This window comes from Rhamphochromis sp. 'chilingali' (genome assembly GCF_963969265.1).
Source record: "Rhamphochromis sp. 'chilingali' genome assembly, chromosome: 14".
Taxonomy (NCBI): Eukaryota; Metazoa; Chordata; class Actinopteri; order Cichliformes; family Cichlidae; genus Rhamphochromis; species Rhamphochromis sp. 'chilingali'.
The window spans coordinates 5,840,755-5,984,933 of record NC_137941.1 but is presented as its reverse complement, the minus strand read 5'-3'; the positions used below and the strand labels follow the sequence as shown (position 1 = coordinate 5,984,933).

At 40.3% G+C, this 144,179-nt stretch overlaps 4 protein-coding genes across 7 annotated transcripts; 2 read left to right on the top strand and 2 right to left on the bottom strand.

The window, feature by feature from the left end:
* Window positions 1-9,039: 9,039 nt before the first annotated feature.
* On the top strand, window positions 9,040-21,584 carry igfbp5b (insulin-like growth factor binding protein 5b). The gene is made up of 4 exons (XM_080902073.1): window positions 9,040-9,738; window positions 17,389-17,597; window positions 17,702-17,821; window positions 18,474-21,584. Exons 1-4 carry the CDS (start codon window positions 9,405-9,407, stop codon window positions 18,609-18,611), a joined length of 801 nt encoding a protein of 266 aa, XP_080758199.1. The 5' UTR covers window positions 9,040-9,404; the 3' UTR covers window positions 18,612-21,584.
* Window positions 21,585-31,212: 9,628 nt separating this feature from the next.
* On the bottom strand, window positions 31,213-57,795 carry igfbp2b (insulin-like growth factor binding protein 2b; the record flags this gene model as incomplete). The annotated part of the gene is made up of 4 exons (XM_080902856.1): window positions 31,213-31,939; window positions 35,789-35,929; window positions 40,551-40,681; window positions 57,438-57,795. 4 exons carry the CDS (start codon window positions 57,793-57,795, stop codon window positions 31,781-31,783), a joined length of 789 nt encoding a protein of 262 aa, XP_080758982.1. The 3' UTR covers window positions 31,213-31,780.
* Window positions 57,796-66,917: 9,122 nt separating this feature from the next.
* LOC308410593 (receptor activity-modifying protein 1) lies at window positions 66,918-73,218 on the top strand. 4 transcript variants are annotated; one of them, XM_080904015.1, is made up of 5 exons: window positions 66,918-67,109; window positions 68,263-68,363; window positions 68,496-68,541; window positions 69,519-69,657; window positions 71,607-73,218. In XM_080904015.1, exons 3-5 carry the CDS (start codon window positions 68,499-68,501, stop codon window positions 71,839-71,841), a joined length of 417 nt encoding a protein of 138 aa, XP_080760141.1. In that variant the 5' UTR covers window positions 66,918-67,109; window positions 68,263-68,363; window positions 68,496-68,498; the 3' UTR covers window positions 71,842-73,218. The 4 variants fall into 4 exon arrangements, 3 of the variants coding, with proteins under 3 accessions (XP_080760141.1, XP_080760140.1, XP_080760142.1); XR_013974207.1 differs by lacking the exon at window positions 68,263-68,363 and having other exon boundaries at window positions 71,922-73,218; XM_080904014.1 differs by lacking the exon at window positions 68,263-68,363.
* A 50-nt stretch (window positions 73,219-73,268) lies between these two features.
* slc4a3 (solute carrier family 4 member 3) lies at window positions 73,269-139,003 on the bottom strand. The gene is made up of 23 exons (XM_080903700.1): window positions 138,870-139,003; window positions 126,943-127,347; window positions 118,711-118,885; window positions 115,325-115,575; window positions 114,950-115,140; window positions 111,580-111,806; window positions 100,781-100,926; window positions 98,523-98,703; window positions 98,170-98,305; window positions 93,845-94,028; window positions 92,971-93,073; window positions 92,611-92,795; window positions 92,191-92,410; window positions 91,166-91,381; window positions 90,926-91,074; window positions 90,632-90,826; window positions 90,361-90,543; window positions 87,670-87,759; window positions 87,388-87,554; window positions 87,019-87,272; window positions 84,664-84,833; window positions 82,763-82,936; window positions 73,269-79,868 (listed from the first exon to the last, which is right to left on the bottom strand). The coding sequence occupies exons 2-23, from the start codon at window positions 126,994-126,996 to the stop codon at window positions 79,791-79,793; spliced, it is 3,729 nt and encodes a 1,242-aa protein (XP_080759826.1). The 5' UTR covers window positions 126,997-127,347; window positions 138,870-139,003; the 3' UTR covers window positions 73,269-79,790.
* Between the last annotated feature and the right edge of the window lie 5,176 nt (window positions 139,004-144,179).

Genomic DNA, 144,179 nt, shown 5'->3' with positions numbered 1-144,179 from the left:
CCTCAGATAATTGTTAAGGAAGCATTTATCTTTAGCTCGTTTTTGCAGTTAATCTGTGAAGTAACTGCAGAGTGACGTGTTTTATGTCCTGCTCATAAGTTTACATGAATTTCAGAGCTCCCATGGTCCCAGTCAAAGTCTTGTTTATGTCATATAAATGACTGAAATTGGTACACTTTTTCATTTTCAGCCCAAATCAGCATAAAATTAAATATTTAGACATTGATATCATATTTGTATCATATTTGATACATACAGTTTACAGAAACTTCTATATCATCAGTGTGACCTAGATAAACTGCACAGCACATTTTTAAGCCATTTTTTTTTAAATGCCAGATTTAGCAAATACAATACAAGTTACAAGTCATTTATAGAAATTGATTTTTTTTTTTTTTTAAACAAATCTGTCAGGTGGTTCAATAAACTCTCCATTTTCAAAAAAAGATGGATTTTTATGGCAATTATTTCATGGTTCAGGCTTTAAAGGGTCAAATATCTGTCTAAATATGTTGCAGAATAGTAATTCAGTACAAAATAAACTTGTGCACCACCACTTGAAATGCTAGCAAGATTTTGTAATATTCTGATTTCTTGTCGACTAGCCTGTTTGACCACATTGGGAAAAATCCTTGAAATGCCACTCCTGTGTCCCCAGATGTGTAATAATTCATGGAAATACAGCCAATGCATGTGTATTTTAAAAAACTTCCATACCTGTGTATTACTGCTCCAGGTTAACACATCTGGATGCATGTTTTTTTTTCCTTAATAAAAGCAGACTGTGGGAGTTTCTCTCACTGAGCCACTTACCTTGTAAAACTTGGTTTTGTGGTTAATTTGTCAGCAACTATATAACTATATTAACATAAGTGACCTTTTGTTTGCAGGTCAGACATTTGGAAAGGTTAGCACTTAGTTGTAATTTATCCTGAACCCTGTTTGCTTCACTGGAGTCGTGGCTGACATGGAGCTCCTAGGGCTTACCTCCTCCTCCCATGTGCAAGAGCAAAGATTAACTCCAGCAGCTACATACTGATTTTATTTTAACTCCCTGTATAAATGACTTGCCACAGTTGTGAGAACACAAACATACAGGGATACAGAAACTTACCATTGCATATACACTACTTAAACTCTACTGACCCACTAATTGATCAGATGTCACAAACTCAGCAGTTTTATTCAGACCTGAAAATATTAAATTTATGTTTCGGTCAAGACCCAAACAATCTGTATCTGAAGTTCTTCATTCAGTATACCTGTTCAACTGTTCATTAGCTATCTAATGAGTCAATCACATGGCAGCAGTTCCGTGCATTTAGGTTAATATGACCTACCAAAGTTCAAACTGAACATCAGAACAAGAAGAAAGAAAAGAAGAAAAGTGATCTAAGGGACTTATAAACATTGCTGGTGCCAGACAGGCTGCTCTGTGTATTTCAGAAACTGCTGATCTGCAGGGATTTTCCCATACAACCATCTCTAGGGTTTACAGAGGATGGTCTGAAAATGAGAAGCTACCAGTGAGCAGCAGGTCTCAGGGTGAAAATGCCTTGTTGATGTCAGAGGTCAGAAGAGAATGGGCAACACTGCTTCAAGGTTAGAGGAAGCCCCGGGTAATTCAAATAACCACTTGTTACAGCCAAAGTGTGCAGAGCATCTCTGAATGCAGAGTATGTTGAAGCTTGAAGCAGAAGACCACACTGGATGCCACTCCTGTCAGCTAAGAACAGGGTACAATTCACATGAGCTCACCAACAGTGGACAAGAAAAGATTGCAAAAACGTTTCCTGGTTTGATGAGTTTTGTTTTCTTCTGTAAAATTTCGATGGAATGTGGTGTAAAAAGATGAAAGCATGGATCCATTCTACCTTGTATACAGTAATAGTTCACGCAGGTGATGATGGTATAATATGGAGTATATCTTCTTGGAAAACTTTGGGCTCCTTAGTACTAACTGAACACAGCCTACTTGAGTTTGTTGCTGAGCGTGTCCATGCCTTTATGACCACAGTGTACTTCTGATGGCTGCTTCCAGGAGGATGACGTTGCATGTCACACAGCTCAGATCATTTTGTACTAATTTTCTGAACATCACAGTCAGGTCACTTCCTCAAATGACCTCCACAGTCACCAGGTTTCAATTCAACAGAGTGCAGTGAAGTAATGGGAGATTCACATCACGGATGTGCAGCCGACAACTGTGTGATGCTGTCGTGTCAAAAACAAATATCTGAGTAATGTTTCCAGTATCTTGTTGAACCTGTGTGATGAAAAATGAATGCTGTTCTGAAGGTAAAAGGGGGTCCAGCCCAGAACCATCAAGCTATACCTAATAAAGTATACAGCATGCCTTTGCACTGACTGGCTTTACATTACAACATACATATTTAAAATGTTTATTCATTACATATAGAACTTTATTTGTCATACACACACACACTGGTGGATGCTTCAGGGGTGACTTGGGGTTCACTATCTTGCCCAAGAACCAAACTGGTAGCATTGTTACTAATCTGAATGCTGGTGGTTTGATCCACAGCTACTTCTTTGCAGCGTGAAGTATCTGTGGGTAAAGCACGAGACCTCAGATTGGTTGTGATGCATCTGTCAGTGTTTACACGAGTATATTATATCACATCACCATTTAGCGCATTGCACACTAATCTGCACCAAAGAGCCACTAGTATGAATGTAGGCTCTTCTTTTGCCTAAATGTTCTCAAATGTTATGCTTATGATATCTGATCTCAGGTTTGCTTATTTTTCTATCCAACTCACTATCCGGCTCAAACTCATCACAATCATAACTCATCTCGCACACACTGAGCCTGGCACAACATGCTAGTATGTTAATGTGCTTGATGTGGTCTCCAGCTGGATCCTGGCAGTGAGAATCAGCCTCTGCCAACATGTCTCCTAACATCCAAAATGCCATTCATACCCAAAGGTTGGCACATACCTGAGCTGCTCAATATCAGGTCTTTTACCCAGAGCTGTTGGCGAGGCCTGGATGAAAGTATTAGGCATTAGATTTAGCCCCTGAAATGAATGACAGACATTTAGCTTGCTTGGGAAAGTTTTCTTTTTTCCTAGACTGTTGGTTTTAGATTCATTAGATTGACATTTTTATATAAATCCAATTCACTGCTTATACACCATTTCCACCCTGACATTTGCTGTTAGCTATTCTAATAAAACACACCTCTGTTCCATAGTGCAGTGAACTGGAATGTCAGTCTGTGAGTCTGAAATCTTTATCTTTAGCTCTTCAGCTTTGCACTGCTCAAACACTGATGATGGATGTGCCTTTTTTGTTTTATTCTGTATGTAGCTGTTTGTGCTTTTGCTTGAAATGTTGCCAGTGAAGGAATTCCATTTAATTTATAGCCGAAGCATTTTTAATGTTTATCTTAGTCTGAGACATTCTGCATGAGAGCATTGGCTAAGTACGGACTAACTAAAGTGTCTGAAAGTGTTTAAAGAATACTCGAGGAGTACTTGATGTAAAAAAAATTTAAATATTTGTAAGCTTGATTAGTCACTTTTGACCCGGCCTGCCGCCTTTATGCAAACACGCATATTCACGTACACATATCAACAAAGACAAACATCTTTTGTGAGGTCGGTTGCATAAGATGCCCTGTCAGTTAAAAGCACAAGGAATATGATAGGGAATATGCAGGTGGCGATGAGAAATGCAGCCTTAAGTAAATCATCCTCAACCATCCACAAATACATTACCTTTTAACAAAGCCCAGATTAGCCATTTCCAGCAAATGGTTTGGCACGAGACCAGTCCTGAAAGCAGGACTGTCTCTAAATGGGTTTTGTTTTGGAAATGCTGTAGGCCAACCATACATTAATAGACTATAAAAAGAGTACCACTTGTGTAGGGTTTTACGCCACCAGCTTATCTCGATCTGCAGAGTTTCCATCACAGCGCTCAGATAAGCCTTCGCACCGACTCACGTTACAGGATCATGCAGGTGGTCACATCCAGGCGTTTCGATGTTAATGGAAACCTGCGGGGCGATCATCGTCCCAAAGTTCACCGTGCTGTTGACAATGCCACTATAGCAACACAGTCAACTATCGGGAGATGCGATCCAAGGGGCCACGAGCTGAATATTTCTCACTATTTGGTGAATTAAAAGCTTTGTCCACACTTCCAGTGAGTGGATGCTTTTAGAAAAATAAACCACATTGCTAAGATTTATCTGCATGTTGCTTTCATTGAGCCAATGGATATATACAGCTAAAACCACCAGCTTTTCTTTCCAGTCATCTTCCAAATGGTTTTAAATGCTTCAAGGCCGATATTGATATCAGTTTTTTGGTATTGGATCTGTCAATAGCTCATATTTTGCACTGACATTCAATATGGTTTATTAAAATGTGACCAAAGTCAGGCACCAAAATGTCAATATTTTTTTTATTCCTGACAGAGAAGAAAAGACTGGAGCAGCATTCATGGGTAATAAGATATTAAAGTGTTCCAGACAACTGAAGCCCAGACAAATGGAATAAATAGGTTTAGTGGCTCCCTGTAGCATAAGAATCCATTGCTTTCCTAAAAAATAAACCCAACCTTCTCCATTATTCCTTAAATCAAAGTTCCTAATGAGCTCAGCAAAATGGAAAGCTCTCTTCATCCCTGCATCCTTGTGTCTTTTTCCTTTTTTTCTACTGATTTTTGACTCAACGGCCTCCAGTTTTATTCAGCAGTTTAAATGACACAGTGCAGACGGGACATTTGAAATGCTGACAATGCTAACAGGTTAATTCCTGGAGCCACGCTGTCTGGTCTCAACAGATATACACAACAACACCTTTCTGTATGTCCTTGGAAGTGAAACTGTTTGTGTGCACTAGAGTGTTTGTGTATCGCGCGCTCCTCGCGTGTATATGTAAAGTGCCGACTTGATGAAGTGGAAGAGGAAAAATTACGAGCTGCGTTCTCTGCTGTTCGTTATTTTCCATCTAAGGGGAACGCAAAGACATAAAACACAAATACACCTACCCACACAAAGACTCACGCACACACGCCGTCTACAACATATCCAGAGCGACTTGAGCACATAAACATAAAATTGGAGCACATGTGCATACGCACACTATTAGACATACATAAACTCACAGAAGCAGAAGCAACATTTGATATGTACACTGTGTGCATGTACGCTACAAGAGCTGAACGTGGCACATAGTGCTGACAATGACAGTACTTTAATTTATATAAGCACCATGCAAATTAAGCCAGTTGGCATAAAAAGCTGAATAACTTTATGCCTTGTGTAATGTAGATAGAAAGTCCCCAAAAAGTTTCCTTTTCTTTTACTGTCATTGTTTGAAACTTAGTCAAAGGATTTCATGTGCAAAAACCATTAAACCATTGTACAAAGTGCCATAACTGTGCTGTGGTTACAGTACACAATTTGAAAAACTGTAACTGATATGTTGTAAACTTTGTTACAGCTCAGCTGATCCAAAAATTGCGCACATCAAAACGTGTTTACCGGTCTGTGGCAGACACATCCACATGTGTCTAACATATTCCATAAAGCGTTTTGGAGCCCCAGAGGGAGCCATGTGAAGCCTGAAACATGTCTTGAAATGATTTTTGCTTGGGCCAGCATCAGCTGGCCCAGAGGACAACGTATGTGGAGATGAGGAAAAATCTTAAGGTATAAAACTGCTCAGACAGTGTTTCAGTGTTTTGTTGCTGTGTTGGGGAGGAGGGTAACAGGCTGCGTTGAAAAAACACATTTTGATTATCCACACAGCCTGAAATTAAAAGTTCGTTTTGGTGCAAATTGTTCTAGAAAGACTAAAAGGTTTGGAATCGTTGTTGCACTGACCCCTGTGGGTTTAAGTTGTCCAGTCACGCCCATCATCTGCGCAGTGATGTCTTAGTTAGAAGCACAGATCTGGATTCCAACCTTCTAGTTTCTTTCTGTGTGCAGTTTGCACCTTTTCCATTTCCCTGTGTGGGTTTTCTTCCAGGTAGTCCGGCTTCCTCCCGCAATCCAAAGACATGCATGTCAGGTTAATTAGTTATTAGGAAGCTGCCATAGGTGTGAATGCCGCATCCTTAAAGTGCTTAGAAAGAAACTAAAAAGTTCAACTGTGGCTTTGTACAATACCATATCACAGTTATGGTTTGAATAATTCCACCACTAGATGGCAACACATGCAGGATTTTCAAAGCAATTTCAGTGACTCCAAGAAAATGTATTAAACACACCAACCTTTATGAGTACATGCTTATTTAAAATATGGGGGTGGGGGTTGGGTATAATTTTAACTCATCAATCCTAAAGCTCACTTGAGATCCAACAGAAATGCCTCTGAACAAAAAAATAATTGTGAGAGCAGAGCTTTAAGCATCTGTTGCTGAGATGTTCTGAGATGCTGCTTGATCCCTTGGACTGCAGTTGCAGTGCTGAGCAATAGAAAATGCTGGCAGTTGAGCAGTGTAGATGCACTCTGAGAAACTCTCAGATGAGTCCTCTGGCATTCAAAACACACCACCACCCAAAGAAGACATCTAGTCACGGGTTTGCACACTTTGTGCAAACTTTGTTATTGCTCCTTTAAGTCAGAATGATGCATGGGGAGGAGGAGGGTGGGACAGAGGGAGTAACAGATGGATTGATGCATGAACAGATCTTTGGGGAACCCGGATTTGCATTGAGAAAAGAATGAGAGCAAAATAAGGAAAAAAGAACAGGAACATCGTGTCCCCTCGGCAGTGATGATATGTTAATGTACAGCCTTAACTGGGGCTTGTTTTGGGAGCATATTTTCTTTGTAATTTGTCATCCTCTCTTCATCCATCATCTCATGCCCAGCTGAGATTTAGTGGATGCATCATTAATCCACTCTGCTTTACTATCTTAATCCGGCTCATTATCGCTGCTCTGGTTTGACTAAAGGAGCTCAGATTTATGTCTTGCAGGGTTTTGCCGCTCCTGTTGGTTTTGGAGGGAACACTGACTCACCGCAGCTCTTCGCCCTGGAGCTGACTACTGAGACATTTAACCATCACAGTTCACCCTGTGCAGTTTTCTGTGGCTTCTGGAGTCCTTTGTGACCACCTCCCCCCCGCCCCGCTTTTATTTCTTTGTGTCAAACTCTGACAGAAAAAAAAGCTCACTCCGTTTTCAGATGTGTATGGTTGAAAGCAAGAGATGTGAGGGCGATAACACTGATGGAGGCATGTAAGGGAAACCAGAGAAAAAGCCATGGGGGAAAACAGTGGTTATGAAAGCTTTCAACATCTTCTGTAAACCAAGTTTGAAACAATCACGGCTGAAATGAAGCAAAGAAAACACTAAACGTGTGCAACACTAACTATGAGGTGCAAACACATCACACGTACCAGAGCGATTAGAGAGAAAACGAGGTGCCCGTGTGGATCCAGCTTCATGCAAGTGAGATTATGTAATCCAGGCACAAATTCTAAGAATTGGCTACAAATAAATATTGATGTAGTCTTTTTTGTTTTAGATTCATATGCACTAATACCATAGCACCACATACTCTGTGCCTTTGGAACAAAGACATGATTTCAGTTATGTGCAAATAGAGATTTCAAAAGCACAAACGTTATCAGGGAGCTCCTGTGGAGTTTGTGACTGCTAACAGCGCCTTCTAGTGTTCAACACCTAAACAACAAATCACCTCCGTGGATCCTCAGCCTGCAGGAGCAGGATGAGATAAACCGATAGCCACGTTTAGGAAATGATTGTGGGCCAGTTTATCAAGCGGTGAGTGAATATGGGAAGGAAAATCGACACGGCTTCCTGACTCTCTGCTGGTAGTGAAGAAAGAAAGAAAATCTGTCCTAAAAGCTGCAGAGATGGGAATAACAGCCCCGAGTGTGTGATCGAGAGTGCATATGTGGTAGACACGCACACACAGACACACACGCTGAAGCAATCAGGCACTGTTCTGCATACAGGCTATAAAATAATAGAAGGCGGCTACACTTCAGTTGTCAGCCTCAAACCCAGAGTTCGTGACATTTTCCCCTTCTCTCTCTGACTCTTCTTTCTCGAAAACATGACTCTGGGTTCCTTATGCGCGTGCGCGCACGTGTGTGTGTGTGTGTGTGTGTGTGTGTGTGTGTGTGTGTGTGTGTGTGTGTGTGTGTGTGTGTGTGTGTGAGAGAGAGAGAGAGAGAGGTAGCACATTGGTGGGTTTCCCTTCTGGCTATATTTCTAACACAAATGGTGCCCAGTAGAAGCAGCAACAGGTGCAGGCTTTAGAGTGGAGCAGGTATCCCTGTGAGTGATATCTAAACGTGTGTGTGTGTGTGTGTGTGTGTGTGTGTGTGTGTGTGTGTGTGTGTGTGTGTGTGTGTGTTACCGTTCCAACCGTTTTATAACCCTAAGTAATGATATCACGCACCTTCCCCGGTTTCCACCCTGAACGCAGCATTGACGATATTCCATCCAACCCCGTGGCAAACACACAGCATTATGACTCAAGTAGGGGGTTACCGATGATCCCGTTTTTATGACCGCGGGGAATCGTTATGTAACGTAAGGTAACGACGTTTCCTTGAGGCTTGAACAAAAGTTTTCGGGATAAAACGTTCACAAGTTAGAATGGATTATTTTTGCGCGTAAAAACGTATTTTCCCCCATTTTGTTTGGCGCCAAAAATCTTGTGTGAGGTTTTCCCCAGAGTTTATTTCTGAGAATCAACAGCTGAAATATCCGTCTCCCTGTTTCGTTTTTTAGTGTGAGAATTTATTACAGAATACAAATGTGAACTACTTAAAAAAAAAATATCTATAGGCAGTACAGAAGCCTACAGGTTTCGACTAGCTGAAATGCTTTGATGAGGGCTGCTGTTGCCTTTTGCCTCTTGCACCTCGGCATCAGCTCAGCCTTCAGGGTGAAAGAGCGATCCTCCTGCTCCTGAAAAAAAAAAGTTTGGCCGCGTGCCAAACTGCGGAACAAGTGCGCCTCCCCTCCCTGCTGTTTAGCGTATTCATAGTTAGGGGTTTGGGCTGTTTTTTAAAAGGCAAGGCTGCTCTCAAGTTGATCAGTCTGCTCAAGAAACTTGTGGTGGAGAAAGTACCGGAGTCCAAACAGACGGGGGAAGAGATTTTGTGCGCAGAATTGCTTTGCTCCAGCAGAGGACAACATTTCGGGGGGGGGGAAATAGCGCACGTACTTTTAATTGGTCCTTTAAAGTCCTTCTGCAGCGTTCACAGAAAAAACCTTACCATTAATGTTTTTTATAGATAGCAACACTCTTGGATAAAGACTCTTGGCTTTAACTGTAAAAATCGGATTATCTGACTGAGGCATTGTGTTCATTAGACCAAGCTACTTTTCCCCTCCTCTTCGCATTGAGGTTAAGCTATAGCTGAAGAGACCGCCAACAATGTTTCTGAGTTTTTGCCTCCTGGTGACATTTATCTTGGGGCTGTCCGGGTGCTTGGGCTCATACGTTCCGTGCGAGCCCTGTGACCAGAAGGCGCTGTCCATGTGTCCTCCGGTGCCGGTCGGCTGCCAGCTGGTCAAGGAGCCGGGCTGCGGCTGCTGCCTAACGTGCGCACTGTCTGAGGGACAGGCGTGCGGCGTTTACACCGGGACGTGCGCCCAGGGCCTCCGCTGCCTGCCGAGGAGCGGGGAGGAGAAACCCCTGCACGCCCTTCTCCACGGCAGGGGACTGTGCACCAACGAGAAAGGATACAAACCTGCCCACCCGCCCATAGGTAAGACGCTCACTGCTGGGTGACTGAATGCATGCTTGAGAGCGAACATGGGTTTAAAATGTGTGAGAAATGTAACTTCTCGTCTGCATCGGGACCCCCTGGGTGTTCTCTCTCCTCTGTTTATCAGTGTTTGTTGACATCTTGTCCCACGCCGGGATCCAGCGTGTGTTACTCTGAGAAAGGCTCCTGCAGCCTGAGGGACCAACCAAAAGGCAGCACAGTAGCCTGCTCTGTTTTATTAAATGCAAAATCTCCCTCTTAAATGAAATTCAACCCCTTTTCCCAAGTTCTTCCCTCCTCACTTAGACCACCCGAAATAGTTCTCTGCCATGCAAAAGAAGCGCAGAGCCCTGGAGCGCGAGCAGCCGGTACCGGCGCGTTTGTTTGACATATGGTTTGAGGTGGCATCTGATTAACTTTTATCCACCGCTTTGAATCAACTGACTGTAGGAGCTCATTCCGGCTCTCTGCGCAGATCACACATGCTCCTTCTGGTGTCAGGCTGAGCATCTAGCTGTAGCACAAAAGTTTTAAAGGGCTGAATCTCCACAATAATAACACGGCGTGAACAAACACTCCGCTCGTGTCGCCCGGTGCCGGTTAATCTGCTGCGGGATCGACTCTTAGCTGTGGTGAACGCACATGGCGTGTCCCGGCTGAGCTGCGCCTGCAGTACGGGGCAGTGGCTGTCAGACTGCGGTTTAGCGAAACCCGAAAGTGGTTGACAATGATCCAGACAGTCCCCGCTTTAAAATATTTACAGGTTTACAGTCTTTTTGAAACAGTTTTACGCGTCTCTTGACGCACGCACGAAAGGTGGCCGTGGACTGAATGTTGGTTTATTCTATGCAAGTAATATTCAGATGAAAATAGATTTCATGCTTCAGCCTCCTTTAACATCCAGCTCTAACAAGTGTCTGTCAAAGCCCTCGATTTTCCATCCACACGCCAGAGCTGTTCTCTGTTTTTCGCCTTTCCCGTCCAACTGCTTAAACTGTGAAATCGATCGAAGGCTTCTACTGTATGAGACAAAATGAGCTGCCACTCTATAAACTTTGGATCTCTTTAAAGCAGAATTTAGGCAGATTTGGGGCTGCAGGCTATCCCTATGGGTGGTGTTTCGAGTCGGATTACCACTAAATCTGTGTGCGTGAGAGAAAAGAGAGAAAGACCGATATAGACAGAAAGAGAGAGAGAGAGAGAGGGAGAAGGAGAGCTGGGCCAACAGTCTTGAATGATTTCAGATATTTCTGAGGGAAGCAGACAGGTCCACCTTCACTCAGAGTTTTAGCAGCTTGTCAACAACTAGATAAGTAGGTGGAAACCACAAAGGTTTTGGCTACAAGCCTCACTCTGTAAAATAGGCTTCGACTGGGCTCATTTATACTATTGATGGAGTCATGAGGTTATGTCCACCCTGTGAGCAACCCCTCATCTCTCTTCTATGGGTCCAGCTATGACTGCCGTTACAAAACACTCAGGCAATCACAGGTTTGGTAAAGCTTCAGTCAGTATGTGAAATGATGTAGTCTTTTGTGTTTGTTTTCCAAGTTTGTGTGTATTTGCTGCCACATATACTTGGGTGGGGCTGTGTGGGTCTCTGGGTGTGTATTGCATGTGATGACACCTCAGGCAGTTTTGTCTCACTTTGGTTTGCGCCGACACACACACGCACGCACACACACACACACACACACAAGCAGAACCTGGCTTCTGTGTTGGTCCACGGAGGTAACCGGAGCATCTTTTCCTGCCCCGGGCGGTGCATTCATTGCAGGGCTCTCAGTCACAGCGCAATGATTCAGCAGAATGCCTCCGGCACGCTCTTTCCTCTGAAGGGCCTTCTGTCAAACAGCTCTGCGGACGGGAGCTCATGAGGTGAGCTTCTGGTTTCCTGTCGTGTGGGGTTGCAGCTGTCTGCGCGCTGTACCAGCTGAGCAAGGCAAACACAGAGACACAGAGAGGAGGAGCTCAAGTGTCCACCGCACTCGTGAGGCCACGAGAGCTGCGGCCCACTAAATACTGACTGGGACAGTCAAACAATGGCAGGGAGGAATCTTTGCTATCCTCTAGTCCCCCACTCCCCCCTCCCTTTTAAAGAACAAGAATCCTGGCCATCACTCTGCATCTGGGTTCATGTCCCAGCAGTGCATTAATTCATGTTTTGCTCTTGCACTGTGATCCCAGGAGTGGCTTGGATTGTAAGGCACAGGAGGTGGTATGTGCTCCCGGGGCACTTAGACTTTGTTAGCCCCCTGTGAGTGAATCAGACCCCAGAAAGCTTGCCAACAGATATGACATCATGGCAGCACGCCTCCCGTCCTTCAAGCTTCTGAAAAGGCCTTATGTTTTAACAGATTGCTCTTTGCCAAGAAACAAAAGATGATTAGGGAGTGGTTCCAAAACCAGAATACTCTTCTTACACATGGACAGAAATACTATGCTCCTTATTAGCCTAGCAACAGAAAACCTGCTGCCTTTACTGACAACTTTAATACTTTTACATTTGCCCGGGTCCTTAATGTGTGTGTAGATGCAGTTTTCAGCCGCTGCCAGACAGTTTCAGCCTCGGTGACACTTGTTGTCGCATAATTTTAGAATGCTATTCAATTCATGAGCATTACCATCTGCTTTTTCCACGTTCACATCGTCCCTGGCACGGCGGGTTATTCGGCTGTAGCTGAGAAAATGATGCAAACGCTGACTCTCTCCAACTGTAGACAACCAGCCACCGTACTCTGTCTAATATGTACGTTGCATAAAGGCATGCCACGTTAGATATATCTCCGGTCACGAGTGACTCCAGCTGCCTCACAGCTTCATGACAGGCAAAGGAAAGACTGTATGCGGCTCTCCATCCATCTCACCTTGAACATCTGAGACAGTGCAGTGAAAGCTTACCATGCTGCAGCTCGTGTGCTGCAGGTGCTAGGCAGAGTTATTGGAAAGATCATTTTCCAAAGATATCACATGACCACTTGAAAAGCTTGCAATTCGTGGCAAAAGATAGCGAAGTGATTTCTCGGATGAGACACTGATACTACTGAGTTTTTTTTTTCCAGGTACAGAATGAGAGTCAACACCACTGGAGTTGTTGCTGGCAAGCAAATACCCTCTTTGGCATGCTTGCTTGAATTCTTCCAATAAAATTTTACAGTGGTATTTGTACAGCTTACCGGTCACTGACACCTAATCTGCCGGTGGCAACAGTTGTGAAAGAAATCAACTCTCACTGTAGTGCAGGATTTTATGATGATGTCACATGTGTTTAGGCCTGATCTGGATATTGTAATCTCACTCCACTCCAACCTGGTTACATTCTAGACCAATAATTATATTATTGTCCTTATAGAGGACTATTTAAAGTGAGCAGTACAACAAACTTCTAAAAAGTTTGGCTCCATTCTCCTAAACGGCCATGTAGTGATTTCTTTAAACTGTACGAAGACTGATTCTCAGTTTTGATTTGAAGAAGCAGCTAGCTTCTCATCCACTGTGGACTTCTTTTCCTCCCCTCGTTCTCCCTATACAGTACATCCACTCTACAGCGCTTGATGCTCGCCAAAATAGCTTCTTCTGCCACTGGGGAGTCAGAACGTCGTCACACCCAGCAATTGTGTTGTGGTAATGGTGACCCAAAAAGAGGTTGCGTCTGTCCATGTGGCTTGTTGAAAACCAAATTCAGATATGGGATGAGACCTCAGACCAAAATTAGCAATGTAGAGTAGAGCAGCCATGCGCCTTACTCTAATAATTTACTTTTCGAACGCTCTGCAACATAAAACTGAACGTTTAGCATCACGGAAACTGTAAACAGGTCAGGAAGTTTGCTTACCTATAGCAGCATTTCCTTCTTTGAAAGCTTTTGCATCCTCTCATAGGCCCTGTTTTGCAATTTATAATCCTTGAATTGTTCTTGCTGCTATTTATACCATGCATTCAGAAAAGCAGGAAACTTTTTGATTGCAATGAACATATTCTGCGTGCACAATACCATGGGAAGTGTTATTTCCTGCATATTCAGAAGCTGATTGAGAGCGTGCACAAGGCCGAACAACAGAAATCCCAGTGAAACAACAGGACATGCAGGTCAAAACATAATTCACTTGCACTTGTGGTAAAAAAAAAAAAAAAAAAAAAAAAAACCTGGACAGAATATTTGATAAAGTCCAGATTTTCTCACTGTTCCAGCTGGTTTGGAAGTGAGCCTTTTTCAGTCATCGGTCTCTTAATCCTTCTCAGGAAACCACTGCGCATCTGTCATGTAATGTGCAGAGGATATATCTTGTTGGCCTGTTTGGATCAAAATCTCTTAATGAAAACTCAAATGGCTGTTCGTGCCATTTCATTACTTTTTGCCACTGAAACAAACTCTTCATTTTATCTGAAAACTCTTTTGCCATAAAAGAGCTCTGCAACTGGCAACGTTGCCATAATTTGGACCCATTTCCTTTTCTCATCAGATAACTTTTATGCTGCTGCACACACTCCTTAGCGACTCCCACAATCCCTCTTGGCTTGTTCACACCTCCTTTGCTGCTCTAGAAACTGCAGGGTTATTGGGCCGTGCCCTTGCTTTCAAATATTAAGTAGCGGAGGCAGTGTGACACAGAGGGATGGCTTACTAACGTTGTGCTTTATATAACAGATGCCCTTAGGCTCATTTATCCCCACAATTATCTTGTCCTACCCCCAGATGAGATTAGACAGCACCTCTATTCACCGCTCTCTTACATCTTGTAAAGATGTAATTTCAGATGCAGGGCACAGACTGACGTTATCAAAGGCAAGACGTAACAAACGTGGTGTAATGTTGGGAAATCCAATGGAAGGTGGGAGAATCCATTGTCCTGTTTTGTTTTTTTCTCTAAACGATGTTGTTACAGTCTTAAAGACCCAGTGGAGAGAAAAATCAAAAGAAGGGGCAGCTTATCTTTCATTCTTGGACTTGTGCCCATAAGAAACTTGGGATATTCATGAAGCATAATTGTGTGCAGATGTTAATTTTTAAACAGAGGAGTATCAGGTGCACCTCCTTTGGCTACTCCACTCCTCTTGCCCTAATGAAATCTTTAGCTCGAGCAGAGGGAGAAGCGATAGCAGCACGGCTTTGGGCTCGGCTGAATGGAAGAGATGCACATGACTTGGCTCACTTGGCCCCCGTCCAGCATCTTGGCCGAGTTTCAGGAGTTAAACACAGACCCTCTAAGACTCCTTTACAAGCTGGGTACCCTTAGCATGGAAAAACTGAGTTTTTGTGGCAGAGCCTAAGAGGCCACATCAGAAAAGATGAATTTTTGTGATTTTTGTGATTTTTTTTTTTTTCAGCGCAAGCATGGAAGTCAGGCACCATTGTCTTTTCGAAAGCTGCATGAATTTTTTGGAAACCTTCATCTGTCCCGCATTGTTAACCGTATTCTCTTCAGACAGGCATGTTCTCAAAGCGACCGACAGAGAACGTTTATTTTCACCAGGATATTTTATTGCCAGATATGTGGCATTTTAATCAAGCGCCCTGAGAAAGTATTAGACTGTACAGCAGAAATAAAAAGGTTTTCCAAAGTGGTCACATGCACGGTGTACATGAGAATGCTTGTTTGACGTGTTTATTTATAGCACGCAATAGCCCCTTAGTCTGAGCGGGGAGACACAAGGACATATCTAAACACAAACTGAGGCCTGCCAAGTCATGGGTTGCGAGATTAATTTCAAAGAGACGGCAGTGCAGCGCAGAAGCCAAAGACCCAATTCTGGTAATCACCCTGCCTCCAGCCCCCACCTCCCCCTCCCCTCCCAAAGACTCCCAGACACTCATGCTGTGTCAGGCTCTTTGAACATCAGTTTCTCTGAGCTCGTATCCTTGTTACGTCTCAGCGCCTTTCTCCAGGCTGGCTCTCTACCAAGAGGCCAGTCAGAGTCATGCAACTTGTCACATTTCTAACATATTGTTATATTCATAAGTAACATATTCATGTATGGAAGTTGATTTGTCTTCCAGCAGCAGTTGGCCATATAGTTTGCAGCCAACATTCCTCTTTGGTTCAGTGCGCCTGGCCTCGTGCACCACGGCGGGTTTCCTTGTCAGATAAATATAACCAGGGTCATCCACTGGCACCATGGCTTCAGCCATTTGGGGCCTGGCAAAGTCCCCACAATAACTCAGTACTTATGGTACAGCTAAGCCAAGAGGGGGGAAGTGGAAGGCTTGTTTCTGTGGCCTCAAAGAACCTCTGGCTGGGGGTCCAGGCTTAAGAGGCTGAGCCCCAAAGATAGGAATAGGGGGAGGGGAGGGTTTGGGTTAAGGATAAAGGACCTCAACCTGTAAATATCCTGTCAGAAGGGACTTTCAGATCTCTGAGACTACAGTGCCCCCTGGGGGAGCTGGAATTACATCTAAGGAGTGCATACAGTGTGACACAAATGTACAAGCATTTATATGATTCCGTGGTGCAACTGGATTTTCCTGAGCTTGACATTTGAATCAGTTTAATGTGGGACACGTCGCTATAAAGTTACTACACACAGGGGCCTCAGGCCCGGTTGCAGTTTAGCCCAGATAACATGTTAGCAGTTTTTTCCATGCAACACGTGATCCAGGCTTCCCAATTAGTAGAGCTCTTTATGCTCATAAATATCAGTGTGTCTGGATTCATGTGTGAAGACCGGCATGTCTCACTTTTAAACTTATGAGAGGATGTGTTGTTGGTAGACTGTTGAGCAAAAATGTTGTGCATATTTTTCTACATATTTTGTGTCTTTTTCCCTCACAGATAGCCCTGAGCTCAAACATGAATGCAGGATTTCAAACTTTTCCAGTTATAAATAGAGCAAAGGGCCTTTGATAAGTGGGGTTGGGTGAGAAAAGATGATTTAAAACTAAGCTCTTACCAGTAGGAGTTCATCAGCTGTTGGCCAGAGCTGCAGCCTTCTCTCCTCCCTACACAAATGTTAAACAACAGTTGGCACAAACCCTTGGAAAAGCACCCACCTGTTATTGTTTGTATGTGGAAAGGACTGACAGGCATGATTTATCATTTATGCAGATGACTATACAATAATGCAAAATAACATCCTAAACTAAGATTTTTTTTCCGTTTGTTAAACATTGCAAAAACAAATCTCATGTCACTGTTAATATTGTACATTAATATGTTATTAATGTCATTTGATAGGACATTACCTTCACAGAAATGTTTAAAGTTCCAGTCAAAACAACTACCATGAAATGATATGAGAAATGAGTACGAGATAAAAGTGAGAAGGAACTTTGTTTGACACTTAGTTGCTTCTCTTTCTCTTGCTCACTGTGTATAGCATATAAAAGCTAAATTAGGCATTTAAAAGAGTTTATTTTTATATTTAAAAATAGATTTCTCTGATTCTTTAACTAAAAAATCCAGTAATAATAATGCTACCACTGGGCTCCCAAAATTTTCTTACTTCTCTGAACTTTAACGTAAGAGACGAGCACATTATGCTACGTCCAGATGAACAGAATCAGCTTTTTGGGATTTCCTTACCTGAATGATTGAGCATGCATCAAGGCACTTTAACTTAAGAGAATTCCAGTTACACTTGCTGGATGCGCATAAAAATGTAATTTAAAAAAAAAGTAACCTCTTTCTGTTGTTGCTGTTTTTTGTGGTGCAGATCGCGAGTCCCGAGAACACGAGGACACCAGAACCACACAGAGTACAGGCGGGGTTAGACCACCACCACTCTATCCCAAAGAGATTGTGAACAGCAAAAAAGTCCTTGCAGTGCGCAAGGAGCAGAAGAGGAAGCAAGGCAAGCAGCGCATCATTGGCTCAACCATTGATTACTCTCCTCTGCCCATTGACAAGCATGAGCCTGAATTTGTAAGTATTCCATGTGCAAAGTTTCATGTGGTTTTTGCGGTGTATATCTCAGTATACAACTGGTAGTTGTTTGGTTAATAATCCCGTGCTGCATTTCTCTAAAGGGTCCATGCAGGAGAAAACTGGACGGGATCATTCAGGGAATGAAGGATACTTCTCGTGTAATGGCACTGTCTTTGTACCTTCCCAACTGTGACAGAAAAGGATTCTTCAAACGCAAACAGGTGAGCCTTGATTCTTTAAACCTTATATAGCCTCACACCACCCTTTGAGCAAGCATTTGACCAACATAACAATAAACTGCATAATTTCATTGTTATTAAACATAGTTATTTCAGTGGAATGACAGCAATCAGTGGGCTTGCTTGCTAGCTGTTAGCTTTAGCCCTTTGAGAATTCACTCCAGGAAATGCAAATAAACATTGTTATGATGATAGTGGTAAGTTCAGGTTAGCAAGCTGCCTCCAAATACTGCATCATTCTACCACACAGACACAGATGTCTGTTAATTAGAGCTAAATAACTAACAAATAGTTCACTTACAAAAAGCAGTGCACAGACCTCTCAAATGGAACAACATCAAAAATGCTCCAAAGGACATGAACATCCTAAACCAAAGAAGTCAAATACAGTGACTCCAATTAGCAGTGCTGGAAGCTAGCAGAGAGCTAACTATCATTCACCAATAACTCAAGGCAGCCCTAGCTCTAAAAATGTAGTTTATCCTTGCTAAAATATAATTCTCCCCCATAATTCAGAGTTACTAAGAAAAATCCCCACTTTGTGGTTATCACATAGTTGGAAAATAGCTCATTTAAATGTAGGCCTTTTAACATGGGACCTTGCTGGATTAACTCACTGTTTTCTTCTCCACAGTGCAAGCCATCTCGTGGCCGCAAACGAGGCATCTGCTGGTGTGTTGACAAGTACGGTGTTCAGCTCCCCGGCACAGACTACAGCGGAGGTGATATTCAGTGTAAAGACCTGGAGAGCAGCAGCAATAACAATGAGTGAAACTGGGAGGGCCATTTTGACCTCCCCCATCCCCCAACCCTTAACCACCACGTGACCCAGGGCCCACGCCTCCTCTCTGAATCACACCTGTATGCTCCGCCCTACGTTCACTTCAAGATTTGTTTTTTCAACTTAAAAAAAGAAGAAAAAAAAATCCAATCGCAAAACAACAGGCTGAAAAAAGACACCTGTATTTTTTTTCCTTTCTTTTCAGTTGACCAAGCACTCTTCTCTAAATGAGGGTGAAAGTCCCAGAAGATTTACTAGATCCTTTGACTATTATGATCACGGGACCGCCCTTCTATGAGCCTGGTCCCTTGGCTGCAGATCCATGAAAATATATGCAACTAATGGATATATTTTTATAGAAGCTGTGGGTTTGTGTGAGGTGAAATTAAAACAATTGTAAAGAAGAAAAAGAGAGAAACAGCATCAGGCTTATTGATTGAAAACAGATCAGTTTTAGGCCATGGAACATGATGCCACTGTGGAGCTGACGATTGGCCAGAGTAATTTGTTTTTATCTGTTCTCCAAAAGAAAAAAACAAAGAAGAGATAGGGATATGCTGTAACAGTTGACTCTATCTGGGTTCTGTCAGAGCACTTATGAATAGGGGAACCTGCTTGGATATGTGTAAAAAAAAAAAATCACAAAATGATGCGTGCATGGACGCGTGCATGTGTACAGTTTGAATGTGTGGTATGTATGTTGGTATATGACGGAGTGAGCCTATTACAAAAAAGAATGTCCTTTTTTTTCCTTTTTCTTTTTGGTTTTTTTTTCTGATTTTGTCACAAGTATTGCTAGAGCTTGAAGTGGTATCGGGACTGGCCTTCTCTTAATGTAAAAGCGTAAAAAAACAAAAACAAAAAAAAGCAAGTAGACCATCACAGATGAATCTATGTATGTGGCTCTTTGACAATGTAGCTAGCCTGATATGCCAACTGTGCCTATTTGAACAGACATTGCCATGCAGGGCGACACAGAGCTTAGAGAGCACCGCTGGCTCTACTGGTGAACTAAACGTTTTCAGCTTAAGTCTGACTCAAGTCTGACTCCGATCATGAGTGCATGCAATCCAGCTTCCCAGTCGGGCCGGCCGCTTCTCTGATCCATTTGTGTGAAGTGTAGTTTTGTATGGTTTTGTTTGTGCTGTTTTCTTTGCCTTCAGTGAAGTAAAGACCACCCACTTTTGAGCCATGTTTCTTTATCAAGTGGTTCCCCCTCAGTACTGCTACTACAGTGTAACCATGGTGTATTACATTACTTTTAAATATAGTTACTGAATGTTTGTTTTTCCTGTAGAAACAAAGTATGAGAACAATGTAATTGTGCTTGGGGGGAAAAATAGCCTGTAAAGAATTTCAAAGGATTCTTGTAGGTCAACTACAGGGAAGTCAAAAAAGCTAACAATCTGAAATCCTTCTGCTTACACGCCTCCATGCGGAGGTTATCTACCTTTATCTGAGTGGGGCATGATCCAAACAAAAAGGTTACAGGTTATAACAGGGTCTTTAATAGAGTCGCTCTCTCTGTGTGCAAGTCACAGTGCCTTCCTATATGCAAAGACATTTAAATACTGACGTGAAAGTGACATGGATATCATGCGGGGCAATTTTCAGATACTTGATATGACAATAGAGGTTCTGATTAAGAGAAGAACAGTGAATGTGGTAGGTCCTTTGAAATGGTGTCGATAATATGTTGCAAATCCATTTGTAATCTCCGCCTGGGGGTAGTTCTGGACAAAAATGATGTGTGAGGAACTGCAGTCCGTTAAACCTCCTTCTTCTCTTTGACAACCAATAAGCTAAGATTCATGCTTCTTCATGTGAATGCCAATGTATATGATTGCCAGAGAGGGGAAGCCAAAGGATGTTCGGAGGTAAATCGTGTTTTAGGGCTTTTTTTAATGCTTCTGCAGATGTGTGCATCCTAAATGGCTTCCAGTTGGGAATACATTGTCAAGGCTCCTTGCCCCACTTCCAACACCAAATCCCCGCTACCACTTTCGAAAATAAGCAGCTTGCACTTATTTCAGTTACTCACTATTGATATTGACACACGGCAACATCCTGAGATGTGGTATCATGAAGTTAGTTTAACAGCAAGAACAACAAAAAGTAAAAAAAGCTAAATGTTGTGTTATCTTGTGCTTACCTTTCAGAGGTGGTGCTTTGAGGTAATATTTGTTGACAGGGGCTGTGAAGCCCATGCCTGGGACCTCCAATACAGCAGCATCTTTTAGGGAAAAGTAGATTGAAAGTAACACAGCTAGAGATGTTTTCATGGCCTATTGCACAGAGATGACAGCTGAGATAGAGACAGAGGAGACAGAGAAGAGGGAGAGCGAGCGCCATGGGCAGTGGTCATGATCAGGGCCTAGCCACTTCCCCGATGTGGGGTCACCAATTGCATGACATTAGATACAGTTAGCAGGACAATAACTGGGAGTCGTGGAAATCCGAGGAATGAAATACTGCAATCAGTTTAAATATCTGAAATTGGAACTTGGCAAATATCAGCGTTCCAGTTATCTCTTTCATTTCAATTGCAGGTTGGAATTCAGGATTCCTGTTTGCGAGTAGCAGCTTCCTCAGGTTTCATATCTCCTACTTGGTTTGAATTTCAATTCACATACTTCAGTAGTACAGTAACTACAGTACAGCTTTTATTTCTGAATACATAACACTTTTTGGATGTAATGCGACGATACAATTGGGTTTCGTAATTTGGTGTTCACTGGCTTGTGAAATCGACCCATCGGTGGCAGGAGGATAGCAGGAAATAAAATGGTCAGTATTTGGAGCTACATAAGACAAATAAGAAAAAAAAGACAAAAAAGCTCAAATTATTAAAGTGAATATCACTGTGTAATATTTATTCAACTTGTAATTTATGTACTCTTTTAACCTTTGTCTGTTTTTGTTATGACAAAGCATTTATTTAAATAAAGTTATGTATTCATTTAAGCATTCTGCGTGAAGCTTTCATTTCTAGTACTGCATCTTTAAGGGGAGTAAGTAGCTGCTAAACTGGCTTGAAACATACAGTTTGAGCGGGAATCTTCCTGATTGTAAGCACTAACTAATCTCTGAGGCACGAACTGTTAAACCTCTTAGACATAAGTCTGAGACACCCAGGCTACACTACAGGATCTCATCCAGCATGCAGGATGTGACTTTATAAAGCCTCGCCTGAAGGCAAGTCACCTGGTTTTCAACACCATAGTCAAAAAGATTGCACCGGAAGAAGGAAGTCATTTAACATGAGTTTGAACTTCGGGGGGGATAACATCTACAGGGGCCGGCTCACTATTCAAATGACTGGGAAGAAGAGATCTGTAGCCTGAAGGAGACTTAATCATGTTATGGAAAACCTGCCTTTATCAGCACTTAAAGGAAGAATGCGCTCCCTGTGACACACCTCTTTACACAGACATATATATCCAGTTGCGTGCATATGGAAGATATGGAAACAATATGGTAATCTTTGAAAGTATTTTCTGTGGATACTAAATGTGAAGCAGTTTCACCATCCAGGTGTTTGTCACAACCATCTTTTGAAAAACATGATATAAATGCACTCAAAGAGCACAGATGCCAGTTTCTGATTAGCTGTTGGCTTTCAGTTAAACATTAAAGGGCTCTAAGGACATGTGCATGCATCTCTGAAGATGGGTGTCTGGTCATTTTTATTCTCTTGTGGCTTTAAGGAAGTGACAGAATAGGACTTTTCTTTTTTTAGGGGGCCACCAAAATCTTTCCCTGGGGACCTCAAGACTTTGACTGACTCCAGATGTGGGTGACTGAAGCAGGGCATGAAAGGGTAGAAGGATCCAGGAGTTCCTGTGTAGCTAGCAGATCAAGGGTGCTGTAAAGGTTGTTGTGGTATGTTTCCATGAGTGTGTGTGTGTGTGTGTGTGTGTGTGTGTGTGTGTGTGTGTGTGTGTGTGTGTGTGTGTGTGTGTGTGTGTGTGTGTGTGTGTGGACCAGGGGCAGCGCATGCTTTGACTTCAGGGAGGAGGAAACATGTGTAGAAGATTTGATTTGTGAGGTAGTGTACATGACAATTACTATTTGCCTTCAAAGAAACTGACAACTGCACTTAGGACTTCAAAGCATTTATGCCCCTTTTATTAGATAATTAGGCCAACAACGTTGGACGTCTACATCTAACATCAACTCACGCACCTCACTGCATCCCAAATCCAGTCAAACTGCTGTGCTGTGCACTTTTCTGCCCATGCGAGACCTAAGGTAGGATACTTTTCTGTACTGTATTTCAATTATACAATTAAACAAATGGTCAGTGCTGAAAAATCCCAAGCAAAAAGCTTTGGAGATGCTTTTAGTTGCTTGTGCATTGCGTTGCCTGTGGCTCACTTCATTAAATGTGACTTTTAGACAGGATGATGGGACATTTAAAGACATAAGCTTACAAATGGCATGCAGATGTTTACACTACGTATTTAGGATCTCTTCAAATCACTGCTTGTGCTCTTGTATAATACTATCTCTTTAAGAGGTAATAGTGGTTCTTGTCATCACTGAGATGGAGATGAAAGGAGATTTGAAAGAAAGTACGGCAGTTGGGAGTAAATCACATGACTTAGTGATAGAATCCGCCAGTGCTGGTGGTAGAAGACGGCAGACAAGTGTCTGCTAGTTTTCTAGTTTTCATCCAAGCCCTTTCATCCCAAATGGACTAAGACCTAGAATCCCAAATGGTGGGTTGTTCATCGTGGATCGGATGTGACAGTGAGACCCACAAATGTGTGTTAAGTAAACCATATTTAGAGATTAAGATTTGACGTCCTTCAAGCCAAGAAAGAGAACCTTACGGTGCAGTCTAGTAGACGTTCTCAATATTATGGGAGATTCCAGCAATATAAAAACGTAATCTGCATCATTCTAACAACTGAATGAAGTTTTATATTTTAAACAATTGTTTTTAAAAGGAATCAGAGCGAATCTGTGAAATTTCATCAACAAAAGTTTTAAATGAGACAGCGAATGAGATTGGGGGCTCCATGGTCTAGGTATTTTTGATTTTCTCTGACAGCAGTTACTTTCAATCACAACAATAAACGGTTTCTTACACAAGCATACAGTTTCTAGTTTAACTTAAGAAGCAAATTAATTTTTACCTGGAACTTGGTACCATCAAGAAAGGGCACTTTATCACAAATCCTTAACTGACCAATCAACACGCATTACCAGAATCCATTTATGAGCAAACTCAGCTTTCATGTAAAAAAACAAAAGTCATAGCATTGTTTTATTTTTGGGGTGGCTGTAGCTCAGGTGGCAGAGCAGGTCAGCCACTAATCAGAAGGTCGGTGGTTCGATCCCAGGCTGCCTCCTGGCTGCATGTCAAATATCCTTGGGCAAGATACTAACCCCATGTTTGCCTACTGGTGGTGGCCAGAGGGCCCGGTGGCGCCAGTGTCCGGCAGCCTCGCCTCTGTCAGTGCGCCCCAGGGCAGCTGTGGCTACAACGTAGCTTGCCATCACCAGTGTGTGAATGTGTGTGTGAATGGGTGAATGACTGAATGTAGTGTGAAGCGCTTTGGGGTCCTTAGGGACTAGAAAAGCGCTATACAAATGCAGGCCAAATGCAGGCCATTTTATTTGAGTTTGGGTATTTATCTGATTACATTAAAACACTTTTTTGCCCGGAAGAAAGTGTATAGAATTATTTTGGCTGTTTAGCAGCATTAATGCCAACTTACAGTACATAATGTTACAAGCACTGCTCCAGGTCACTTACAGCTGAGGGTGGTAGAATGGGGTTACTATGAAGTTCAAGTCGTTTCTATTATATTGTTCAGTTTATAGTACCAAGTCACAAAAAGAGTTGTCTAGAGTTATTTATATCATAAAGCAAAAAACCCTACAATGTTATAGAGAGAATAAGTGCTTGGTGTTGGTGGGGAGAACAAACTCCCTTTATACAGGAAAAGACTTCCATCAGAACCAGACCTCATGGATGGGCAGAAATCTTCTACGACTGGTTAGTGAGGGAGTGGAAACAGAAGACAGAAAGAGGAGCATGGAGAAACAATTGGCAATAACCAGGACAAAACACAGAATGCAAAAGGCAAAACTTACCTATTTGTCTCTTGAAGACTGCACGGTTCACTGTAACGGTAGTATAGCAGTGGGGTGGGGTTTTGGCTCAGCTGCAGGGGAGGGGTGGAGCAGAGGGTTCAGGGGCAGCACCAGGAGAGGCTGGCTGGTACATCTGTCAGCCATCATCTAATCATGATTCTCCTATTTTACACAGTAACATGCAGGGACCGCAGTGTGTGTATGTGGAGAAGCTAGAACACGGATTACCAGGGTAACATTGGATGACGTCTGAAAAGACAAACTGCTATAAGCTGAGCACATGTGTAAATAAACCAGCACTAACTAAATCGCCTAACTTGTGTGTGGCAACTTGCTACCAGTAAGGTAAAAAAATAGGTGTATTTTTTAATCAAACACTTTTTTATTTGACATTCAGATTACAGAGATGATAAGAGCCGGATGACTCTTCTGCCTGATATTAGATTGTTATGTTTACGTAAAGTTTTTTTTTTTTAAAAACCTGAAGACCCATTATTATTATTGCATGCAACAGTTGCGTGCAAATGCATGGGAAGCAAGAAAAAAAGAGGGAGAGGATACAAAATGCTCAACGCATCATGGAAAATTCCCCAACAACTTGAACTAAGGGATTGTTCGGGGTCACGTGATCAAGCTTAACTACCATCTTTGTTAAAAAGGAAAGTTTGTAGAGAGTAAAAAGTAAAGATGCTGCCTGTTTGAAACTCGAGGAACCACAGCATTCACACTGAAGGTGAAGTGCTTAGTTGTGATGATATGGCACCATGAGGTGCTCAAGATATGATGGGCCTGATCATTTAGGACTTTCTTTGTACGAGAAAGGATTTTAAATTCAACCTAACAGAGCGGCAGATCAGCGCTGCTAGGAGAGGTACAGCCTGGTCAGGTCACCAGTCTATTACAAGGCTAACACAGTAGGAAGAAGACAACCATTTTTCTCACACATATTGCCACAGCATGCATGTCTTTGGACTGTGAGAGGAAGCCAGAGTACTCACCAAGAGCCCATGCAGGTGCAGGGAGAATACGTGAACTCCACACAGAAAGGCCTGGTGGTGAATCCAAATCCAAGATAATCATGCCTTGATGTTATAAACACTGTACCAACGTGTTCCCTAGTCTTTAGTGTATCTTACCTCTCTCACCATGATAACTGGATTTCTCCAGTCCCGTATGACCCTGAATAAGCGGTAAGTGGAAGCTAATTGCCAAAAGCCTTGTTTCTTGTATTTAGCAGAAAGCTAACTTCCTCTTGTTTTGGCCTTATTGAATCCACTTCATGCAATACCAGAGTGTTCAGGAACTCTGGTATTGTGTGAAGGTAGTGGATAAAGTGTAATTCCCCTTTAAGATACAGCTTCATTATCTGTTCCTCTATTCGTGCCCCTGCATAACCACATCTGTGCAGATTCAGCACTGTTACTGGCTTCCCTGCCCTGCTGAGCTGAAACATAATAATTGGCTTTTTTGTCCATATTGAGAGTTAATGTTTCTACTTCCTGCTAACATGGGAGCACCTTATCATTTCAGCACAGATAAAACAACAATTATTTTGTTAACATTCAACAAGTACAGCTTCTGGGAGTCTTAGTAACAGACCCACCATCAACATATCAAGGGAAGTTTGTTGAATGCTAACAAAAGAAATAGTAGCCTGAAAGTAGGGCGGATCTTGGACTCTCTGTGCCAATACACACATACAGTACGTGTGCTTTTGCACATACACATGCACTCACACACTCAAAAACACCAAGCAAGCAGAGATTCTCACTCCCACTCTCAATCCTTCTGCAAAACTACCCTCCTTAGCTCATTGTGCCAGATCTATTAAAGCCCAAACAAAAGACACTTGTTTTGATTCGTGTTTTTGCAAAAGACCAGCCTCGAACTACCATCAGATGTGGCGAAGGATCCGAGGATCCACGGACGACACTGAGCCAAGCTGTCAAACATTTATGACAAACTCTCTTCCAAAACAAGGCATAAATAAAAAAAAAAATAGATAAAATATGTCACAAAAACTGAACAAAGCTGTGAGGCTGTAGCTAAAGGAGCAGGAGTGTGATTAAATACAGCATTGGACTGGTGTTCAGCTACAGTAACTGGCACATGGGCACAAGTATAAGGTTACGTGGCCAAAGCCAGTCAGGAGTGGTCTCATATGATACACTTTTGGCCTGGACTTCAAAGAAGTCTCTTTTTACACCCAAGTCTTGAATCATTTTGATGGCAAATCACTGGTGACTGTTCTTGGGGACATTTCCCAGTGTTTGCAATTTCTACTTGATGTCACATGTACTTCAAAAATAAAAACTTAACAGATGTTCAAGGAAGCCCAATCATTCAGTGCAACTTTTATTAGCAAACAAATATTTCATTTATTGAGCAAATCATATATATGCAAATTATTTAGGCTTTTAAATCCTGTATACATTTGTTGCACATCTGCAAGCCACTTTTCAACCCACCTGCTCTTCCTTTTCTGCTGTGTCTATCTTAACCAGCCTGATATCCATTGTCACTGCCGCTCTGTTTTGTGCCAGGCTCTTGCTGGTGCTCTCGCCGCCTCTGGCTTTCCATGTATGCACATGAAAAAGCAGGGAGGTGTGAACTGCCAGGCCTCAGAATGGAGCCATGCCACCAAGGATAAATTACTCCAGATGGTGTCACGAACCAGGCTCAAAGGGAAAGACAAAATATGGAGAACACATATCACTTGTATGAAAAGTAAAATAAGTAATTAAGTAATCTGTTATGTCTGAATGGCTGCAGATGGCCAGGGTAAGTAAATAAAGAAGTAAATCAAAGTCAAATGTAAGTCAAAGGGAGAAAAGAGTGATTGACTGCTGAGGAACATAAAGTATATACCTGCAGATGAGCAATCTGCAAAAAACCACCCATCCTGCTTGTTGAGTGTAAAATTACATTTAGCTGGAGCTGACATGAAGTTTAAGAGCCTGAGTGCCACAAATCAAAGGACCATCTTCTAAGTGGCAGCTGCTTGGAGGTTTTTGCCAATGCCACTTTTTGGCTAGAAACCTTCAATTTGACTAGAAGAAAGAAGTAAATGTGGCTGATGTAGACACAAATATTACATTTGGAACTAAAATATCAAAATATATCACAACAGAGTTGTTTTTGATCAAGCCACTAAAAGTACCTGCTGTGAATACTTGATAAATCTTATTCGATATTATCAAAGTAGTGTCTAAATTCTGTCGCTCCACAATTAGCTTCAGCACAGCTTTGATGCTCAAAATTTGTCCCTTGGCTTCCAAAGGGATCAACTCATATTCATTCTAATCAGGAGCAAATAAAAAAAAAAAAATACAGATTGAGATTCAATCCCAGTAAACACTTGATAAGTTTATTGCTCGGGAGTTTCACTTCTTATTAAGTACAAACTGAATTTTAGTAAATTATTGTCCCCAGTAGAGTCAAAAAGTATGATAGATTATGTTTTAGGCAGGCCTACCTCATGAGTGACTAGTTGCTACTCTATGACAGTGCAGTTGGTCAACTTTTTTACACTTTCGGTAAAACAAGACAAGGTGAGTATAAAGCAAACAAAAACTTAAAGGAACACAGAGTATAGTGTCAAATTAATTAAATAGTTAGTAGCAGAGGAGGTTGGTATTCGGTTTTAACTGCGTTGGTGTTAATGAAATGAACAGCAGGTACACTAGAGGGGCAACAATGAAACAACCTCAAAACAAGAACAGTTTGGCAGGTGGAGGGCACTGACATTTTCCAGCCCATCTTTTCTGACTGTTTTTTCACTAGCTCTGTATTTGACCAGGGTCAGTGTCCAACTCCCCTAGGATGGCACATCAATACATACCTTTGTCAGGTTTGCTATGTCTCTCAGCACAGTCTCAAGAGCATAGAGGAGATGCCTTGAGACAAGCAGATACTCTTGGACAGGACTCCAGAAGCTCCTTAACCCATCAGCAGGACCAGTATCTACTCAGGAACAGCAAGAGCCACAAAATTAGATCCTTCAGGTCACTTGTGTAAATATCCCTGACCAAACAATCAGAGAAAGATTTCATGAGGGTAGCTTTAGGGCCCAAACATCCTCTAGTGTGCCCTGTGCTCATGTCCACTGCACCATGGAGCCAGTTTGGATTTTGCCTCCCTGTGCTTTTCACAGATGAGAGTAGGTTCACCCTGAGCACATGTGACAGACGTGAAAGGGTCTGGAGAAGCTCTGGAGAAGGTTATGCTGCCTGTAACATCGTAAGGCATGGCGATGGGAGGCATATCCATGGAGAGACACACAGACCTCTATAGGCGTGGCAGCAACGCCCTGACTGTCATTAGGCATGAGTGAAATTTCATCAGAATGGGCTAGCCTTCCACTTTGATTTTCAGGGTGTCTTTGAATTCAATCCTCTTTATGTTGCCCATTTAAATTTTTCATCAAACATTGTGGCATCCTTTCATTCCTAATACACTAACCAGTACCAAATTGGCACAGCTATCCTGACTTAAAAAGATATCTACTGACATGGCAAAAAGATTTCCACTTACACAAAAGCTATTCATTCATGTAGTTAAAGTGTCAAATTAAACGTAGATAACAACTTCACTATCCTGCAACTTTTTTGATTCACGCACTGCTATTTTTACAGTGACAGTGCAACAGAGACTGAAATACGGTGATTACATGAAATCAATGAGAGCACTTGCCTTAAGGGCCAAAAACTGTCTGCAAACATTCTTCCTCTCAGCGTGTATGAGTGAGACAGCACTGTACAGTAAGTTACAAATCATGTAATAAGTATTATCCTTACATTTACACTGGTTTCCGCTCTTAAAGTCATGATGTGCAGCAGTACAAAAGTGTGTGTGCATGGGGTTTTGTGTGTGTAGGTGTTTGTGTGTATGTGTGTGTATGAATGGGCTGGTTTATTCATAGACACCTTTACCACTTAGTATCACATTTGTCAATGTCAGCCTAATCCCTCCTCATGTCAACACTTAATTAGTAACCCTGGCAACACACACACACACACACACACACACACACACACACACACACACACACACACACACACAAGCATGTCAGTCCACAGTATCGATAGGAATGGCCACACAGCGGTTTCCAGGGTTATTATCGTAAGTGTTGACAGGCAAACTGCTGAAAAACAACAACAGCTCTCTGCAGTTTATTATACGGATGGGTGTGGATTCCAAGAAAAACATGGATGATGTCAGATTTTACAGTCAAAGTTAAATTAACACAACATTTTCACTGCAAAATCTTTAAAAAAAAAAAAAGACAACCAAAAACTGCAAACAAGTCTGTTCCAGTCATGGGCAGAGCATTTTATTTCATTTTGCACATCAACATGAAATTTTGCAAAAGGTAATCAGAGAAAGCATTACTTGAAATAAAAACTTAATTATCTTAATTAAAACAGTGTTCACCAAGTATTACTGCTAAAAAATGTATGAGTATAGATAGTGCACACATCATCTTCAGCGATTCAAAGATTCTCCACTCAGCTAAAGAATAAGTGGGGGTTTGTCCCCATTTTGCCATTAGAATAACATTTAATCTGTGTCATTTATTATATTTATATAAATTAATAATAATTTATTGATTTATACAACAGTAGCAGTGTAGATTAATAAACATAAATGTAAAGTTATCCAAAATGCTACACTGTGAGTCTAAATGCACCAGCACATTAGGATGTCATTGCTGCTCATTGCGAGCTACAACTGTGCGATATGGAAGGAATAAATTTGAGTGGGACATCGAGTCTGATGCTTGTAGACCAGTGGTGTCAAGATAAGGCCTGAGGGCCAGAAATGGCCCAGCAAAGACACCAATTCTTAACACTTAAGATCAAAGTGGGCTGTATGTGGCACGATATTTAAAATGAGGTTTATATCCCTGTTGTGGGGTGTCCACCATGACGCCGTTGTGGAAACAGCTACTAGAAGCATCTTACAAACAAGCTTTTGCTATCACAATTCAGCTGCATTTTCTGCTCTATCAGAAGCACAAACATTTTGTTTTGCACGTTTAGTTTTTCATTTATTCTCCTTGATCGCTGGTAAGTTTAGAATTTTAATGCTCCATTCCTATTGGTTGATTCTTAGACAGTATTTATAATGGTAGACTCTCATCTTCAATTTCTAAAATTGCCAGCTTTGGGCTTCGATCACTGAGCAGTGTAAGACTTCTGATATGGAGGCACAACCAATATAATATTTAGTCTCTTAAAAAAGACTAACTGCACTTACTGAGATCCTACATGAGACATTTAAATGCAGATAAAATCCTTAGTAGGTTTAGGCTGAAAGTCTATATAATTAACAGATTAATGCTGATTTCATCAGACTAGGTGTAATGTCAAAGAGCTTTCTTAAAATGAAAAAAAAAAAAGCAGAAAATGAGCTGACTCTGCAGTTCCCCTTAGCATTGCAAACCATTTTAGCCCCTTTTAGATGGTTATTTTGCTTTTCTTGTCTCTGAATGGCCTCTTTACTTGTAGCCCTAAAAGTTATGCGTTTGCCTTATATTCCTTAAAAAGCTTTACTTTCGGACAGCTTTACATTAGCTGAAAATCACCAGAATGATGGACTGACAGAGCTGATAACAAGCTATCATTTAAAGACCTCAGCATGTTATTTTCAGAAGTTATAATGACACTGAGGATGAATATTAAAAGAAATCCAGATTTTTTCTGTGTGTATTAGATGGACACTTATCATGATCTAACTTGGTGACGACCCTAAACCTAACACACATCAGAATGTATTTATGTCCCCCTGCCTCGAACTGTTGTTGCTTATGCATGTTTTTTGACTAGAATGAGCACTGTAGTTTGAGTGGATTATAATACATATCATACTGCTGAAAAATGTCCATTTACCAGCAAAAATACTGTAGTTCACTCTGCATTTATGCTCTTTTACTGAAGCCACTTTCCTAAAAAAGTATTATATCATACGAGTATGAGCTTAGTCATCACCTGTTGATGAATAATCCTCATAAATTTGGAATTGTGAAGAAAACCCAGCCCCATTTTGATGGTGCGCTAGTGAGATGCTTCTGCAGTGGGCATTGCTCTGTGCACCTCCTGAAACTGGTTACAGTTGGGATCCCCTCTGACTTTAGGTGTCTCTGATATCTGGACTCCTGTTAAGGGGTCAACACACCAGCATTCTCCCCGCTGGCCGTGGGTGGACATGTTGCACTGGAAGGAGAGAAGAAAAACACAAACTAGGCAAGATGGAAAACACTGGGAAAAAGAGGCGGGAGGGTAAGGAAACACAGTGAAAGCAGGGGATGCATTAATGAAGCATGGCGTAGGGTGGCTTGAGATTTGTGTTCATGTGTGTGTGTGCGAGGATCTTCTGGCGGCGGGGGGTCATTGGATGAGAGTGAGGACTGTGATTCGGGTGGGACAACACTCACCCAATAACAGCCTGTCCTCAGGTTATGCCCCCTACACACAACCCATCCACAGCCACACATGTGATCGCAAACACTCCCACACATACACGCACAAACGGAGGCATGCCAGCAGACTAGCTCCCCTGCAGAGCCCACCCTTCCCCCCCAACCCCCTGAAATGAGGTCGTAATTGAAGTGGACACAGCACGCGGGGCGGCCGGGTAGGGGATGGCGAAAAGAATGAAGAGCTGGGGGGAAAGAAAAGACTTTCCATTTTCTTCCTTCGATGAGAAAGAACAAAAAAAGTGACAGTTACAGTAATTACCGCGCGACAAGGAGGGACAACTCCAAAAGGGAGCCGAGTGTTGAGGAGGTACAGTGTTCCTCCCTGGGAACCGTGGACTCTAGTCCAAAACAATGCTGTTGTTTGTGACCGGTGATGAAAATTGGCTGAGTGGTTGAGAGCCCTGCTTTAGGAAACGGTGGCGCCTATTCAAATCTTCTTTTCTGCTCTACTATCCTCGTAAGAAAACACTGGATATGTGACCTTGTTTGTCCTCCCCTGTCTGATGTCTATGGATGGGCATAATACAAATTCAAGCCCCCAGTCGGAAGCACAGTTCGTTCCTCGGCTTAACAAAAGTCTTCCCATGAAGTACGCCAAACAGTTTTATTGCCTTGTAACCTTGAGCTCAGAAGCTTGTTGCCTCATTCATGATGACAACATCTCCCCATGCATTTGTGCGTTTGTGTGTGTGTTTAAGAGCAGAACGCTAAGGAAGAGGCGGGTGTGAGAGTTTATTAAGAAAAAAGACAGGGGGAGGAGGCAGGTGGCAGGAGTGAGAAGGAAATTATACTTTTGCCAGGGTGATTTTGCCAGGCTGATACAAAGGAATTGTGTGAGTGTGACTCAGACAATGAGAGAAAAGAGAGGGGAAACCCCACAAAGTAATACGTGGGTGAAAGAGGAAAAACCAAAAAGAAAGTCTGAGGAACTGAAATGAAAATGTGAAAAGCGAAGGAGGAAACATAAATGCACTCAAAACTTTAAGGCGTTACACATGTATAGGCACAAGAATCTCCACCGATACCGAAAGCCACAGAAGCTCTTTCCCATCATCAAAGTCAGCGGTCATTACTTACATAACCACCAGCAAAGTTTAAAACCTGTTGACATCTGCAACCACTTGAGTTTGTTATGGTCTTGTGTTACAGATCACCACGAAACAGTAAGTCACCAGCAAATCCCACAGAGCATAAAACCGCCATGTATCTGCTCACTATGGGCTGAATCACCAAAACATGCCACAGCAATAGCAGGAACCGTAGGAGTGATGTCACAGCAGGTGTGCTGCTTTTTGACAGCAGATGGAAAACACCTGCTGTGACAGCACTGACTGGGGTGTGGCCGTTATTGTGAAACTCGTGAGTTTCCTGATGCGTGATTCAGTGTTCGTATTATTCAGCAAAGATGACAAACGAGTTTACAGTACATGTGAGTAGATCTGAATAATGGAATTAGTCCAACGACGAGAACGTTTTTTGTTGTTTTTTTTGAGTAGTTCAAATGAAGGATGAGGCGTGAAATTCAGTGGAACAATGTGAAACACTGCTTAGACACCAGTGTTTTCATTTGGTTTGGTGGTTTGTAATTTTCTATGATTTTCAGTTTTACTTAACAATAACTGTAAAAGATTTTATTGCCATTCTGAAACTGAAATGTGGCCACAACTGTATAACCTGTGTCTTCCGTGTCCTTTGGCTTTTTGTATAAGCAGAGTGCGGCTCTGAGCACTGTAAATGGTGCTCAGCAGTGGAAGATTTGATAAACAAAAGGGTAACTGGTCAAGAAATGATGTCTCTCAAACTGAACTTTTAGACTACCCTGGGCAAAGAATGGAAAACGAGGCACGTGGCATTGTAAAGCGCTTTGGGTGCCTTGAAACGCGCTATATAAAATCCAATCCATTATTATTATTATTATTATTATTATTATTACTTGGACAACAAAGGTGACCTGTTTGGGCTTGCTACTTTCTGTTTCCACCTTCAAACTGGTTACGGATTTACATGAGATTGTTACTCTAAAAATAGATAGATACATTTAGTGACTCACCTGACATTTGTATACACCCCATAAACAGAATCACATCAAAATAAGCCATAAGCACACAATACTCAGTCACTTGCACTCTCCTTGAATTTTAGAGATCATTTTGGGCATACCAGTATGTGTTGCACATGTTCAGAGTTTTGATGGTTTGATGAATGAAAGATAGTTTGGATCTGGTTTTCTGAACAACGGGGGCAGCAATTTAGATTTCCCCTTGATGGATGAAAGTTTCCTCAAAACTATATTCTTTGTTGTGCCTTTCTGCTCAGGCATTCAGTTCAAAAATCCTATTCCAGGATACCTGTACTCAAAATTAAATGAAAATGCTACCACATTAGGCTGTGTCCATGCAGGAATTAATTCAAGGTGAACAGAGATCATAAAAACTAATGACATATGGCACCTTCAACTTGGCAAGATAACTGCTTGGTACCCTAGATAAACTTTTTTAAACTTTTCTCAACTTCCAGTTCGGTGATTGAAGCAAGTACCAATGAGTGTGTAAGGTAATGCTGATTGACACATTACCCAGCAGTAGATACATAACAGTATAACCTTCTATCATCTCTTTTGAGTCTGATTTCCAGTGAGAGGATGAACATAAATATGCAATAGATCACATTTAGGTAAGATGACTGATGGACTCATCACACAACAACCCCCAACCAGGAGTCTAAGACATGGCTTTAAGATGTGTATCATAAAACTCGCATTATTAAACATCTTTGCTTCTGCTTGTGATCAAAAAGGTTCTCAATTCTAGTAACTTAACTAATATCCTTTTGGAGATTTTGTTGCCTGGCTCTCTTGCTAGTTGCTGTTGGGGCAGATCGATCTTAAAGTAGAAAGCTACTCAAGTCACAGCTTACAGCAGTTTGGTTACACTGACCACATCAAGGCTGGACAATATGTGGAATAAGAAACTCACTGGAGAGGCAGTCAATTATACTGTTGTGAAGATATCAGTGGAATCCACACTGACAGTCTGACCCTGAGAGACTAAATAATAGCAGCCCATCATCCTGCTGGTTGCACTCATGACCTGATGCATCATGTTCATGCTTGGATTCTCGGTCTTAGCTGAAGACAGCTGACATGACCAATAATTATCCTTTAAAAGAAAGTAACATCAGTTTGACGCATGGGTGGCTGAGGTCCACAGACACAGAAAGTTCTACTGGAATTTAACTTGAAGAGAAGATCATCTAAAGCCATTTTTTTTAATTTACTTGACCAAATTTGGAGATATTTTTTGTTTGCTTCTCAGGTTTTCCAGCATTGTTTGGCAGGCTTTTTGCAACAAGGGCTATTTCTTTCTTCCTTTTATGTCTACCCTCTCGTCAATGGGAAGTCTCAATTCTTTCTTTATTATGCTTCAAATTATATCCTGTAAGAATCTAAAACATAAAATAACAAAAACGTGAAAAGTCTTACCATACATATATCATGGATGGGTCTCTTGTGAATTTATCTGACCCAAATGTTCTCTTTTGTAAAATAATGTGACGTAGGACAGGTGATATGCCAGCAGCTCACCTGCTTGAGGTTATACAGTCCATGTTTGTCACAGTTTGGAAACTTGAGCTGATACAGGTTCTCCAGTGGGCCTCTGTTATCCTCTGAAGTCATTTTAGCAATCTCCTCTAAGACCCTGTCCAACTCCTGCTGACAGGCACTCTACATGATGAGGGAGAAAAACAACAGTGAGTAATTAACATGTACAAATACACCTGTAGTCACTTTTAGGCGAGGCAAAAAAGAGAGGTAGGTTAAATTTGACTTGTGCTGGAGGCCGAGCAAAATGTTCTCCAACAAAAAAAAAAGAACAGTGAAATAAAATACATCTGTGCATCTTGTAAAAATGTCACAAATATACACATTTATAGTTAACATTTTTATGAGCCACAGTTAGACAAGCAGCAGTTCAGCCAATATTATTGATGTGAGTCTGCTGGAGCGGAACGTAACTGACTGGGCTGCTTAACTCAACTGGTGGCCACGACCATGACCACACAGACACACACAAACCTGTGCTTTCATGCACGCACAAAATTCTTAGCACACTTTTCCTGTACTTACTCTTCTTGTTCTGCACATTTACAGTGTATTCAAGTGTGAACTGTAATGCAGACACACACACCGAGTGCCAGTCTACCCGTGGGATCAAAGGGGTCTGTTCTTATGATTAGTTGGCTGAGGATGAGAGAAGGGAGCGGGAGGAGGCACAGTCTGCCACGAACTTTATCAGACATCTGAACATATAGATGAAAAGCCCTCTCCCCCTCTCTCTGTGTTAGACTCCTTTTCTTTTTCCTAATAAAGACATACATAAACCAACATGTCAAAGACAACTTTTAGTTTCAGAGCAGAGTCCCTGCTCCTACATATTGGGATGTTAGTGGCCAGATTAAGATGGTCCCTGGACTGATTCTGGGCTGTATTTTGCCCATGTGTGTTCTTGAAAGACTCGTGTTGAGATTGATGTCTCAAGATTGGACAAGCAGTCCTTAAGTTGTAATTTAGACACCCCTTTTACAGAAGTGGTTTGGTGTAATAGTCTTTATCTTTTTATTTTTATTTACTGCAGCCTGTCACCACGACTGACCTGATGATGTGCCTGGAGTTTCTCTTCCAGTTTGGGAGTTCAGCTCCTAATACTTCTATTACCACTTAGGACTTTAACCTCCACATCTGCTCCAGTTGTTCCTGGCACTTCTTTATTTTCTTGTGCTCCTTCTTCCTGATGTTGCTGTCCACTGAGATTGCCACATCTATTAAAATTGTGGTCTTCATTGTCAACCACCACTATGTCTGATTGGTTGGCCAGCAACTTGTCTGTCTGGAACTCGAAGTCCCACTGCACTGTTGTTCTCAACATCCTGTGGTGGTATCTCTGATTGGGAGTTACGGACTTCTAATCTGTATATGGTACAGATGTGCCAGTACACTATCTTAGCCACATCTTCTGTCTGTCTATGATACATCCCATGCAGGGCCTTGGTCTTCCATAATAGTGTTCTAATCCTCTTCAATCCCGCCTGTTAACCCCAAGTAGGTGGATCAGTAAATTCATGTCTCACTCACTTATGACTGACAACTGATGGTTTCACCACTCCTGAATCTACAGTATATCTGTGTTCACTCTTTGTTATGAGCTGGTTTAGGGGGAGGCCTATGCAGAACCGCGTCACCTTGGTATATCCTGCACTTGATGGTAACTTGTGAAATTCCCTGGAATGGGTCTATAGTGTTCTCTTCCACAGCCCCATGTACTTCCTGATGAATGTTATCAGTGCACTGTTAGCCTCGTAGCGGCCGCCGGTCTGACTGTCAGGTGAACTGAACTTCAGGTAAGAAGTTATGACCTGCAGTCTATCTGGGTCAGATATAAACCAAGTTTAGGTGGAGTTTATTTTCGTTATGCTGAGTTTTTCGTACTGCGTACTAGCTAGCATGACGGGGTTTCTATACAGCGGGGTGGGTGCTATGATGTTACTGATGTTGAACTTTATTTTGTTCATAAGGTTAATTAGTAGAGTTGCCAACCGTCCCGTAAAAAACGGAATCGTTCCGTATTCAGACAAAATATTACGCGTTTAGTATTGAGGTGAAAAGGAACACAGTTTGTCCCAGACTTCAGCTACAATGAAAAAGACACAAAGCTGGAGTTATTCTGTCTTTTGCTGTCAGCTGCCTCTTCTTCTCTCATTCTCTCCCTCTCCCGTTTCTACTTCAATCATGAAACTGATCAGCTGGTTACTGTGCAGGGGGGGCAAGGTAGGGCCTTAACAGGGAGAGGGGCGCACAAAGAAATACTTTTCTTTCTTATTCTCATTTAAAATGTCTAGCTTTTAAAAAATAATTATTTGAGCCTTACAACAAACGATTGATAGATTAACGCATATATACCATCAAGACAGTGTACATCACTGTCACAACAGTGTTTGTTTTCATTCAAAGGCTTTATGATTTTTCCTATAATGGTGGGCCCAGAGTCAAAATGCCCAGGCCGATTTTTTGTCACAGTCCAGCCCTGTATGCAGCTCATGTGCAGTCTGGTGTTACCTACATCTTCCTATTCAGAAGGCAGAATTTCCGAGTTCTGAGTACAGTCAAAGCACCACGACTGCAGTTTTTGTGTTGGATGTAAAAAGCGCACATGACGCTGTGACGTAGGCTAGAATCATGGCGGCAGTCAACGACGGTTCCCAGTGCGCTGTAGCCGCTGAATCACTATCTTCAGCAGTAGCTTTCTTTTACAGATGTTAGAGCACTGAGGTACCAGAGTGGATCTTTGGTCTTGGGCTCTTCTATAATTCCCACTTGTTGCATATAACCTCTCTCATTAGGTCAACAGTCAACAAAATAACAGCTGGATAGTCTGGTAGCAACATTGGATCAGTGGTTTGATTCCAGGTCAGCCTAGGCACCCAATGCTACTTGAGCCTATGTTGGAATATGAGTGAGCTGGCTTAATGAGGTCTGCATCATGTGTTAGGGAACTAGGGTACACTGATGAGAACCTGACTATTATACTTGTTATTGGATTATTGGATTGCAGTAATTTAATCTTTATGAATTAAGTTGGATACATTATATCTTACATTTTGTTATTGGCTTTGGAAGTTATGGACACCACTCTTCCCTGTGTCCCTCTCTGTACTGTGGAGCCACAGACTCGCCCATTTGGTATCTTTTTCTATAAAAATGGGCTGGTTCCCTCTTACATGTCTGCATGTACTGAATGAATATGGCTGTCACAGTTTTTTTTTTTTTTTTTTGTCAAAAAGAAAATTGAGAGAGACAAAAAGAGAGAGAAATCTGTCACAACCAGAGCTCTGACAGTGAAGCCTGTGTTCAGCATATAGCTCTATGATCTCCAATGACTATTCACAACAAAGTGCATATACTCAACACTAGTCATTTGAAGTCCCTCCCCTTGCCCAGCTGCACGACTCCTTTTACTGCACTGTCTCCTTTGTTGCTTCTAATGATCTAATGATTGTATTGTACCGCCCCGCTTATTATTTCTTGGTGTACTTTGTTTTATTTGGCTGCAAGCGAGGTTGTTAAATGAGGGAGAAAATGAGCAAAAGCATATCATTGTTTGTCTTATTGAGACATATATGGGCGTCCATATGCGTAGCCCCCTTCAGGCCCAAGCTCATTTGCATGAAACAGGATATGTGTGCTTGCACGCCAGCCCATTGACGACTTTCTAGGAACTGTTTTTAATTTTTTGCGGTGTTGCACTGTGAAATGATGAGTGAGTGCTAAAGAATGGAAGGGGGCGGGGTTTTAATGTAAAGACTGCATCAAACTGCCAACTGCCACTCCACTGTGGTGAGAAAAACAAGATCACTTTTCATAGTAAAGGTGCTCATTATGAGCAGTTACTGAAGACGCCTGTGGCTGAATAGGGGCACTGTTGCTTCTGCAACTTTCTATTTAATTAACAAACGCATCAGTAAATCATCAGAGTGGAAATGTGTCATTATGTTTGAAAGCATTTCAAACACAAGGCCTTCAGCTGCCAAAGCTATACAAAGAATTTCTCTACAAACAAATAGTCGTTGCATTAAGAATCTGATGTCACTGTAACTGTCACCTCAGCTCATATCAACTGGTGTATTTTTCAACACTCACAGTTTCTATTAAAGCACATAAATGAGCGCTTATATTAAAGCATGGTACAGGGTGGAAAATGTGGAGCCTACGAAGTAAGCTATGAACTGAGATTGAGCTGGGCCTGTAAAACGCATAAAAATATAGAGAATGTCAAGGATTAAAAAGTGAGTGTGTGTTTATTGTGTGCACATATTAATCTGTTTGTCTGAGTAAAACAGTGCCCAGAGGAGGGCACCACTGTACCAGACATTATTGCTCACACAGCACATTTTTGACCTTGTGTCACTGCTTCTTTTGATGGGCAAACATTTCGCTGTATCCTGTAATGATTATCTTTTGTAGGCCTAGAAAGAAGATGTAACATAGGCAGGTAACGAATAGGCCCCTACATTACACACTGCTGAGATTTTTTTTTTTCTTTTCAGCTGTTTCTTTTTAACGACATGCTTCTTTGTTTCCATGTCAGGCAGATGAGCTGCAGGGGAGGTTACAATATATAATTACAACAGTTTTGCTCGTACGATTTATAATAACTTGTGGATCCAATTATGTCAGACATGGAGCCAATATACTTCAGGTTACCAGTTAGTCTACAAAAACAAATCCCAGTGAAATGAACCCTGAATTGTTTACCTGTAGCTAAATTATAGGAAAAAGATTTAACCCTGACCTGAGATACTCTCTGATTTATCTTCATCCTTGTTCTGCGGTCCTGAAGGTATTGTTCGAGGGCGGTCTTCTGCCAAATCCATGGGTTTAGAGGCGGTCTCCCGGTGAGTGGATTTTCAGTCCCATGCACCTCTGCAGCAAATAAACACACAAAGCAAATGCAGTTAATGTGTAGCATATGTCCAGATAAACATTCAGACTTCATGGCTTTTTGGTTTCGATCCTTGTGTAACATTCAATACTTGTTAGGTTCCTAGAAAACCTTATTTTGAGTCATTTGTTTGAGTATGAAAGTTTTCTTGTGGTTTCTTTAGTTAACAAACAGATGTTGTACACACTAAAAATTGCCTCAGTTTTTAGTGTGTACAACATCTGTGCTTACTAAAATGCTCAAGACTCATCTATATTTATCTATTCAGTAATCAAAGCTACTATTAAAAGTAATTATTTATCTAATAACAGGCCCTTTGAAAAGTTGTCTTAATCCTAGAATTAAAGGACAAAGTCATTCTGTGTCCTCAAGGCATCCTGTGATCCTCCTGCTTCATGTGACTAATTCTGTGCAGCCAGCCGTTGTGTGGACCAAACCGTGCTAAGATGTTTTTTGTGAAATGGCCAAGTGCTACATCCAGCCCATTTAGGTTTAAAATACTGAGCTACACTGAGCAGTGGGGGTCTCTGTGAGAGCAGTTACTGTTGACTGTTATAGCAAAGTATGTTCATCATTTGGTGGCGACAGGAGAAACAAAGCACAAACAACAAAACAATCCACTGAGGTCATTCAGGGCAGATCCAGACAGTGAATTTAACGATGCTGATGACTGTAACTTTAAAACAGAACTACATCAGGGGGTTAAAACTGTATGGACTTTCATCAGCGTAGCAGTCAAAACAGTCATGAATTATAGTCCTAAGGTAGACTGGCAGTCAGTGAAGGTGAGTCCAGACTCGTGAGGATGCACATCTGATGAAGGCTTTTCATGCTGAGTAAGGATTTTTTATGGCATCTAACTTTCCTGCCAGAGGCTTTGTGGGTGTGTGAGAGTGTGTGTATTTGTGTAAGACCGTGTGTGTCTGTAATTAGCACTGAAGCAGAAGAGGTTGTAAATCAAGCCTGAGAAGGAAGCCTTCCCCCAAATCTTGGGAGCTCCTTACACATGCCATGGCACTGTCTGAATGTGTCTGTGCTCATGTGTGCTGGTGCACGCTCTGCCAGGTGTGCAAAATGAGCAAGTCCGGCTTCTATGTTGCTAGAAACTTGTGTCTTACAAATCCCTTTCTGGCAAATTTGGAAATTTCCTCTTGAAAGAAAATTAAAGCAATTAAAGAAAAACAAAAATAAATCATAACTAAAAAAACAAAAGTGAATTATTTGACCAACAAATGTTTTCAACACAGTTACGCTAATTTTTATTTTATGTAGCATCAGTTTACATAAACACTTGCCTTAAGGCGCTTTGTACTCCACCTGTATTACAAAGTAAAGATCCTACTATATTAGAGTGATAACCCCAAATCAGTTAATTCCCTATGGAGAAGCAGTTGGTTACAAAGGGGAAGAAGAGATGCTCAGTGCATCATGGGAAGTCCCCCAGCAGCAGCAGCATAACTAAGGGATGGTTCAGGGTCACCTGATCCAGACTTAAGCTTTACCAGAAAGCAAAGCTTAAAGTATGAACCCTAGCCTTAAAAGTAGAGATGGTGTCTGTCTCTCAAACCCAGACTGGGAGCTGTTTCCATGGGAAAGGGGTTTGATACCTGAAGGCTCTACTTTTAGAGCCCAGTCTACTTTTAGAAACTCAAGGAACCACAAGTGAGCCTGAAGCCTGGGAGCAAATTTTTAGGTTGGGTTAGTATCATACCATGCAGTCTTTGTGATAGGATAGAGCCTGATTATACAAGACTTTGGATGAAAGAAGCATTTTAAAAGGACCAACATTTAACATGCAAGAAACATAAAAATGTGTTCATAGTTTCCCAAATGACAGCGTTCTACCACCACTGTCTTCACTCCTACAATCACTGAACCTATAGTACTCCTGTGTATATCATACAATGAGAAGTACTCATCAGGTTTGGAGAATTACTAGAAATTTGAAGGTCAGTACCCATTCTCTCTAGATGTGTTCCTAGTAAAACACTGACTCCAGGTTAATCAGGAAGATAGTCTGAGCGGTGGAAAAAGGACCAAGGAAAGGTTCAATAGGTACGTGGAAGCTAACCCCCCGGGTTCATAGTTTTACAGGGTCTTGTCAAATCACATGTTGCGTCCTGAATGAAAGAAAATCCTGATTTGGAAAGAAAGCATTTTAAAGTTGATAGAAATTAGCAAAAATCTAAGATGACAAGTCACAATGCTTCTGGAAGTGTTTTTGTAAGACACATCTGCTCTTTGGTCACAGAGGAATGTAGAATGAACCCCACCCCCACTGTAAAACATGGAAGAGGCTCAGTTTGATGCATCTGGGACACAATGAAATGAGAACAATGAAATTAGATGATCTCCAAGACATTCTTCAGAGAAGCACTATCCAGTGTCAGGGACCTGTTATTTTCTAAAGGAAAAGGATACCAATAATTATGGCTAGTTTTTCATTTAGCTTTGCATATCATGTCAGTTAACAGAGGCAAATGGTGGACGATGGCCATAGACCCTGCCAAGGCTGCCCTTTGTCAACAATTATGTTCATAAGTTCTATGGACAGAATTTCTGAGAGAAGCCAAAGTGTTCAATTTTGTGGTTTGGGATAGTGCAGTGAGGCAGAGCTCAGTTGTTCAAGAGGGGCTGGAGGTAAAGCCTGTGATACTCTATGTCAAAGGGAGCCAGCTGAGGCTGTTTGGGAATCTCTCTAGCGTGCTTCCAAAGTGAGATGTCCAACCAAGAGGAAACCCTGGGGAAGACCTTAGACCAGCAAAAACATCCACTGGCTTGTAAACAAAACGGAATAAGTGGAAGGGTGGATGGATGGACCAAATTTCACTGTAATCCATCCAATCTTTAGTGGTATATTTTTATTTGCAACAGTACTGGACAGACTGGTTGACCAGCGTTACTATCCCTCAAGCCAAAATCGTCTTCTTATCGAGATTGGAAAGATTCACATGTGAGCTCCACGTGGACAGACTGTGACCATAAATGAGTCCTTAAGTTTCAAGCGGTCAAATTAAATTCCCTACAATCTGTCAGTGTTGACTACATGTAAAAGCTTCCAACCTCCACTTCAGCATACAAATTCAGACTTTTGTTCCAAGTTTTGTTAAGATATTCATGAACTGCGAAGGAATCTTTGACTTGGGAAGGTTTTGCAGGGCACATCAAGCAAGGGCTTGCTTTTAAGAAGAAATGATATCTGCCGTCAGAAACACATAAAAGCATTTTATAGCTTCACAACATAAATGTTAGTGGAAGAAAATGGATGGATGGGTAATGTAAAGCATTATTTCCCCTTAGCAATGCAAAAGTGAATGAAGCAGGAATGCTGTGTTGTGGTTGAGTTAAATAAGGTAGATACACAGCTTGTAAACACTTTTCTGCGGTTGTGTTTGAACTGCCTCTACAGACACTTATAGGAACTCATGACTGCATTTTCAAGCAGAAAAAACCCCAAACTTGTCTTTAGCCAACAGCTGTCATCACAATACTGTGTTGTTGATTCTGTCTTCAGCGCCATAGAAACTACCTGTCTCGAGCTGTTTGCAGTGTTGGCTTTGGGTATTGCCTCGATGTGAAGCTTTCACAGTCCTCTCATAGCACAGAATGAGTAATACAGCAGAGCTGGTCTCAAATTGACTGGGCTTTGACGTCCAAGAAAGTGGACTACTTTAAACCCACTGTCTGTGTAAATGGTTCCTCTTAAGCCCCAACCACTTCAAACACTTTACAGCTGGCAAATGTACAAAAAGAAACAGAATAATGAAGATCCCCTTCAGACCTTTTACAGTAAGCTCTCTCTTTCAACTCTTCTATGTGGCTGTGTGTCATTTTAAGCAATGAAGCTGCCTTTGTAGTTGTTAACAGGAAACTTTTGGTGCTTCTACACTGATTGTCAGGCTTAAGAGGCAAAAAGGTCAAAGTCAATTATTTTTCAAAACAGGCTCTCGGGTGCTGATATATTCATTGTAAACTTACCCCCAGAATGTTGTTTATATGTGATTGCTTCAAGAATATTTATCATTTATTTAAAAATTGCATTTAAGAAATAACCTTAAAACTCATTTCAGTTGATGCCCAACTCTTCAGTTTCTCCAGGAGCTTTACTAAATATACTTGATGCCATTAATTAAGAAGTAGAACCTGCGGCTTCACTTTTTCACAGCTTCTCATTAACTCTGTTTAACGGTGGAAAAAACTCTGAGAAAACCCACCAGACAGCAGAGAAACTATGCAGGTGAGGAGGCGTGAGAGCATTTCACTGCTCAAGACTCCAGTAACACGGAGGGTTTGGCAGATTTTTTATGCAGTTGTGTTGCATGCATACGCTCATGTGCAGGTGGTGTGATCCAATATATCTACTGGTCACTTCCGTTAAAGAGGTTTTAGGTCAGTTCTTACCAAAATGTATCTTGCAGAGAAAGGCCAGAGACATGTTATAGTCTTTATGCCAGTGTGACATGTTTGTTTTTGTTTTGTTTTGTTTTAAGTAACTTTACTAAATACAACTAATATCCAAGACATTAAAGCTTAAGATACGTTTGTTGAATAACTGCAGGCTTATATTCCATCCCTGAACTCTGAGCTGACAATACCAACACAACAAAACGCTTACAATTTCACCGAATGCAATGTATTCCAGAAGCAGCTCTTCACTCTATCAAATGCACCATTTTATCAATCAAACTGGACCAGTTCTAGTTTTGAGAGAAGCCACACCAAGATGCACAGAGCAGATGAGCAAGGCAGGAAGTCAGACACAGGAATAATCATGTTTCAAAATAAAAGACCCCACTATACATGAAACTTACCAAGCTCACAATGACTAGGTTGCCTAAACTTAGTCATCTTAAGTATGCTGTACTTTTTAAGTTCTGGGAACAATTACATTTTACACTGAGAGCGATCTGAAGATGTGCGAATGCTCCTTTGTCGGTCTTGCAGTCCAAACACACACTTCTTGATTGTGCCATATTCTGCAGCAGCAGCACTTTCCCACAGCAGAGCAATGCAGAAAATCATGAAAAAGCACATGAAAAATACCCCAAGACATTAACCTGGCCTCCCTGCTTCTAATCTGATGGAACAGCTAGAGTATGCAGATTCATGGAGTCCCCACCCCAACCAATAAACTATTTGTTGACAATGTTTTAGTGCAGAACACCACCACAAACTCCAGAGGTGCGGTTCTCAATGCAATTGCTCAGAGTGGTTTTGGCAGCGTGACCAACAAAATATCAGGGATGAGATTTTAATTTTGTGGCTGATTTTTTAAAAATTACACTAACTCTGTACAGACTTAGGGGGGAAAAGTATCCCTCGCCTTGTTGTTCCATAGCCTGTGAGCTTAGGCAGTGTTTAAACAAGCACTTCAGTCAGTCATTGTGGAAGCTGCACATTACTGCTGTGGTAGGGCAAGGTGGAGAAGGTTCTCAGGTTTAACAAAAAACAGATTAAAAGAATGAACTTCGGACTTCTTTTTGCCTGGTAGTCAGAAGCAAATGTTAACATCACTCTGTGTGCCTCCATGCAAACACAGAGGCAACCTTTTGCAAACACTTTAGTTCAAAGTGCAGTATAATATATTGCTATACAGGCAGTGCTGTGAGCATTCATTTGGAGGCAGAATGTTGCTGGTGAAGATGCATCTATTGCATAGTTTAATCTGAAGACATCAGAATATTATGTTTGACAAACTTTATATGTTTTCTGAATCTTAATCTGATAATTAATGCAGTATGCAAGCTGCAACTTCTCAATGTGCTTTAAGATATGAAAGAGAAGGAGAGAGGGCTATTTACACCTCAGAGGGAGTTTTCTCAGGTTTGCAGGCACCCACATGCAACTCCCACCCAAAGTGATGTGTTATAGCTTTAACTTTTCACACATTCTACTGTGTGCAGCACAAATCGACACAGAATAATTAAAGACCATAGAGTGTGAGTGAAGGAGAAGCAGCAAGTCTCAGCAGAGGAACCCCTTCAGGCCATAAAGGGCAGTCTAAGACCACCGACGCCACAAAGAAGAGACAAGGAGAGAGAAATAAACAGAAGCACAAGGAAAGTGCAAAACAGGTTTGTGCTTTGCGCAGTGGGGATTTTTCAGTTGATGACTGGCGGTCTGAGTGGTTTTATGAACGTCACTATTGGATGATTCTGTCCAACCCACCGATGTGTTGAATGAATGGGTAGGGGTAGATGGTTATGATAATAAAACAATGGTTAATTCATGGTTGTGGTTAGGGGAAGGTTTTGGCTGCCAACATGAGAACTCTGGCTACACATCAGAACTCTGAAACTTTAAACTGGATGCCACAACCTGATGAGGGAGACATGGAAATCAAAGATCAAAGTCAAATCAGTGTTGATTGAACAGGTATTCCTGCTGTGTGTTCTACCCTCCACTGTGTTCTCTACGTGTCCTATCAGCTGCAGTTACAGCAGTGTAAAACACTCAGATTAGAATAAAGTATAACAACATTTTTATATTTTTTGCATCACCAAAATAATACAAGCACATTTCTGTGCATACACAGCAAATTCAAAAGTGTTAAATGTTTTGGTGTTAATAGTCTTCTTGCAAAAGTAGAGTTAATTTTACTCTAAGCAGAGTCACATTCTTTTAATGTAACTCTGAGGTGTAAAATGATAGTAGTTAAAATCGAGTGTTAAAAATGAGTGTTTCTCTGTCAAATCTGGAGGTGTTACAATGGAAACATTAACTCTTGACCTCTTAACTCTGAACTCCTAGAGGGGCTATGACACCAATAGAGTAAATTCACAGACTCCGCCTCCAGCACGGCTCCAATCGAAGCTGAAGTGGAGCCGTTTCAGAACATTTTGCTCTACATATTTGAGTTGTTTGCCATGCTTGGTAAGTCATTCTTTCAAAGATTGTTTCAATTATTATTATGAGCTTTTACTTCTGTGGCTCTTTAAGAGATAAGATAAGATAAGATAAGATAGAACTTTATTAATCCCTCGGGTGGGTTCCTCTGGGAAATTCGACTTCCAAAAAAAGCACAGCAACGACCGAAGTTACAGTTACAGAATTGTTATATATATATATATATATATATATATATATATATATATATATATACACACACACACACACACACACACACACACATATAAATACAGAGACAAATATAAATAAAATATACAAAGGGGATAAATAGAATAAATAGGAATAAAAAATAAAAATACAAGTGAATTGCACATTTCAAGTATTGAGTCTATTGCACTGTTGACTATTTACAAAAAGTATTGCACAAGGTATTGTACAGTGAGGTGAAGAGGCACTACAGCTTAGTTGTTCCCCCCTCCTTTGTCCTCCTGTTTCCCCTCCCTCTCCCCTCCAGAGAGGAGTTAAACAGTCTGATGGCGTGTGGGACAAAGGAGTTTTTAAGTCTGTTAGTTCTTGTCTTGGGGAGAAGCAACCTGTCACTGAACAGACTCTTCTGATTGTTTATGGCCGTGTGCAGAGGATGCCCAGCATTGTTCATAATGTCCAGCAGTTTCTTTAATGTCCTTTTCTCTGCCACTGTCACCAGAGTGTCCAGCTTCATGCCGACCACAGAGCTAGCCTTCCTGATCAGTTTCTCCAGCCTGGATGAGTCCCTCTTTGCTGTGCTGCTCCCCCAGCACACCACAGCATAGAAAAGTACTCCAGCAACCACTGACTGGTAAAACATCCTCAGGAGCTTCCTGCAGATGTTAAAAGACCTCAGCCTCCTGAGGAAGTACAGTCAGCTTTGGGCTTTTTTATACAGGTGCTCTGTGTTGCATGACCAGTCCAGTTTATTGTCCACCCACAGCCCGAGGTACTTGTACTTGTTGACCACCTCCACCTCCTCCCCCTCTATCTGAACCGGCAGTGGACCTTCTCTGGACCTCCCGAAGTCCACAACCAGTTCCTTAGTCTTTGAGGTGTTGAGTTGCAGGTGGTTTGTGTGACTCCATGCGACAAAGTTCCTCACCAGACTTCTGTACTCCTCTTCCTGATCATCCCAGATACACCCCATGATGGCCGTGTCATCTGCAAACTTCTGAATATGGCATAATTCAGAGTTGTAGCAGAAGTCAGAGGTGTACAGGGTGAAGAGAAGAGGGGACAGCACAGTTCCCTGTGGTGCTCCTGTGCTGCTGACCACAGTGTCAGACGTGATGTCCTTCAGCCTGACGTACTGTGGTCTGTCGGTGAGGTAGTCGGAGATCCAAGCCACCAGGCAGGGGTCCACCTCCATCCTGTTCAGTTTTTCCTGAAGCATACAGGGCCGGATGGTATTAAAGGCACTGGAAAAGTCAAGAAACAGGATCCTGACCGTGCCTTTTCCCCCATCCAGGTGTGAGTGGGCTCTGTGTAGGAGGTACAGGATGGCATCCTCCACTCCGACACCCGCCTTGTATGCAAACTGTAGTGGGTCCTGGGCATGTTGTACCTGTGGTCGGAGGAGGTTGAGGAAGAGCCGCTCTAGAGTCTTCATAAGATGTGACGTCAGTGCCACCGGTCGGAAGTCATTCAGCTCATTGGGCCGGTTCTTTTTGGGGACCGGGACGATGCAGGATGTTGGAGTTGAGACAAAGCTGTGTGGAAGGCATTAGCCATGTTGCTCGGTGATAGCATAATATTCTGTTTTAGCTAGCTGAAAGGTATTGTTTGCGGGCAAATACCACAGCCTTGAAAAAAGCTTGCATGTGAATTTTCAGTCAAACTTTTGGTCAAATACACCTAAAACAATGTGTAGAATGTGAAATGTTGGTATAACGGTGCTGCTTGAAGCCTGAAACCGATCGCCCATAAAAATAAAAAAAACGAGCAAACAGCAGTAGCAGACGTCCTGACTGGATTCTACGTTAGCATAGATCCCTCCAGAGTTTTGTGCACACGGTTTAGGTAAAAATGAAAAAGGTTGAGGTTTTACATTTAGTTCAGTATTACCTGTTGCCTGTGTCCTTGTCTTTTGGGAAAATACTTTACACAAGTAATGGCTCAAAGAGGATTCCTTTTTCTTTTTTACTGTGCTGCAATTGTTTACTGGATTATTTGTGCCATTAATTAGTGTCAACTAATTTTTATTCAATCTCCGCACAGGATATGCTTGTGAAGATGGAATATGGGGGAGAGCAGAAGTGCGTTGAAGTTCCACAAAGGGATGAATGAAGGACATGCAAATTGTATTGAAGAAATAAGTGATGAGAATGCTGTTATTTGCATTTACCATGTCAGACCTTTTGATAAACACAATTCTAATGAAAGTGAGAACATGTACACTGTTACATATTTCAGAAAATGTTTTGAAATTGTGGTGCACAGTTCAGAATAAATGTTTTTCAAAAACCATTGCATCTTTTTAGTAAATGTTTAGTTCCAAAAGAAATTTCTAGAAGTTCAGAACAGTAAAATTCCCGCTTTTAAGAATGAATTAGAAGATAACTCTTACGTAGTTAAACTAAAATACTCTTTGAGAGTTAATATATAAACTCTTAACACCAAGTGTTAAATTATCAACTCCAGACAGATTTGGTGTTTAACACTAAATCAGAGTTAACGTACCAACTCTCCAAAAAGAGTTAAATTAACACTCTCTGGTGTGGACCCATATAGACACTTTAATAGTGTTGAAATCAAATCCGACAGTGTTAATTTGGACATGCTGGATTTGCTGTGTAGCACTCTAGTAAAAAGATTCCAATCTCACGAGTTTCTCTTCCTGGTTGAGTGCAGCTTAATCATTGCAAATTGGTGGTCATTAAATATTTATTTTAACAAAAAGATATTGTTGACAGTATGCTGTTGGACATGGGACAAAAATCAAAAATGAAATTAGGAAGAGTAGAGGTGTTAAAGTGAGGAAACAATGGAGCCAGGTGTCTGCTATCCGGTTGTTCAGTGATGACGCGACGAATCCTACTTCCGGGTCTAAAGTAGCCTGCGTTTAATATGGCTTTTGTGCTGTTAACATGTTTAATGTTATGGATTTTCTTCTATTTGATCTCAAAAAGCTCCTAAAACAGTCAGTGATCACCGTTGACCTCCCTCGGCTTTTATTACCGCTAATCATTTATTTAAGCTCAGTTTTTAAAACCTTAGGATGTAACTACAGCCCAGCCCATGCAACAGTATATGAATGACTAACCTCGTATTGTGGATGGATTATCTCAGTTGTTCTCCTGGCTGAAGTTTGGTCCTTTTACAGCATTCTGCCATGCGATTACATTTGTTTCTGACCACCAAGAAAACTCACGTTAAGTTTTATCGAGTGGAAAAAAAGTTAGCTTGTTTATATTATGCTAACATAGCTGTGTCACTAGCGGTCACGTAGCACATCATTATATACCAGCTAGCCCAACTTCAGTAACCCTACAAACGTCACTGCTGTTTAGTTTTCTGTCTTCATTTATGCTGGAAGTGATAGCAGAGCTGTACGTTTTAATTTGTTTCCAAAACCCTGCAGTCAGGACATGCTATATTGTATTTAGATAGAAGCTAGCGAGCTAACTTCCTGCTAACTTCTAACTCCGTTAAATGTCATAAATTACGTTTTCATGGATGCCTGGATGTTAAACTCAATTGTTACACCTGGTAGAGCAGAACGCTGATCATTTTATTAAAGATGAAAGACTTTAGACAGTTTTTCAACTCTCAGTAATGCCATAGTGATCGTTTGATATATGAACCTGCAGCGGAGTTTAGACCCAGACACGGCTAGTGACGTCAGACTGAACAACCGGATTGTTCTGACTGTATGCTCCCCCGCCTGCTACAGTATAGTACTGCACCTTATAGACAGACTAGCAAGTAGAACACACATCACATCTATGAGCTTAATGCAATGACTTCCCGTATTTGTAAATAATATAATTTTATCCATCTTAATCATCTGTACTTTAATCATTTATTTTTAGCTTATGCATACAAACAATCATCCATCTCAGTATATTATACAATATATATTATCTCTCTCTATCAACACCTACTCCCTGCCGGTGATCAGGTACCCTGCTAGGATAATAAGATGGCCAAAGGAGGAAATAGAAGCCACTGACATCAAGACAAGGAAGCTCCTGTCCATGCATGGAGGGTTTCACCCCAAGTCCAAGCTCTATGTACAGATTTAGATTTTGTACTGTCTTCAGAGAACTGTGTACCGTGTAGCAGCAGGCCTTATTCTCAGAAGACATGTTTGGCCCTGCACTGCAGGCTGACAAATTAGCTCTAATTAATGGGTGAATTTCATTTAGCTGCTCATCTCTGTGGTCCTCCCATTGTGCTTGAAGGGATTGCTGGGTTTCTCTACACAGTATTGTTAGGTCATAAAATCATATCTAAAGAGTTTTAAATGTAATCATTCTCTGAGTTTACTGGAGCACTTAACCGGTACTTTATTTACCACTGCCAAGCAGAATATGTGATCGATTCAGTTATTTCCTCGTCTGTAAATTTGCTAGTCTATCAAAGAGACAGGCAAAAGAAAGAGCAAGTATGCTGGTATATTTGTGGGAAGGCTAGCAGAAATCAAAATTAAAATCCAGTATCCACCATACACACTGCTAGTAACTCTAGTATGTCAATGGAAATTCAATTTGTTTAAATGCAAATCATGCATCATTTTCTGGCCTGTTTTTTAAGCTGGATTCGATGCAACGCATTCAGGCCAAGCCCAATCACTGATTGACTGGCCACTAGAGAAACCCTCCCTTGTACAATTCCCCAAACCGTTGGCAGCAGCAGACTTAAAATAATGTTGTGGAGTGTAAGCGCAGACTTTCAGCCTTTCAAGTAAGTCAAGCGAATTTGTTTTGAGCAAACATTCTGTGCTGCTCAACAGATCGTCCCTGCATAAATACAGTGGATGCTGAAATGTTAATGGCTAATCCAAATATTGCTGCATAATGATGTATCCATGTTTCTGACAGATCTTCCACACCTGCCATAGACTTCAGCACCTCATCGGAGTCAGTGAATTCATTTCCTTTGTCCAGAATTTAAAGGAAGGGAATATTTGGTTTGATGTCAAGACTGGAGCTCACAATCATCACCAGACTAAAACCTTAGTGCACCAAATACTGGCTGCTGCATGTCTGTAAAATGCTTACAACCGACCTTTACTTCTCCTTTCTGACATCATCATCATGCCTGATATCTTTAACCTCTGCTGTATCCTGGACGGGAATTTAGACGGTTTGAAAGATGGTCTATGAAGTTCTCTTCTGAAGCCTCTGCCATCTCTCTTATTTTCCTTTTGGGTGATGGAAATGGGCTTAAAACTCCTCACTGATTGGCTAATTCCTCATTCAGTCATTAATGAACATAGTCTGATTAGACCTCCTTTCTTGGATTTATAGCTTAAATGACCGAGCCCGTAAACTCATCAGGACAGTTTGTGCAGAGGTGAGGGAAGACTGGTTTTCTCACAGACTTCTACGGATATGAAGTCTATGAGTCTTTTTGCAACCACAGGAGATACCCTCCTGGTGGCAATTAAAGAGACACTTTAAAGGCATGGTAAAGGCACTTCTGCACTGGCTTTAGTTTTCAAAATCCAAAGCTATATCCATATTTTGAGGTGTCTATGGCATGGGGTCTCACCGGTTTATGAGTCAGAAGGTTATGGTTTCCATCCAGTTGTGACCTTTGTTTTCCACAATTTTCCACACCACCTTCTTCTTCTTCTTCTTCAGAGAAACTCTTTTCCAATAACAAACTGACACTGATGCTCACAACAGACACTGAGACATTTATGATTGAATGCTAGCCTTAAAAGTTTCAATGTGTATTAAATTTCCTCCTTAATACAATAGCCTACATCAAAATAAGGCATTCCCAATACGAGAGCTTTGAGGCTACGTGGGTTATAGACATGTTAGAGTTCATTGGAGGGATACTGCTGGTTTGCGCTCACAGATGTGGGTCTGCCACTGCCTGCCAAACACATTGCATATGTCAACATTCATTTTCAGGAATCAATAGTGACCCTTTGTCCCTAATAACTGTAATGTGGGATAGCAAAGCTTAACATTTCTCTGTCCCAGCAGGATTTCTGGGTTGTTTCTTTTGGGATAGTTACAAATATGTTTGATGTAGATGGTGGTTTTTCTGACATTAAAAGAGTTCTGCAGTGAAACTGTAGTCTCGACTCTGCTAATTCTCAGTGAAGTTTTTCCTTCTGTGTTATAACTTCATGCTGAGGTATAAGAGAATATAGGAGAAGTCTCAGTTAAAGCACAGTACAGAAGATACTTGACAGAGGACAAATCTTTGGATGTACAAAACAGATGTACACAGACCATCACATATAGCACTGTGTCAGTTTAAGCTGTGGTGATGCAGACGTAGGTGATTTAACATCATAATGAATTAGATTTCCACTCCTAGGAAATTAATATACTTCTCTGTGTTTTGGACCTTTTGAATATTGTTAAATTCATTTTTGAGTTTGAGAAATGATCATATTACCTGGATTTTATATTGTTTTGTTTTCTTGTTTAGTTCCTGTGACTAGAAATAGTAGAGCTTGGTAATCCCTGGTAATTTCCCTGCTATATTGTTAGAGGTGTCTAGTTTATTTTCAAGTTATTTAAGTGTTATCAGTTTCAGTTCCTGCTCCCTTGGTCTGGTCTCTTTGTTTTCTACTTGGTGTCCCCTCCTGTCTGTCATGTCTCTCGCCCTCCCTCTCTCTCTCTCACTTGTCCTTGTATCTGTGCTCTGTCTCCATGTTCTTCTTTTTGTGTTTCATCCTTTGTCACCCCCAGTCTGTCTGTTTATCCCTGCCTGCAAGTCCTACTCTGAGTCTTGGTATGCATGACACTTCCTGTTTTATTTTGACAGTCCCTTGTCTCATGTGGATTGTGTTCAGCTTCATTTCTCCTGACTTATTATGCCCGATTAGTCCCTCCTGTGGGCCTCCACTTTCCCTAATCATCCTCATGTGTATAAATTGTGTGAGTTCCCCTTCATCCTCACTGGAATGTCAGTTCACCTCCCTCCATGTGTCTTTCCGGGTTTCACAGTCTATGATCTTAATGTTTAGCTTTGCCCAGTTTGATTAGTAAAGTCTGAGTCTCCTTTTGTTTTGTATTCTTCTTTTGTTTTTCTCCCGGCCTAAATAAACTGTCTAGTCCTGATTGTACGCGTCTGCTTTTAGGTCCTCTCTCCAACATGACAGACAGAAGAAATCTAGTCTGGATTCATGAGTACTTCTCATGAGTACTAACTCTGTAAAGACTATATGCAATGACCTCCCCTGTACCCTTAATGCCAGGTTTTGAATAGGGATGGGTATGGTTTAGGTTTTATCCGATACCAGTACCAAACCGGTACTTTTTAAATGGTGCTTAAAGAATGGAGAACACAAAATTGGTCCAAAAACCTCTCGTGTTCAGCTGTTTTTTTGTAAAAAGATAACAATGTTAGCCTTTTCTGCAGCTATAGGGGATTTGTGACATCACTCTTGGCTGGAAGCAGTGCTTAAACAATGGAAAACACAAACTTTGTCCAAAAACCTCTCATGTTTAGCTGTTTTCCACTTTTTCTTTGGTCATTTTAGCCTTTTTGGCCAGGGTGAAGGGAGTATCTGCCATCAAACAAGAGGACAGCCGCATGTAGCTATGATGATGTTTGCTAGTTCACCTTACATGCATTAAGTTAATAACGTGGTTAGCAACATAAATTACACACGAACAACATTAAGCTACTCACGCAGAGAAGAACGGCTGCTGCTGCCATCATCATCCGTCATCATTTCTGCTACACTGGCAGGGCTAGGGGCCAGAACTCTCCTCTTCGGGTTCTTGGGGAATGTTGCTAACTCCGGGTCAGATAACCAGTGTTGCCAACTTAGCAATTTTGTCGCTCTATATTTAGCGAGTTTTCAGACCCCCTTAGCGACTTTTTTTCTAAAAAGCGACTAGCGACAAATCTGGCGACTTTTCTGATATTATTGGAGACTTATTTATGACGACTTTTTGACGTGCAAACGCGTATCGCTCTTACTCTCAACAAGCAGCGGGTGCTGCCTTGGGCACCTCACCCGTGCCAAAGCGCACACAGGCGGAGGATAGTCCTCCCCAGCTGCTATCAGAGCAGGAGACGTTCACACCTGTGCGTCCGAACAGCAAATGAATAGCGCATGAGCGAAGCCGCTGCTCCCGCACTGACTGTAACGCAGTCAGTTCTTCTTTTAATGTTATGCTGTTTTGTGGATCACAAGGTTTAAAACTACTTATAAACACACACTCTTACACACAAAGTAACTCCACCAGAGTGCCTATTTCAGGTCACTTTTGCTGGTCCAGGACTGGATAAAGGAGCAGGGTTGGAATTGTGACATTAAAAAACAACAATTGCTAAAATAAATTTAATTTGTAGTTCTAAATAAATTCTAACTGCATTTAGGACGTTTTTTACTCACTTTATGTCTCTTCTACGATGTTATTTCTCTCTCCAACAGCGTAGGTTACAATTACATTAGCATGACCAATTATGCAAATTAGGCGATGACGTCATTTGGCGACTTCTAGCGACTTTTAGGACAACCGATAGCGATTTTCCTTACTGAGGAGTTGGCAACACTGCAGATAACAGGCAAACCACGCGCAGTAGATGTGCACGGTGTGAGGTCTCGCAGCAAGCTAGAAAATACAGCGCATTTCTCGGCTTTTAACAAAATGCTATACATCGCTAGGTGTTTCATCAGATTCGAGGAGTTACCTCCTTTTCACAGTATCACCTTAAAGCACTTGTTGCAGGCTGCTGAGTTTGCATCATTTGCTCAGAAGTACAGCCAGACTTTGACAGCTTCGCCTTGGGCATTTTTAATCTGTAGCTCTGCTCTAAAAGAATGTACGTACCTGGGCCCGCCTACTACGCTCGCAAAGATAAAATGATTGGCTGGAATCCAAAGTGTATGACATCTCAGGGGGAAAAAAAGCGCTGCTTTTCGGTCTGGTTACTACCGTTTATGTCAGAACCGGTGCCATAATGATACCGGTACCCATCCCTAGTTTTGACCCCTCAATATATAACAATATATCATGTACTGTATTTAAAAGATGGATGTGACATCACCCTTGACTTGATCTTAGCCTTTAGTTTTGATTTCGGAATTTTGAAGTTTCACCACCATTTTGGCTACCACTGTGTTGGCTTATTGGAGAAAGAAGTGAACGTATTTGGATGGCAGCACTATAAGGCAAAGCTAGCAAATTTGGTTAATGAGCTGTGTTCATTAACTTTACAGTTAAATTACACAAACACAGAAACATTTAACAGACAAAACACTGAATATACCTCGCCAAAGCACAAATTGCCGAGATGGTTAGTTCCACAGATTATCTGTTAGATAATTTAGTTAAAATGTTCAAAAAGGCACCAACAGCAGAAAAAAGAAGTCCGGATTAGAGGCTCCCACTAGTGGAGGTAAAGCCCAGACAGTGATGGGCTGTAGCTGCCAGGTACCTGTCAAAGTAGCCATGGAGCTAACTTTAAGTCTTAACACTAGGAGTTCTAAAAAGTAAAACCCCTACCCTGTAGAATGGTTTGGAAGAGATCCATGTCTCCTCCAGGTCTAAAAAGTAAGGCCAATGTAGCCTTGGGGGATTATTCTCTGTTCAGTTTATTCAATTTAAATATAAAAAGCGATTTAGTGATTGAAAACAGCAACTACAGATTAATGCAGCTTTAATGGTCTTTCTTTATTCTACTACTTTGCAGCAGTTTTTTCATAGAACTTACCATACCCCGACAGGTTCAAATGTTCCCAGACATCCACATCTATTCTTTGTCCACATTGTCCCAAACCCTGAATGAGCTGCTGTAAAGGGAAGTCAGCATCCATACTTGGGTAGCACCTCAGACCGGTGGAGCACCTTGGCAGATAAACCCCACAGAGCTCTCCCACCTGCCGGGCACACACCGGACAGCAGCCGCAGCCTGGCTCCCTCACAATCTCTGCACATAGCGGATCGACTTTGGTGCATGCCATCATATCCTCTGCGGTGCAGCTTGGGCATCGGAAAGCTAAATCACAGAGTAAGAGTCCAGGCAGCCCAACATATGCAAAAAGCAAACCGTATAAGAAGTACATGCCCATTATAACGCTTGCTAGGTTTGTTAGTGACCACTAAAGGTAAAATGACCCTACAGCATGAACCTCTGGATTCTCTGACAGTCCTCTGTGTTTGGGTAAACACTGTGGTGCCGCTGACAGGGTCCTATCTGCTCTCATATTACCAACTGACTGAGGAGAAAGAAGTCTTTTTTTCCCCCTGAAAGTATCAAAATATAAATCCCTGTTGATAAGAAGGTTCAGAAACTGAAACTGTTGCTTTCAGGTGCTATAATGTCACTCAGTACAAGATTACCAGAGAGGAAATTTTTCAACATTTGTGTTTTTCCATTTCACTCCAATTGCACCATCTACATGTCCTTACTAGCAAAGTCCAACCAGATGTTTCCTGGGAAATGTTAAAGTCAGTGCTCTTTCTGTGATTTGGCTCCCTCACTTGCTGCGTGTCAGTTAGCACTCAGTTAAAGGTAAGACTAAGGAGCCAAAAGTGCTCTTTTTTCCCCCTCAGTAGCTCAACCATTTTACCTGCACACAGCACAGCTTGCATTATTTTCATTGTGTGTGTGTCATCAGGGCAGAAAGCAGCCCTTCTGACATCTACTGCAGAATTACTCAAAGGATGTTTTAACAGGTATGTAGCTAAAGTGGACACAGTCAATGTGACACCATTGGTCCACAACATCAGCTTTGAGTTGAATATGTTGAATGTTTTTGACACTGAAGCTGAACATCCCATGCTCATGAACTCTAACTGACATGATAATCTTGCTTTAAAGTGTATCCTGCTTTTTTTCTTTGCATTTTAATGGGAACCATAATTTAAACAATTACCACCATGTTGGTGAGGAAAGGACTGTCTAAGTATTGGACAGGATGAGTAGGGACCACCCTTTTATTTGTCTCCTCCCACAAATTCATATGAAAAGGGGCAAACCGCATGCACAGGATCTAGCCAGAAGTCAGACCCTTCAAACAGAAACTACGCAGGCTAGGAAGGAGGTAAAGTCATCTTGCTGTCTTACACTCCAGAACTCCACCCAAAGGCTGACGTCTAGTTGAACATTTTGACCATTGCAATTTTTGATTTTTAAAGTAAGATTTAACAAGCAAGCGGTAGAGCTGATTCACTATAATGTACCATCACACTGAGTGATCAGTTGAACAAATTAGAATATATAATATGTTAATCAATTTATCTGAATGTATAAAGGTGTCCACTCCCTCCCATTATTACTTTCGTTGGGAAGAGATGGGAAGTGAAGCAAATGTTAGGATACTGATAAGCACCTTCCTAGTCACCTTCCTTTTTCCACCCCCAGCAGATGGTGCTGAGGGTGTACAGGTGGTTTTTAGAGCTTTTTTCCACAGAAAATATCCACCCCGTGCTTGGAAATGAGGCTGGTGTGAGTAGCAAATAACAGGGCTGTAAAAACTAATGCAGTTGGCTGAAAGCCAGCGAAATACCCTGTAGGAATACAAAGAATTGCAGATTCAGGTGAAAATGATGTGATTCCTTTTCACAAAGAAGAGTGATTTAAGCTGCTGATTGAATCTAAAAATGCGATAATTAATGTAAACTTGAGCATTTGCAGTTTAAACAGGACAAGTCCTCTGCTATTAAAAGTAAAACTATGAGTGTAATTGTAGCACCACACCGGTCAGTGGCAGGTATTCACAGACATGACTGGGACGCCATGCCTTTAATTACACACTGATTAATGTGACCGCTGGACACCGGATTCATAATCAGTCCCAGAGCTTCATGCGCAGCCACTGTTTGATAAAATTAAGGTTGAACAGAGTCCTGGGTTTTGCTTCGGGCCTATTTGGTGCTCTCTGGAGTAATCAAATAATAATCTGCTCCACGGATCTGCTGCAGAGCCTGCTTCTCCAAACCCACAGAGAACATTGCAGATAGCCATTTATTTCATAAACCTTCACTTGCGATGATGTAGGTGTGTGTGTGTGTTCCTTCTAGAGATTCATGTGCAGAATATTAATACAGTACATTTTGTTGGATTTTTATGCTTTCTTTTTCTGAAACTAATTCTAAATTCTGCATTGTCATCAGCCTCGTGTGTATAGTTTTCTATCAGTATCCTCCTAAATATCAGCCTCCTTTTCAGTTCTGTCCTTTGAATTTATCCATGACTGAGGGAAATAACCGACTCTGGAAAATGTGACCACCTGTAATATTCCATTTGTCTCAGCTAAATGACTCTTTGGTAGATGGATCTTTCAGGAGCCCAGTTAAAATATCTCTCAGCGCCGTAATATCAGGTTGTTCCGCTTAAAAAATTAGACATCCCGACATTGTTCAGCCGTCGCCCATTCATTCAGAGTTGCTAAGCAGCACGTACACACAGAATATCATCGTATTGAGGAGTGGTCGTAAGAAAACATTTCCATTTCAGGAACAGTTTACCGAGCAAACAGAGTACACAGCAGGTAGACACGGTTTAGTTAACGTTGTGCGTCTTTTAAAGACGGCGCACGTGCTGTTTGGATAGCGTCTCTCATGAAACGGAGTGGAAAATGTTTTCACAGATAAACCCAGCAGAAGAATGATGATGAGAGAGGTGGGAGGTTCGGGAGACAGAAGTTGACAAAACACTTTTTCCACACATTTGTTATGTACATAACCAACACTCTCATATTTTTTTTAAGGTTCTGTGACAAACTGGTATTTGTGTTAAGTTGCTTTGAAAGCTGTATGGGAGGAAATGTGATGATTTACAGACACAGACAATGAAAAGGATGTCATCACCCAAATGGTAATGGTGTAGGAAAAATTGTGTACATTAAAGACCCGTTTAGCAGTTTGCTATACTGTTATCACTTAACATTTACTTTTAAATAAATGTGACTCTTATTTTATCAGATAAATTCAAAGATTTCTAATAGTAATTGAATCCTACAAGGCACACTGTAGAGTCCCCATTTACACTTACTGACACACATATTCATTGACGATTTATTCTGTGTTGTTTTTTGCCTGTCACATGTACATCTGATGGCTTCACTGCCGGGAATATCTTCCCTACAGGCAAGCCAACACACACGGATCAAACTGCTGACCCTCCAGTTAGGTCACTCAGTAGATGACCTGCTCCTAAGCCACAGCCACATAGTAAGTGTTGTTATATACAAATATCAAATGAGCCAGTCAGATGGAAACAGCTGAATGTATTTAGTAGGGGTGCAACGATACGGTTCGATATTTTTTCGATACAAAAAAATGTTCATGCTTTTTTAATTTATCATTTATTAAAATTATAAATATATAATATTTTAACTCAAAAGGTTAATGTTGCTGAAACAACAAAGTAATAAAAAAATTAATCTATCTGATCGAGAAATCACTCATCTTTGGAAAAGAGAGTTTATTACAGAGAAATGGCTCTTTCCAAAATAAAAGCTATACTATACACCTCTTCTGGGGTATACTCTCAGCAGCATATTAAACATATCAGGTCCCCATAAGGCTGTCTAAATGACTCGGGTAAAGTTTGTAGCATGCGTGCTTGTTGTTTTTGTCTGCTTCCACTTGTCTTTGCATTAGGATGATGTCGGCGTAAATGTGCAGTCATATTCGTTGCGTTCCCACTAGTGCTGTCAGCGTTAAATTTGAAATGACGTTAACGCCACAACAGGGCAAATCTCTGTTAACGAGCTACCGCGGATCGCCCCGTGCCTGGGGCTGGACGGCCAACACGTTACCGAGCTAACTGCGCTAACGCAGTAGTTCCCACCCATGTAACTGAGCATTGCGTGGCACATCCGACATACTGTTTTACTTTTGTCCATGACGTGCTTACCTTCAGGGTCATACTTCACATGAAGACCAAAATAGTTCCAAAGGCCAGATCTGAATGAGGGTGGGGGAGGTTCAATTTGCCATGTTGCAAGGAGCTTAGCTTCTGTCTTGCTAGCTTGCGCTGCGCTCAGTGGATCTGCGCTCGACAGTGCAGCCTAGGCGGAGTAGTTGAACGCAGATCCACTGAGCACTCAACACAGACAGCATTGCCAGAAGAAAAGTTGATAAAATAAATTAAAAATTTTGTATTGTTCGATACATATATGTACCGAAAGCACTGTATCGAACGGTTCAATATCAATACGAGTATCGTTGCACCCCTAGTATTTAGGCATGTAGATGTGTTTAAGACCACCTGCTGAAGTTAAAATTGAGCAATGGCAAAGAAAGGTGATTTAAGTGACTTTAAATGTGGCCAGACGGGACGGTCAGAGTATTTCAGAAACTCTCTGAAAAAGAGAAAATACCAGTGAGAGGTATTTCTCTGGGTGAAATGACTTGTTGATGCCAGAAAAGTAATTTCACCCAGCTGCCTTCCTATCTCGCAGAAAAACAGCAGGAAACCACACCGGGCGGCACTTTGGTCAGCTAAGAACAGGAAACTGAGGTTACAATTCACACTGCCTAACTAAAATTGGACAACATGAGATTGGAAAAAATGTTGCCTGGTCTGAGTAGTCTCAGTTTCTTCTGCAACATTTGGATGGCAGGGCAGAATTCATGTAAACAGATCAAAACATGGATCGACTTTGCCTTTTATCAAGAGTTCAGAGTGATGTGTAATGAAGTACTAGCATCAGTTAAATCCCAGACACTACCATCTGGCTGCTTCCAGGATAATGCACCAGAGCTCAGACTGGTTGCTTGAACATGACAATGAGTTCACTGAACTCAAGTCATCTTCACTGTAATGAGTCCAACAGAGAAACTTTGGGATGTCGTAGAACGTGTAGATTCACATCATGGATGTGCAGCTCTAAGATATTTGCTCAGATGTGCTTTAAAGTAGAGATGGACCGATCCGATATTACATATCGGTATCGGTCCGATACTGACCTAAATTACTGGATCGGATATCGGAGAAAAATGTAATCCGATCCATTAAATATCACGAAAGCACCTCACAAAACTTGCAACACGCCGTAACTCACCTCAGAACTTTAGCACGTCGGAGCAGTATGCATCACGTGATAGAGCAGCTGTGGCATGCGGGACCTGTCGGTGGTCTGGATAGCATGTGGAGCTTCGCTAGCAACCCGGCATTTCATCTCCGACAAAGTTATCCCCGAGAGAAGTAAAGCAAGTGTGTAAGTCCATCTCTGAATGTTTGTAAAGCATTCCTGCGTTAAGCTTAACAAGCGACTGCCTCTTCTTGCTGCTACTTCAATCATGAAACTGCTTAACGATCAGCTGATCGGCTTTTCTGTCGCGAGTCCGTGTCTCTTGTTTGTTTTTGGCCCACTTTGCACCAGAAAGAGGAAACCAGCGGATAGACAACAGCAGCACATTTAAGCTTGATCAGCTGTTGTTAGAATTTATTTATTATTACTTTCTACTCCAGGATCTTTTTCTACGTAGCTGACGCTGGTAACTGTGCAGGGGCGCATCTAGCAAAGTTTAGCCAGGGGGGCCGATAGGGCATGAACAGGGAAAAGGGGGCACAAAGACATACTTTTCTTTCTTATTCTCATTTAAAATGTCTAGCTTTTAATAAATAATTATCCGAATCTTACACCCAAAGTTTTAATCTGATGTAAAATGAATAGAAGTCAATTACTGTATATAGTGACTATTAAGTCTAATATATATACCCTAGTAAGCTATAGTACTTTTTCCTTTGGGAAGGTACCATCTGTGCAGTCTGCAATTTTGTTGAAGAAAGATGTTGAATCTATTTAATTATTCTTGAAAAATAATTGATTTCTGTGCATTGTTTTTCACTCTGCATCAAATTAAGGTTGATTACATTGATTAAGCATCATGAGGTGGAGTGTGAGGGGTGGTTCCCTATTTTTTATTTATTTATTTTTGTTGTTGCTGGGAGTTGGAACCCTATTAGTTAGGTTGCTTAATATTTACGCTAAGTACTCTTTAAAATACCAGAATAGGGAGGATGGTGTAGGTTTAAGTTTATTAGATTGATCAGTATTGCTGAACTATGAAATTTTTTTTTTTTGCATATAGGTATAACAGAATAGCTTTAGTGTAGTTGTTGTTTTAAACTTGAGTATGAATTTATACAAAATGCAGCAAGATATTTAAAAAAAACAGTTTTGTTGATTAAAAAACACTATATCGGATTCATATCGGTATCGGCAGATATCCAAATTTATGATATCGGTATCGGTATCGGACATAAAAAAGTGGTATCGTGCCATCTCTACTTTAAAGTGAATTAGAAAATATCAGTACTAAAATGTACTTGGACAGAGTGGCTGGCAATTTCAAACAAAGAATATTTGATATACCAGCTGTTAAGTGAAACCTAGTACTTTTGCCACCATGCAGCATGCACGATGGTTGAAAAAGAAGTCGCAAGACCCTTGTAATGCAAGCGGGGTGTGGTTGTCCCTCTTCATATTGTAATTCAGGCCATAAAATTGGAAATGTTCTCATCAGGGTTTCAGAGTAATTCCCTGCATTGTTTGCCACGAAGGTTCTGTTACATTACCTCAGAGGGGCTTCAAAGTCAAAGCTATTCCACACTTTGTGGCTTTAATCAAAAGCCAAACTATTTTATTACCAATAGTGTTAATATGAAGCTCAAATGTGTTTTACATACAAGCCGGTGATGACGTAGTGACATTAGACTTTCTGTAACCTAGACACCAAAATATTTCAGTTTGATATTTCATATCTTATCTCTCAACTTACATGATCTATTTGACAGGCCAGTAGCATTTCTTTCAACTACTGGTCCGACAGTGAATGCTTTGTTCCAGGATAGAAGGCCCTGACAGACATTACTTCATACACCCAGACCAGCTAAGTTGAAGCATGTTACACAAGGAGCGACACTGACGTCACGCTGGAGCTGCAACGCAGGCCTGGAAGCCCTAACTAGCATCCTTGGGTCAGTCAAAGAAGAGGAAATATCTTTCTCATGTCATAGGCGAGAAATTTCCCATGCCCTGTCTCCAAGAGGTGCAACATACGCTCCACACATGACAGTGTGTTAAGCCACCATTACATCATGTGTGACTGTGTAATAGGCATTCATACACTTTTGCTCCAGTACTGACAATAAAATCCTACAATCCTCCTTTTTCAATTATTCTAGCAAAGCTAAACATGTTAACATCACTTTTAATGATCTTTTTATATGCTGCAAATTTTCATCAGCCAAAACATTAAAACCCTAATGTGTTGGGCCGTTTTGTGCTGCCAAAACATCTCTGAGTTCTTCAGGTCATGGACAGGACCCAAGATCTCTGGGGGTGTCGCATGGTGTCGAGCACTGGGATGCTGGCAGTTGATCCTTTGGATTTAGTGGACTCTGTTTTGGGGCATTGTTACATTCCCCAGGCAGTCCTGGGAGAAGAAGGGAGAGACTGGGGTAAGTTGCTCCAAGGGGCAAGATTAGCCATGCCTGCTAGCTGCCTCCTTCCAAGAGAAAGATGGTCACTGGCGCCATCTATGCCTTACCCTTGATCAGATTTAGAGGATTCTCTTGCAAAAATCATCCTCCAGATGCAGGTAAAGGATTTGCCATACAGCTGAATTCTCCATAGCATCTAGTAGCCTGATAACAACAGTCTACTAAGATAGTATCAAAATCAATTCTGCCAAAAATTAGGTCGTGAAAAGTTGTTCTCAAAATATCAGATGATGGCCACCATTCCACCCCTTCATTCCAAAAGTATTATTGACAAAATTACTACAATTTATTCTCATTATTGACACAATAGTTATATTTCACTTTAAATATGATTGTTATATATGCAATGAAATTCTGTTTAACTTTTGTACCACATTTATTGAATCCCACTAATCATGCATTTAACAATTTTTTGATGTATGGGGGTTTCTAGAGTCTACAGCACCACGCAGTACAGAAGACAGTTCTGTGTGCAAAAGCAACACAAAATTACCTGCCACTGTCGTTTTGATATTGTCGGTTATATGATACAACCAATATCTTTGTAAATGGACTGGAATTTATGAAGCCTTTTTCATCATTACTCAAAGCCCAAAGCAAGGTACTTCATGCTGTTAATACCGTTTTTATTGATTGCTCGCTAATGGAAGCAGTGAATGCATATTGAATTTCACAATCTTACTCAATTAACTTTTATTTGTATACAAACAACCAAAACGACAGTAGCCTCAAGACCCTTTGACACACAGGCTGGAGGATCCAGGGATCAAAGCTAACAGCCATCCTTGAATTTGGGAGAAAAGTAGCTACGTTTAAGACAGTCTAAGGAGCTTGGAAAGAAAAGCGTCTGGACTTCTTTAAGTTACTTAAAGATGTTTCACCTCTCATCCAAGAAACTTTGATTTTAAGACAGGCCTCCAGTAAATGCTCTATATAAGCAAAGCCAAGTTTCTGGTTGCATCTGTGAAGATGTATGTCTTGCCAGTGCAGGGTTCTCATACTTCTTTTCCATTTAATCATCACGTGGTGTGCAGCCAGTTCTGTCTTGCTGCCTTTTGAGAACCAGCTTATATTTCAACAGGTTTGAGCACTGAACACGTTACGTAGCATTATGCTGGAAAAGTTGGGGTAATTTTATGGGAAGAAAAATTAAAAAAAACAGAGACAGTGCAGGGATGAACTTCACCTGCTTCCAAGATGCCAAGGAGAGGAAAGTCTGAAGAGTGTAGAACACTTAGTGGTATATAAAGCAGCGTTACTGTTTTACTGAAGCGTTGAGCATTGTGGCCTTCATCAGGGTCTTCATAAAAACATAATGTAGGAACCATTTTGAAATAGCAGAGGTAAACTATAAATTTGGCTCTAGATTGGGGATCTAAAGGCAGCTCTAAGCAGAGTTAAAACTAACAGATCCCAAGCATAAAGCTTGGGGTGTGTTGGAGTTGGAAATAACAAATTTCCTCTGATTGTGAGTCTCTTTCAGTTTGTGTGTGCTGACTTTGCACACACAAACCCACCCCTTAATTCCTACCCCACCCCATCTTCCACTGCTGGGAAGCTGGATAAGAATATGATTTAACACAAAGCATAAACATTTACGTTAAATATGTGTCTGTGGTGCCTGTGCGCTGGCTTCTTGACTCTTAGAGTTTTGCTAAAGTCTCTCTAGGGGGGCTCTGACTGGAACACGCCTTTGGGTAGCATGGGAACAGGCAGGCTTGGTCTGGGAAAGGGAGCAGGCTGTTCATTTCTGTTGCACAATCCAATTAGCTCCGAGTTCCACCGATAAGAAACAGCACCAGATCACTACAGAAGCTTTGTGTGAGAAGTCGTGCGTCTAATAGCTGGCTGGTAAACAATCGGCAGCATCTTCAACAGGTTCCGCTTTCACCAGGGATCTACGACAGCTGGTTAACAACAGAGGTACGTGACTGTAGAACTTTTTATCTTTATAGGTTTTGGGTTTCGTAAAATGATTTACAAGTGTTGGCTGGATGGATCGCCGCATAGGTTGTAAAACCAACTGCAATATAACAATTCGTGCATTTACATCACTGACAGTATATGTGCTTTTATAGAGGGACAAACATCACATGTGCACATAAGAGAGGAAAATACAAAGAGAAGAAAATGCTTTTCAACATTCCATGGCAACATCTGTTTTCACTTTTTCCTCCCACGAGATAAATTCATTAGTTTGTGGGAATGTCCAGGAAGCAGATGGACATCATGTCTTCATACACATCCTTTTTTCTTTCAAGGTGTATGCTTGGGATTGAGGTGAAAGTTGGAACCTTAAATGTTAAATGTATATCTACCTTTTAAATGCAGACTGACAAAATAGGAAAGGGTCTCTTTTCTTTGTCTTTGTTATTGTGCATCATAACTAGAAAATACAAGAAATGTCAAATGTGGAAACCATTATGTGCATTTCAAGGAATTAACACTCCAGTGAGGGGAGGAAGCAGAGAAAACAAAACTGGAGAAAGTGTCATTTTGTAAAGCTCAACAAGACAAATTAACAGAATAAAAACAGAATGGAGAATTTAGGTTTGTAGGGAGCTGAGGAGTGATCTGACTATCCCTACTAGCAAAAACACACATGCACAGTAGGCACATTGTTACAAAATCCCCATTTGAAAACCATCTTGCATTATTAATGTTATTTTAGCTTATCACTACTTTGTCAGCAGTCATTTCAACTGCATGAAGCAAATTGGTCCTAAAAAATAATCTCGTAAAAAACGTTGAAAAGGAAAACCCAGTCTGTTTGCACAGTTGCTGAATGGTGGGATTTATGGGACCGTGACCCCAAGGCCCTGACAGACAGCGGGGAGGAAAACAAAATGTGGGAGAAAGGAAATGGATCACTTATCAGAAGCAAACCACAACTAACAAGTGTAGATGACCCACCACCTAAAAAATGTCAAAACCACTGCAGTGTCAGGAACACTACCTGTCTTATGAGTGCTGTCAACAGCCCTTAAGCCACTGTGTGATCTTCAGAAGCTGCAAGTAAGCTACACAGGAACCGTGTAACCAAATACCCCTTCTTTCACAACTTGGACTTCCTCAGGGGACTCGATACGAGCCAGAGACAACAAGACTGTTGGTCTGTGTAAAGGTGCCTGATAACGTGAAGGAGCCAAGGTGGTCGGAGACTTTGCTGCAAAAAAAGTGAGAAGTGTCACGCTGGTGCAGATGGCTCCATCAAGGAAGTTTGAAAACACCTGCACTCTGTGCATGCTGAGGATGTAAACCAGTGGTTGTTCGGTGTATTAATGAATTCTCATAACAATCTTTTAATAGATCATGCTGACTGCTTACCTGCTGGCAATCTTCTTCATCTGCGCAGGTAAGTGTAGTCAATCACACAATCATTGCAGACCAAAAATGAGAACTTAAAAGGTATAATTGGGTTAGAGGAATCTTTTTTTTTAAAGTTTTTATAGCTAAATGTATCAAGACAGACAAAACAGCAGTTATTCACAACAGGAAAATTGGAGTGTTTCCAGGTTTTTTTTTTTAAATGGGCCGGCAAAGGAGAACCTCGGGTGGCTGGGTTGGGGGTGGAGATGTCTCACAGGGACAAATAAAAGCATCTGGAAGTTCAATGAGTTCTAATAATGTTAATATGCTCCACAAACATGCATTAGATGTAGCTGCTTGTAGCAATGTTGGAGTCACACTGAAGGGCAAAGGGAGCTAATGGAGCTAATAATATATTTCAGTTTTACTGCATGGTCTATCAACACATATTTGGCTACAGTTTGCAAAGTGAAAGAGTAAAGGGGGCACAATTAAACCAGCAGCATTCACTGCATGCAATATTATTTATCATTATACTCATATGGCAGTTGTACCTTTCGTTTTGTGTGATTTTCAACAAATTACACAACATCAGAAAAGATTTTCAGCTAGAATATTTCATTCATTTCATCTGCATGCATATATTTGCAAGATTCAGTGAAGACAGAATTATTTGTCATATAAAAAAGGGGTGTGAATGAAGTTTCCTTTATGGACACCACATGAACTATAAATATAATTTAAATAAATAAATATAAATATAGAGACCCTGAAAAGCTGAAGATGGAAGATTTTTACGTTTATGTTTTCAAATTGGGGAATTACAAGATATATCCAGGCCTGATACATCTTCTAATTCACAAGAACCCTTCATTACATTTAACTGAAAGCCAATTTGAATCCAAATTATTACAAAAAAAATGAACAGGCAAACAGTGGTGTTTCTAACATTAATATGCGCTATCCTGAATTGAGTCAGCAGTGCTGACTCTCGCCTATGTTGTGCAATGTCATTTTCTTCAGGAATCACAGCAGAAGCTGTCCGTCCACCATGCAACGAGGACCTGTTTGACATCAATGTTGACAACTGCCTGTTGGATTTCAACAAAAGCATGGAGACAAGTGACTATCAGAACATGTGCCCATGGCCTATGGTTCAAAGGTAAATGTTAGGCTCTTCTTTTCTTCTTCATTTGTTTATTTTTTAAATTTAGCTAATATAAAGTTGTCGGGGTTTTTTTCTGTGTGTTTATATAAGAGAGACAAATGAGTTATATTTAACTGGACAAGAGGCTCCCATGAGTTTCCAAGACTTGAATGAGTGGTGTGTGATTAACCAAGCATTAATGCATGAGTCTGTGCTGAGCTCAACATGAGTGAAAACACAGGAAGGCTGGATAAAGATCCAGCCTTCCTGTGTTTTCACTCATTGAACTCTACAATGAAATACAGACACTTCTTTTTACTGCCTTTTCAGTAAAGACGTATAATAACCTTTAGTCATGGGAAAATCAGATGCTTTCCAGTCTCCTCATTACATTTGATGCCGGTCGAAGTTTTAATTACTCATATTCTAATGAAAACATGTGAGACCATTGCTCTTGGGCTCATATTTCCAGACAGCAGTTGTTTCTGGAGACTTTAGTCTTTGCCGTGCTACCTGGAGTGGATGGCAGTGGACTTTAATTATGACTGTAATAATCCATATTTTACTGTCAGCATAATTTGGGAGATGAGGTACCGTAGAGTTTAAATGGTGTGTAAGGGTGGAGTGTCCATCGTCACAAGGAGCCTTTCTTGTTGAGCAGGCTTCTGGCTGTCAGGTTCAATTGAGCCTCGGTGGAATTTTTCCACACTAAAATTTTGCAGCGACATCTGGTTGCGAGATTTATGTTTGTTTAGAGAGGCTACGGTTGCTTCTCTGCCCCGAGGACGTGACAAATTAATGCTTAAACTTGAAATGTAAGCTGCTGCCTAAACATCAGCGGGTGATTTCTCCATTTATAAAAATCTTGAAGACACTCAGGCTGTTGATGTTTTTGGCTTTGTGCGCCTATAAACAAGGCGCCTATAAGTGCAATGCAACTGTGTGACATGGATCTATGATCATGCCAGGTGAACTGAGGCAAAAAGCATGGCTTCTATTCATCTGCTGTTGTTTGTTCATGCTACATCCTACTCAGCACAGTCATGTGTTCCCATTTTTTGAACCAGTGCACCTGTACATTTCACTGGCATCAGGATATTTTAATAGTGCATTTGCAAGAAATAAACAATGTTTATATTATTTGGTATCTTATGGCTGATTTTCCCCTAATGATAAATGAAAATGTGCTGATGACCCATTTAAAATGCATTAATGGTGGGTTCTGAAAGAGGGTTGGTCTGTCCTGATGATGCCAAATAAATAATTCATGCATACCTGATCTTTTAATTTATTAATAAGTCTTTACTCAGTTATCCCATGAAATGAAGGTCTGTTTGCAGACAGTTGGGTGTGTTGTGGTCAGTAGAACACACATAACAGCTCTGTTGTCTGGCAATACTGTTAGCTAAACGGGAAACAGGAAGCTGAAATGTTAAGGCCTCAGTCACCCAGGTGGAGAGACTGATCGGTGACCCTCTGACAACCACAATGTGTATCCCTCTGCTAGTCGCTAGGTGAAAATGGTTGCAAAAATGCTACTGCACCAAAAACTTCCATGTGATTACTTTGGTCACTAGCAGATTGTTGCCATTGCCTGCCGTTTGCATGGAAGACACAGACTTGTGTGCAAATACTTACCAACTACTGAGCAGCAGTGAACCTTTTTATGAAAAGGTGGCGTGTTTTATGAAAGCTACAGGCGACTGCAGCAATCTGCAATCGTGGAAAATAACTTTTTCCCTAGTGACTTGTGGTTTCCAAGGATTCACCGAGCAGACTAAGGCCCAACTCTTAAAGCTACATGTATGAATAATGTCGAATGTGCTGACGTGGAATCTGATTCTCAGCCTACAGATTCATGCTGCACATATTTCACACACCCTAAAAATGTTACAAGTGAAATTCTTTACCGCCTGAGTAATTTTGGGTCAACTTGACTTTAGTCTCACTCTCTTTCTCTGCAGCAACTACAACAAATTGATGACATGTGTGGAAGACTGGGCTAAGAAAACTCGGTGTTGGGGTTATGGATTTTTGGTAGATGAGATTTACTTGGAGGTCCACCAGACGTACTTTTCGCTATGTGGATACATTCGTGACCCCCCACTCTTCACTCTCATCATGTTAATAGCACCGTGTATTATTGTCACACTTTTTCTGCCTCTTCTGTGTGTTCACATCGCCCCCAGGGACACATAAATACCCAGCGAAGGAAAATTGGAATATTTTTTTAGCCAGTGTTCTGACAGTGCTAACTGTGCTTGCTACCTCTGTTGCAGAGATTCAGGAAATTCATCCTGGAAGAAGACACTTCAAGCTAATAAAGAATCATTTTACATAAATCAGAAAATACATTTTCTATTCAATGAAGTAGTGAAAACGCCTGACTACTTAAGTTTGGTTGGATAAGTATCTTGGGCTGTTCACAAAGAGTTTCATGATCCAAAAGACTGCAACGGAGAGGACAACTGTACAACTGAGACTCTTTTGGACCTAAATGTATTTATCCAAGCAGACAAATTGCAGGGGAGCTTATAAACGGGTGTCGTAAATTGAGCAACAATGACTGCAAATCCCCCAAAGGTCACGTTTGGTGGAACAAAGCAAAAATCTCACCTGTTTTAAATATTCCCCTGTCCCCTTCAGGATCCCTGTGCACCTCTGCACCATTTCCAGCGCTCTGGCTGTTTTCCGATCTCTCTCTGGAACTCCTCCTCTGATCACTTGTATGTCCTCCCTTTTGTTAAAACAACAACACTTCCAGCCTTAAATTTAATATTTCGAGAAGAATGTCAGAGAACAACATCTAGTGACTAGTGACTGACATTATCTCCAGTCACCATCATAGTGTTGGTATGTGGCTTTCATAGTGTCAGCACACAAAGCATCCACTACAGGTCAGGTCCTTTTTGACAAATGCTCTCATGAGACACCTCAGATTTTTACAAAAGACACTCTTGACCTTATGTGCTGCCTCTGCACTTGAACAGTTTTTATTTTTTTCACCAAAAATTGAATTTCTAAAATGTTTTTTCGTTTTATAAATCATCATTATGACCTGTATAGAGTGAGCCAGACTAATTACAAGTGCTGGAAGCCGTCCCGAGGTCCCACAAAGGCAGTCTTGAGGGGGACATTGGCTAAATCTACAAAGCTATGTTTTTTATGTTTGAGTTCCAAAACCATAATGCACAGAAAACAACATTTTACAGGATTTTGTCATCCAACTGTAAAATTATAGGAGATATTTTACTATTTAAAAAATAACATTGTTTTGAATATTACCCTCCATAAACAAATATGAACACAACTGGAGGAAATCTATGAAAATGTAACCATTTTATTGTTGTAGTGATTTTTCCCTGCAAAGGTCAAACACTGTATTTCTCTGTGACTTGTTTGGTAAATATACAGTACATATTTATCACATTATACAGTCTGTAAAATGAACATACACTGAGCACTTACCTAATGAATGTTCTTCACTTCCATTATTCTTCCATGTGTGGCAGAAGTAATCTGGTTTATACTGTAATCATTTTTATGTTGACAGAAATAAAAACAATACCATTTGTATTTGAAACACATAATAAATATTTATTTCAGACAAAAAAATAATGCTTTACAGTTTTTTGAAAACCTCTTTGTAGCCATAGCAAGACAGACCTGCTATTAAAGTATTCACATGACCTAAGTGTCATCTACAGATGCAAACATACTGCATTTAATTATTTTTTCATCCAATTACTACTTAAAAGGACTGTTGTGCAGAGCTCATGCAGAAAACTGTGTCAGTAAAACAATGTAAAGATCCATTAGGTGTTTTGGGGGGATTTCAATACTTGAACAATTTTATGGTTCCTTGTAATCTGCAAAGGATGCTAGCGTTCTTAATCTGACTGAGGATCAGTTGCCCAGCAAAAAAACAGAAAGCAAGTTGAATTTTTTAAGCCAAAGGGGAATTTTCTCAAGAATCGGTGGGTAAACTAGAGACTGTTCAGATCCAGGAGTGCCAATTGGTGATATTATGTCTAATAAGACTCTAGCATCATTTATGCACAAGGTGTTTTTTGGTATTTGTTACCTGATGCACCCGGTTAATTAAATAAGTGCCACTTCAAACTCCTTGTTCCCCAACATGCAGGTAAAGTTACCAAGTAGCGCCTAACTCTAATAAGCAGATTTAAGCGAAATTTGCTAATGCGGGTCTCTAAAACGGGACCATTAATTGTCAGCAGGTAATCTTGCCACCAAAAACACACCTTGTGCATAACAGGGAGTCCCAATTAACTGCTGACCCCGCTGATCATGAGACTCGCTAGCTGTTGTGTGTTGTAGAGTTCTTTGGTCTGGCTCTTATTAAAACCTTGCTAAATGCAGCTTACACCGTGCTGGGAGAAACGTATAGTCGTTTTGTCTTTCGTGGATCAGTCACACTAGAGTAAAAACAGTCCTTATGATTAAAAAAAAAAACTGGTGGTTGATGTGATTTCATGGAACTTTGTTGCTGTCAAAGACCAAGTGCAACTACTGGTGTCGACCAACTGGTCACCCAGAGGTTGAGTGGGTGACGCCCTCAACCTCTGGGCGACCACTTTCAACTGGAAGGCAGTTGCACAGGTTGCCAAGTGGAGACAACTTATTCGTGGTGGGAATGGGACTCACTGTAATCACTCTCAGACTGGCAAAGGTTTTCAAATAATCATTGCGTATTTTGTAAGCACAGAAAGAGTCGGTCTGTGCAGATGAGTGCAACTCGACTGTGACAACTCCTTGCAATACGGGACTCGACTCAAGTGGTTGCCGGCTGCTTGTATCCCGATTACATTCCTCTATTAAAAACAAGGCTGCAGAGTGCTTGCGTCATTTTGCACAGGTAAAACCACATCCTACTCACTCTGTCTTAGTGCTCTTTTATCACCGTCTGGACTCAGTAAATTTGCTTTGAAGAGTACAACTGACTGTGAGTGGTTTCCAGACCTGGTTCATTTAGTTTTCCCTAGTGTGACTTCAGCATAAACAAATAGCATAATCTTAAAAATCATAGGTGTTTCTCACTGAACTGAACTGAACGTATTATTATTCTATGAATAAAAAAATACTATCCACAAAAAGGAAGATTAAAAAAGGATAATACTGGAGATAGTATTTAATTTACAGCAGGAGATGAGGAAAATCTGATACCAAAGACAGAAGAAAAAAAATTAGTGGCATTCCTTCAGCATCCACCATATTTCTGTTGCTCTTAAGAAAATATCAGTATTACTGCATTTCCTTGTAGCAGTTAATCTCGTTTCACATGTATCTGATTTATCGTTATATATAGTCAAACCGAGTACACTATTCAATATGCTAAAGACCCAAGCTTGTCAGATGTCTTCACTCAAGCTGATGACAGTGGATTAGTCTTGGTTCAAAAATAACAGAGCTAAGTCTTAGAATTGGGTGGGTGGCCTGGCCTGCTACCACTGAGGCATAAGGTGACGAAATGAGGTGACGTGAGAACGTTGACATGACAGAATTTTCTTTAAGGGTCAGAAAGACCAGAACGATTTTTCTTTACATCTCGTGTGTTCTGACATCCAACACCAGACAGGACCAAGAGGCAGCGCCACACCTTTTCTTATCTTAATAATACCCACAATTCCACTTTTTCTCTTGTGTAAATACTGAAAGGATGTTTTGGTAAGTTTGCTGGTTCTTTTTAGGCTGTGGGCTCCACAGACACAGCAGCTCGTGTCACACACACACACACACTTGTATCGGGCATACACCTCAGAGCCTCTTTCACCATCACAGGTCGAATCAGCACAGCATTGTTGACAAACAACAACTTTGGCTAAAAAATGAACTATCAAAGCTTTCACTGCATATTTAGTTATTAATGGCACCAACAAGGCATTTTACTTTAAAAAATAAAATCTTTACCCCCCTTTTGATTCTCATGTTCTCAGCCACTCACAGCTGGCTGTACAGCATCTACTCTTAGTCTCTCATAGTAATGCACTTAGTGCTCTGTGTACAACTAACATTAGTGTGTGCTTTTTAGGTATGGAAGTTAAATATTGACAAAACTATTAGACATAGAACAAATGTAAGCTTTCAACAAACTATTAAACAATGTTAGTCTGCCTGAAAAGATTTATAAATGCTTTTCATTTTCTAAATAAAACTATACACTTACTGGTCACTTCATTAGGTACACCTTGCTATTAACAGGTTGGACCCAATTTTGCCTTCAGAGCTGGCCTAATCTTTCATTGCACAGATTCAAATAGGTGGTGGAAACATTCCTCTGAGATTTTTGGTTCAGACTGACATGATAGCATAGCTTTGCACAGTTACTGCAGATTTGTTGGCTGCACATCTACCATCTCCCATTGCACTGCATCCCAAAGGTGCTCAATTAGAGTGATAGCTGAACTCTAGTTTAAGATCACTTGAGCTTTGTGACATGGTGTGTTAGCCTGCTGGAAGAAGCCAGCGGAAGATTGGGACATTGGGGTTATAAAGAAATGGACATAGGAAGCAATAATTCTTTGGTTGGCCGTGGTGTTTAAAAATGGTCATTACACATTGTTTTTGCCACAATACCATCCAAATGCTGCTTGCTAAATTTCTTTTCAGTATTCATTATTTCAAATGAACTGTCGTCCTTGTAAATGAGATGAATACAAACTGAAAAAATTGTCTGTAAGGCAGAAAATATGAGGGATGCTTGCTTACTCAGGGCAATCTAGAGTTTACACTTTTTAAATTTATACAATATTAGAATAATTCTAGGTTACAAAAAATACATAAATGTCACACAAAAAAAAAAAAGAGTTAAAAAAAAACCCCCAAAACATCAACAACAAAAATAGTTTTTTCATTTTTTTTGCAAAATTATTTGGCAGTGCGCTTTCTAACATGGTGACCACTCATAGTTGTGTCATTAGTGAACTTCCATAAATCAAGTTCCTGCCCCTAAAAACACACTCAGTCAGAGGCAAACATTCAATAATGTCACGAATACGGATAGGGGTGGGTATAATGAAGAAAATACCTCACTGTCTCTGCCCTCAGTTTGCCATTCCAGTCTCTGTAAACTCCTGAAACATAAACACATGGTTGAAAAGGTCCATTAATAACGCAGCCCATTTTAAATGAAACTGCTACAGAGTGCTAATTCAAAGCACATTGTGTTACTCATTAACTCGGGGAGCTGCAGAATTAAATACAGACTGCAGCAGGTGTACGCTTCACATCAAAGTGGAGCTTCAAGTGCAGGCCTACAGAGAACAATCTAGGGGGGAAAGAGAGATTCATTTACCGTTAAACTTCTATGTCACTTCACTGGAGTAAACACATAATTCTACGCACTTGACCTCTTTTTCCTACATTGTACAACATAAAAGCCGGGACTGTAAGCCATAGATTTTTACATAGCAAGCGCCGGATTGCCTTGACCGCTTTATTTACACAAAGAGGCAACAAACTAAAGGCTGGGGAGCAATATTTACAGATCAAAGGTCAGTTTCCCCTGAGACTGAATCTTTGCATGGCTCATAATATAGGGCATGGTTATGTGAAATAAGATGAATAACAGTACATTGCTGACCATTTAAAGTATGTTTATAGTGGGGTTTTGGCCTTGTTTGCCAGTAATTTATAGAAACCTCTTCAGCTGCCAAGCAGTCTCTCTCTCTCCTAACTTACTATGCACTGTTTTCTTTTAAAAGGTTCATAGACTAAATGTTAGCAGTAGATACATTTTGGTAGTAACAGTGCAAAGAAACAGACTTTCATGTTGAATTAACCTTTTTGCCAAGCATCCCCCAGAGTGAGGAATTTGGGTTCAATCATCTCTGCTGTTCTTTTCCACTTTCACTGAATGTGATCAAAGAGTGTGCCATCAAGATATTGTAAGAAAAAACAGCAGACAATTGCTGACTTTCTGCAGATATCCACCCAGTTAGAATCCCCAGGACTCAGCTGACGCTTCCCGAGTGTGTCAGTGATGAAAGCAAGGGAGCCACCGAATGCAAACATGGAAAAAGACCAGAACCCAATGTGCTCACTTTTTTTGTTGTATTCAACAACTCCCGTCTATTTTAAATCAATACGAATAAACTTTATAATCCTAATGTTTGGTGAACCAGACAGTGAATATCCTCAAAACATCTAAATGTGAAGCTTCTTCTTTCAGTTCCTAAGCTTTTAATTGCTGACCGTAAATGGACCATTGAGCCAAATATAGTAAAATCACACCAATTTCCAACACTAATTAATGAATTAGTTTTATCTTTTTGTTGTTTTATGTACAGCAGCTGTTATGTGTTTCTGTGTAGCATGAAATAAGAAAGGCTTCTGAAAATGTGCATGTGTCAAAACTACACTTTATTAGGTACACCTTAGGTAGTACCAGGTTGGACCCCCTTTTGAGATCTGGCGGAGGGATTTTGAGGTTTTTGGTCTTCTGCTGTTGTAGCTCATCCGATTCAAGGTTCAATATGCTGTTCATTCCAAGATGTTCTTCTGCATACCTTGGCTGCAATGAGCAGTTAATTTAGCTACTGCTGCCTTCCTATCAGCTCAAAGCAGAATCTCCTCTGACCTCTGGCATCAGCTATGCATTTTCACCCAGAAAGAGAACAGAATGGTCTTTTTCAGACCATTCTGTGTAAACCCTTGAGATGGTTTTGTGGGAAAATCCTAGCAAATCAGCAGTTTCGGAAATACTCGGACCAGACTGCCTATCACCGACTACCATGTCACATTTAAAGTCACTTAAAAACATCTTTCTTCCCAAATGTGATGCTTGGACAAATTTCAAGAAGTCATCTTGACCTGTCTATATGCATACATACATTACTGCAGTTGCTGCAGTACGATTGACTGATTAGATTTGCGATAACAAAGAGATGAACAGGTGTACCTATTGAAGCAGCAGGTGTCCGTTGCAATATAGGATAACTCTAAAAATAGATGGTAAATTACAATCCCAAGCTCACAGTCAGTCTGTGCAATGCAACCTTCATGCATCCTGCAAATGTTTAAATGCTCCCCAACATTTTCAGTACTATCGTGTCTGTGTTAGCCAAGTGCATTATTCATGACATCTCTTAAAAAATATACCAAATTTAGCAAAAAACTGACAGATACTTCAAATAAAGACACATTTTTCTGTTTTTAACGTGTCACTCTACACAATGTTCTTTATATTTTACACTAACTCTAACAGTAGCTTAAGCTATCCGAAATCTAAATACCACTAAGAACATGGTATAGCGTTAAGTCCAAAAGGTCACAAAATAAATAGATACAACAAAGTAGAAAAATAGGTTTAGACCATGTTAGCTATTTACTTATACATCCAAGGTCATAATAATGGGATCAGTGGAGGGCATTAATCACCTTAAAAAAAGTACAGTGGCAGCCCATGAAGAGGCACAGTCTCTAGGGGATTTTGGATTCACGGGAGACTACATTTAGAGATGAGGACTTGTGCCAGGGAGCTGGGTTGGCAGAGAAACGTGACCTTTTTTTCCTACAAGTCTGTACAGAAAGGAAAAGGACTGACTTAACTCCTTGTTTGCACACCATTGCAACCTATAGACAAAGGCAGTAATACAAAGGAAAAAGGCAGTTTAACAACAGAGGCAGTAAAACCAATTGAAGGCTTTACATTTAGAGAAAGTTCATCTGAAAACATTATTAAGTTTGATTGAAATCCTCTCCTCATTAAAGAAAATCTTTCCTTTCTCACAGATCAGTCCCAAAATAAGCCTGAATTAATCAAGCCTGCTGCAGTCCTAAAGGTCCCCACTATCATTGCACTTATGCCCAGAACCTGCAGACTAATTAAAGGGAGACATCATGCTGCTAGATTTGGTATAGTCCACTTCAGGTATGCATTCAGAGCTATTTCTGTCAGGGTTAAGACATCGACACCACCACAAAGATCTAACATTAGATGTGCTTTTAAAAAAATGGATTAAATAAAGGTAAAAAGTGCTTATCCAGCTATAGATTCTGTATATTTTACAAACACCATTGCAGAAGCTCCTCTTGCTATCCAGAGACAATGAGGTTTCCAAGATTTGCTTCCTCCGATCGGTCAGACCTGCAGGGTGTAGGTGATCCTTTTAGCTGGTTCCAGCTTAAATTTATACAAGCATGTGGATCTCATTGTACTCATCTCGTCCATCTTCATCAAAGTTGGGCGAATCTTCATCACAATCCAGCTGCAAAGGGTTGAAATACCTTATTATTTTCATTTAATGTTCATTCTGGACAAATTAAGCATAGTTTAGCGCTGCCAATTAAAACAATGCTGTGGAATAAACTAGCACACTGACACCATCATTGTTTATTCATAATTTAAATACAGCAATGCATGCATTTTGACTGAGCAGTACTCTGTTAATTATACACAGCAATTAGTGCCTCTAAGATCAATGCCTGAAAAAAAATAGGCTGCTTTTCGCAAGCTAAGGCTTTAGCACAGAGCCCAAGAGACCAGCCGGCAACCATCTGCCAGTCATGTATTCCCTGACCACTTGGCAAGTGGTTGCTGAAGGTTGATGGCATTTGCTGCCGCTAGGTACTCTGCTAGCAATGGTGAAATTAGGAAAAGCGTGACACAAACTGTTTTCTGGAAACAGAAAACATTAACCTTTAAAATAAAAGCTGCATCTTTTGATAATTGTTGGCTGCGGTGGCGAGGCACAACTTTTAATCTGAAGGTTTCTGGTTTGCGTATAACTTTTTCAAGGTTTACCACTGCTCAGCTATTATTGACTTTTTAGCGAGTTCAAATAGCAACGGGCAGCAACTTAACCTAAATTAAACACAAAGACAGAAACAGATGGAAAAAGCTAGCCTGACTGTTTAAAAGTCACCAAATCTTGAAGAAGCAGACTACAGTAATGTCTATCTAATTTTCTGTGTTAATCTGCATTAGCCAATTTAGCATCACAGGTGCAGGCTTTCAAATTATGTTTAACATACAGACAAAAGTAAGACATTTTTTAAAACGTCTGCTTTTATTTTTATTTTATTCTTTTTCTTTATATACAGTTTAGAACTGAGTTATAGGTCGTTATTGGAAAATGTGGTAACAAGAAGAACATTCGTGAAACAATTGCAATCCCCAGTTCAAAAAAAACAAAAAAGACATTGGAATGCTGTAATTTTAACTACATAGAAAACGCAATGATCTGCAAATCTCAAACCCATATTTTGTGAACTATAGAACACAGAAAAAATACAAATGTTTAAATTGAGAAAAAAATGACCATTTCAAGGTCATACGGTCATTTTGAGTTTGATGGCAGCAATATATCTCGAGAAAGTTGGGACAGGTACATGTTTACCACTTTGTAGCGTCTCATCGTCTTTTTACATCAGTCTGTAAATGAACTCAGGAGAGCAGATGCTGGACTTTTGGGAAAGGAATGTTGTCTCATTCTTGTCTGATAGAGGATTCTAGCTGCTTAACAGTCCTGGGCCTGCTTTGTTGTATTTTCCATCATGTCCCAAATGTTTCAGAAAGGTCTTGTAAAGGTATGAAGTATGCACTTTAGCATTGTCTTGCTGAAATAAGCAAGGCCTTCTCAAAAAGACATTGTCTGGATGGTAGTGTAGTTGCTCTAAAAGTTGTATATACCCTATGGTGACTTTCCAGATGTGCAAACTAAGGCACTCATACATCCCCCTAGAATCGGAAATGCAGGCTTTTGAACCAATAACCAGCCAGAGGTTCCCTCTCCACTTTAGTTCAGAGGATGCAGCATCTATGTTGTCCAAAAAGAATTTCAAATCTTGATTCGTCTGACCACAGAACAGTTTCCCACTTTGCCTCAGTCCATTTTAAATGAGCCTTGGCCCAGAGAAGCGTGTTTCTGGATCATGTTTGCATATGGCTTCACAATTTTACACTGAGGAATATTATTCTGAGAGTGTTCCACAATTCCCTTTTATTCAGTCATGTAACCGACCAGTTGCCAGTTAACCTAATTACTTGCAAAATGTTCCTCCAGCTGTTTCTTTTTAGTGCCACTTACTTTCCCAGTTTTTTGTTGCCTTTGTCCCATCGTTTTTGAGATGTGTCAGATTCAGACTGAGCTAGTATTTTTCTGGAAGCAAGAAAATGCAGCAACACAGGAAAATGTAAACCTTTGATATGTTTTTTTATATTCCCATGTGAAGAAAATATGGATTTATTTATGAGATCTGCAGATCGCTGCATTCTGTTTTTATTAACATTTTACAAACTGTTTCCACTTTTTTGGGATTTAGGTTATATTTATGGAATTATTGTAGAAAATCATTGATGGTATGTGTCAATCTTGACTAGCAAAGGTCCAAATCATGTACTTAGTAGTTTTCTTTTTTGTTTTGTTTTTTTAATTTGTATTTCCCATACATGGATCATTAGAAGTTTTTCTAGGAATGACTTTCCCTCAGGTTCACATTATTTCATCCACTAATGTGAACATGAGACAAACCAGAGCTACAAGGCCATTTTTCCCCTTTGACTTTCTTTGGTTTACCAATTGTCTATAGTGCAGAAAAGCAAAGCAAAGAATGTGAAACAGGAACATTTATTATGGAGTTCATACAAGGGTGAAGGTTCGAGGGAGTGGAGGATTTGACGTCAAGGAGGTTCAGCTTTGGCAATTTTCAACTTTTACCAGTCCTTTAGGTGGTTTGGGGCAATTCTGCAGCGCAGAGGGTTCATGAGAACACATGAACGGTGGTCATGTTAAGAATAAGCTTATTTTCTTGCTCTTAAAAAGATGACATTTAGGAAATGGAAGGTTTTAATTTGACAGTGATGACATGTATGGGTTTAGGTGGATCTGTCCAAGAAAACATGAAACCCAAAAGCAAAAAGCAATATCTGCGTATGTCTTGAAATGATTTGGATGAAATGATCACAGGGGCAAAAATAATCATCAGAACTGTCAGGGGTCAAATTTGTTTCAAGCCCTGCAAGTCAGTATTAGACCGATATAAAAACATGCAAACGTCCGCTGAATTTTAAATTTGCCGTATACAGTAAGTATCTCGAGGCTATGTGGGATCGGATGATTGTGGCAAACATTCTCGGAAAGCCTCTGCTACCTAAACTTACCGCCTGGAGCTCACGCTCCTCGAAGATCCTGGAGAGGATGAGGCGTCGCAGCGGCACCGTCATGATGAGGACGAAGGGGAACGCCAGGGAGGCCGCAGTAGACTTCACTACCCACAGAGCCACGATGCATGCCAGCTGGGTGATGGTAAACATGTTCATGCGCCATGTCTTCACCTGAAGAAACACACACATATTGGTCAGAGGGTTAGAAACCAGGAAATTACAGCACAGACAGATATATCCAGAGATGCACAAATCACATTTTTGGCTCCATCTAGTGGAAAATTCTGCATCTAATCTTTTTTTAAACATGCATGAGGGTTAGATTTTCTGTCTCTCTTTTTTTAAGAAATTCACCAGGGAAAATTTTGAATTACAAAGCCATTAAGATTGGATTTTAAGACATGGGAATGGTTGTAATTTATTTACAGTCTCATAGGCTTTATTGCAAGTTATCACGATAAGCAGCTGCAAAGTTGCTCTGGCTGTGAATGGGAGACATGTTAGCAGGGAGTGTTCCCTACATAACAAGATCTAAGCTTTTCTACGTGAGCTATTAGGTTGGAAACTGTGCTGTTAAAAAAAAATAATAGAGAGAGCAAGCATCTGCGCACTTGAGGACGTGCTGTTTAAGTTTCTGGTAAGACATGAAATACAATCCTACTATGTAGTCCCATGGAGAGTGTGTGTTTTCACGCACTGCTGCTGTGTGTACATCAAGATCCCACTACATCCCAGTTATAACTGTTTTTTTAACATCTAGGTAATCTGCTGCACATGTAAACACAGCAACTTTAGAAAAAGAGGTTATGTTTTTGAGTTGAAGGTGTTAAGTTGGTTTGATGGTGTTAAGATTAGCTGACCTGACAATATCGGAGCTTTGCTATTTTCCAGATATATCACATGTTGATGTACGAGTTATTTTTTTATTACACAAAGTATTCTGTGACCATGGCAGAGAGATAACCCGTCTCTATAAAGATGCAGGCTACTGTCACATTGCCTGTGCTGTTTGACCGCTTAACAAAAGTAATGAAACTCATAAAGACAGCCTGGCTGTGTGCGCCTTAATTTATTTCAAATTTCAGCAACAATATATTGGGCAAAGGATGTTGAAGACGGAGCTTCATCCAGAGGTTCATGGATGTAGTGAAGGAGGACATGCAGAGGGTTGGTGTGACAGAGGAGGATGTGTCTTCTTATAGAAGACTCTCTCGAGTATTGCAGGATCTTTACCTTTTAATATAAAGCATTTTGAGGCAATGCTATAGCCAGCTGATGCAATATAAATACTGAATGATTTACGGGAGGCAAAATTTACAAGGTTTTAGAATACAGCACAACACGACATGAAGTAACGCTAAAAGACTAAAATTAAGACATTTTTCTAGAATCTAGTTTTTATTTTTATCTTTTCTGATTTTTTTTGCTTTAATATTTGAATTAGATGTTTTAAATTACAGATGTAAATGGTTTGACACCAGTAATACAAAGAGTAGATAAAACTATGCTATAGTCTGACAGCTGCAGGTGAAATAAGAGGAATGGATGAATTAGTAACCAGATGGCCAGAAAATGAACTGTGCTTTTCCCTAAACTGTTGAGGTTACTCTCAGATTTGGGTCCAAACCCCAGGAAAAAACTCTTTCGAAACCAGGACTTTAAACCAGAAATCTGGTGTGCATGGTTTTCATTGGGATTTGTCATTATCCACTGTGACGTTGTAGTATGTCTCTGACTCTCAGCATCTAAGCCTCTCTGTTTTTCTTTTGATTTAACTCAAACGCTGAGGACGGACGTCATTTTGGTCCCGCAGTTGCTGCTCTGCTGGCTTTGGTTTCTCCATGTTACCGCTCATAATAGAGCAGAGGGCATGTAAACACTGCTATTGCGTGTGCTACCTTGGTGACGTAGATGTGGTCCGGGTGGTGCTTGGCAGGCGTGACCATAAGCGTTATGCGTTCGTACAGCTGGATGCCCGTCAGAGAGGTGACCCCCATGTACAGGAAGATCCCGAAGAGCACAGCCAGAGGGATGAGGCGGAGAATATCTGTCATCACTATGGACATACCTGATGGGCAAACAGGGATTTAAAGGGGGACTTTTAACATGATTTTACTGCATGCGTGCACAATAACTGGCAACTGTGGAGAAAATTATTCATTCAACAAGGGAACGGGAACGGCCCTTAAAAACAAACACGCTGTCGTGCCTTTTATTAGAAACACACTCCCTCTTCAGATGCCTTGGTTAAGATACTCTGAGGGCTAATCCAAACAGTCTTCTTCCTAATCCAAACAGCATTTCACTCAAACAAAAGCTCAACAATCATGATGACTCACCACGCCTGCATACCCAAACTGGATCAAACTAGACTTAAGATTGCTTCGGGAACCCTACCTTAATTGAAACAAGACTTTCAGTCGGCAAAACGCAATGAGTCAGTGGATGAAAAACAATGCTGCAATGTCAGGCAGTGCATTTTCACTTTCACAAAATTTTCTTCTTGTAGAACGACTGTCTCGGCTCATTTTGAAGACAAACAGAATGAAAAATCATTTTAAGCTGTTGTTGGGCTGAGTCAACCTTCATGAATGTCTAGACATGCAGGAGCTACAGAGCTGCCACTCTTCCAGCTCGCGTTTATTTACCTAGAAATAGCCACTGGTTCAGATTCGTGTTTTATTCCATCTTGAATATTGATCTGGTGTAAATTCTGATCCTTACACTTTCCTTACATAGAATGATAAGAAGTGTAATTCTGCCAGCCGATTACATTGTCTCCCCTTTTCAATTAATTTTAACTAAATTAAATAGGTTAATTTCTGCGTTAATGTTGGCAAACTCTTAAAAAACAACAGGCTTTATATGTTTTTCTGTAATTGGACAAAATAATTGCGTTTATTTTGACTTTGGAATTAATGTTGCTATACTTACTATGGCAGCAGCCACACAGTGTATATGCAATCATGTGAAAATGGACATTTTCACAGACTCTGTGCAAACCCCTGAAAGACCAAGTGCACCCCATTCAGTATCTTGTAGAGCCATCTTAACATTAAGTAACTTGAGGTAATCTTTTTCTGTCTGACTTAAGAAGAACTTTAGGGTTGATGTAGCTCATTAGGTATAGCAGGTCAACTATTTGAGGATTAATTTATGCACAGTTCTCCTTCCTTAATCTTTTCCTTTTCCTTTTGTTGATTTACTGCTATAATTTGGATCATTGTTCTGTTGCAAGACCCAATTTCAGCCAACCTTTAGTTTGGCTTTTGCCACAAGTGGCACAGTGCATTATTACCAAACATTATGACTCCACTCATATGTCCAAAGCACATTGTTCCAGAAGTCCTGTGGTTTGTTCAGATGCAAACTTTGCAAAGCTAAGTACACTATGTTCTTTCTTTTTACAGAGAAGAGGCTTTCTCCTAGCAACCCTTTCCAAACAAGCAATACTTGTTCAGTTTTTCTGATGTTGTCATGCACTTTAATATTTACCATGCGAATTGAGACCTGTAGAATCTGAGCTTTTGGGTTTTCTAACAGTGTCTCTGTGCACTGAAAAATCTGAGATCTGGCTGAATATGCTGGTCCGTCCACTCCTGGGGAAAATGTGGCATTGTAGTAACACATCCGAATGCTCCAGACCAGAAAACTACGAATACTGCTTTTATAGAAGTGTCCAAACTTGCTAAAGATCAGTTAGTCAAGTGCATTTGATTAGCAGCATCTGGCTACTACTTATCCTCTTAACTCCTCCGAAAGAAGTAATGGTTTAATTTGTTTTTCACAGGACTGCACAGATTCCTTAAAAAACGTTCTTTTCATTTGACTCGGCCACTGGCTTCACTTTCAGACTTTGAGGCTCCATTCTTGTGTTAAAGCACCTTAAAACTGCATTCCTTTTAATGGCCTGCAGTGGGGAGAAAATACCCCAACTCCTCAGCAATTAGGACCTTTTCCTAATGAGTTTATGGACTTAATTGATTATTTGAAATCTTACATAACAGAGCATGATACACATTTTTTTTTTTTTTAAAGAAATCGCAGTCAAAGTGCTGTAGACGTTCTAAACAACCATCTGTTTAGAAAGTCTGCAAATAAATATACATAAATGCAATGTATGTATATCTAAAACAACAGGCTTGATGTCAGGCCTTTCTAACTACAGTTGCTAAGCTATGATCAAAAAAGGAAGGGGGTGTGCTGCATAATCATTTGGTACTCCCCACTCCCATCCTTGCCTCTCCTCTTACCAACAAGCACAGCCACAAGAAGTCCGGTGAGCCTCTGCTCTTTCACCTCCTGGATCATGGGCTTTTCTCCAGGAGCCGTGGCCTTGCTCATCACTGTGAGCGCGTTAACATGAGTGACAGAGCGCACAGTGGCTGCCGTGAGCCACGGCAAGCCAAAAAGGGGGCAGAGGGCACCCAGGATGACAATGAGCAGGAGATCCAGATGGAAGCCGGAGCCTTTAACCAGCCGACGCTCCTTCTTACTGACTATCAACCTAAGATGTTGGAGGAACAAGACGAAAACAATAAAATGTTTATTTTAGTGAACATATTTCATGCACATGTACAGAATTCTTTGCAACTGTATATAATCATGGCGTGCGAACGTACGAAGTAATTTGAGTTTCCATGAAAATAAGAATGAACACAAGCAGGGCAGGAACAACAGACGCCCCCATCATCCAAGTGGGGAAGGGCTTCTTGTCACCAAAGGGGCTGATAAACCAACCTCTCTTATCAGGAGACGTGACAGAAAAACCTGATGGCACATTGAGTTTCTAAAAGAGAGAAAAAAAAAATCTGTTTTTAATACTGAAAAGAAAAATGTGTTAGAGCTTTTGAAAAATGTCTGCACTTGCTGTGCAGGATTTCTGTGATTAGCAGTGACGCTACCTGTGTGTAAGTGTCAGTAATGGCGTAATCCACCAGTACTGAAACTAAGATTGAGATCGGGATGCCAAAGTCACCGATAATCCTTCTGGCCTGGGGATATCAAGAAACCAAACATTAAATTAAAAGTGAAAATACATCCCAGATCTCATAAAGAGAAACATCACTTGAGCATAAGTCAAAGATTATGTAAAAAGAAGTCATGCAGAAGGGAACAACCTCCTGTTGAGTGGAAAAATGCTGATTTGAATTGCTTTTCATATGAATGAGTATAAATTATATGACTGATCTGCTCTTTTTTCATCAAAACAAACCACTTTAGCTATCAAGACTAGCCAGCAGTAGTTTGTCTGTAAAACAGAAGCTTAAAAACGTATTTGCATCACTGAATAACTGCACATAACCGTTTCAGTGCAGAGACAAAGATATTTACGATCTGAAATCACACAGCCTACCTGCCTCGTCTCATCTTAAGCTACAGTTTACCTTCAAATATAAACTGTGAAGTCTTGATACATGCTCTGTCATCCAGGTACAGAAATGCCAGAAATGTTCATCTGGAACAAGTGAGTTATTCAGTCTTAGCTCACTGCAGGTTTTCCCAAACTTATAAATGGTACAGTTGCATAACAGTCATTATGCATTCAACTGCGAATGAAGAATACATTTGTATGAGTGACAAAACATTTCTGTCCAGATGGACAGAATCAACCTTCTGACATAAACGCTGACGTTTTCCTCCACTAGGAGTGCTAAAGAGCAATGTTTCATATATGGCCCTTGTTCTTTCACAGCATGTCACACATCCCTGCTGAGGTTTGGACACCTTTCCACAATATTTAGTGGTAACAGCATGCAGAAAAGCCACAGAGGATGAAGTTTAAACAATACTGTTTCTAAAATATACAGTAAAATATGTATTTATTTAGAAAGTAAATGAAATTTAAATTTCAAGAAGATGTTTCACCTCTCATTCAAGAGGTGTCGTCACTTCTAAAACCAAATGGAAGAGAGTTTCAGAGAGGTATTTAAACCTTAGTGAGGGTTGCTGACCTCACCTGAGCCACGGTGTGAAAAAAGGTGTGGGTCCTTAACATCACCAGAGGTTTCGGCTGAAACCACTGTGACACCTTCCCTCACCCTATCATGAGCATTGTACTTTAGACCCAGCTGCAGCTTCAGACAAATACTGGTTTATCTCAAGGACAAAAGCTCCCAAACACAAGATAACAACACTGGAGGAAATCAATGACTGGTTGTGCCACAATTTTCTCCAGCTAAACAAAAACAAAACTGAGGTAATAGTCTTTGGCGCCAAAGAAAAACGATTACAGGTCACCAGAGAACTTCAATCTATACATCTAAAAACCACAAACCAGGCGAGAAATTTGGGTGTAGTGATGGATGCAGACCTAAACTTAGAAAAACACATTAAGACAATAACAAAGTCAGCTTACTATCACCTCAAGAATATATCAAGGATAAAAGATCTGATGTCTCAACAGGACCTGGAAAAACTAGTCCATGCATTCATCTTTAGTAGGCTTGATTACTGTAACAGCATCTTTACAGGTCTACCTAAAAAAATCAGTCAGACAACTACAGCTCATTCAGAACTCTGCTGCTCGAGTCCTCACTAAGACCAAAAAAGTGGACCACATCAGTCCAGCTCTGAGGTCCTTACACTGGCTGCCTGTCCGTCAGAGGATAGACTTTAAAGTTCTGATGCTGGCCTATAAAGCTCTGAATGGTTTAGGACCAAAATACATCAATGACCTCCTGACCCAGTATGAACCATCCAGATCCCTCAGGTCATCTGGATCCGGTCTTTTATCAGTTCCCAGAGTCAGAACCAGACACGGAGAAGCTGCATTCAGCTTTTATGCTCCTTATATCTGGAACAAACTCCCAGAAAGCCTCAGATCAGCTGAAACACTCAGTTTATTTAAATCCAGGTTGAAGACTCACCTGTTCTCAGCTGCATTTGAATAAAGCACCAAATCCACACTTTAAGCTTAAATTTCAAAACTTACATTAACTACTGATTTTATCTACTGTTCTGATTTTATCTGTTTTGATTTTATATACTGTTGTTTGTTTGTTTGTTTGTTTGTTAATTAGTTAGTTAGTTTATTTGCTTGTTTTATTCAATTTTAAATCATGCTTTTTATTTGTTCTTGTTTCTAATGTCTCTGTAAAGCACTTTGAATCACCTTGTTGTTGAATTGTGCTATACAAATAAACTTGCCTTGCCTTGCCTTGCCTGTGCATGCTGTGCAGAGCAGCACTATACTGTACACCCTCACCTAAAGGGTAAAGGTCACTCTTTCGACAACAAAGCGGGCTTGACAGAAGAGTAAAAGAAGCCATCTATGTGCCCTGTGTACAACCGTAATTAAACAGATGCGGTGGGTTATGACACCAACTGTCAGCCACCTACAATGCAGTCTTGAGATCTCTTCCCAAGCGCCTCAACCCCCACTCACAACACGTGTCAGCTGACCTTAATAGATCATATGATAGGGTGAGGGCAAGGTATCGCAGTGGTTTCACCCTTGTCTCCATTAAACATAAAGAAGTCCATTCACTTTAGACTTAGACTAGATGTAATAAAAAATGCTCTATAGAGTCCATTTATATTCTCATGAGAAGTATGATATGATTTGTTTGAAAGGATTAAAGGAAGTTTATTACCTTGCCACCTAAAAACCGGCTGTTTCGAAACTTCCTGAGAAAGAATGCAACAAAGAAAGTGCCCATCATGAGCACCAGAGAAAGAAGAGCAGTGTTAGGCTGGTTGTATATGGGATCATCAAAATTTTGAGACCCACTGGCGTCAGTGGGATACACTGCCATCAGTGGATGTTCCTTAAAAACCTGGAAGAAAAAAAAAGAAAGAGTAAATCTATACAATGTGACTGATTTTATTAGCATTTGCAGGACTGATTACTGTTTAAATTCTTACCTTGATGAGCTTAGAGAAAGTCTCATAGATGAAGATGAGGGAGATGAGGAAAGCGAAAATCTCCTGTGTAAAAGGTGAGATGTAGCGGACAAGGAAGCTACCCTCTGCTGCCACAATCACCAGGACGATGAAGATGAGCCAGAAGCCGATCCACACTCGACCAGTCAGGTACTCAAAGTTGTAGACCTGACAAAACTGAGTGAGAGGACAGATTAATCACCTGACAAGAGAAAAAGTACATGGGATGATATGAAGAGGGAGGCTTTGTGTTGTCATTGTCTTGTTAAAAGTCACCTTATAGAAGGCCTCTTCAAACACCAGTAAGGGTCCAGAGAAGCCAGTGATGAGAAGGGGTTGTCCAGCAAGCAGTGAGAATATAACTCCGATAGTTGCAGTGGAAACAATGAGTTCAGTCACTCCCATCATGCCCTCTGTTTTCTCTCCTGTATGTAGAAGTAGCCACACAGAGATAGACAAATTAGATGCAGTACATCAAAGAATATGGACTATATATTTTAAGTAAGTTTTGATTACCCAGGAGGCCTCCAAAGGTAATAGTGGGTGACAGTGCGGCAAAATAGATGAAGATGACAGCAGCAATGCACTGCATGTCCAGGGCGTCTTTTAAGTCGCTCACATATTGCGGGTAACGCCTGCGGATGTCGTGGATCAAACCTCCAAACAGCATTCCTGAGCGCTTTAATGGATCCACTTCCTGTTCTCCCTCCTCCTCCTCCTCAGGACTCACCTCTGTGGGCATTCATACAGGCATCACAGCATGAACAAACTAATATCCACGGACCATCCATGAGTAAAAAACAATAAACCACTGCAGTTCTTCAACTGGCCACTTGACGTTACCTCCAAAAGGGAGTCATTTCTTTTTGACCCTCATTTTAAAATGTCCAACTTTATAGTAGAAAGAAACGTCTCCTTTATAACAGCTGTACAGGGGGTAAATTATGTGCTTTATCTTCCATGCTTAAATTTTATTGCTGCTTTTTTTTTGCAAATATTAGTTCATTACTTCTGTGACTGACCAGTGGGTGCTAAAATACGTAGCGATTGATGCTAGCTGTTTATGATGCTAGTTACTGATATGGACCATTTGACCATATTTATGCTGCCGGTTGCTTTTGGAAAAGGCCATCCAAGAAGTCCAGCTTTTGTAAACAAAATTCTAGTATTTTATTTGGTTGTTAATTAGCTTGTATTGGTTTCTGTCTATATAGCCTATGCACATTCCTTGCTAACAAAGCTTTTTAGCATTTGGCTGATAACTTAACGATTCATTTGCTCTTCTAAATCTAATAATTTCTTCCTCCAAAAAACAAGGTAGTGAATGAATTTTATATTTTTTCTATTTACAATAGATTCTATGAAAACATCAGAACTTACAGAAGAGAAAAGACATGAGAATAGATTAGACACATTTCTTCTGTTGATTTGAGCCCTAATACACAAGTCTCAAGTGTCCAGGTGTCTAGTTGTTCACTGAAGTTTTCCAGCCTTTTCTGAACCAGTGCTGTCTGGAACAATTCAAGTACATTATTTTTTACCTTTGATTTCTGACTCTACTCCAATTAAGGAGCTGTGCTTCTTGAGCTCTCTTTCCTTTCTCTTCCGCAGCATCTGTTTCTGGAAGTCAGCCACTGTCTTCAGGAGGTCTTTTCCCTCCACGTCTGACGGTGGAATCACGATGCTGTAGTCCAGGAATTCATTGATGCCATTCAGGAGGTCTTGTCTGTCATCAGCAAAGTAGGCAACCTCATGGAAGTTCTAATCCAGAACAGAAGTGGATGGCCGTGACAGAAAAAGCAGGATAATTAGAAATCTGTGTGACTTGTCCAATTTTAACCCCCACTTTCTATCACTGGAAAGATATTATAGGATTCAAAACTATTTTGGTTTAGCAGATTATCATTATTAGTAAAAAAAATTACACACCTTAGAGCCTTAGAATAAGATTTGGAGGCTACCTTGTCTGACATGAGAGTGGAGAAAGAACGTCCAATTTCATGATAGTCCACGTTGGACTGACTGGGACCGAGAAGGACGAAAATAAATCGAACAGGGACGGGAACCTCAAGCACCGACTCCAGAAGGACTGCCTCGCTCAGCCTGACAAAGGCCATAGCCGGCTGCTCCAGAAATTCAACACAACCTTACAGAACAGGACAAAATAAAGAAATAAAAAAAACCTGCTTACTGATTTGATGTACTTCACAAGAAAAATATTGAGAGTGGCAGTTTGTGAGGCACAGCCAAATCAAGAAATTAGCATTATTCTCCCAGTGGTTTATAAAAACTGAAAAGAAAAACTCTGTCCCAAAGCTTACCAACTAAAACAATGACCGCCTCAGCGTCTTTGGGAATCTTGGCGAGAAGTTTCATAGATCTGGCTGTGGCTGGATGAGTCTCCGGCAGAGGGTGGAGGGATTTCTTGGAGGAAGAACAGTACAAAGATTACCCACATTACTGGCTAGCCAGGGTGATGTGATATAACAAAGAACTGCGCTAATAATGTGACATTATTCTTACATTTGTGGGAACGTAGGTATCAACAGTCACATCTCATTTCAAACCATTTTTTATGCCTCAAAAATATTTTTTAATAAGCTGGTTTAAATTTGCCAACATTTTAAGCTGAGGAGGAACAAGTTTTCGCAGCTAATATATCAAGATGCTTTAACCAGAAGCACCTGTACGCTGACTAAGAACTTAACTCAACACATGTGGCGCAGGGAGGCCTGCGTTCTCCGACTTCAAGAACTACTTACATGACCTCTGACCTTGTTAAGAAGCGTCTCAAAGGCCAAAGTGAGAGCCACGGGCCTCACATCAGGAATTTTGTGTAACCACGTTCAAAATCTGTGCTCACTGTGTGCTTCTTAGAACTTAATGCAAACCATAAACTAAAACAAGACAGCTCAGCATCCCTTTAATCTCCGTCCACTTAGATAGCTGTGTCCAATTACCCCGGTGGGATCTTGTCAGAGCTACTTAATCACTCACTTTGGCTTTGGTAGAGCCAATTTAACGCGCTGTCTGCCTGCACTGTTTCAACGACGTCACATTGTTTCATCGCCGAGACCCCATATTTCTCAGATCTCTGTCAGGAGCCTCTTAAAAATCAAATGAGCTGTGTAAATGACGTTAACTACAGAGACACTGACAATGTGTAACACATTAAAGAGAGAAGAGAAAACTTACAAACAGGCTAACAAAAACGTCTTGTTTGGGATCGTACACGGGTCCTTCGTGTTCGTGGTGCTCATCGTGCTCTTCGGACACCAATGGCTGGTTGGTGTCGTGGACGTGGTTGTGGTTGTAGCTGCCATGAAGACTGCTGGATGAGTGGTGGCGATGAAAACGATTTTTGTGATCGCTTAGATGGCTGCAAAAAAAAAAAAATATATATATATATACAAAGTATAATTTCCAGCTATGCCTGCAATATAATATAGTCACTAAACTGCAAAAAATGTTAATGTGATTAAAGTTAACATCACAATATTAAACAGCAATGAGCATCTTAACATGGAGGCTTTTGCAAATTAGCAGAACGCACAAAAGCACAACCAAGGCTGGGAAGGAGATTTGGGTCACAGTAAGAGAGCAGATTCTAATGATGATATAAGCAACCAATACCCGTCCACTCATTTCATTTGAATCCCAAAAGTCAATCTCATGTGAGAGCCAAATAAGGGCTAAGAGATCATCAAAGTTATCAAATTGTTATATACATTCTCATTTCGAAATGCCAGTTGCAGTTGTTATCTCATCCATAGATATGGCCAGCAACTGCCATCCTATACTGTCTGCAAGGAAAAGCCTGCACAGTGATAGGAAACTGGAGGCTGGACATTGAGATGGGGATTTCAGGTCCTATCTCCAACACTTGAACCTATGCAGACTCATACTTGTGGTGGTACAAAATAGACTACCGGTGTAACATTTCAATGCCTAAATCTAACCAGACAGTGAATGAAAACAAAAGTCAGTGAGTAAAAGTGAAAGGCCAAGAAAGTTACCTTCAAAAGGAGGTGGTCGAACTCGAGATGAAGGTTATGGGATTATGCTACCAACAACTCCCCCAACTGTGCTTACTTTTGTTGCTGCTTTAGAACGGAAACACGCTTCTGTCAACGAGGCGGCACCTCCAAAATTAAATGTGTTAACTGCCCGAGCCTGCTCGTAGCTGGAGACAGCTAAGAACTGGTGATACCAAATGATAAGGGTCATTCAGGGGAATAAGAACAACGGAAATAGTCTGAATCAAATTTGGTGCAAGTCCAGTCTTGTAAATGTCAACATTTTTCCATGACATTAATAAATACCTACGTGAACTTTCACAAGACCTGAAATTCCAGTGGGTGCTTCTGCAAGCACTTTTTCAAAGGTAAGAATCAGAAATATAATCTTAACTCAAAGCCTCCAGAAGGTGCAGCTGCTTTTACTATTATTTAATAACTACTGTTTTCAAGGCCAAAAATATCCATGCTCAATTGCCTAATGCTAAGGACAGCTTAATCATTTTTAAGTGGGCTGCAGAATTACCTGGATTCTAGAAATGCTCAAAACAGCTGTGCTTCTTATTCACCTAATCCATCTTTTGTTCATTTAATGTGTTGACCATCTTTACCTCATGCGGCTGCAGTGGAGGTCATAAATCTTAGAAAAGTCATCAGCAAAATCCTTCCAAAATTAAACCGCTTTGCAGCTAATCAGAAAGCGGTTTCAGGAAAATCTGAGTTGACACATTAACGTGATATTTGCATTACGGTATCAATAAAAGAGCCAGAGACTGACCTTTGTAGCCCTTATTTTCTCTGCTTTCTTTGCGTGTGATGTTAAGCACATTTCACCCCACTTAAAGACGAGTTTTTAAGCATGTCAAACTGGCCAAGTTTCACTACATCACTGTTCAGTCCACTGGTGACATCACCTCACTCATTAGGCCCACATGGTCCAATAAGACTGCGCTCAAATTGGAAGAGACAGTGCCCCAAGACAAAAGAACGAAGTGTGACACTGAAGTCAATTGCACACAAAACGTTTCCAAAGGATCCTTAAAGTGGTCTGAGTAAGCGATGAGCTAAATCCTAGCAGCACTTCAGTGTGATTTTATTCCACGTCATAAATCTGATCTTTTAGCCTAGCGATGACTCTAATGACGGAGTGTTCTTTTCCCTGTGGAACCAGCCAGTGACATGCTGGGAATTTATGCGAAAAGGCAGTGAAATGTGGAACGAATGCATGAAGGCCCGCTGCTAAGAACGTCCACTGGCCTGCTTCTTCTGAGTGCATCTGCTGTGGCGCTTTGTGAGCATGTGTGCAAAATATGTAAAAAAGAACTGTAAATGTTGCCATGTTCGCTATAATCCATGGGTCTAACTAAGGTCACCACACCATTATCCAGGAGAGATTCTTCTTCTTCAAATCCAGGCTGTACCATTCTGCCTTAAAAAAAGGGGGGAACCTGGCAGGACTGAGGTTCTATGCAGTCAGGAGAAAAAGGGACATTCTGAGCTCCTTGTAAAGTATAACAATAACAGGCGTGAGGGAAAATTCAACACCAGTTGACAAAACTGTCTCACTCCAAGTTCAAAAGTTGTTCTGGAATGCGCTTGTCTTCCTTATCTTATTTTCTATACTACTTCCACCTAAGTACAAAAGCATCATTTTAGAAAAGCAAAAGTCACAGGAGCTCTTGAGTTAAATATCATAAGCTGCAGAACAGGATTTAGATTTGTTTCTATTAATATTAATTGGAGGCTTTGTGAGTAAGATGGCAACATTGTATGTACTTCTGACAGGCAGGGCTCGTCTTTCCTCTGGTAATTTAGCCAACATTTACTTGACTTGTTTCCAGTCTCTAGTTATGTAACTGTAAAATGTAATTCGCTGTGTTATAGAGCGCTATTCGATTGGCCACGTGTATCACAGTTTAGCTGTCGCGTCAATGCCAGGGCAAATCAATGAGTGGCAATATCAGGGAGCACTGGAGTCACAGTTCCATGCTTTTATTTGTTTGACTTGGGTACAGGATGTAAGTAACTATATCCTCACGTGTTTTGTGAATAGCTAGTTAAATATTACTTTTTTGAATTCGGATTATGACAACGAAAAGCACGTTCTAGTGTCCTATGATTACCACCACCTTCCCATATCTACTCATATACACTTCCGCTGGTTTAACAGCATCACACCCAATAATTTCCAACAACACCATCGATCCAGCAGTGGCAGGCTTAGACTTACTAATGCAGAAAAAAGCAAAGCGCTGAAAACTCCTCGGCTCAAATAACAGCTGAGCCAGCTAGAAAGAAACAGGAAACATTTGAAATGAAAACACGTATAGTTTTTTAGGAAAAAAGTAAGCCTGGATTTATAAAGTGAATTTTGGGGACACATAAATTTTACACTCTCCTTTTCACTCTCGGTGCGTAGGAATCAGCAACGGTCTTAAACAAAGGCAAAGATCAAACATCCAGGAAGGACCACACAACGAAGACTCAAACGCCAAGTCTAACAGCACAGGCTTTAACACTCAGTACAGATACAGCCCAGTCTTGACATTTGCAGTTCAGTCAACCCGGGGAAGTACAGCAGTTGATGAGCCAAGTCTTGTTAAATGTCACTTTTTGGAAATTCCCAGCTCAGTTCCCCTGAGTTGAATTTTTTTTTTCTCTCCTCTGTGGGATAATGATTAATGAGCAGGAAGGCTTGGATCTAATTCTTCATACGACCAAACCTACAATCCAGGGTCAGAATGTAAACAAAGCTGCATCCACAGTACCCTAAATTGACAGGTTGGTTAATACATGGGTAAAGAACCAACTAAATCTCACTGATTTTAGGGAATATCTCATGAAACAGAAGTCAAGGGATAAACAGGAAGCTTTTTTTCTCAAAGATCCAAAGATAAACATGTTAAGGAAGCACATTCTCATTAAGCTACTGTAAATCCAAACGCATAAAGAACACTTAAACAACCTTTTCTTAACATGAGTGTGTTACATGTTAATATGATCTTTACTCAGGGTCAGGCACAAAGTCAAAAAGAGCCTTAACCAGACTCCTTTCAAATATTTCAAGAAAGCTAAATGGTTTGCTCTTCTGTGTCCCCTGACACAATGAGAACTTTCGGAAAAACTTACACACCAAGTCACATCTTTTTTTCTGCTCTCTATCTGTCAGAGCTAGTGCACACACTGGCACACACGCCTACAAACATAAAGCAGCAGCAGCACACAGGATGACACCCTGTGTTACAAAAATCGAAGGTGGTGTTAGCATTTTAACTAGTCTTTATAATTAAACTGCTGCAAACCAATCGGGGAAAACAATCACTTTTATTTCTCTGATTCACTGCTCTGCTCGGCTTTTATTTTTCATCTCTTTTCCATTAACTTGAAACATCTTCTCCTTGAACTGTGGTTCTTCACTGTTTACCACCGCAGGAAATAATGTTATGAATTGGTGATGCACTCAATCAGGCACAGCCTAATGCTAGTGTCAGCCTGGTTACTGACCTGTGTTTGAGAAGCAGGGCCCGAAGAACGTTGGGCCTATCCTCGGCTCTGATCTGATCGGAAATGATCATCGTCTCCACGACCAGGTGGGCGATGCCGGGCAGAGAGGTCTGTTCGAGGTCCAATAGGATGGCACCTAGAGAAGAAAGGCCAACCCAAACAAGTCGCTGCTGCAACTTTATTCAGTCTTAAGGGGAAGAAACAGTTTTAAGCAAGCTTGAAACAAAGCAGGAAACAATTTGCGGTTTTCTGCATATCACAGTTATGTTTGTGAATTTCATTTCAGCTGCACATACGATAAACTGCATGACTGATAACGTGATGCTTGCTGGACACACACAGGAGCTTTTTACCATGTGTGATGGTGCGGCGAAGCTCCAGCAAGCTGCGGAAGGACAGCGAGGCCACATGAGGTTTTCCCCAGCGGTCCGTCTCATCGTCCACATCCTCCTCGAACTTGATCCAGCGAGCGCGCTCCTTCCATCGCATTTCATGGTCCTTCTCCACAATCAGCTCGTTCAGCTCCACAAACAACTGGAGATAAAACAGGGCAGAAACATAAGCGCTAAAGCACACGCTTGACCCGTTACACGTACCTGTCTAAGATTACTTTTGGAATATGTTTGACAACTGTGTTATGAGGGTGTAACTCAGTGGGGAAAAACATGTCTATCACGTTGTTTATAATCCATGATCAAGTTCCTTGGAACGCATTTAAAGCTGTGAAAATCCCCCCAACTTCTTTTCCAAGTTCCTATCTTCAATACAGTTTGTTTACCAAAACATACACGGAGAAAGAATAAAATAATGATTGAAGACAGTGCACACAGCACACTCAACCAGCTAAGAGAAAGGCTGTGTGCATCATGCACTCGCTGTCTTTGGACAGAACTATGAAGAATAAAGTGGTCTAGAGGGACAATCTGTTACATTTTTAAAAAGAATGACTTTTTTCCTCAGAGCAACACAATTTTTGTTTTTGACTGTCAAACTCAGAAGAAACAAATATGCACTTTGTGCTTAAGCTACAGTAAGACTACACTTGGGACCTGTAATTAAAGCTCTACTGCTCAATACTTATACTAATACTAACTAGGATTGTGTGTGAGAAAGGGGAAAAGCATACACAAAATTATCCCCCACTTTGCAATTCCCCTGAGCATTGCTGATCTATTTTCGCCTTTTCAAGCTTTTAGTTTTGGTTTGTCTGTCTACAGTTTATATCTGCATGTTGGTTATTTCTCAATCCTTTCATCAACCTTTTTTCAAACACAGACTGTAAATGGATAAAGCCATCGTGACACAACTTATTGCTTAGCAAAGGTCATTCTAGAAGCACCAGCTTTTTCAAAAAGGAACCAGTCTGACCGAGAAACTGGAACACAAGAGACATTTAAATGATAGCAACTTGTTAACTGAATATACCTCGATTTAATTTCTTTTTTGACTGTAATGAAGACCATTATTTACAAAAAGAACATCATGTTATAATCAGCAAGACTTGAAACCATGAACTCGTGAGGAAGGTGTTTACTTCAGTCACAGGTCACGAGACAAGGGCTGTTCTCCCATAGACTTCTATGGAAATTAGTTTCATTATGTAGCTAGAGGAGATGCCCCCTGCTGGAAATTAAAAACAATGCGGGTTAAAGGCACTTGCATATTAAATGATAATTTCAGCCACAGAAGCTACATCCATCTCTTATAATCACTTTTGGAGAGCAGCAGGGAGATGTTAGTGGTGTCATGTATTTAATATATATTCTTAGCACTTATTTGCTGATTATATTGTTTTATGTATAAGAGAGGCCCAACTCTGAGTACAGTCTGTGCCAAAACGTACTGACAGGAAACTGCATGCTTTTGCAGAGAATATGAGCTGCAGGCAGAAAGTGAAACTAAGTAGTGTTTGATTGAAACTTAAAGTGTGCGTGACGTGTAGAGGAAGTATATAAATAGACCACTTTGAGCCGTGTCTTTCTTTGCCGTTAAGAGAATACACAAGAACTGGATTTAATACTTGGTGCCGTGACCCGGATTCTTTTGTGGCTGAGGGGACTAATTCGGAATTTAAGGTACGATCTGATATGAGGCAAAAAAGGTAAAGCCATTGTACAGTGTCTCCTTTTGTAACTTGCTAGCAGCCTTTGGATCACTTATTAGTTAAAGGACAAGATATTTTCCCTGCAGCACCTTTATTACACAGTAAAAATGTCAGTAACAATCTCAGTTGTTGTCACTGTTTATCTCTGCCACTGTGCCAACACAATATTATTTAACACTGTTTAAGGGTAGAATTCTTAACAAAGCAAGCTATTTAAAGAAAGTTCACTCATGAACCAAAGAAGTTTCTTTATGATGCTATCATAATAAAATCGAAGACTCACAGTCATAGAAACAACTATCAGGAGGCTGTGAGCCCCAGCACATGTGCAAAAGTACTCACATCTGACTGTGTCCCTGCAACAGTATATGTCTCCAGGACCACATTTTGTCATGCTGACGCACAAAAAACAAAAACTATAACACAGTGAAAAGAACACCAGCTATGCTACTGCATGTGATTAAAAAAGTAAGCAAAACAAAACGTGGCTGTCACCGCGCTGCAAACCTCGTGAGTTTTCTTTTCCGAAGCCCTCTTCTTCTTCTTCAGGCTGGACAGCGGCGTAGAACTGTTGCTGGTTCGGCTCATGTGACATCGGGACGACTTCTTCACCAGGTGCCGACGCACCCCAGGGTTATCCTCAAATCTGTGACCTAGTGTTGTCGAATCAGAATGTAAGAGGTCAGAAGTGCTAAGTCATGATGTCTGGATTATTAGTAAACAACCCGAATATGTACATTTAGTAAGAGGTAGGCTGAAATGCTTTTTTAAGTGTGTGTTTAATTATAAAATGTGCTCCATACTGGAACGTCCAATAACATAAGGCACAGACTACACAGTATTGTGTGGAACAGGAAATTATTACAGAAGAGGAGGTTTTACGCACAAACATTTGTCAGTTCATAAAAACTATATTCAAATTCAATTTCCTCGACCTGCCAATCACATGTTATTGAATTTTGGATGAGGCAGCCTTGGCAACGACTCTCCATTCAACAGAGGGGGAAGATTGGGTGGTCCCTAAATTTGAATAAAGGGAATGGAAATCTAAAGCTAGCATAGCTTTTCCACATATGTGGAAATATGTTTAGAGAGAAATTATTTCAAGTTCTGATTATCATAATCTATTTACAATTCATTACAAAACTAAAGAAACACAGGTTGGTGGATCTGGTTTGTGTATGCCAAAGTAATGGTGGACTGTACTGCTGCCGACCAGCCAGAGCGGCCAGTGCATGAAAATAATTTCTTCCTGAGTAAACACTGTCTTTTTTAATTTTTCTCCCTGAGCAGTTGGAGGCCAAGTGTTTGTGTGTGCACAAACTGCTGTTAGTGTTCCATCCTGCTGCGTCATGCCTTCCTTGGGGAAACAGAGAGAATGGAAATGAAAATGAAGTTAAGCTACATTTTATTTTGTAAAGTCTCCCAGGCAAAAACCTCTGAAGGTTGGCCTTGTTTGAACTGCCTCAGCTGATCTGGATGAGCTGTTTTTTTCTCACCACAGGGCAGGGCAAAGAAAGGGCATTCCAGTGTAGGTGAAAAGGACATTCTATCCATCTTCTTGAACTCGTTGAACCCATGTCAGACTTTCTCCAAACTCGCAGAGAAACCATGACTTAGATGCCCAATGATACCTGAACCATAGTAGGGTATAATCCAACACACTAGAGCAACAATTGTCCAGATATTTTGTAAATGTCTGATGAACTTTCAAGCATTTAGAAAAAAATCTTTGGAAGTATCAAGGCCTGTAACCTTACATTTGCGAAGAAAACTCCTTTTAACCTCCTGGGGTGGCTTAAAAAAAAAAAAAGGTGAGTAAGAAGAAACACTAATCATGGGAAGCCCCCAGCAGCCTAGGCTTATTACTGCATGACTAAAGGGGACTCAGGGTCATGTGTCACAGCTCTAAGTACATCACTTTCTTCTAAATGAAAATTTAAAGTCTAATCTTAAAAGCAGAGTCTTTCTCTGAAACCAAACTAGAAGCTTGTACAACAGAAAACGGGCCACTCTAGTTTTAAATACCCCAGAAACCACAAGTGAACCAGCAGTCTGAGAGCAAAGTGCTCTAATGGGGGGTATGAAGTCTTTAAGATAAAAGGCGGAATGATTATTTTACAAGTTTAAATTCAATTCTAGATTGAACAGGGAGCCAATGAAGAGAAGCCAGTATGGACGAAATATATTTTGTCTTTCTTGGTCCCGTTCAGCAGTCTTCCTGCAGAGTTTTGGATCAAATGAAGGCTTTTGAGGGAGTTTTTAGGACATCCTGATAATAGTGAAAAACAGTAGTCCAGCCTACAATTAATGAATGCATGTACTAGTTTTTTCAGCATCACTCTGGGAAAGGATGTTTGTAATTTTAGAGATAATGCACAAATGGAAAAAAAGCATTCCTACATATTTATTTGATATACACACTCAAGGACATATCCTGGTCAAAAATGACTCCAAGATTCCTTACAGTGTCACTGGAGGCCAAGGTAATGCCATCCAGAGTATGCATCAAGTTAGACACTGTATCTCTGAGATTTTAAGGGCCGAGTACAATAACCTCAGTTGTATTTGAATTTAGAAGCAGGAAATTAGAGGTCATCTAGGTTTTTATGCAATTAAAAATAGATAAAAGTGGGTATCTTATGCATAATCAGTGAAAATGTGTGCTATGCCTTCTAATGATACTAACTTCTAATGACATGTTCTAAAACACATTCAGACACATTCTAAAACAGGCAGAAAGATTTTTTAAAATAAAATGCCAACATGCAACATTTCAAATGACATATTTTAAATTTTACTTCATGTCAATCCAGCCTATAGTGGCACCACTCCAGTTATACAAACCCACAGGCAGTAGTTAAGATGTTGTGAAATACGGTCTTTAACACGATGAATGTGTGTATAAAATAATACAAATAAATAACATAAATAAAACTACTGTACGCTAGCAACAATGTACTGAGTTGCAGTGCTCAAAATGCTAAGACTCATGATGGCAGCGCTAAAATTTCGCTTTCTCTCACTGTACATTTTCATTGTCATTTAATGTCACATGAAAATACTGGCCTTTGGTTAAAAATGGTAAATGGTCTGTATTTATATAGCGCTTTACTAGTCCCTAAGGACCCCAAAGTGCTTTACATATCCAGTCATCCACCCATTCACACACACATTCACACACTGGTGATGGCAATAAAACCATCATGGTTTGTGTTGAAAAACCTTATTGCCATCAAGATGTTTAAAGGTAAAGGAATCACTTTGGTTGGAATCATAATTTGACACATCTGCTAAAACAGGTAATAAAGAACTAAATGTATTTTAAGACCTCCAAAAATAAACCCCAGTGCTTTCATCTGCCCCGGGAAAGGTAAAAAACAAGTCCAAAAATGCACATTATAACCTAACCGCCCCCAACATGTCCGGCTGGATAACCACTGCTCATCTACAATCACAATGAACACCGGTGTACCACAAGGCTGTGTGATGAGCCCTTTCCTCTACTCCCTCTTCACCCACGACTGCAGACCTACCAATGGTTCCAACACCATCATTAAGTTTGCAGATGACACAATGGTGATTGGCCTCATCAGTTACAACGATGAGGCCGCCTACAGGGAGGAGGTGGATCGTCTCGCTGAGTGGTGCGACACAAACAACCTGCTGCTTAACACTGAGAAGACCAAGGAGCTCATCATGGACTACAGGAGGAATGCTGACCCACATCCACCCATCTACATTAAGGGGACGGCTGTGGAGCGTGTGAGCAGCTTCAAGTTCCTGGGAGTCCACATCTCCAAGGATCTCATCTGGACGACCAACTGCTCCAAGCTGGTCAAGAAGGCTCACCAGCGCCTCCTCTTCTTGAGGACTCTGAGGAAGAACCACCTGTCCTCAGACATCCTAGTGAACTTCTATCACTGCACCATCGAGAGCATCCTGACCAACTGTATAACAGTCTGGTACGGGAACTGCTCTGCCTCGGACCAGAAGGCGTTGCAGAGGGTCGTGAAAACTGCCCAGCGCATCGCCGGAGCACCACTTCCTGCCATAAAGGACATCTACAGGAAGCGGTGTCTGAAAAGGGCTGGGAAAATCATCAAAGACCCCAGTCGCCCATCACATGGACTCTTCACCCTCCTGCCCTCTGGGAGGCGCTACAGGAGCCTCCGGACTAAGACCACCAGGTAGCGGAACAGCTTCTTCCCCACAGCTGTCAGACTCCTGAACTCTGCCTCCTGACATCTGACCCACGTTAACACATGGACTGGACACACACACACACACACACACACACACACACACACACACACACACACACACACACACACACACACACACACACACACACACACACAAAATGGACAACTGTACCTTCATACACACAATAATAACATGGACTGAACCACCACTCACAACCACTAGCACTTTATATAGCCTTTGTAGAAATTATCCACATATCTCACTTATCTTAACTGCACTACTGTATAATTCTGTGTAAATAATCATTCTGTATAATACAATAATTTTTAATTCTACAACTGTTTATAACCTGCATAGTTCCCATTTCTGTATAGCTGTATGTCTAATATTTCTGTATAGTTTTTCATATTTATATCCTGTTCATAGCTTGTACTCACTACAGCCTGTACATACTTATAGTTATAGCATATTTATAACATACCTTCATATCGTGTACATTATAACATACCATAATAGACCCATTTCTGTAATACACTTACATATCTATATTAGTGCTAATATATATTGTAATATATCTATATCATGGCTAAAGCACTTCTGGATGGATGCAAACTGCAATCCGTTGCCTTATACCTGTGACATGTGCAATGACAATAAAGTTGAATTCTATTCTATTCTATTCTAATTAAGGTTTTAACTTTAACTTATATCCTATACTCAGGCTCATCCCAAAATTTCTCATCCATGTGGTGGAGCATCATGACAGCACTAATACGCCATGTTTCAAAGCCAACACAGGGATTAAAAAAGCAGAACCACTCATGGTTTGTCAATGAAATGTCTTTCCGCTCTAGCTGTGGATGAGCCCAAAGCCAAATAGGTGCCACTGGATCAATGGAAGAGTAGGAAACAGCAGCAGTCGAGCACTGTGTCAATTCAGTCAATACCGTGGACAACACTGTTCAGTGTGTGGCCATGAATGAGCCTCTACTGCCAATAATGAAGCTAGCAGCAGGCTAAACGATCAATGGAAACAAGTGAGCTCCCTTCCATTGATTAATCATGTAAAAATAGAATAAAATGCTTGCCCATGTGAATTCCCTGATGTGTTTCGGAAGCATGACGTAACTGTCACTGCTGTCAAATATCGATCATTTAAACAGATGAAATCCTACTCAGGAGTGGTGAACCTCCATGGAAAATACGGCCAACTTACGGATAGGCTCGAGGGGTGACCCCAGCTGGCTGTGGATTGACTCAAGCAAGTCATAATCATCAAAATCCAAGACAAACTCTTCAAACTCCTCAAATCCATCCACGATTGAAAATGAGCTGCGGTGTTCAAATTGGTGTTGCTTTGAGGTTCCAAAGCCTTTCTGGGTGCTGCAACGTCGTTCTGGTCCATGGTGCTTCTTGGTTCCTTGGTTCTCCTGTCCCTCAATGTCTGTCATCTCCACGGTCGGTACCTCCTCCTATCCACCTCTCTCCAAGGGGACACCCTGCTCATCCAACTCTTGAATGCCGTTGCTCTCACTGGTCTACTGACCTGAAGAGTCTGGATGCAACTGCCTCTTTGCGTTGGTTGTGCAATAGCACCCAAGTCCAAGCTAACCGACTCTCGAGAGAGAAAAAACAGCTGGTGGTCACAGTAGCAACTTTTGAAGAATAAGTTCCATGCATCAAAGAGGAACAAAAAAAGAATCTGTGTGATTGTCAATCAAAATATTCAATATTCCTTTCACTACAAAAATATAAGTTAGTCACATGTGCAGATCCTCAGTGTCACAAAAATACACTTTTTTGCCTTAAGTCCAAATGCAAAGCTGGAGCAGCACCCGAGGCAGCAACCTTCTGCTAGATCCACCATCAGAGAGCTAAATAAAAGATTTTGGCATCCACTTTAGCTGCAAATCCAAAATCACTTATTGATAAGGGATGGTCTACTTTAACAGACCATCAGCTGTCAGCTGAATGGAGGCACCACCCTTTTCTAACAATGTCCACACGCTATTGATTATTGGGGTTGCTGGCAAGGCATGAAAGAGTGGATCAGAGATCAAGAGTTGATGCCTTTTGTTTCCATAGCACCGCAATCACTTTCAAACCATGTGATGTATAGAAGGGCCAAAGGTTGCGATCTCCACCTAAACTGAATTAAACTGAAAAAGCACACATACACAGCACAAAGAGAGATGCAGAAATACATACTGAGAAACAAACAATACACCAGCTGAAATTAAACCTATCTGATGAGAAGAACAGAATACCCGCTTCTGCACTCCGCGTTGAGGATATACTGTTTAACGGCGTTAATTGTTAGAGGAAGCTGCACCTTTCCTGTCCCTGCATCTCCATGGAAACCATTGCATCCCCCCCAGATGCCCTGGTCTCATTGGCCAAACCAGGTGCACCAATGTGAGCTGAACAGGACATTCACCATGTCCATTGGGTTTGTGACTCACTCTGCATTTATACGAATGCCTGCATGAGTGTGTTGTGTGTATGCACGGGTTTTTTGCTAGATTGGATCTGTCTGATCAAAACTGCGAATTCTCTTTAAAACCAAACGATGCTTTGCACAATAATTTGAGTCTAGTGGGTGAACTTCGCACTGTAACATTTCCATCAAGCATACCTTGTTTTTCCATTAGAGAATCCATTTTTGCTGTCTCACAAGACCAACAGCAGCACTTCGAACTTTGTATGATGTGCTGCTGCAAAAAACACTGATCTGACGAATGCCAGCAACCACAGGCTTGTCATTTGCAATTATACTCTTCCTTTTTTTATGCCCCCTTTTTCCTCTACCTCATCTTGGAGTTTAAGTCCCAGTATTATTTAATTAATCACCATATTTAACAGCTGGCCCATAAACGTCCCAACCTGAATATTAACGTCAAAGAGTGTCACATTGCTTTTAAACATCGGAAGCACAGATTGTGATATTTTAAGCTTTAAATAATGATATTTAAAGAGGCAGACTAACATTACTGAGGTCATATTCCCATTTTGGTTGAGAAGTATCTTTTTGAATCCTGTTGAATACTGTCAAGAATACCTCAAGTTGATTTTATTACCTTACAGCTGTCAACACAACTAGTGTTTGGCCAGATTTTCTGTTGGTCTATGCTAACACAAAACTTTTGTACTATTAAATTAATTAGTTATTTAATTAATCACAGGTACTAAGGATTACAGTGTGCATCTTACTGCTGTTAGGCCACCATTTAACACCAAAAAACAACCAAAAAAAACCCCTCCAACTCTAAGCTCTAACTCCACTGAGCCTAGAATGCCGGTGATAGCTGCTGCTAGGAGTGTTAATTTATTTGGAATGCCAGGGGGGAGTTGTTAGCAGAATGAGCGTGTAATTGGTGCGGGTGGCTCGCTCAAAGCTGTGAGCATGGTGCCAAAGCTCTGGCTCTCTCGTAGCTCTTCACCAAGTCCTCACCCTGAATTTTAAGAGTGAAGCCCCTCATAATTTTGGCCCTTAATACTTTTATTTTCAAGTAACACTACATCTGCCATCAATGTAACAATTAGCACAGTAGTCTAATACAGGCCATATGGTCTATTTGCAGAGTTCGGTCCATAATACAAAGAGAAAAACCTCGGTGTGCCTTTACTTACCAATCTGCACACACACAGCTCGCCATCATCAAACATTAACTTTTGTGTATTTTGTGTATCTAAGTGACATATTGAAATATCAAAATACAACTGAAACATGATAGAATAATTGTTGTTCCTCACAGGTTCCTGTGAGTCTGATTCTTTCCTTTGACTTTAATAAATACCTGCAGTTTCTCACAGCATGCAGGGAAAAATGTAAGCCGTGCCCTCATTAATGCATGTGGCACATCAGCATTAACTTAGTTATTAGGATGTTAGTATGCAATTTGATCTGACAGTAAATAAAGTTTTGTTCTTCTTCTTCTATATGTCCCTTCATCTGTTAACCAGATTTCAGGGTTATAAGGCAGACTTGTTTATAATAAAACAATTCTTGTCTTGATAAATCCCACACTCTACCTGAGCTATCAGATTTTCATGGTCCTTTTTCAGTCCTTTTTTATATTAGATTACATACTCTTATCAGAGTACCTGTTTATTTGTGCTGCTCATGTCATTGTTGAAATAAACCGACTGTGTCTGCATCCAAAAAACTGTGTGTTTTATGAATGACCTGCTGAGGTGTTCACTCTACACCATCTACACGTGGTTTAATAAGTGACTTGTTGCAAACTTGTCCCAATCACATCACGGATTAAGACCTGTCTGTGTACTTGAAGGGCAAATTACCAAAGTGTAACAGGGGAGCAGACACTAATGATATACATGGCCATTCCATGTTCTAAGCATCACTCCCTACAAATCCAATGCCCTGTTTTTCTGTTTCTAGAGGGGCCCTAAACAGTCAATGATTGCTCTGCTCTGGGAAAGCAGGAAAAGCCAGGGGCAGGGTCGGCGTTGAAGGGGAATCGACTACAGGCTTCTGTTAATTAAAGCCCCCTGATGCTCGGAGAGAGAGTATTTCTGTGGCCATACAAGCTTTTGCTTAAAAAAAAAAAAAATCCTCTTTTAGCATTTATTTTTTTATTATCACTTACAAATTCTTTCTGTTAATTCTGAGCATTTAAGCATGGACCTTCACTTCCTAAAGTGATGCTTTGTGGAACATGTGGTAAAAAAAAAAAAAAAGTCTCCCACAATTAACTCATTCACTGCCATTGACGTCTATAGCCGTCAATTGCAGTGTATGAGTCAATGGGTTTAACTCATTCACTGCCAATGGCTGGCAGTGAATGAGTTAAGACTAATCGTGACAAAATGAAGTATGGAGTGCAAAAATAAGTGTAGCTCATGTCTACTTCCATAACTGTGCTACAAATTACAATATGAAGCCAACTGCTGTTAAGGATACAATATATGTAAAGCATAGTGACATATAACTGAATAAATACAAAGACTTTATTACAGGAACAGCCTACATTTGCAAAAATTATGAGTCGATATTATATTCCTCCTTCCTCCATCCTCCACACTCTGTTTTGGAAGGCTTATTTTTAACAGTGCATACGTGGGGCTGTGTGGGCTGGTTTCATGAGACCGGATGTGTGGGATGTTCATGATGGAGCCAAAACAGCAAAACCCGTCAATGTTGGGCCTCAGTGAAGGAATGGAGTCAATAAATGTTGCAGGCTCTCTAGATTAAAAGAAGCACTGCTGAAACAAAATACAGTTTTGTAGTAGACTTTTTCCTATTATTTTTTTTTGCATCAAAACCATTAGTTAGGTCCGATTATACTACAAATCTGGGACTAAAGTATTTTAAATCTGTGCAATGCTGTGCTTTTAAATGTAAGAATTTGAAATTTAAAGATATTTAAATAAAAGGAACTGTTGAATCTGATTTTAATACATTAATATTCTTGTTATTTCAATCAATATTCAAAATTGATTTCAATCAATTTTGAATATATATATATATATATATATATATATATATATATATATATATATATATATATATATATATATATATATATATATATATATATATATATATATATATATATATATAAAGATAAAAACGTGAATGTTTCAATTGTGTAAGCATAGTGGAAGTACTTTTCAGAGCCAGCAGAGGGCAGCAAACCCACAACACACATTATTATTATGTCATCAAAAATGTCCTGTTATTTCTGGATATAATTAGTCACTTAATGAGAGGGAAACAGGGTTCTATTTAATCATTTAATCTGTAGTCAAAGCAGCAGGCTTTATTATGTCTTCAACAGCACTCAAGATAGCATCAAGGGAAACATATCCAGCTCTATGTTAAGAATAATACATACTGACATTGACTTTCCTTTATTGCGAGGTGCACACAGCCAAGAATCTGAAGTCACATCCACGTACGATCAGATCAGAGCACTGATGCGAGTCAAGGTCTTCATTTTTAACTCACTGCATTTACTTGGCATTTACATCAATAATACACTAACACACATAGTCCCTGGCTGATATATAACAATACAGGCAGCTCACAAAGACTCCCCTCCCTCCTCCACCACCACACACATCACTGTTGTGGCGTGGGTGATAAGAAAAAATGAGTCATCTCAGAAGGTGCTTTCAGAGATGGAGACAACCATCTACCGTTGTCCTGCTCCAAAGCTTTTCCTCAACACCAGTGAGGAATTTAAAAGGCTATTTTTTTGTATTGTCCCCAATAATCACATAAAAAACCCTATTTGACTTGCATTTAATAATAAAAACAATACCATAGCTACCTGAAAACAGACAGTTATTCCAGTATTTCAAACACACACAGGTTTCAACAGGTCTTTGCATCAATTTGCTCTAAATCTCCTCTTACCTCCTCACTCGTTTTCTCATTGTTATGGCCATTGCCAACCCCGCCCTCCTGCTCCTGCTCCAGCAGCCTGCAGGCTGACTTACCTCAGCACCAGCACTCTTCCCTTACCCCTCTACGCTGTTACCAATTTCCTCTCCACCGGGTTTTATCTTCCTGCCCTAAGCCTCCCTCCAGTCCTTCTCTCTATTACTGCATTGTATGTCTCCACTCTATTAAAAGGAGTTTCTACACCTTCGTCAACATGATGTGGGAGAAATGGTAATAAAATAGAGTGACACAGAGCCTCGCCGACTGTGATGCTGTCCAGTGAAAAGTACTAAACACACCAATCGATTTATTCACAGCATTATTAGATCAAGCTCAATTCTATATTTTTTTCTAAATATGTACATGTAAATGTGTGAGTAATGGCTGTTTAAATACTTCCCCGCGGTTATAAATCAAGCACATTGCGGCAACTGTTGCTGTGATTTGGCTCTATATAAATAAAACTGAATTGAATTGAATTATAATCATGTTGCTCTCAATAAAATATCTCCCTCTGCTGGTACTGCATCTCACTGCAACTTACTGCAACTTCTGCATTCATGTGCTTTTCACACTTTGGAGAGGCAAAGTGTGAAATGGACACAGTGGAACACGTGTCTATTACATGTTTTTCTGTGATACTGGGTTGAACATAAACTTCCCTAAAAATACAGTGTAGTATTTTTCTTACTTTTCATGTCATCCAGATCAGCGCTGACCAACATTTGGGCTTCAGCCTCATCAGTGGGCACCTGCTGATAGACGGCAGTCTCCAGGGCAGTCATGCTGCCGATGCAGATCCGCTCCCGCAGGTCGTAGTTGTTTCGCTGGGTGCCCGGCAGACGGTGGTGGACAGGCTTCTTGCGGAACCAGCCATGAGGTGTGATTGAACTTGAGGGATCTGATCCTGAGGGAACACTGACAAAGAGCACTATAAGTTAATTTTAATTTAATAATTAAATAATTAATTCTTTGACATTATGAAAGAACTTTATTTTATTGTTTTCAAAACCAAAATATGAACCACAATGTAGTCCACAAATCAACCATAAATCATCACATTATAAAGTATTAATATACTTTATGTTAAAATCGTTTTTGATAAATACTCTCTTGGCTCATGCACTGCGGTTACTTTACCAACAGAGGGCTTCACAACACAACAACAGGCCTGGATCTCCTCTCCAAGCCTCTGAGTCATCCTCAGCTGAGCTTACTCAAACACAGCAATGAAACGCTGCATGGCTCAGGCATGATGCTTGTTTCTGTGCTTTTATCCAGTGAGCCATTAGCAGAGACAAGGACTTGAATCACCATGGCGCCCCTGACCTCCCAACAGCAAACTCCATGCATAATTCAAAGCATCACCAAATAATTCATATTCTGATGGTTATATTGTATGTGTTAGCAAGCCAGATATGAATGATTCAGCTGGAACCATTAATGGATCATAACTGCCCTAAAAACTGCACGTATGGGTTATAAATGTCATTGGCTTCCAATGACAAGTATCACACATCTAAAAATACAGCTTACTTAGCCTATGCTCTCGTATGCACGAGCCTGTTTTATAGGTTTTGCTGCACGAAAAAGTATTCACACAGTTAAAGGTTTCAAATTCAGAAAACAACAGAAAGCACTGAATATAAACCAAAATGTATTTAATAAATTTGAAACTGATAAAATACTAAATTATGACTGTTGTTAGGAAAATGTAACCAGCAACATGCTCCTGTGATAGGCTTTATCACTGTCAAATTCTGCCTTGTGAAACAGACAGCAGTCAGGGATAAACTGATAACAAAAGGCTGTTAAAGCTGCATAATTAAGTGGATGAAAGTTTAACAAAAGACTTGGTGTAGTGTGAAAGAATTTGCTCACAATGATAATCCTACAGCTAATCTCATCCCTGTATTTCCCCACAGTGTTATAGCATCTTTTAGCAATGTATTTCAGTTTTATGGCCCACAGCTTTAATAGCCTCCCACTGCTTTAATCAGCTGTGTTTTCAGCTTCAGTGGGCAGCTGTTTCCAGCAATATAATCTTTAATGAACACACTGTTACCTGTCCAACATATCAGCCACAAACAGACAACTTTAGCAGCTAGCTTAACTTTAGCAGCTAGCTGCTAATGGTCAGATACCTGAAAAACTACACAATGGGTTGGTGGAGACTAAAATAGAGATGCACAGCTAAAGGTAGAGCAGTTTATGAGGTGATTGTAACTGTTTGTGTATGAAAGTATGCGTGTCCTCCATACTCTCCCCGCACTCGTTATATTATCCATTTTTGATCTGCACACAGCTGTTGCCAGAACGTTGCACTCGCTTACGTCATTGTCATGAGACACTCTCACAAAACACAAAAACAAAAAAAAAAAAACAACAACACAGTTTTAGTAACGCAGCGTGCTTGCGGGAAAGTAACAGTAATCTAATTACCTTTTTGCAATAGTAATCCCTTACTTTACTCGTTACTCACTTTACTTACTTGTAAGTCGTTACTGCCCATCTCTGCCCACAGCCACCTTGAACCCATCTGTCCCTCCAACTGAACACCTCTCCACTGTTCTCATACATCTCCTGCATTAGCCTCCCATACTTCTCCACTACTCCTGACTTCCTCACTAGTAACAAAGATCCTCTCTTTGTACAATGATATGCATTACAACCAGTTTAGTGTCAAGCAGGGCTAATGTGGGGAACATAATTATTAGCTCTGATCCTATGCATGCTGGTCAGAGCTCATCACAGTGAGGGACAACATGAACAGTCGAAACTTTAAGGGCTGATTGATAACAAAAATCAATAGTACTGGGTGTGTGTTACTCCATATTTGTTCTTTTGCACAATTAACCTCAGTTAGCATTCTGCTAGCAGTTTACCTATGCTGCATTTCTGATACAGCTAAATTCTCAGTAAATCTGTTGTCAAGAAATATTGTTCTGTTCCTGCTGTGAGACAATAGAACACCCATGAAACACTTATATATGTGCACTGTATTAACAACGGTGGAGCTTAATTAAGCTGTTCTGCACCTCTAAAATCCAGATTTTTGTAATTGTGATGCTGTCTGACAAACTCTGCAGTCACAAATGTTAAAAACAACAGCTGTGCCAAGAACTCGGCTATATTTACTGGGGCGATTGTGGCTCAAGAATTGGCAGTTCGTCTTGTAATTGGAAGGTTGCCGGTTCGAGTCCTGGCTCTGACAGTCTCGGTCGTTGTTTCCTTGGGCAAGACACTTCACCCGTTGCTTACTGGTGGTGGTCAGAGGGCCCGATGGTGCCAGTGTCCGGGCAGCCTCGCCTCTGTCAGTGCGCCCCAGGGCAGCTGTGGCTACAATGTAGCTTGCCATCACCAGTGTGTGAATGGGTGGATGACTGAATGTAGTGTAAATTGCTTTGGGGTCCATAGGGACCAAGTAAAGCGCTATACAAATACAGGCCATTTACCATTTACAAGCCAAACTATCATTCGGAGAGAAAGTCAGAAGCCACTGAGTGACTTATTCAGGTCTGCACTGGCAGACCGTATACTGAAACACATGTGCTGCTCTTATTGGCTGCTTCTCTCTATCACTCATAAACTTCTTCCTCAAAGGGGCAGGTGCAGCAGCCACACTAGTTTGATTTAAAGTTACCAACACTGAAACTGATTATCAAACAGTCAGAGTGCAAGTGTGCAGCATTTACGACTGGAATTTAAAATACACATTCTGGATGTAATATGAATACACATATTACTATTACATCTACGACTTTAAGACGTAATATTAATATGTGTATTAAAGTGGTAGAATATGGGACCTAGAAAAGGTTTCAATTTGAGTTAATTTAGCTAAAAGACTGACAAGAGGTCAGTACTGGTCAGTGAGTAGGCTGTAGCATATCGGCTTTTTTCACAATGTCCTGTAGCAACAGACACGCTAATTATGCGAAACATATGAAACAAATTATATGAATATTTGCCATCTTTGTGTTGGGGAGTGTTGCAGATTTTATACATTTTACAAATGTTTACTAGGACATTGGAGAGGACTCAGATGTCAGAAGTCACACCTGTTGCATGCTGCTTCTCCTCCATCCATGTCATCGTTCTGTCCAGTAACAGTTATTCCCCCATTATGAGCCGCCCCCTTTGTCAGAGTCAGCGCAGTTGTTTTCCTCGACAAAGGTTGTTCTTCGTTTTCCGTGTGGACGATAGTGTGGTGAAGGGGTTCCCCCAAGTCCTCTTGGCTCCCCAAACTAAACTGAGAGAAAGAGGAGGATCAGTGAGGGGGAGGCATATATAAAGCTGGCTATACATAGTAAAACCATAATCAAAACCACAGATGATTCTCTTTTGTTTAAGTATTAATGCCACAAGCATCTTATCAGCAGCTCAGGTACATGAGTGGATTTTGCAAAAGTTACACTGTATAAGTCACATTTTACCTGTGGCTGGACCTCAGGGAGCTCTGCGGGAGTGGCAGCCACCCCTTGCCCTTCGGTCTCCGACTCTGCCTCTTCCTCGTCTACCTCGTGTATGGTAGGCGTAACGTCAGAAGGCGGCAGCGAAGTCTTTTTTTTCCTGCGCTTCTTTTTGCGCCTCTTCTCCATGCTGTGTACCCTCTTCCGTAAACGCTGGGGCACGGGCAGGTGAGTGGACAAGGGGTGGTGCATATGGTGAAATGTGTGTCTGTGATCTGTGTCAAAGAGAGGCCATGATATCAGATGGTTTTATTCACATCAGCTGGCTGAGCAGCTCATTCCATATCACGTGAAATGCTTTTTCTTTGGTGATGTATACAGACTTCCCAGCTGCACATCCATGACATCAATCGCTCACTCCAACAGCTCAAAGGGGGTTTATTGGATTGCAGTCCGATGAATGTGGAGGCCATTTGAGTACAGCGAACTCACCGTCATGATCAAGAAACCAGACAGAAATAATCTGAGCTTTGTGATACATTATTCTTCACAAAGCAGCCATTAGAAGATGGGTACACTGTGGTCATAACTGGATGGGAATAATCAACAACAATAGTCTGGAAGGTTGTGGTGTTCAAACAATTGCCAGTTGATAATAAGGTTTTCAAGGTATTCCTAGAGAACATCCCCCACAGCATTACACCACCACAAGCAGCCTGAACTTCTAGGATGGATCCATGATCAAATTCACTCACACTACAATCCAAGTGTTGTAGCAGAAATCAAGATTCATCAGGCAACATTTTTCCAGTCATCTGTTGCCCAATTTTAGCAAACCAATGTGAATCATAGCCTCAGTTTCCTTTTCTTGGCTAACAGGAGCGGCACCCAGTGCGGTCTTCTGCTGCTTTAGCCCATCTTCTTCAAGGAGCAAAATGTTGTGCATTTACAGATGATATTCTGCATACTGTGGTTCTCTGAGTTCATTTTTCCTTCCTATAAGCAGCAGTCTGGCCATTCTCCTCTGACAATTCCCAGTGTAAATTTATTCTGCACATGTTAAAGTCATGGGTCCTCCACAGAATGACAGCGGTACCATGAGGGGATGTTTTTATTCTTAGCTACCTCACACATTTCAGCCTGTCTGAAAAACTCCTATACTTATTATCGACTTCTCCCCAAACAATTTCTAACTGGGATTCAGCTCAGCAGAATGCAGAACAGTTTGAAGAATATTGGGATGAGACTTCTTATAGTTTGTATTTGGCTAAAAGGGTATATACATTATATGAATATTTTTTTACCTTTTCTAGCCATTTACAGTGATAGACATCACAGAAAGTCATAAAAATAAAATGCAGACGTTATTCTTTTTCTGAAATACTATAGTCGCCAAACGTGTTGAAAAACTTTTACTAAAATCACTAATTAGCATTATATTTGCATTTTTCCTCGTTTCAGGATGTGTGAGCCCTTTATATTTGTTGTTTCTCTCCTACTCTCTGTGCCCACACAGGCTGCAGCCTATATTGTCATACCACCAACAGACATATTGTTCTGTTTCTTTTCAGGCAATGAACAGTTGCCGACTGAAACTGCACTTTTAATCAAAAATCGCTTCCAAGTAATTTCCAAGCGGCAGCAGTGTGCTGATGTGAGCTGTGAGCTTCTGTTGTTAAAGAAGTTGGAAACTTTGAGGAGAACCTCAGAACCAGCTGGGTACTTAAAAAAGCTGATATACCAGCCGGCCTTAGGACTACTTATAGTTTGCTTGGGCCAAGACTTTGAATTCCTTTCAATATCAAACATGCAGTGTAAAAAAAGTGCAACTTTCAGTTGAAAGAATCTTCCTTTAATTCCTAAAACCCTAGAAAGACATAACTAAAACACTCTTTAACAAACACCAAAGGAAAGCAGCTCCATCTTTACCAATATTATCTCTTGTCAGGTGATAGCCGTCAGCTAATCTCTTGAAAGCTAATCCAGCCTTTTACTCAACATACCCAATATATGGTGCCCTGCTTTGATCTAATCTCTTACCACAACGGACAGGGTCAGGATCAGCTGGGATACATGTGTATTTACAGTACAGGATATTTCAGCACTGATGATTGTTATGATGCCAGATAGCAACAGTAAAAGATTTTTTTTAAAGCACTGTAGAAAAATCGACATTATGTGCACTGTCACATAATGTGGCATTGTCTTATTTCTTGCATAGTTGTATATATGTATATTTTTTCATTTTCATTTCTATTGTTTGCACCTTTGATCCAGGAGGATGATATTTCGTCCCACTGTATACTTGAGTGCATATTGTTGGGTTGACAATAAACATCAACTTGTCTTGAGATTGTTTCATGTCAGTGTATCTTAAATTGTAGTCTTCAGTGTACTGAGTGTATAGGTACCAGCAGCAATGGCTGCAGTGACTCCAGCCATGCTCCCAAAAGTATAGGACAAATGTGTCTATTATATGGACACATGCTGTACGTCCAGAGGGGGACACATTAAATAGGCACTTTTAAATTGTGTTTGTAAAATTTCATATTCAGTCATGTATTTTAAGATTTACAATAAGCTTCTATGTCCATTACTTCTATGTCCACCTTTTGAAATTCTTACGGATACATCCTGTAATTTGTTTGGACAGAGTTGCAGCTTTTCCTCTGTAAAAATTTTGTGATTGTTTCCTTGTCTTGAAAAGCTCTATATAAATACATTTTACTTGCTTGCTTACTTTGTTCACAAAATCTAGTAAATAGTTCAAATAACTGTGCAGTGCTCAATTCTAAGATACGTGGTAGAAATTCATACGCAGTGTACAGAGTGCACTGCAGATAAAGCTGATGGATACCACATGACAGGAGTACTGTCATGGCTGCTGGTGCCAGACGGTCTAGTCTCAGTATTTCAGTAACTGCTGATCTGCTGGGATTTTCCCACACAACCATCTCTGGGGTTTACAGCATCAGCTCTCTGGGTGAAAGGGTCTTGTTGATTCTTGCTGATAGGAAGACAACAGAAACTCAACAAAAGCCACTTGTTATAACCAAAGGATGCAGAAGAGCATCTCTGAATGAACAACACATTGCAGATGGGCTACAGCAGCAGAAGACAACACCAGGTGTCAGTCCTGTGAGCTGAGAACAGTGAACTGAAGCTACAATTTGCAAAGGTCACCGAAAATGAACAACAGAAGATTTGAAAAATGTTGCCTGATCTGATGAGTAGCCCTAAACCAAAATAAAATAAATATAGAAATGCTAATGAAAATGAGTTTTCGTCAGTAATATAAAAACAAATCCAAAATATCAAATTCGACATTTGACTGCAGTCTTGTCCCAGTGGCTTCTTTTGTTTGTGCAAGTGAAGCTATACTGTCATGTGTGCACGGCAGCTTTGCTTACACTCAAAGTCTTTCTCAGTGTAGTGTCGCCCCATCCTGTCTCCACTGGTAGAAGCAGAGTCACTGATGATGTCTGCAAAGCGCTCCACGGACAGAGCTTTCTCCCAGCTCTCTTCCTCCTCTTCTTCCTCCTGGTCCTCCACGCATCCATCCTCATCTTCCTCTTCCACCCTTACCTGGACGACAGTACAAATACTTTCAGTAAAGACAAAAAAGGATGATTAACTGCATGGCAATAACCGTAACTCATATATCCAAAGGCCACTCTTGCCCTCTGTCATTGAACCTCAGCTTTAACAAGAAGTTTTTCCAGTTTGCTATAAAATCTCTACGTGATACATGAAATGTGTTACCCTGATTACTATATTGTATATGCTAGCAGCCACACGAGAGGAACATTCATGCTAAATGAAAGTGTAATGCTAATCTGGGATGAATGCAAAACAAATAATTATTTTTGCTACTATTTTATATGGAAAGTAGGTCTGCTGTTTCTATTTCCAGACATGATTTGCACTCAAGCCAAAGATTTATTTTTGCTGTTAAAAAGCAAAACAAAACATGTGATTGTATTTTAAAATAATTCTGCATCATCAGAATAGGAACACAGCAACTGTATATTCTCTGTTACATGCACAGAGGACATCAAATCAATACAACAAAGTGCTAAGCAGCAAAGAACTAATGCACTAGAGAGCCCCTGGAGACAGTGAAGACTGATGGGAGTGTCCTGCCTCAGCTATTTGGTGCTTGTGATAGGTCAGAATCACTGGCACATGCTGCTTCCTCTGCCTCAGATTGGTGCTGGCACAGTGCGTACTTTGGCTACCGTTCAGTGGTCTCAGATTGCTGTGCCAGGGCTCCATTACTTCCTAATTACCAGCAGGATGAAGGGACATGATGCATTTAATGATCCAAGCTACCTATCTACACAAGGCTGAGGCAGATGTAGCTAGGCAGAATAAAAGAAAGGTTTTTTTTTTTTTTTAAAGTGAGTGAGCAGTGAACGCCTTGTTTTTACTGCATGTCCAGCTCAATTTTGTTCATGGTTTAATGTGCTCTGTGTTCCAATGAGTCAATTTCCCCATTCACTTCCTCATTTCCTTCACCTGCTCTGGTGAGGGCTATTCGTCAGAGTAAGACCCTGAATTTAATAGTCCCGACATATTGCAACAGGGAACAATATTCTAGGGAGAGTTTACTACAGACAAGAGGCCTAACTCTTTCATGTTAGCTTTGAAGTCAGATGAGGTGGAAGGACACAGGAGGTGGGCCACCCCAGCCCAGGTGGTGGCGGCGTGATACGTACAGGAATAGAATCACACACAATGGCTTACAGTGATTTGAAATATTGTATGCTTTAAGTACTGTATGCCCAAATGGAAATCAGATCTATTACACAAAAAAAACCCAAAAAAATCAGGAAGGTATATTTGCCCTGTTTGCTATGAGTGCCATCACTGTGGGTTACAATCTACTGTCTGTAGATGTAATATTTCATGAAAATTCAAAATCTCTGTGGCTGGTTTGGCCACTTTGAACCAATTAAAATGTAAAGAAGCTTAAATTAAAAAAGTTCAATCAACACAGCTGAGATCCTCTCTAACCTTTACTCTAACCGCCCGACATCTACTACAATATTAATTTTTCATAATTTGTGGTATGGTGAGCCAGAGATGCATTTAAATATTTATCAGCGGCTGACTACTGTTCAGGAGGGCGTATGTGGGGCTGTGTTTGCTTTGTGTGAGGATTAAGTGTACTCGTGTTAGTGATCAGGAAACACTAAGTGAAAGCCATCGGGGTTCTGTACGCGCATTTCAGTTATGAAGTTACAAGGTGAATCAGGAATACTGTGAGGTCAGTTATAAATGATAAGCTACTGTAAAGAAATTTGGATTATGTTACATGTGTCTGTGAAGGTTCTCAGTCATCCAGGTCATCGTAGTCTAAGGAGCTGCGAAAAAAAAAAGTGTCTGAACTTCTTTAAGTTGCTTGAAGACGTTTCACCTCTCATCTTCAGTTCTAAGAACAATTAGTGGAGAGTCCCAGATTTTAAGCCCTATGGGAGTGTCCCCAAGAGGGTCGTGGACCCCCTATTGATCCTCTACCTAATCACACGAGCCAAGGTGTGAAAACAGGTGTGGGTCACAATCAGCCAAGGTTTCGGGTGAACCCATTGTGAAGCCTAGATTCATTGAGGTCATATGGCCCAGGATGTGAGTGGGCATTAAGGTGTCTGCGAAGGGATCTCAAAACTGAATTATAGATGGCACACAGTTGGTGTCGTAAGCCACCGCCTCTGTTCAAAGATGGTCGCTCACAGTGGACATAGAAGCTTCTTTCACTCCTAAGAACTATCTTAACTGTCCCCTTTTAACAGCTGTACCCTTGTTGAATGACCAAACTCTTCATCCAAAGTACACAAGTACTTCTATGTTTGAGGTAATATAGTGCAATAGTTCATTCAAGTAAATTATTTAAGTTTTTAAATGCAAACAGAGATCGCAGCATGCACTGTTTGACTGTCACAACTATACGAGGAAAAACAGCATGCATGATGGGAACTTTCTGTGTCTTTAATGCACGTTAAATTAGATCTTCCTTGTTTCTTCTCACAGTAATGAAAACTAAGTTAACCATGATGAACCTTCATATTAAATTAGTGTCCTACCATTGTACATGTATTATCTAATGAAGTCATAGAGAGCAGCAGGTTCACAGGTTGTATTTGTAACATTTTTTTAAAATAAAATAAAAAAGGACGTCACATTAGTTGCATCAAAATATGTGTTTTACGTGTAAGAAAATACAGCTGAGTTGAATAAATTAGCAAATGTGAGACGAGTACACATCAGCTACTGAAGCAACCATCAAAGAAACAGACTTTGAATAAACTTTGGTTTTGGCTTATAAAAGCTGTGAAAACACCATTGGACACTAAATTTAAAATATAAAATGAACCTTTTACTAATTAAAACACAGGTGGATAAAAATATTTAGCTCTTTAAAATTCTTCTCTTTGTGTTTCCTCGCAGAGTGCTCCTCTTTCTGTTGCTTCCTCCTCCTTTTATTTGGCGTGCCGTGTTTAAAGCGGCTTCCCTGTCGCTTTAAGCCGGGCCTCTTTGATTTAAGGAGCTGGCACGCTTCCCAGAAAAACAAATCACAACTAACATAAATATCAGCATCAGTGTTTTGCTTTTCTTCTCACTGCACAGCTGATGTTTATGAGCAATTATTTCAAACTGAACAGTTTGCATAAATATGATGTTTTGAAATAAAATGAGGGATGGTGAGCTCTCCTCAAATATGGTTCAATTATTGCATGCACCCATAAGCCTTATGAGCCTAATTACTTCTGTTAACTTCTATAGAGTCCCTGTAGAAAACAGCAGCCTTTGTCTTCAGTAAATTAGCCCATTTATAACTGCAACATGCTATCAAATAGAAATATTCAACATATGTTGCGTTATCTTATACATATGCCCGCGCTGCAGTATAGAATTGAAACTTTTGAACAATACGGTGCCACACAGTATCAGTTTTAGGTTGAAGGTGTACTTGGAACCCTTTTGGTGAAACCTTCAATTAAAGTTTACTACAGAGAGGACAAACTGACAGCACTGCAACCAAGCCAGTGATCCTTTTATGTAGTAAGCACTTAAAATAAGAACTTCAAATAACTGAAGACCAAGCAAATAAAGAGATACCACTGATTTGTCAATTTAACATTTAAATGCAATGCAACTGATTACCAAAGCTGGATACTTGTTTTCCTGGGGCTGTCAAAGAGTACAATGTAAATCTAAGGACAAAAAGAAAATGTCTGCAACAAGTCATCATGGTTTGGTTTTTTTATGTAGAAGTTTCAAAAATGTGGCAAATTAAAATGATAGAATTTAACCAGGTTCTTCCATGCTGCACCACATATGAAACATCACTGTTAGCGTTGAGAAAAAACACTTAGATACATAAGCAAAAGGTGCAATGCAAATATAAGAAATACAATAAATTACAGGAGTGCAGCATCCCACATTACCACCATATGATGATCAGTGCTGTTAGCAGCAATGTGCATTGCCCCATCAACATGCAGTCCAGAGGTGATCAGGTCTTTGTAACCGTAGCACCTAGACTCTGGAATAACCTCCCTGCTCATATTCGTTGGCTATTATCTGGCTTGTTGTGTTGTCACCTTTATTGTTTCTTGCCCTGTTCCTTCTTAACTGTTTCGCTCTCATTGTCTCATGCTCTGTCTGACTGTGAAGCACTTTGGTCAACTCAGTTGTTATTAATATGTGCTATAGAAATACACTTTGACTGATTTGATTGATGTGCCTTAAATTGCAAGAAACAAAAATACGTGACTAAACCAGGACCTATGCTGTGTTGTTTCAGCCAGTTCACACCTCCAGTGAACATGTCAAAGTGTCCCCCAGTAACCCTAAACCACACCTGCCTCCATTAGAGAGTGAGTGTGTATGTGGTGGTTAGAAGTGTTTAAAGGTATAGAATAAAATACTGTATAAATGTATGTGTGAATGGGTGAATGTGGCTTACAGTAAAAAGCGCCTTGAGTGCTCACTAAGCGTAGAAAAGCTTGGTATAAATAGCAGTCCATTTACCATTCACGTTAGAGAGCAACACCAGTGGTCTCTGTGGCAACGGGGACCATTGGGCTTTGCTTTCATATGATTCATACACACATGCCCTCACACTAAACCACAAAAACAAAGTCTCGACTAGCAGAATCAATCAGACTGTAGGAGACTAAAACCTGTGCAGAGAAGCCGCTCCGTCTCACTGCAGAGGCTCCGTCTGTGTATATGAACACAGAGCTGACAAGTGATTGAAGGTAGAAAAGAGTCTACTTTTTGCAGCCAATCGTTGAGCCTGTTATTTCCACCAAACTACAATATGTTACATGCACTTTGGAGGACACAGTTCCCGCTGTGCATAATGACACATCACCTACTTAGATGATAGAACTGTTTTTCCCTGAGATCACCGGCTATTCTGTTTCGCTTGAAGCAAAGCTACAAAGCATTGTGCAAAGCTGGACATGGAGCATTTTCCACAGACCCGAGGGTGACTCATCACTGCTTGGAGAAATTGGAAGTAACAATTTAGTCTTCAAGACATTTCAGTGCTCTTTTCACTCAAGATAATCATCTTGCTATTGTGTAAGGAAATGCTATTGCTCAAAATATGAGCAAGGATGTACACCGAGCCACACCAGAGTCTAAACAGCAGGATTTTATGACAAAAGTCAACTCATTAATTGAATCGCTGCAATTTGCTCAACTTCAATGAACTCTGATATGCAAATATGGTCTGCTCATTATCCATTTATGACCTTGGATTGAACAGTTTTAAGAATTTAAACAGAGAAGGCAACTGAGCTTATTATCAGTTTTGCACAATCCACCTAATTTCCTCTGCCAAACTATAAACTACTCCACCAAAAGTAATTGTAGACCACTAAAAGAGCAGATGGTGCAAATATGTCTCCTGAGTACAATGGGTCTTGTGCTGGCATGTTTCTGGCTGGCTAGTACGAACAATAGCAGTTAGTTTATCAATGGACTGTCAGCTAGTCCTGTAACATTGGTGCATGCGGCCGAGCTTATGTTAATTTAAAATGTTATTGCTTGCTGCCATATGGCAAAAATATAAACAATGGTTTTGGAAATATTGGAAACAAGCCCTTTGTTTTCAGTACACATGGTGCGTCAAAGGGCAGCGTTAGCCTGAGGATGACAGAACAGTAATGTCCAAATGCTTCCGACTGAATTAACAGATCCAAGTAGAAAATATTCAAAACAACAACAAATATTATGTTTTATTGCCTATTGTACACCATTATGGATATGGAAATATCTGCAGGCATTGCTCTCTGGTCGAAACAAGTGTTCTGGCAGCTAACTGGTGTGAAAGTGTGAACTGAGTGCTGGAGATGTTGCAGCTAAGAACTGACTTAACACCAACTCAAACAAATCATTTCATGGCTACCTGTCAAACAATCATGTAGGCTTGTTTTCTCACTTAGCTTTCTGATCTCAAGCCGCACTCGCTAACAGCACTGAAGTTTCTGGAGACGTCCTGTAGCTTTAAAGGAACACGACTCTATTGTACAAGCTGCTATAATAACATCTGCTACACAACACTTTTCTTATTCAGATTACTTACTCTATTACTTATCCAGAGTAATAGAGTAACTAGCTGGTTAGACACCATGTTTCTTTAAGGACTGACCTCAATTCTATCTGAATTTAGAAGCAGGCCTTTATGTATTTAAGACATTCATGTGGATAGATGAAGCTGGTTATCAGATGCATTGCAATGAAAATGTACAATATGTCTCATAATTAGAGCAGGGCGATATGACCAAAAATATTTATCAAGATATACATTTAAAAATTTGCGATAACGATATAACTGACGATATAATTGACACTAGACAAAATACTTTACAACTCCAAAACTTCATTAGTGCAAAAAAACCCCATCAATGTATTTTCACTTAAACAAGCAGCTGTTTTTTATCTCCATTAAAGTTATATAAAAATTTAACAGTGCAAATGCAAATTCCTTGCTGACAGTTTAACCAAAAGGCATTTGCAGTGGGAATTGGCCGACATATCCTCAGCATAACCATGTATAATATCCACAAAACTTAAAAAGAGGTTATACACACACAATACGGTAAAATTATGTTGAAGCACAGTACGTATCACTCCGCGAGGCTCCTGACTACGGTAGCCGTAATGCTCCGACAACCCATTAAGCAGTGCAGGTTCATAGCTTAGCAAAGTCGTACTAAAACATTTGACAGATTTTCGAGCGCCGTGTACCACAGAAAATCGTTTTGAGGTCAGTAAGCACAACCAGAATTCATACATAAGGCACACGGGATTATAAGGGGCACTGTCGACTTTCAGAAAAATCAAAGGATTGAATTTAAGTGTGCCGTATTTTCCAAAAAACACGGAAAAAACGACGGCCCTCTAGCATGCTCTACCAAAAATAGTGCTTTGTTGTGTATCTGACGGACGAAGTCTAAACCAGTTCCACACCAATGAAGTTGCAGCATTTTTACAAACCAATTCTGCTTCATCCGTTTCATTCAACGATCCGCTTTTGCCCTTCTCATTCTCCGTCGCCGCCATGCTTTTTCCGCCATGTGCGTAAACAGAAGGCTGGTGGTTGGATCCTGGGCAGTTCCAGTCTCCATTTGGCAAGATATTAACCCCAAGTTGCTCTCCAATGCATGCGTCAGAATAGGGCTGGGCTTTGCTAAGCTACGAAGCCGCTCCGCTTGATGGATTGTCGGAGCATTAAGGGTATTGTAGTCAGGAGCCTCGCGGAGTGATACGTACTGTGCTTCAACATAATATTACCGTATTGTGTGTGTATAACCTCTTTTTAAGTTTTGTGGATATTATACATGGTTATGCTGAGGATATGTCAGCCAATTCCCACTGCAAATGCCTTTTGGTTAAACTGTCAGCAAGGAATTTGCATTTGCACTATTAAATTTTTATATAACTTTAATGCACATAAAAAACAGCTGCTTGTTTAAGTGAAAATACATTGATGATTTGTTTGTTTTTTTGCACTAATAAAGTTGTGGAGTTGTAAAGTATTTGGTCTAGTGTCAATTATATCGTCAGTTATATCGTTATCGCAAATTTTTAAATGTATATTGTGATAAATATTTCTGGTCATATCGCCCTGCTCTGCGTCAGAATATGAATGTTAGATAGAAAGCACTAAAGCGTATGAATGGGTTAATGCGGTTGTATAAAGTGCTTCGGAGCTCCAGGACAATAGAAAAGTGCTATATAGAAATCAGTCCATTTAATAGACACGTTGATGGTTTGTAGAACGTATGTATTGAAGTTAACACCAAAACTCAAGCACTTCTGATTTAAGGCTTTATTTTTCAGAGCCAAAGTATCCAAGGTCATACGCAGTGAGGATGTAAGACTGTTAACAAGATAACCGACCTCTGTGGGAGTAGAGTTCAGGTAGCTGCTCTGCACTGTGTTGGCACATGGCATTGAAAAAGATGAAAGAAAATTAACTGCATCCTTGAAGTTTCAAATAGACATCTACTGTAATGACATTCATTAACCCCTCCTGTGCAATCCATTATTATATTATTATGCTAACTATCGTTATTCTTATTTTTATAATAACAGGTTCAGTTTAAGAAAACAATACTTCTTACCTGCTGTAGGTTTATTAACACATCTATGTCAGGGGCATGACCTCCTGTAGCCATGGGGCCCGGCAAGCAGCCAGAGGGTAGAGCAGACCTCTAAAACGTGCAGGGTCCCGCAGGGAAGTGGACTAGTGTGGCTGGAATGAGGGGAGACTGGCTATGGAATTGCTGTGAGGAAGATGATGCGGTGGACGTGACTGGACCAACAAGAGTGGTCCAAGAAGTGGGTGACAAAGGTCAAAGTGTTTAGGTGTTGGGGTCAGGTAGGGTTTGTATCTTTGGGAGAGGGGAATAAGCAGGAGAGAGAAAGAGGGAAAGAAGGGCTGCACGGCAGGAACCTGGAGGAGGACGGGATCAGCCCTTCTCTTTCACTGCTGGGGATCCAGGAAGCCTTTGGGGTGGCATAACCTGCTGGAGAATGAACAGGGTAGGAGGTTAGCAGTCAGATATGATGGATAGTTTGTAACCAAGTGACCAAGTGACCAACCTTACATGTGACCAAGCACATGTAAGGTTATATAGTACATAATCACCATATGCTGATGGATACACATCCAAAGAAACACAGTCATATATAACCACAAATTACACACAGTAAACTAAAAGTCCACAGACAAATCTGAAAACAAAATGTGAATCAGAGAATCTAATTTTAATTTTTTCCTTTTTAAAAAATGTTGAGGTTTTTTTTAAGCTAGGTAGCTTAGCATAATTACAGGAAGTGGTCCAAATTAAACAATGTTCTGTAAAATCATAACAAAATCCACCTATGAGCAAGTCTAAAGTTTGCTATTACTGATTATAAAGTGTTTTGAGTGCTCAGAGTAGAAAAGCTTTATATAACAATGAGTACCACAAAAAGATGTTGGAGGTGTTTGCTTACAGATTGTACTGCCTTGTACAAAGGCAGGGTAGCTGCTTTGACCGTTTGCAGCTATGAGCTGGTTGGCTTGTAAATTATTATTTATGCAAAAGTATATTCAGGTGGTAGTAATGTAATTGACATTATAAAACATGCACGTAGCTTTTGCTGTGGAAAAATGGAGCTACATGAATTTTACTTGAATGTCACTAGATGTCGATAGCTGTGGTTAGAAAAAAATACTTAAGCCTACGCTGTTCTGGTGAGTTTATGAGCTCACTAAATTATTTTGGATCGTATTGAATAACAAAAACTCTTTTTTTTGTAAATCATGATCACTAGACAATGAGCATGCTGCCTATGAGACAAAAAATTGTTAAACTGAAAAAAAGTCTGAAGGTTTGGTCACTGACTGCTTGGCTTTTTATGTCATAATTAAAAATGTGGCCAATAAAAGTATATATCTGAGTGACGGTAATAACATTTAATACGTAAAATGGTATTACGGTAGAATTATTTGTCTTTGGTGTAGTGTGACCTAGATAAGTTAGTTAAGCTATTTATTACAGTAAGTCAGGTAAAGTAATTATATATTTGAAACAGCTATTTCCCCACTTCTCACCTAGCTGACGTTGGCAGGGAAACAGGGAAATCTAGAGCTCTGTACCAGAAAATACCAGACTGATGCAAAAACCAGCTCACTGTGAGTCTCAGTGGGACTGTTACCATTATGTTAAAATTAAATTTCCAGATAGAAATTAGCATCTTACCAGCTAAGTGACTGTTAAGATATCTTCACAGGTCATTACTGCTGGTGCTCCATGAATTAAATGATTTCAAGTCTTTAGATCAGTTTCATAATTTGAAAACCCCAGTAGCACACATCCACAAAGAGCAGACAGCTGAATCATCCTGAAAATGTCAAAAATAAATGCTAGTGATTGGACTGGTCTCAACATGATGGAAAACAGGTGCTTCTCTTCCATGTAAACATGCCGGTTGTTGGTCTGTAATTATATTATTCTGGGCAGTGCAGGAGGGGACGGGGCAGGGGAAGAGCTGCCATTTAAAATCCACTAACTCCTCCAAAGACTGAGTCTGTGCTGTCTATAATTTTGGTGTGCCTACATTGCTTTGCCAGACCAGACAGAGAAGGAAATACCAGAATACGCTAATCCGAAAATCCTTTTGTCATGCGCAGGCTTTGCTTTGATTAACTCATATTTTTGATTTATTGAGCTAATAATACCCCTTGGTTTTTATAAGGCTTCGCTGCAGTATAAACAAGAAGGACGCAAAACAGAAAACATTAGGCTAAATTAAGCAAATAATAAGTAAGAATGTACTGCCAACATAAAATAGTCATGGGAATTAATGAAACCCAGTTAAATCAACCCCGAGTGACCAGTTGTGTTTGGTGTTGCCGTTTTCCCACAGTCACAATATGAGGCTTCACATCTGTCTCAGTTTTATTCAGCTGACTCACTTGCTCCCTTTGAGACATTTACATTTGGCTCACAGCTCACATTATACACAAGGCACTGCACAAATAGAAGTACTGTAGGCTGCTGAGATCTAGAGCAGTTTGAGGTTATGTCTTTAACAGTGAGGTACTATGCACATGCACTCCATAGTACTGCATTAACAGTTCAGTACACAGCAGATGCATACACCTCCCCTGCATAACCACAGACTAATCCATTGTGAGTAACTCTCAGTGTTTTAAAGCACAGCTTTATGGATATGCAACGGAAATATACATTCAAGCAACGTGAATATGGAGTGGTAACGGGGTGAACATGGAGTAGGTAGTCACACCAAAGCTGACCCATATCTTGCCCTGCCTACCACCACCCAGACCAGTGCCCAGTGATATCAAATGTCTCACCCCCTTGACACAGCCATGTAATCAGAGAGCTCTGAATGGTTCTGCCTTTGAATGTGTGAAAGGATTGATATATTAGTGATTGTGTTACAGACACTGGTGGCGGAAGCAGCTGAGGAACGCCAACATTTAAAAAAAGGAAAACAAAAGGCCTGGTAAACATCCAGTCTGCAATACAAAGAATCAGGGTGACTGGTCAGGGTGTGATACCTACAGAGAAAAGTAAAGATGAGATGACGGTAAAATATTCCGCTGGATTTCTGTTAAACATCAGCAACTGAGCAAGAAAGAAAAAACATATTTATATGACGATGCAATGATTGCATAACGAATGTGAGAAAGAAATCCTTGTCATATCACAAGTACATGGCAGGTTGGCAGATATGCCAAAAAATGTGTTTACAGACAGGCATTTCATTTGCTCAGATTACTATGTAAAGTGGATGCTTAACCTTGCAATTGACTTTATAAATACAGTCATTCTGGGCTCCCTCTGCTTGACAGCCACCTTGTTTAAACTGTTACCTGTTTCAAGAGATCAGCATAAAATATCAACTGCCAAAAGTAATTCGATCACAAGGTCTAGAAGTTAGAAACAAGCTGTAAAAAAGTACCACAAGAATTCTCTAGACTAGGAGGTTTAAGGACTAGTCACAGAGTTAATGGAATTGAATAACCATACCAATTCTGAATGTACACTAATACTGATGTCAATAGTTGGGCCTATTGGTGGTTAACCCTTTAAGACCTACCATAGAAACAAGTCCGCCAGAGTTATCTTTATATTTTTACATGCTGTAGTGCCATTTTTGGGAGCATTTCAAGTTGCTATAAATCAATAAAACCGTTATAGCCCAAATTTTAATAATATGTATGCATTAAGTCTATAATAACTACATAAATTGCAAAAAAGTGCAATAACTACAAAAGATGTAAAATCGTATTTGGGTTGGTTTTTTTTTTTTTTACATATATTTCTAGTTAGAGAAATTTAAGAGGTTTGTCCCTCAAAACTATAAATACAAAAAAGTTGCACAAAGTAGTTTCTAACAACAGGAAATTAATTTTGAGTGTCTTCATAGTTTTATTTTTGAAATACACAAAATATTATATAGTGCTGGAAAAACAAAAATAAATATTATAATGCAAATTTGCAAAAAAACAGCAGGTGCATCAAAATAAACTATTTACAGCAGTGCAGTTTGAGTTCTAAGCATCCCAGAAACTATTCAAAAAAGCATGAAGTCAGACATGACTTTTAAAATCACCAGTACAGGCTTATAAGGTCCCTAAGGTAAAAAACTACATTTTCCGCGAAAAAGACGTCACTTCCGGTTTCGGCCAGGTAATGGTGGACACGCGATAGTTCGCGCTGACGTCTATCCCAACAAAGGAAGTGTTATGAACAGTTGATCAGATCGGCAAAGCGTGTTTCTGGAATATTATATTTTTGTTGCTGCTGTTTGTATTTTTGTTGCTGCAAGTGCTTTTTATGCTGTTTTTGCAAAGCCATATGTGGAACAACAAGATGATGACATAAGATGTAAGTACAACTACTCCGGTTTCATGTGCAAAACAATTATTGTGCTAGCTTGCATGGTTCTGGTTCTACAGGGATTTAAAAATAGTTACGCAAAACGGAGCGTGCCCTCTCCGACCAGTTTTAAAGGGTTAATACTATACATTGTAATACATATACTATTGTAGATTTACAAGACATCTGATGATGTTATGAAGTTCTGAGTAAACATGGTATTTACTAACATTTGATAGACCAATTAATACATGACTTATTAATAAAGAAATGTAATAACATATTAAATAATAAAGATAATAACTGCAACCCCACTTAATTTAAATTTGCCTATGTGTTTTTTTTATTACCTCTATATAGTAGAAAGTCAAGCCCAGGCCTACTCTCATATTTATAGTCCCTGCACCTGTGCAAGCTGCTTTGCAACCCAGCTCCATTATATCTCCTTCTTCCCATGTTTGTCTTTTTTAATTGATGCCTGCTCTGTACTGAATGTGGACTCTCACCACTTCTCTCCCCACCTTCAGATTTCCGTACATCCATCAAAGTGCTGGGATGACCCCAAAAACAACAAAATTAATGCTCTGATTTATTTCCTTTTAGGCTGTGATTTTGACATTAGTATTTCTTTAAGCAAAATAAATGAATTAAACTAAATCAGTAATAAATATGTAAAACTTTTTTTTATAAAGAGAAAGCTAAACAGTGTATGTTGACTCACTTCCTGGATTAAATTTTATGTTGTTGAATTTATGACTTTTAGTCATCGTTAAAAATAAAAGTTGTGAGTAGCCAAAATGAGTTTGGCTTTTTAAATGAGTTTAAAAGGCCAAACTCACTCATATTTCAGCCTTCGATATATGAGTGAGGAGCATGGACATCTGGAAGCATCTTGGTTTAGGACTGCTGCTCGACCATGTTGAAAGAAGCCAGCTGAGGTAGTTCTGGCATCTGGTCACGATACCTCCTAAGCACCTCCCTTTGGAGGGTTTCCCGGCACGCTCAACAGGAGGAGATCCCAGGGTATTCCCACAACCCACTAGAGAGAATGTTTATTTCTTCTGGCCTGAAAATGCCCCAGGATCCCCCAGGAGGAACTGGATGTATCGCCCTGCCCAGGACATCTAGGACACTTTACTTAGTCTGCTGCCACTGTGACCTAGCTTGTGATATAATGGTTGGATGTCAGAAACTTAAGTCCCCCCCCAGCTCTATGTACTTGTTGAACGTTATCTGATCATACTTGTTTTGGAAAAACTTTGTGTTCAAAAACTGGTTTCAATCATTTTTTTTTTTTTTAGAATGTCCTTTTATTAGAACAAAGGGACATTTTAAAAAATCTTATGCCGACACAGAAATAGCACAAAAGTGAAGTTTGTAATTTAAAAGAAAACTCACAGGCTCCAGGAGTACTAGCCTATGTGCAAGAAGTGGCTGTTACGCAGCCATCTGTTCATAACCATTTCATAACCGTGGCTCGGGGGGTTGGGAAGCGTATCTGTAACCGGAAGGTCACCGGTTCGATCCCTGGGCTCTCTGCCCTGGTCGTTGTGTCCTTGGGCAAGACCCTTTACCCTACCGCCTACTGGTGTTGGCCAGAGGGGCCGATGGCGCGATATGGCAGCCTCGCTTCTGTCAGTCTGCCCCACGGAAGCTGTGGCTACAACTGTAGCTTGCCTCCACCGGTGTGAATGTGAGAGTGAATGAATAGTGGCATTGTAAAGTGCTTTGGGTGCCTTGAAAAGCGCTATATAAATCCAATCCATTATTATTATGAACACATTAGTTGTTGTATTAAACGGCAAATACAAGTATTTAATTTATTGACTACATTAATGTGATTAATAATTCTTGCCTTGTGAGCATCTGCAGTGCACTTTTGACCAAGGAGGGTTAGGGTCACTCTTTCTACCATGTTTGCTGGGTATAACCGCATTTTGAGAATTTAAAGTAATATACCACTAGTTCCAAACTTCGCAAAGAAAAACCACCATATATGTCTCAGTTAACCCAAGTGATAGAGTATTTTCAGGGGAATTCAGTTTGATTTATATAAGAAGAAGAAGCTAATTTGTTTTTGTGTCTGACTGCAAACTTTTTGTTTATCATGCATAAATTAGCAGAGTGTAATGTGCACAGAGGCAGAAAGCCACAGATGCTTGTAGAGTTACTGTTCAACAGCTTGGTGTTTGTGACACATCATTTAATCAAGGTAATCGCAGCAGATCAATACATCTAATGGAGCTATCTTTTGGTGCAGCCATTTGCAAATTAGATGTTGTAGCCCCCAGATGGCTGCAGGGACTCAACTAACAGCACTTTAAAAAGACTTTTAATCTAATGTGGCATAACAGCACCACATGGCACATATTCAAGTTAAATAACGTTGAACAAAAATAGAGGTATTTAGTATTTTAAAGACTCTTAAAACCGATACTGATATATCAGATTTAAAAAATCTGATATTCCAGTATATCGGACAATATTTTTTTTTGTTTCCGACACATATAGATTCAACAGATTTTCTTAATATTTTTTAAGCTATTTATTTACTCGTTTACACTTTGCCCGACTCATCTTGGATCAGCCTGTTGTTGTATTTCTGTGTTGCCAACAGAGAAGTTGAAAAATGCCCTCTGGTGGCCAAACTATGTAACACCAACACTCACAACATGGCCTTGGGTGTTTCTGCCGTGTCCTCTTTACTTTTCAAATGTTCATTTATCAAACATTATAAGTGCTGATATTTGTAGATCCGCAAATAGCTAATATAGGCTTTATTGTATTACTTGCTTTTGCCTTGTAGCCTTTTATGTAATATGGGATGTGAGACAGTATATTTTAGAGCCTTAACCACAGAGAAAAACACAACGATTTCAGAAGTATTAATTTAGTCAGTTAATTGTGGTGTGACATTGTTAAACTGGTAAGCATCGCCCACGTTAGTGTTCTGTACTGGCAGCTACTGCGGCTCTTTATAGGATGTCAAGAAACTGTCATTAAAAATTGAATTTTTCTATGTAAGAGACAAGATTCAAGACTTGTTAGAAGCTTGTATAACTAAATTGTAGATGAAGTCATTTTATGCTACTCAGAAAAGATGCTAATGACATAAGTAAAAAAGGGTGAAATAAATAAGAACCTGTGGCTGGGATGTGGCATCTTATTAACTTTAATTTTTGACTGATAAAAAAATGTTAATGCAAACTGCTTCCCCTCAGGTAACAGAAAAGTCCATTTCATTTCTAAATCAAGTATAGTAAGCATGAAGCCCATGACTGTATGCAGGACAGATTCACCCAAAAGGTGCCATGGGAAAATTTAAATTTAAGGTAAACCTCGAAATGTTTACCTGGTGTCCCTGAGATTTTGCTGCTTCATCATACTAAGCAATTGTAATGAAAACAAAGAAACCAAAGAAAGAGAGTGGTCGAGTTTGACAAAGAATTAGTCTTGGCATCAGTGTTGAGACATCTTGCAGACTTTCACAGTGCACACTGACAAACATGGACAGGACCTCACATACAGTGCAGACGGAGAGTGTAAGATCGTGACTTGCTGTTAACCACATTTAACCTGTTAAATCACATGTATCCGCCTGAATACTGCTAAAAGCTTCATGTAAATATAATCTGTGCAGACCACTGCTGCACACAAACTCATCTACTAGTCTCAAAGACTGCAGTAACAACCACTTCTCCAACTCCAGGCCAGATCGGGGCACTTCAGACACAGCAGTGAGCTATTTCTTCATATATACATCTAAATTTAGAGATAAGTGGGCAGCAAACTCAGAGACATGATGGCTCATAATTCTACAAAGCCTCAAACTTGAACACAATGATGCAACAGACTTCGAGTGCAATATTTTAAGCTTGACGACCAAAAAGTATAAAGCTCTTTTCATAACTATAGTCATCAGTTTTGTGCATTCATATTGTGAGACTGGAACGACAATGATAAATTATTTATTCAATCTGATTTAATTCAGACACTGAATTTATCATTAATCCATTTCTAATTTCTATCTCAGACGCCATAAACAATTTATATCACAAAATCAATGTTAATAAAACCAAACGGAGAAAAGACTAATGTGTTTATGTAAAGCTCTTTTTTGAATTCAAACTGAGAATAAATTACATTTCATTGATGCTGTTAACAGCAGTTATACATAACATTTTAAATAATTCAACAACAGAAACAAGATGACTGTGACTCTCTACAAAGTTTTTATTGCAACCATAAGTAGACAAAAATGAAAAGAGCTACTAGGTTATTCTGTCAACCTAAAACTAGGTTTGATAAATCATTTTCATTTTCATCAGAAGAAATGACCTGAAATCAATTTGTGTACTAAAATGACTGAATACTAGGGGTGGGGGAAAAAATCGATACTGTGTAGTATCGTGATATTTTGTTTGCTAATAATGTATCGATACAGGGACAGCAGAAATCGATATTTTGTTACAAAAAAAGTTTTTGTGGACTGGAACATGCTCTGACTTCAGAGCATGTTGATCCTTTTTCTGAGCAAGAATCCTGACATTCCTTCACTGTCCAAATGTGTTTAACTTGTTTTTTGGCAGCAATAAACACGACAGTTTACTTATTTTAATTTAAGACATGTTTTATTTTAATTAAGTTTAAAACTTTTTTTATTTAATGTAAAATTATATTTTGTTTTAATTTATTTTCAAATTCTTCAGTTGCTGAATGGGCTGCATAGTTTTCATAAATTGCATAGTTCAGAATAGCTATAATTGTACCAGATGGTTGCATTCAGTTAAGTTGGACTAGACTGTAATACAAACCGTTCAGTTTGTCAACAATAAAACTGACTGAAATGAGAGAAAGACTGAGTGCGAGGCTTTGATATTAGATAAAATGAATATTGATAAAGTTTACCTTTATGTACAGAATCTGAATATCACAAAATATTTTAAAAAATTGCAATTCTATCGTATCATGCGTTAAGTATTGTGATAATATCGTATCGTGGGATGTATGGTGATCCCCACCTCTACTGAATACACAGAGAAAGTGTATTTAGTTTTATTCTTTGTCAGTACAATTGGACAACACAAATCTATTGAGATGTCTAAATTACTCAGAATAAGGGGTATTAAAAATATTTTGTCTTTGTACTATAACAACGTTGTTGATTTTCCTAAAACTAGTCTCGGACAAACACCATCCATATTATAGTCATTTTAAAAAATAAAACTACCACTGACTTTTTTCAGGGGAAAAAACTAAAATAAAATAAAAAACTGAAGCAGATTTCTGTCCCGTCTTCACCCCCAACCAGTCACCAGATGGAAACCTGAGCCTGGTTTTCCTGGAGGTTTCTTCCTGTTGAAAGAGAGTTTTTCCTTCTCACTGTCGCCAAACCACTTGGTCATAGAGGGTCATATGTTGGGGTTTCCTCTGTTTTCCCTGTATTATTCTTTTGTATACAAATAAAGCACTGTGAGGCAACTGTTGTTGTGATTTTGTGATACATAAATAAAACTGAATTGAATTGAAAAAGATTTGGCACAGTAATGGTGATCTTCTTTTAAAGAAGATAGAAACCTACTGTTCAACTTTTAGCAATAATATAAGTATGATGGGCGAGTCAACAATTTTCAACCAGAGTGAAGTGTCTCAACAAACTACTCAAAGAATTCTTACAGTAAAGACTTGTGATTGTCACTACTGTGAATCTAAATATCCACCTGTTGCTACCATCAGATCAAAATGACTTTGGTTTACTACCAAGCTAGTTGCCTATTTGATGATTGTTTCTACTTAGCTCTTGTTATAGTAACTTGTTTTGGCAGTGACACCTGGTAAGTTGTTCCAGTAATACACGTACTTTTCGCAGTAATATATTATGTAAGGTATTACAAGTCAGATTTTCAGTTTTTCCAATTAAGTCCATAATATTTTTGCATGTTTTTCACTTAATTTTACTGACATACCTGTTTTTCAATTACTAATCAAACTACACCAGCTTTAACCAAACCAAACAAAACCAACAAACTAGCTCATTAGTGCAAATAGTCTAATAAAATTACTTCCTCAACAAAACAGAGGAATAAACTTCTTGACGGGTCAGTTTCTGGACTGGTCAGTTTCAGTTTTCTCAAATATTTATTTTTCAATCCTTAACATTAGCATTTTGGCTGCTACAACGTTTGGCTTTTAGCCCCAAAAGTGACCATACTGGGAAGAGAGGATAAGGGTTAAGTTAACAGCTATGGCTAGAAGCTGAAAGCATCCACTGAATGAGTGCAAAACACAGATACATAAACCAGCTAATTAGTATAAAGTAACCGACTAATGAAATAGTCAGATGTGCTATACCACACAGCAGCCCATATTACATGTCCGATAATGTCATTAACTTCTCCAACAGCACAAACATAGTCAAGAGGTCCAATTCAGTGACTTGAATTAGTGATCATTTTTCAATTTTTTCAATATTCAATATTTGTTTCACAAATTCCTTTCCAAGATTTCAATAAAACTGAAAAATAACACCAAAGTAACTGCAGTTTTCCGCATCTTAAAATGTTTGGCAAACAGGAATAAAAACTTGCAAAGTGCCTGATGTGGTCCGCGAGCATATTAACAATACTAATACTATCAAAATCACTGCCTTGCACTTGGATGGAGGCAGGAATAAGAGCAAGATAACTTAAACACGGGGCAATTCTTCACTCTACTACAGGCAGAGAGGAAATGATTCTCACAGGGTAACCTGAGCCTCTACACATTATGGCAAATCGTTCATGCTTTATTATAAAATGTGAGTGTTTATGTAATGTAAATTGAATTATGCTGTCATAAAATGCAAACAGGGAGTGAGATGAAACCTCCGAAAGGCTCCTTGTTAATTTATGATAGCTGAGCAGCCCTTCTGGAGGACATATTGTCAGCTGAAATCCCACTCAGCTCCTTGTGGCTCAGACATAAGTGGCTCGATGATCAATACTCGCACTCAATTCTGAAATTCCTTATTTATAAAAACAGAGAAGCACAAAGGTGCCAGGTTACCTCCACTCCGCTGGTTTCCACGGGAACAAACAGGCAGCTTCTTTAAACCTTCAGTTCCTGGAAATCCTCCAAAAGCAGCCCGAGTTTACTCTCCTCAGCAGACGACGGTTGCTGAGTCATTACTATGTGACCTTACCGCCACCTCCAGCTACTGTTTGAACTTGAACGTCGGACTATTTCACACAATCCAGAGCCACCGATCTTCTGCGAGCGACAACTAGAGCTACTTTCTGCGATAAAACAACAATGTCGACTATCAGCGTACTACAATGAGCACAACGCCACCGCCTCCGACTCGGAGGAACGCTGCTCGACCTGCACAATGAGTAATGAAGACGTATCTGCCTCTCCAGCAGCCCCTGCACCCGCAGACAGCGCTGCACCTGCGAGGACTCACTCTGCAGCCTTCCTTTGCAAGCTGGCATGTCTCAGTTTGAGCGAAAGCATTAAATGCGCAGCATTAAGCAGCCATTTACTTTTGCCAAAGCACATGCATGTCTTTGCTGCACGGCAATTATCCACGCAGCATCACGCTGATGCCACGGTGCGTAGTTGCCCACTCAAAACTCAACGCTGTAACGCTTGCATGGATCATTTCGCGGACTTACCTGCGTTTTCACAGAGCAGTCTGCACAGAGGAGAAAGAGCTAGAAGCGGGAGATGAGGCGACTATAGGACGCAGCAGCGGGGCTGGTTCACTCTATAACCTTTACTGGAGACACGCGAGGCAGCCTGCTGGATCTGCCAAAGGATGCTCAGGCTGACCACGTGACTGGGGAGGACAACCAGCCTATCTCAAGTTACCGATGGACACAAAATTTAGAGCTTAATCTCAGAAGAGTCAGAGCAGCAGGCAAAAGCAACAAAAAACCTCTTCAGTAAACAATTCCTACGAGACAGATGACCAGCTGTTTAAATATATATATATATATAAGTGGAAGTATAACAATATGCCTCAACACATGTGGATTAATCATGCTGGCATAACTACATCAGGAATAGCATTATCAGAAAATCTGGAGGAGTAGTTCATAGTTTTACACTATGCCAAGTCACCCTCGAACCTTATGTGTGGCACCCGTGACCTGAACAGTTTGTGTTTTTCAGGTCTGTACTCATGAACTGCCGGTTTTGCATCATCATCATCATCATCATCATTATTGTTGTTGTTGTTGTTGTTTCCAAAAATAAAAATAAAATCAATACAGAAAAGAAGGAAAAAGGGCAAAAGAATCATAACTTATGAAACTAAACCATATCAAGAAAAATAAGGGGGATTTCAGATAGACTGGACACTATATGTATATTTTTATATTATGTATAATTCAGTTTCTCTATGCATGTATAAACATAACACGTGTGTCATCCTTTTACGTTTATAAAACTAGAATTTTTTTTAAGTGATTTTACTAAGGTGTTTATAATTTCACGCACATCCATCATCATCCTCATTTTGTGCATCAGTTTTCTACAAATTGTACTTGTGGGTTTTTTCTAATTATTTTTCTAATGAAATCTTTTTTTTTCTTCTCCACACTTTTGTTATTTTTCATTATGGTGTTATTTTTAAAAAAAAAAAAATCCTGATCTTGACTCTACTCTGCAGGTCTTAACTATGGTCTTAAGAATTCCAAAAAGTTGATTCTATTCATCTGGACGTAGTGTTTTCAGTTCATCGTTTCGTCACTCATCCAAGTGACTTCTTCAGTCTCAGCTGACTGCAGGTTTCCCCAATCTTATAAACAGTACATTTGCACAATAACTGAAACCAGCCCACCAAATGAACAATGGGCTATGAGGTCAGTCCCTTGATCATTAATATACAAATTGTCAAGACCATTGATCAAAGGCCATGAGTACCATTCACAGAGAGTTGGGGAACGGTTGCAATCACAGCATTGTGAGATGTGGTCTTAAGAACTTCTAGTCTTGATTGTGGATGCTGGATCTACTAGCCCTAAACTAAAACCACCATTACTGCCTCTACAAGTATGACATGGCCTACTTAATGAACATAACCTTAAATTCTGTAGCTGCTTTTACATATAACCTTAGACATAAGAATAGCCACATACACAACTAACAGAAAAAGTCCCAGCCTTTTGATCTATGACAGATGATTTGTGTTAAATTATTAAGAATGACTAATGTAGAATATGAGATATTAATAGAACAAAATAGAAATAGTAGAATAAAAGACCACAGTCAGATTAAGTGTCAAAGAGCACATCACTTCATCATTAACAAGATTACAGCTTTGTCGCTAAGTATTGAATTGACTGAAGTCCACTTACTGTAATAAGTGTTAGGACCCCCATAGGCCCCAAGAGTCTGTGCTACTTCCAATAAGCAATATTGTTGCTGCATACTGCCCTCTGGCTTGCTTAGTGACCCAGGTTTTTAAAGTCTGGTGCTGAGACTCGGCATATTGGTATGGTATGAGCTCTTTCTAATCTGCAATGGCTGGTAATACCCCACATTTATGTGCACGCCACAGACATAAACAAAACAAAATCCTAATGCTTTCATACTAATGCTCAGTTTCTTCTAATTTTGGACAACTTGACAAAGAAGTAAATAATTAAAGGTTCTTTGGCTGCTTGGATTCCACCATTTAAGCCATTATCCAGGTAATTATTATAGCTCAGTATCTCTCTCTGTGCTGCTTGTTTTTCCAACGTGACCTCGTGTGGTTTGGCTGAGTTACATTTTGCTACCATTCAAGATAATGCTACTTTTTACAGCTTTATCAAGTCTGATTTAAGAACTGTTACTTGGTATGGTTTGGTGCATGACTTTATTGAATATTTCTCTTATTTTAAATCATACCAATATATTTTAACAGCTATTTCTAGGTTTAAAAACTCTGAATCTATAGCAGAATATGTTCATTCCAAATACCAAAACCTGTTCCTGAATCTGCCTCATATACACTTGTTCAAAAGTCAGATTTTCTGCAAGCTATGCACCAAATGGGTTCTGCCAGTTATGACAGTCCACACTGCCAATGCTCACAAGCTCTGAGCTCTGTCCAGTGTAGGATAAATCCAGTAATAAAAATATTTGCTATAGTGTGTGGTCTACATTAGAGTACTTTGAATTTTCTTCTTCACTGTGTTTCTAGTTTTATTTATTTTTTTCAATCCTTTCAGAGAAACACACATACATGCTAATTTATTAGAACCTTTATCTTCTTTCATATTTTCTTTCATCAAATATATTAACTGTCACAGTAATGGATGCTCATAACAACACAATTTCAAATAATGAGTGTATGCACAAGTAACCCCTGTGAACCAAAAGCTCAGGCTTCAGTGCTCGTAAAAAGAGAGCAGCTAAAAATATTTATATTTTATTACAACAATGTTCAGTACAAGATTAAAAATAAAGATTATTTTGAACTGTGAGTCCAACGACAAAAAATGGATCTGGAAATTAGCTTTAAAAGCCCCTTTAAAAATATTTGCCATAAATTGACTATGTGCACGAGACAATGCTAACTTCCTGGTTTGAGACCGGATGTGGGGTTGTGCATTTCCGGTAGCTTTACTTTGCGGTCAGTCGCTACTGCCAAGATATACTCCAAAATCATGTCCAAAACTCGAAAACGGAAAGATTGCGTTAAGTTACAAAGAGCAGAAGGTGGGAACACTCACCACTGTTGTGTCATAAAAAAATCTAATGATCAATTTTGACGTTTAAAGCATTTAGATCTATCAGTTGTTTACATCACTCAACACAAGCAGAACTGCATTACTGCATGCAGAAGACACATCGTCCACATTCAGAAGTATCTCTGTATAATGACTGGTCTTATGATTTAAGCAGGCAAATGTTCAGCATTCAAACTACAGGTGAAGAATAGTCAAACCAGATGTTTCCCCGTTATGTTGATATCAGCTAGTCAAGTACACACCTACACAGCATGTTAACAAACCGTGAAAAAAGCCACACAAAAAATGAATGGTAAGGGTTTCTATACATTAGTATTTACGAAGGGTATGTTGTGACTTATCTTCAAAATTACAGCGGTCCCTCGCTATAACGCGGTTCACCTTTCACCTCGCTGTTTTTTAGTGCAAGTTTGCATGCTTTTTTTTATGTCACATTGTGTCCTGCGTCCTGATCACTGCAGACGATGTCCTCCGTGACGTCTCTCCTGTACAGTACAGAATCGCTGCATCGATCGCTAGCAGTGTGACTCTGAAGTGCAGTACTGTATGTCCACGATACGTTTTGCACCGTCAAAAAATAAAATTGGCTACTTGATTTCACCGATCGCTGGTTATTTTTAGAACATAACACCCGCAATAAACGAGGGACAGCTGAGAAATATAACATTTGAATCCCTTTTCTCTTTTGCTCTGAGGCGCAGGGGAAAAATATCGACAAGTCGATGAACATCATTTACAGATATATTGGGTAAATGCCCAAGACATCTATAGAAATGTAAATCGCCGCTTGATTCATTCATTTGCTTAACTTGTTTTGGACCGTAAACCAGGCGCGAATAGGACACCGGAAACAAAGCTCCCCACAGGAGTTTCCGCACCGGAAGTAGCATATGCTAACGTGCACATAGTCAATTCTGTGTTAACAGCATATGTTTCCCTCTACTGGTCTACAGGGTGCATAGCACTTATGATGACCTGACCTAAAAAAATGCCCAACCACACATTCAAAAATATGAAATAAAGAAATAGATAAATCAAATTGTATCTATAAGGACTTATAAGGCAAAAAGATATATTTTACTCGAGTCTAAAAATGAATAGCAACAAAAACTGACACATAAACACAGCTAACATTACACCTGTAACATCACGTTTTAGAGTAATCAGTCTAAGATGGTATACTGTATATATTTTTGCATGCTTGTGTGATTTGTTAGATATGAAAAAATAGCAGCTGGCTAGAAAAGCTGCATATAGTCAGTTGTCCACATGTCGAAATGCATGGATCAGCAGCTGGTATAAACACAGATGCAGTCTGACTGAAGGAGAGAGGAAGCAGTGTTTATAGCACGGCCTCATCATCTCTAGATGGCATCCACTGCTTGTCAGTTGCAGTTATACAGTGAAACAATAAAACAGCTGGACACTTAAGTTCAACAGTACAGCTACATGGAAGCATTTATGTTTAATATGCAGCGGTGCAGTTCAGCATGAGGACACTGGAGTATCTCTAGTAGCAATCAAGATTTTCTCAGTTGCAGTAAAATAAAAGCTGAAGATGCCTTTTCAGCTTCTTGGGTGGAAGAGGAAAAGTAATGACACATTACAGTGACAACGAGTGTCATACAAAAATAATCACTACAGGTAAAATAAAAAATAAAAATAAAATGAACGAGTGAGCTTTGTGAGGCTGCTATATGGGATCAGTCCACTAGAGGGTAGCCTAACTTTAATTATACAAACAGTTGTGCTTGTGCATGATGCGCTTTAACCCCAATGCAGTTACTAAAAGCTGCTTAAAGCTTATGAGCAATAACAATAAAAATAAAGAAAGAAGGAAACAATTATTATTAACATGAATTTGTGGCAATTGGTTATCAAGGTACTGGTTACCCTGTCGAGATGGGAAGTTGGATTATATGAAAGGCTCTTTTATGAGTGGCAGGACACTCTGGTAATGTTTGAAGTTCAAAGATGTTTAAGTCTGTAAGACAGACGCTTCCTAGCTGCCGGCTCATCGAGTGGAACCGTTTCCACAGTTTGTTAAACAGAGAAGGAAAAAGAGGGAAAAAAGTGTCTTTTTCCATTGCAACATGGATGTGCCGGGCTTCCCGCTGTGAGTTCATTTAGTTTGATGAGGAAAATGATTTTACACATTAAGAAAAGAGAACATCTAAGAATTGTTAGATGTTATGCATTAAAGCAGAGTTAAAAGTTCAGTTCTGGATCGGTAGAAACAGATCC

Coding starts and splice junctions, on each gene's coding strand:
- igfbp5b (XM_080902073.1), top strand. CDS start 9,405: ATGTTTCTGAGTTTTTGCCTCCTGGTGACATTTATCTTGGGGCTGTCC. Junction 9,739..17,388: donor ACCTGCCCACCCGCCCATAG/GTAAGACGCTCA, acceptor TTTGTGGTGCAG/ATCGCGAGTCCCGAGAACAC. Junction 17,822..18,473: donor GATTCTTCAAACGCAAACAG/GTGAGCCTTGAT, acceptor TCTTCTCCACAG/TGCAAGCCATCTCGTGGCCG.
- LOC308410593 (XM_080904014.1), top strand. CDS start 68,499: ATGCTGACTGCTTACCTGCTGGCAATCTTCTTCATCTGCGCAG. Junction 68,542..69,518: donor AATCTTCTTCATCTGCGCAG/GTAAGTGTAGTC, acceptor CATTTTCTTCAG/GAATCACAGCAGAAGCTGTC. Junction 69,658..71,606: donor CCATGGCCTATGGTTCAAAG/GTAAATGTTAGG, acceptor CTTTCTCTGCAG/CAACTACAACAAATTGATGA.
- slc4a3 (XM_080903700.1), bottom strand. CDS start 126,996: ATGGCTACAGGAGGTCATGCCCCTGACATAGATGTGTTAATAAACCTA. Junction 118,886..126,942: donor TGTTAATAAACCTACAGCAG/GTAAGAAGTATT, acceptor ACTGTCGTCCAG/GTAAGGGTGGAAGAGGAAGA. Junction 90,827..90,925: donor TTGAAGAGGCCTTCTATAAG/GTGACTTTTAAC, acceptor CCTCTCACTCAG/TTTTGTCAGGTCTACAACTT.